Source organism: Mixophyes fleayi, chromosome 3 (genome assembly GCF_038048845.1).
Source record: "Mixophyes fleayi isolate aMixFle1 chromosome 3, aMixFle1.hap1, whole genome shotgun sequence".
NCBI lineage: Eukaryota > Metazoa > Chordata > Amphibia > Anura > Limnodynastidae > Mixophyes > Mixophyes fleayi.
In genome coordinates, this window is record NC_134404.1 from 71,087,094 (window position 1) to 71,204,145 (window position 117,052).

A 117,052-nucleotide genomic window follows, 5' to 3' on the forward strand; every position below is an offset into this window, starting at 1 on the left:
TGGTTGATATACAAGGAGATACAGTTTTAGCGCACATTATACACAATAGCAACATACTAGGGGATCGGGACCTGGTGGGAGAACAAGTGTAACGTTTATTAAAGCTGGGGGACAAAAGGAGTGAAAACATTCAAACAAGTTCATACTTAATGTTAAACCAGGCACATTGTGTTTTGTCACTTTCCCCCACAGTACTCACCTTTCCAGTTTGCCTGGTAAGATCCAATTTGCCTGGTAAGATCTTCCCCTTCCCTAGACACAGATAGGGTGGCACCGTGTGGACTAGTGGAGGTGATAGCAGTAGAAAAGGACATGCTCCTTTTTACTTTATAAAAGTGAGCAACGTAAGTCTACATTCTGGTCTCAAATTGCTAGATCTCAGAGAAGAATTGGAAAGTGGAGTCAAAATAGAGAGTACTGAATCTTCACAAACCTGCAGCACCAAAATTAAGACAGAAATAAAAATAGTTATATATTAATACTTTAGTGCATAATTATAAAAACAAGCAGGTGACAAATTCTCTTTAACCATTAACAAACTGAACCTATATTATACCTGTACAAAAGCTACGGAAATACACAAATTAATTAGCAAAAATGATTTTAACTGTAATCTACAATACTGTAAATGCTGTAATGCTAGATATAATGGTAGTTACAGCTACCAATTAAATATGTTCTTAAAATATTTCAGTGTGTAAGTTTGTAGAGTATAGATTAAAACTGTACAAATGAGCCCATGAAATAAGTGGTAGTTCAATTGCTTTTAATTCTAAAATCATTCAGTTGTCAACTTGCTTGATAACTGAAGATTTGTTTTAAAGGTATAATGGGCAAATGTACATTGCAAGGTAAAGTGTAAAGATTGTTTGAGGTAGCTAGGGGGAGTGCTTAGGTTATATATAGAAGGAAGAGATGGAATGTTCTCAGATTTAGTTTACAAGTGACAACACACACCTTTTAGTGCTCTCTGCAGGAATCATTGGCAGCATGTCCGACAGACATGGAGGAAGCTCTAGTCCAACTACAAGCTATTGAGTGGAGAAGAGTGGCTTTTAGACTGAACTTTGAGGAATAAATATATGGGGGTGGTACTTGTCAAGCTAGGCCAGGTCACTCAACGTACACTAGGTCGGAATGTCTTAGTCCTTTGATATCGATGAAGGAATTACTAATGTCATTTTTATGTATTTGTTATAGGATATTAATGATGAGAAAATCATTTTAAAAAGTGTGTTTCTTGTGAAAAGCTTCACTGCCCCATCTCTCTGTGTGATACTAAGTTATGATAAAGAGTTGAGGGTCATGCAGCTTGTAGACAGAGTTTACAGAATGTTACAACTTGCACACAAACAATTGTTTTCTGCATTGTGCCTAGCTAAAAGAAAAGACCAGTTCTTCTATTTTCTATGTGGCCATAGTTAGGTAAAACCCCCATATGTATATTCATATCTTGTATTCTTTCCAGCACACCGGTTGTATTATAATTACAATACTAATATTTCTCAGTATTACCCCTAACCATATGTTGTACATTTATGTTCCATGTTAAATATATCGGCTGAAAAGTGTTAACCTACAAACCTAACACTATACACAATGGGCCTGAGTCATTAAGGAGAGCAAAGCATAAAAAAGGAGTAACATTTGCACCTGGGCAAAACCATGTTGCATTGGAGTGGGAGGTAAATTTAAAATGTGGGGCAGATTTATAGTTGGGGTAGGGCATGTCTTAGATCAACTTTAAATTTCAGTGTAATAATATAGCTAGCAAATATTTGTGTGCTAGATGAAAAAACAGCCAGTATTTATCTTATGTGCAAAATAATAAACTAATTTGCACCCCTTGTATTGTAACATGATTTATCCCAGAGAACATTTACTCCTTTGTCTGCCTTAATGACTCAGGCCCAATACCTTTAGTGGTACTAGTGGTTATACTATCTGAGATGCACCAAAAAGATATTTAAAATGTAAAATTGTATTGGTATACACTAAATTCATTTTATTCAGGGAAATAAAAATTTCACACAGTGTAATGGATATTGTGCAATAAAAACGGCAAAGTAACCTGCAGATGCCACATGTTGTCTGTCCGTCCAGATTATTACTATAGATACATTTTAGGACCTTTTCAGTATCAAGTCTCTGTTATTTTTGGCTCTGTCCTGTATTAATATGTGATCAGTTCAGTGTAATTCGGTTATTATATCCTAATTGTTGAGATTATAATTATTACCTATTCTATATCACGTTTGCCACTCCTATGTATTGACTAATACCTCACAGCATATTACCAATATTTATCAGTTGCTGAAAATTAAGGGTAAACAGGCAGTATTGGCAGACCATCCATATGTTGTCTTACTAAATTAATCATAGCTGGGGCATCAGCAAGAAAAAAGAGGGTTAGAGAATAGGGAACAGAGAGTTGTGATAAATGGAACATTTTCTAATTGGTCAAAGGTCTTAAGTGGAGTACCTCAAGGTTCCGTGCTGGGACCACTCCTTTTTAATATATTTATTAATGACCTTGGTGATGGTTTAGAGAGTAAAGTTTCTATTTTTGCAGATGACACTAAACTCTGTAAAGTAATAAAATCAGAGCAAGATGTAGCTTCTCTACAGAGGGACTTAAATAAACTGGAGGATTGGGCGGCTAAATGGAATATGAGGTTTAACACAGATAAATGTAAGGTTATGCATTCAGGGATCAAAAACAAGAACGCAATCTATAAATTAAATGGAATTAATTTGGGAGAATCTATAATGGAAAAGGATTTGGGAGTGCTCGTAGACAGTAGACTTAGCAATAGTGCTCAATGTCAAGCAGCAGCTGCAAGGGCAAACAAAGTATTGGCATGCATAAAAAGGGGCATAGATGCTAGGGAAGACAGTGTAATTTTGCCACTGTATAAATCGTTGGTAAGACCTCATCTTGAATATGCAGTACAGTTCTGGGCACCACTCTATAAAAAAGATAATTTGGAACTAGAAAGGGTTCAGAGAAGGGCGACAAAATTGATAAAGGGTATGGAGTCATTAAGTTATGAGGAAAGGTTAGCCAGTTTAGGCATGTTTACTTTAGAAAAGAGGCGTCTAAGGGGAGATATGATTACTATGTACAAATACATTAGGGGTCAATACAGAGAGCTTTCATGGGAACTTTTTACCCCAAGGACCATACACAGGACACGTGGTCATCCCCTAAGGTTAGAGGACAGGAAATTTCACAACCAGCAAAGGAAGGGGTTCTTTACAGTAAGGGCAGTCAAGATATGGAATTCATTGCCAGGGAAGGTTGTGATGGCAGATTCAATAGATATGTTTAAGAAAGGGTTAGACAAATTTTTAGCGGAAAGGTGTATCCAGGGATACGACCGTTAATTTAAAATAAAGGATAGTAGTGGATATAGGGTAAAAATTGGATTGTAATATTGAGTCTGGGGGGATTTTCAAAATTGAAACAGATGGGCGGTTGCCTACTCTGGATTAATTTCAAATATAAGTGCAGGATCGCAGGAGATCCAAAATAGGTTGAACTTGATGGACTGGTGTCTTTTTTCAACCTCATCAACTATGTTACTATGTTACGTTGGCTGCTCACTGATGGCCAAAGTCTTTTGGGCAAATGTGGGCTTTAATGCTCAAGTTGTGGTGGGGGTCAGCCTTTACAATGTGCTTCCAAATGGGGAGACTGGATAGGCACATGGATCCTGCAGGAAAAGGGCACAACCCTGGTGAGAATATATGATATGTGCAAATATATGAAATGACTTGATACAATATAGCAGTGATGCTAATGAATTAATTTCAGCTGTAGGAATCAATATGTAATCAGCCATTCAGAAAAGACTGCTGGTCATCATCATTGTTTATCTTTGTAGGTTAATGGGATGCAATTTGTGGCATGGTGGTTAGACACATTCAGTTGGAAGGAGGGGGGCATGCATTTTTAACAGATATGGAGTTCATCTGATGGAGATGGTCTAGACATATGATGCCTAATTCATCAAAGGACGTAAACAGCGATTTTGTGTGTACAATCTGTAACATCCCTCTGCACATGCCCAAAACTGGCTCATATGCCACAGAACACAGCCACAATTCATCTTTGGGCACAATGGATGCTTACTACAGCCTACAATTTAATTTATGGAAAGGGGCGGGGAAGGGCCGTTTGGCCGTAGTGAATGCACAGTAAGGGCATGCCAATCTGGAGTGTACGCAGCAGACGTCCAATTCAAACTCTGTGTACCTCAAAAATATTTGTTTCTCAGCCATATCTCTTGCTCCAGCTACAGGGGTAGTCTAAGTGCTGCTTACAAATGATGACAGCTGTGTATACATGCTATAACAGGTGTATCCAATCAGTAACATCTGTAAAAATGTATTTTATGTACAGTAGACATTAATAATATACTAATTAATGTATTGCATGGAAAGAAATTTGTTTTAATTAAAACTAGTTATTTTTTATTATAGATGATGTTAATTCAATATTTATTTATTTTTCTATGTATTCTTTTGATAATTTATATTACACATAGGTATTGGATGTATCCTGCAGTGTCTTATGTAGTAGAATAGAGCAGACCTACACCTGTATTCACCAACATACATATTTTCAGATCTGCTTCTTGTTGAATTCGGACATGACCCAAACTATGTGAGTGTTGAAACAAATGCACATTGCGCTTAGTATGCGTCCCTTGATAAATCAGGTCCATAATATTCTGGGATTCGGGGTAGACTGGAGAAAGTGTTTGGTTGCACAGATTTGAGAGGCCAAATCTACTGGCTGTGTGGCGATCCCGGAGGGTCTTTGGTTATGTGGGTTACTCCTTCTTTGTAAAGGGAGCTCGGTGGCATGAAAAACATACACCCAAGGGCAAGATCCCAAGGGGTTGATGGTGTTGGTGTGGCTGACCCTTTAACCAGACAAATAACGTCTGGGAGCAGTTCATGGTGGTGGTTAACGACCAACTTCCAGGGCCACCACACACTTGGGGCAGTTAGAGGTGAGTGAGAAATATTTATGTTAAGTAACATTAAGTTATAAAGGAGTTTTGGAACTTACATTTATGAGTATATATATATATATATATATATATATATATATATATATATATACAAACATGTGATGCTACTTTCTCCATTTAAATGCTGTGCCCAATTTGCATGCACGCAAGTTCTGGTGTTGGTTCTCAATGAGTTGCAGGTATGTCATCATGTGAGTGTTAGAGGAGAGAGGAATAGACGCTGCACATGTAAAAAAGTTTATTGAAAAAAAAATCAATAAAACAATAATTAATGTACAGATTGCTTTTGTTATTTTAGTACATGGAAAAAATTATTTTCTTTTAAAAATTTAAAGAATTTAAGAATTTCAAACTTGTGAGTCATAAGAGTCAGGTCATTGTCAACGAGAATATCATCAAATGCTATCACATTACACTGTACATATGATAAAATAAGAATGTTCATGACAATTCTTTCCTACAGCAGCCTACAATATATGCCGTCCATGCACTGGCAGGTTCTGTCACTCATACTGAGCATTGACAGACCAGGGGCTAAATTTATCAAGCTGCGGGTCTGAAAAATTGGAGATGTTGTCTGTAGCAACCAATCAGATTCTAGCTGTCATTTTGTAGAATGTACTAAATAAATGTGAACTAGAATCTGATGGTCAAGTGTTACCATCATTATCACCACAGATGAATGTGACAGCATAATATCTTATGTAATTTTATCTCATATCATATCATTAAAAAGTAAAAACTGTAGAACAAACAGGAGATAATTTATAATGTGCAAAACAGACAAAAACAGCACAACATCCGCTATGGCAGTGCTCTACCACTTGACTTGTACCACAACATATACATATATGGAGCAAGATGGCGATGTTTGTAGAGGAGCAGAGCTTTGTACAGGCGTTGGGAGGAGTTGAGGTAATGAGGGTAGTTGTACCTGTTTGGGTGAGCAGTGCAAAAATGAGCCACACACAATTAGGATAATAGGTACGGCGCTAACTATAAAACACTCTTAGGACAGCCAAATGACTCTCCACACATAATTAAAAAGTATAGTCCATAAGTCCCAAAACCGATGATTTCCTTTAGGATTGATTGAAAAGAATATCAAATGTTGGATTTCCGCAGTGCATATAATGGTGTATCCTTGTCTTCTTCCAAATATTCAGAAGAATATATCCAAGAACTTCTCTCTCACAAGATTGTGTATATGAAAAGGATCATAAAAAGAGAAAGCATCTTAGGACGATCTAAAACATATACCAAAGCACCATCCCCCAAAGGATATCAATGTGAGTGGTTCTATAGTTGTTTGTAACACCACGTGAATATAAACACCCACTCAGGGTATACACTTACACGAGGGAGTTATTCCAAATGTTGCCAATGTATATGTCAGAGATATATTATAACGTCTTTATGATGTATCACGTTATTGCTCTCGATGTATCAATTGGTCATAAATGGCAAACAGAAAAAATAAAGGCAATATGGTGCATTATCCCAATAAAAACATAGAATTTAATAACACCAATAAAACATTAAAACATACAAGTTGTTTCTCCTTCACATAGGAAATGAACAAACAGCGGGACACCACCTCTTTGAGGTTGGACTCTTACCCCGTTCAGAATGAAAACGGGGTAAGAGGAAGTCGGCAAGTATGTTATAAACATGGTGTGTGTCTCAGGCTGGTCCTCTTTAGCCAAGTGAGCTCAGTTGCCTGTCTGAACACGTGTAAACAGTTTTTGCTCTGGGCAGCCTCCGGTGTATAAACAAAATAACTGATTTATTTCCTTAAAACCCTGCACCATTTTAAAAAACAAAAAACAGCCCGTCGCCTTTCTGGTTCTTGGGAGGAACCAGTGTACCGTCAAGTTCAAAAAATGCAATAATGTAAAGAAATAGCAAGACAACTAAAAGAAAAATGAAAATGGGACAAATGAGACTTCTGTGTTTATTGTTAGAAAGCAAAAAGCCGAAGGTGCCAGCTTTCCAAAAATCATTCATTCTAATCATAGGAATGTTTTGCTATAAAGACTACTCACCAAAGGTGACTCAGTGGTCAAAGTGTGGGGTGTATACAGTGGTAAGCCGTATCACCACTTCTTCTACTGCCTTCATTGTAAAATTCCACTCTCTTACATTCCCTTTACTTTTTTCATACCGCCACTTGTACATTTTCACATGTGACTACCACCATAATATAGAGGTGCATGAAAGGAGGAGTAGAGACTGCCCTTGCAACTGCAACGGTAAATTACTGCCTGCCATGCCGACATTGTTTATGATTTTTTTGTTAACACACCTGGTGCTAACCTTACTATTAGGTGGTATTTTTCGCAGTTTTAAACCGCAGCACATCACGTTACTATCCAGTGGTTTGGAAGATGTAAAGTGAAATCGCCGGCGTAGTTCTGCGGTTTGTGAACTCCTACATTGCATGCTGTTTAGGCAAAACTCCATAAGTAGATGTTAAAGCAAAAACTCCCTTTCATTAAAGGGCCATGCACTTCTGATTGGCTGCCCATCTATTAAGTAGGTATTAAAAGATACCACTACACTATGGAAAATATTAGGGGCAGTATATTATTGTAAAAAAATATTTATTCATCTAAGGGGGCACTATTAGTTTTACTCATATAAATGGGGGCACTATTAGTTACAATTTTAGCTATAGGGGGCAATATATATTATTAAGGGGCACTATATATTATTAATATTTTTAAGGGCGCACAATATAGTATTAATATACTATATACATACTATATACATATCAAAGGGGGCACAATTTTTCTATTAATTCATATATATATATATATATATATATATATATATATATATATATAAAGACAGGGGGCACTATTATATTTTATTATTATACATATATAGGGCACTATATCTATATTATTTTCCTGGTACCCATTGCCAAAGGGTTTCAAGAGGGGCCCAATGCTATGTTGTCCTTTTTTTCAGCGGTTTTGCCAAACCACAGCTTAATCTTTTTTGCAGTTTGTATTTTTAATATGCTAAAAATTGAGATGACGATTTTGAAGGTGGCTTTTTGTAAAATCGCGTTTTTCTGCCGGTGTAGCCTATAGCAAATCGTGCGGGTTTGAAACGGTCAAAAACAGGCTGTTTTACAAAAAACTCTCTTTATTAAAATTTGCAATCATGTAAAACGCAATCAGAACCAACGGTTCAAGAAAAGAAAACAAGATCAGTGCACATTCGCTAAGTTTCTCTCATTGTCAGCTGATACTGGTTCTAAAGACATTATCCACACAATGCATGAAAGTAGGATATCACTGCTTGTTAGAAATGACCATTTATGCCTAAATCATCATCATCATCATCATCAACTATTTATATTTGGAGATATTTTGTATTTGAACCATGGACATGATAACAAACAACATGAATACATATCCCAGAAGCTGCATTAACTCTCCCAAATTGTTTCTGCTGTCAGTGACTTGGATCCCAGCATTGAATATACGAAAGATGAAATTCATCCAGCAAGATTTACTTTGGTAGTTGAGGGTGGAAGGAAACTGTGCATCTAGTAACAAATACAGAATGCCATCCCTTGCTTTATACTTGGTTATTAATGAAAGTTGCAGAAATCATAGTTGTACAAAATCTCATTAACGATGGCAGTGAAACAAAATGCCAGGCTAAATATTTTATCACACTTCCTGAGACACAATGGAACACTGATGTGTCTAGGCATGGCCTTAGTACATAGCATCAGGCAAAGTGGAACATACTACATGTGATGGCTCTGACTGAAGACGTTATGACTTAGCTAAAGTTCCTCAAGAATTCTAAGGAAAATGGCGAAGTTCCGCAAACCCTTCTGATTGGAAGATTTGAATCGATTTTAGTTCAAATTCTATTGTTCAACCGAAGATGAGAAGGAGGAGCAGCAAAACTACTCTTGGGGCTAGATTTACTAAGCTGCAGGTTTGAAAAAGTGGGGATGTTGCCTATAGCAACCAATCAGATTCTAGCTGTCATTTTGTAGAAAGCACTAAATAAATGAAAGCTAGAATCTGATTGGTTGCTATAGGCAACATCCCCACTTTTTCAAACCCGCAGCTTAGTAAATCTAGCCCTTGGAGTCATACACATATAGTACCAATAAACCTGGCTATGCAGATGTGTATGAGAACCTATTACATAAGCTAAAGTAAGCTTCATGTATGCAAACACCTGCAGTGTACAGGGTTGGAAGGCAACGGGCATAAGCAAGGCTTGTACTGGCGGTGGTAGTCCTTTAAACGACTACCTAAATTCCGACCTGCATTTGAATGACTGCACAATATCGATGCCTATAAGCCCTACAATAATAAAATGACTACTTACTTACCATATAAGAGACATTCTCGTCTCCGTTCTCCCGTACCCCACCCTGTACTGGTACAGATTATGCATAGACCTTTGTAATTACATTTTATATGAAATGTAAAGTATATTATGCCGTAAAATGTCTTAATCTAAGAGGAGAAAAATGTATAATTTCACTTCACATTACAGAATGTTACAGTTTATTTTAAAATAAATATTTTGTGAAAAGTACCAAATTACATTTTCTATCTTAGGAAGAGTTATTTCTTTTTGTGCCAAGAAAAACGTGCCTTGTTGTAAAGCATATAACTATAACAAGATGTGTTATAGTTGTTGCCATAATAAGTAAGTGGGATATTTTGGGCCATGTCTTCTGTTCCGGACTGTAATCTACAATGCTCGTAATCCTTCTCAGGATCGAATTTAATGTATGTGCAGTTAAATATGTTCTTTAAAATATTTCACAGTGTGTTTTCAAGCTTTAAATAGAAAAGTTCTTATGAAAGTACAAGGTAACTATAATCATTACAATTCCTTTAAAATGCAGAAGTTATAATTAGTTTGAATACCAAGTAAAGTCACTTTTGGAAATTTTCATAAATCCAAACCTCTGTGATAAAGAACTAAATGATATACAGTACCTTAAGTAATGGATATGTTTAATCTGCACAACACGTTGTATATTATATTCTTCAGAGAAAGCAGAGATTAAAAAGAAACAATTTTAGACTGTTCAACCTATTTAAATGTGTAGAAAGTTAAAGCTTGAATTCTTGGCTTTCTGGTCTCCTATGTAACAGTTAATCTGTATAGGCAGAGGTTAATTAATCTTTAACAACATGGCTAAAGTTGTCATTGCAAGCATAACTGACACACTGTGCCTTATCATTTGAGCTTTTTGGCCAATACTAGTCCCCCTGTGTAGAATATCTGGGAATAACTGTTGGTGTAGAACGGGGAAATTGCTAATAAAACTTTATTTTTTAATTATTTTTTTATAAAACTACACAGTGCACCTTTGTGCTTCATTTACTAAACATAAAGGGGCTGATTCATCTTCAGATGCAGCCCACACGCAACCTGCGTTTAAAAAACGAGCACAGAACTTGAGCATATTTCTGACCGGATTCAAATACAAGTGGATCTCAATTTACATTACCATTTGAATCTGGGTATAAGTAAGATCTGCCTAAACTTTACAGACAGAACACAGTAACCGATGCGCACATGTGTAATATAAAGACACATCAGAATGCATGCACAAAATAAAATATTTTATAAAATAAATGAACAACTCTTAAATCTATAATCATGAATAAAAATATTTTTTTCTTAATATTAAATACATAAATCAGGATGTTTTTAATGCATGCTGTGCTAGAAATGTGTTTTATAGTCCTTGCATACACATGTTCTGTGCTAGCTAATTTGTAAGACAAAGACTATGCCATAACACTCATCACTATCAGTCGGCACTTACATCTGTCCTGTAGCCAGGGGGGGGGCTGAGAAATTTTAGCCTGGGGGGCAAGACTCGACTCAGCAGCCTATTTTAAAGGAAAAAAATACAGGTGGCCCATTGACCCAGCCCAAGGTAGCCCACTCTCAGGCGCAGGCTGGGCTGGGGGGCAGGGGGGCAACTGCCCCCCGGCCAGTCTTATATTGGGCTAACTTGGGCTGTGTCACTGGCCCACCTGCATTTTTTTCCATTAAAATGTCAAGACTTGCCCCCCCAGGCTAAAATTTGCCAGCTCTCCCCTACCCACTATGGGACAGGCCCAGGGGGCAGATGCCCCCTTGCCCCCCAGACCAGCCTGCCCTTGCCTGTAGCTGGTGCAAATGATACGGTTAAAAACACGTACTAAAGAGAAACCCAGGATTTGCATTGTCCGCATCTGCTTTGGCTCGCCCTCGGCATGCTGTCCCTGTACATGGCTACATTTAACCCGGCCCTTCCCCCCACTTCTCTGCCCTTCAAGTGCACGCAGTTGGCATAATTGGCATAATGTCTGCTACTGAGCATGCAGAGAGCTATTACACACCAGATACGGCATTGTTTGGATTTCGCTGTTATTAGTTATTTCTCATTACTTTCATTTGAGGGAAGTTTATATAATCTTGTTTTAGTGTACAGGAGACATGTGACATCCTTTTAATAATCTTCTTCTAGTAATATTTACCTTATTGTGTTGAAGGATTGACCAATTGCAAAAGAAATATCTAATATAAATGACATAAGAGAGAAAGAGAAAAAATGTATGTCTAAGTTACAGCACAACTGACAGCCAGCAATTCAGCTTTATAAAAAAATACAGCAGCTCTGGAAAAGTTATTATACTTGGCAAAATGTACATTCATGAGAAGGCAAATAACAAATAGTGAAGAGGTGAAGTTTGAGGAAGTTCTTGAACGATTGGAGGTTGGGGAAGAGACTGGTCAGGCGGGCAGTAAGTTCCAAAGGTAGGGACCAGTGTGGGCGAAGTCCTGCAGACAGGAGCGTGAGGTGGTGATAGGAGAGGAGGAGAGACGACGGGCATCGGCAGAACGGAGAGGGCGTAGATAAATATCTGTGTTATCAGAACAGCTGTCTATACCAGGTAAATAAATAAGCCTACACTTATTCAAATGTAAAAAAGAAATATCAAGTTATCCAACTTTTATCCCCACATATTATTTTGCTAACGAACACATTAAATTAAGGAATAATCTAAATATTAGATAACAATGGAGCAGCGGCCCCTTGGTAGTTAAACAGAGACAGCCCCTGCAACTATCCTGCGAATGTGGGTGTATGATTTCCTTATTGTTACACTGCTGTGATGGGAAACGTTTCGAGGGAGGACACATTCTTCAGTCAGTTTTCCTGTCTCAATATCCCAGCAGAGGACAGTTGCAATGACCTCGTTCCTCTCGTCTCGACCACCCGTGATGAATATTTTATTACAACATGCAGCGATTCCACAGCTCGCTCTTTCATTGCTAAACTTTGTCATTAGGCACCAAGAGTCTTCTAAAGGGCTGTATGAATACATGGCTTTCATCGCTCCACCTACAAATGAATAAAATATACATTAGCATAATATGGTAATTCATGTGACCACTGCAGGAGGGGAGGCGTGGTGACGCCATTGTGTCACCATGTCACCATGGCGACATGGTAAGCTGCGGGTTTGAAAAAGTGGAGTTGTTGCCTATAGCAACCAATCAGATTCTAGTTATCATTTATTTAGTACATTCTACAAAATGACAGCTAGAATCTGATTGGTTACTATAGGCAACATCTACACTTTTTCAAGTCTGCAGTTTAGTAAATATACCGCTTAGAGTCTGGGGAGCCTTCTGTCACAGATTCCATGTGTTTCCAAGGCTGGATAACACTGTTATTAATATAAATACAAATGCATTTAATAGGGACCCTGATCTTGTCCAACATATCTAATAAAATATGAAGATTTAATGGGACAGACCCATTTTTTAAGGTGTTTGGGGTAATTAATAAGTAAATAAAAACATACTAGAGTCATAAATATAATGGATAATAGCATGTTACCATTCATTGGAACTCATCTAATCCTAAGGCAGATTGTTTAGGAACATCTCAGGGTCTCCTGGTTTCTGAACAAAATCTCAGGATCATTCAGCTCACAGTTCCTTTTTTCATAATTTTCCATAGTAAAGTGGCAGCTCAATGATGTGGTTGTAAAAGTTATAACCCAAAACAGAAATATCTGTTTAAAGCATAGATCTACCTTGAATTGCAAAATTGTAAAAAAGAAAAAACCCCACACCATTTTGCCCCTCCCCCCTTAACTACACTGTGAGGGTCAAGGAGAGTTTTGTTTGGAAGACTGCAGCAGTTCGCTATGTCCAGTCTGCCTTCTACACCACTTTGAGATACTGAGACAATGGTTCTAGTGCAATCAAGGAGAACAACAGCAGTCTGAAACTGGTAGGAGGTGTGGCCTACTTAAGATCAGGCCCTGGTTTGTGGGGGCCTATTTCTTTAGGAAACAGCTCAGTGGAAGGAAGCTCTAGATGAGGGCTCCCACAGTTCAGGCAAGGGGACTCAAATAGGATGGGGTTAACTTTTTAAAATTTTGGAATTAATTGACTTGTGTGAAATTTTATATACGTTTAATTCAATAATATTGTACATCCTAATCTTAGGATCAGCTTCAAGAGATATTGATTTTTCGCTTAAGACCATTATGAATACATATAGTTATGAATGTATGCATTACATTAGGTATGTTATTTAATGCTTGCCACGCCCACCTCGATTATAGGCTGTAGTTTTGTTAAAAAAAATAAGTCATTATCAACTTAACTTCTTTTATAATTAATAATACTTTGCTAGTAAAATAGTCACTTATTCTCATATTTTCTCCTTAACTATAGTATGGACCATCCTGCCGTGTTTCCATCTTTCCTGTCCAGAGATAGGTAGATGGTTATGCGATACCATAAAACTAGATAATTTGGTGATGATACAAAGACGATTCATGTAATGTATAACGTGATGTATCATGTAGTCATGTTTTCTGACTGTATCGAAGTACTTACCAACAACATAGATCTGATCATGGAAGGTTACGGCATTAATACATTTTGCTTCGACTGGCATCGGGGATTTTAAGCTCCATTTGTTAGTAGTTGGGTCATAACACTGAGTTTTATCTGTGGCCAGCTTTCCATTGGGTCCACCCCCAATAACGTATAGCTTGTCCTTGTGACTAGCTGCAGCGAATGAACTTACGCTGATCACCAATGGAGCCACCTGTACAAACACAATGAAAGTGGACAACAATTACACTGCAGTGCAGTGTTACATCATCAAAAACAAGGGTGTACTCAGATTTACTATCGTGATTATTATTTGTTTACTTAAAGTGCCGATTCACACTTACAATTTTCATAGGTATTGTCGAGTGCATGAAAATGCAATATGTTTTTGATGCACATTTACATGCACTGATGATTTGGATTGAAGTCAACGGAATGCGTAAAAAAAAATGCAAATTGTTAAAAGGGCATCAGAAAGTGCTATGGAAATAATAATCAATGTGTTTTCACGTTTCAAAATTGCATGGAAACTGGATGAGTGTTCAGGTGTGAAACCAGCATTAATCAATCATTAAACTGATGTTACTCTTTCCGTATTTAAAGATTAACAAAAATTACGTGGGTTTCAGAACTCTTCAGTCCAACCATTATAAGAGAACCAAGAAGTCAGAACTTATAACAGGTGGTTTGAATCTAAAGTACTTTCTGAATCACATTTTCTGGTATATAATATTGCTACAAAATAAATCTGCACGTTTACCAGCACCGCCTGATGTAAATGTTAATGACTCAATTGCATCAGAGTGACACAGTTAATTATTAGAGTTTGTTTGCTGTACCCAGCAGTGATTGCCATGCAAAGGCCTTCGGATGACTATAAATCTGTATGCTCAAACCACTCATGCACGAATAGCAAACAGCACCAATGATAATCATAGGATCTATAAAACCAATAAATCTTGGATAGATTGCACACTACGAGGCTGTGGTTAGATTTGTTTATATCATCTCTTAAATGCCCCCACTGTCTTGTCCCTCTCACACCAGGACTTTTTTCCAATTCAAAGCAGTCTGAGCTCCTGTTTAGAAACCATAACTTAGATTCTACTTTATGCATTTACCATGTTGAATTCATACCTGCCAAAACGTCAGATTTTCAGGGGTAGGAATGATTTGTCATTACTACTGGCCTGATTTAGAGTTAGACACAAGTGTATTTGCTTAATATAATTAAGTATCTCACGCAAAGTTTGTCGCACTGAGCAACTGGTGGTGGGGACCAATCGCCATTTTCAAAGCGTGTAAAATGATATAATACATGTTTATTTTTATATGGACACACAAAAAATATAACCAATAAACTAACAATTAATCAAGCTCATTAATTAGATGGTAAAAATCAATTACTCCATCAACTAAGGAAATATTTTCCATTATACATCCGACATATATGCTTTTAATTTATAACACAATAAACTTCGATACCTGATGCATTAAACCATTCGAAGTGATTAATCCATTAAAACATTTGAAACACCTACACAGCCATATTGTGGGCTAAATCTGTCATTATATGAATCCACCAATCAGACATATGTTTGTATTTTGGGAATAGCTTTGGTGGTAAAAGGCTAACACAGCAAAAGTAACAAGCTGACACATTTTTTAAACACAGAATAAAAATCTCACAACATGAAACTGAGATGAGAATTCAGCCACACGACTTACCAGGGCCAGATTTACAATGGGCCTGATGGGGCTGCAGCCCCAGGCCTCCTCACAGAAATAGGCCCAGGCCAGCCAAGAGTGAAAAAAAAAATTATTTTTTTTTGTGAGGGCACCTGGCGTAGGGAGGGTGGGGAGGCTGCGCCTGCAGAGGCTGTGGGTGACTCATGCTGTGTGACTCGTGCTATACCAACTTACACCCAGTCCCAGACAGAGGTCAGTGGCATTTAACACAACAGGTAGGAACAATTTATTTTTAACAGGGGATATGTGACAACAGGGAATATGTGAAAACAGACCCAACAAGTGATATGTGACAACAGGGGATATGTGACAACAGCGGATATGTGACAACAGGCCCAACAGGGGATATGTGACAACAGGGGATATGTGACAACAGCGGATATGTGACAACAGGCCCAACAGGGGATATGTGACAACAGGGGATATGTGACAACAGCGGATATGTGACAACAGCGGATATGTGACAACAGGCCCAACAGGGGATATGTGACAACAGCGGATATGTGACAACAGCGGATATGTGACAACAGGCCCAACAGGGGATATGTGACAACAGGGGATATGTGACAACAGCGGATATGTGACAACAGGCCCAACAGGGGATATGTGACAACAGGGGATATGTGACAACAGGGGATATGTGACAACAGCGGATATGTGACAAAAGGCCCAACAGGGGATATGTGACAACAGTGGATATGTGACAACAGGCCCAACAGGGGATATGTGACAACAAGCCCAACAGGGGATATGTGACAACAGCGGATATGTGACAACAGGCCTAACAGGGGATATGTGACAACAGGGGATATGTGACAACAGCGGATATGTGACAACAGCAGATATATGACAACAGGCCCAACAGGGGATATGTGACAACAGGGGATATGTGACAACAGCGTATATGTGACAACAGGGGATATGTGACAACAGTGGATATGTGACATCAGGCCCATCAGGGGATATGTGACAACAGGCCCAACAGCAGATATGTGACAACAGGCCCAACAGCGGATATGTGACAACAGGCCCAACAGCGGATATGTGACAACAGGGGATATGTGAAAACAGACCCAACAAGGCATATGTGAAAATATAATATACATGTGTCAATGGCCTGTGTGTAATAGAATTCCTTTTCTTACAATAAAATTAACAATTTTTCAATGGAGATTATACCCTGGTGCCACTGACAGGTAACTGTGCTGACTATTTGTATTTTGAAGTCTGCTCAGATGTATGAACACTTGAAAAAAGGATAGTTATATATAACAAATTTTATACATTCCCCTTTTGCCATTTGAGGTGTTAGGAGGTATGAAAATGACCAACAACTGATAATCACATTCTCACACATTAACTACACAGTTTGTTTGTATCAATAAAAATCATATTTTGCTCTCAGTATTGGGTGGTGGTCTCATGGCTGCCCTATGTATTGTTTGACGGCCACAAGGTTGCCCCCTGTACTCTGTGGCCGCGACAAGGGTGCTATGTTTTGTATGGTGGTCCAAAGGGTGCTGTGTATTGTGTGGCAGTCACAAGGGTGCTGTGTGGTCTTCTGCTGCTGTAGCACATCCACTTCAAGGTTGGATGTGCTGTGAATTCAGAGATGCTCTTCTACACACCACCCATGGTTAATTGAGTTACTGTCACCTTCCTATCAGCTGGAACCAGGCTGGCCATGTCTCTCATTAACAAGGTGTTTTCACCCACAGAACTGCCGCTCACTGGAAGGCAATGATTTTGGTTTTGAGCACCTTTCTCTGTAAACTCTAGAGACTGTTGTGTGTAAAAATCCCAAGAAATCAGCAGCTTCTGAGGTACTGAAACAACCCATATGGCACCAACAATCATTCCACAGTAGAAGTCACTTAGATCACATTTCTTTTCTATTCTGGTATTTGTTCTGCAGTTTATGCAAATGTTTGCAATTTTTGATCATGACTGCATGCTTTTATGCATTCAGCCTCTTTCACAGGAATGGCTGATTAGATATTTGCATGAAGTGTCCCACGTTCACTGTCCTGAGTGGACAGTGAACGTGTATGTGTGTGTGTATATATATATATATATATATATATATATATATATATATATAAAAGAAAAATGGAGGAGGAGGCGCACAATAGTGTAGTATATTTATATAATGTTGGGATCACACCAGAACCCACAGTAGAACCGGAAACACCAGTGGAGAGGAAACCAGGAAACCAAAACTGTCATATATCATCCAATATAAGATGTAGAATACAAGTTACAGCTTATTGTGAGTGAATTTGCAAAATTTCCATATATTGAACACCCAGGACACACTTATGTAGATGTATGCGTACCAGATAGCAAAACTTTTAAGCTTTGTGTACGTAGATATCTTTCATCTGATCATAAACGGGTCACACGACTGGATACATAACTGTCAGCAAATCAAGTAGCAGTCACAAAGATCAGCTCCCAGTGCAATAGGAGTATTAATAGCAGCTTCTCAACGCGTTTCGTCTGTCTCCACAGACTTCATCAGGAGAAAAAAGGACAATACTAGCCCTCATATCAACGGTGATATATATAGTGCGCCGCGCCATTTTGCGCATGCGCACATAGAAAAAAATCACAAGCCCATTGCGCATGCGTCAATCGGCACAATGTGATATAAACCTACAGGATAAAAACTAATACATTCTAACAGGCTGGTTAAAGATAACATTGGATGTATTACCAATACAAAAAAACGCTTTATCTTACAAATATGAATAACGATAAAGCGCACACATGTAACTCACTTGTCTATTGCGCATGTGCCAATTATCATAATGGGTCTTAAAGGCACAAACACAAGATCTAGTGCCCTCTAGTGAACTAATTAAATATAACTTCATTATGGCAATGTAATTGCCCACCCATAATACATGGAATACTCATACATGCACCACTAGACCAACATCTTATTAGACATGTCTAGAATAGTTAGTATTAGACCTTATTGGTCCCTTATAGATATCACCAATCTAGTTTACTGCACAAAGAACAATAATGTATATAATATAAAAACCTATATATAAAAAACATATATATATGTCAGTAAGACTACAACAATTAAGTCCATCAGCAATCACTCATCACAAATATTGCACTCAAAATTATCTAAAGCCTCAATCTTTAAAAGACAGAATATTAAAAGTCAATTATATATTCATCATTATATAGCGCCAGCAGATTCCATAGCGCCTTAAAGTTGGGAACAAACAGTAATAAGCCAGTCATGGTTAATATTTTCAGAGAGAGTGGTAAGAGGGCCCTGCTCGCAAGCTTACAATCTATGGGACAATGGGAGTTTGATAAGTGCTCCATCATATTGCATATTGGTCCAGCTAGGTGTCAGTTGGGAGATATTTTGGGAGACAAGTGAGAAGATGTATGTTGGTGCAATTTTGTTGATGGCCTTGTATGTTAGTAGAAGAATTTTATATTGGATTTGTTGAAATACAGGCAGCCAATGTAGAGATTGACAGAGTGGCTCAGCAGAAGAGTAACGGTTTCTAAGGAAAATCAATCTAGCCGCTGCGTGCAAAATAGATTGTAGGGGTTCAAGTCTGACTTTGAGAAGACCAGTAAGGAGGGAATTGCAATAGTTGATGCAGGACATGATGAGGGCATGAATTAAAGTTTTTGCAGTGTCCTGAGATATGTGAGATATATACGTTTTTTGTAAATGTTTTTAGATGTATGCAGCGAGATATAAATATAGAGTTGATGTGGGGAAGAAAGGATAGTTGCGAGTCAAGGATTACACCTAGGCAGTGAGCTTGCGGGGTGGGATTTATGGTTGTGTTATCAACAGAAATAGAAATGTCAGGCAAGACGCTTTTGTTGGTGGGTGGGAATATTATTAATTCTGTTTTTAAAAGATTGAGTTTGAGTTGGCGAGAGGACATCCAAGATGAGATGGCAGAAAGACAGTCAGTAACACGAGACACAAATGGTGAGAGATCAGGAGAGGATAGATAAATTTGTGTATCATCTGCAAAGAGATGAAACTAAAATGAAAGGGGCTTATTAGTTTTCCAAGAGAAGCGATGTAGATAGAGAATAGCAGACTTAGTGATAGTGGTAGACCTAGCACTAAACCATGTGGTAGCCCAACTGATAAATGAAGCGGAGCGGTGGTGGATCCGGAGAAATTAACACTGAAAGAGCGATTAGCTAGGTAGGGTGGGAACCAGGATAGGACAGTGTCTTGAAGACCTAGGGATTGTAGCGTTTGTATGAGAAGAGAGTGGTCAACAGTGTCAAATGCAGCAGAGAGATCCAGGAGAATTAGAAGAGAGTAATGGTTATTATTTTTTGCTGTGATCAAATCATTGACAACCTTGGTCAGGGCAGTCTCTGTGGAGTGTTGAGAGCGAAACCCTGACTGAAGAGGATCCAATAGATTGTTTGCAGAAAGAAAGTGTGTGATCAATATAGATACATACAATAGACAGTGTTTATATATATATATATATATATATATATATATATATATATATATATATTTATATATATTTAAACTAAAGATGGGCGGGTCCGGTTCCCCGAGAACCGAACCCACCCGAACTTTGGGTATCTGAGTACTGAGCTGAGTAGCTCGGTACTCTCCCTCCCGCTCCGAATCCAAATCGAGGCCGAACATCATTGTGATGTCGTCGGATCTCGGAGCTTGGTTCTCGCGATACTTCAAGATTATAAATACCAGCCTCCACAGCAATCCATCGCCATTTGACAGAGGGAGAGAGCAGGGTGTAGTCACAGGCTGATTAGAGCAGCGACAGAGAATCCAATATTCTGATTCCAATTGTTGTACCAAAAATCGCTAGAGAAGAGAGGAGGATAGAGGTTTTTTTCTTTTCAATATTTGGCACTCTCCAGTGCTTTTGGGGTGTCCCCCATAATTGTGCATAAATATTTCTGGCTGTCAAAATTACTATCTGTCAGCAGTATCTTACCAAATAATTTTTAGCACTACAAGTGCTTTGGGCTCAGAATGGATTCAAAGCAGTCCACATATGATCAGAATGAGCAACCAGGTTCTGTCACCAGTCCTGATGTTAGTGTTCCCAGTACGTCATCTGGGCAAGGCGATGTCAAACTACACAGTGTTTCAAAATCAGTCCAAAAAACAAAAGAACAAAAAAAATTTACTGTGTTGAAGCGAAAAAGGAGTGTTACTGAGCAAAAGTTAAGTGCCGATAAAAAAAAATTGCCAACATGCCATTCTACACACGAAGTGGCAAAGAGAGAATGAGGCCTTCACCTTTGGCTATTAGTGGCAGATCCCAAAAAGTTACCGAGCCTACAATTGGTGCACAACTACTGTTACGCGTCAAAGCCGAGCTGCAAGATAACAGATTCACAAATGACACCAATCCCTGTGGAGAGTCCATCCAACAGTGGTATGTTTAATCGTGAGCATTCTGTTAGTGTACCCATAAAGAAGGGCCCTTTCAGCAGTTCTGCTGATGTGTACCTGAACAGCCCGAGTGTAGCCGGTGATACACAAATTGAGGATGCCACTTTTGAATTAGAAGAGGATGAGGGGGAGATTTGTGTAGGCGATGAGGGCACTAATGATGATGTTGATGATTATGATGCAGACAGATACCAAATTGCCTTTCTCAATTTCTATTTATATTCTAGATTATATAACGGCTGAATAGTTTTCTATTTTACTCCTAGTGGAGAGGGGGTCTGATGCAGACAGATACCAAACTGCCTTTGTCTATTTCTTTGTATATTCGAATTTCTAGTTCTACAGTTTATGCAGGCTGCTTTTTTTTTCTATTTTACTACAAGTGGATGGGGGGGGGGGGTCTGATGCAGACAGATACCAAACTGCCTCTGTCCATTTCTTTGTATATTCAAATTTCTAGTTCCACAGTCTGTGCAGGCTGCTTTTTTTTATATTCAACTACAAGCGGAGGGCGGGGGGGCGGGGGGGGGCATAGATAGCCACCAAACTAACGTGGTCCATTTAATTTTACTTTCTAGTTCCACAGTCTGTGCAGGCTGCTTTATTTATATTCAACTACAAGTGGAGGGTGGGGGGGGCATAGATAGCCACCAAACTACCGTGGTCAATTTAATTTTACTTTCTAGTTCCACAGTCTGTGCAGGCTGCTTTTTTTATATTCAACTACAAGTGGAGGGTGTAATATACACCCAAAGACGATGGCTACATTGCCAATAATCAAAGATGGAGGAGGTAGACAACCAGGTTTGTCTGTATAATTTGCAGACAAGTTTTCGAATTAAGGACTGCCTACCAGGGATTAAACAGTTTTTTTAATAATTTATTAGTTTTAGAATTACCTCACTTATCTAAGAAACTGGTGGAACACTAAATTAGGTTATTTTAGACCAAATTTTTTTTATTTTTTTCAAAAATAGCAAAACAAAACCAAACAAAACCAAAACCAAAACACGCAATGGCGGTTTTGCAAAACCAAAACCAAAACACGAAGGTAATCCAGATCCAAAACCAAAACCAAAACACGGGGGTCAGTAACCATCTCTAATTTAAACTTAGATTCAAGTTTTATTTTTTTATCAATTTGCTTAAGTTTTCGGCACCCGCTACTTTGTTCAATGTTAAAAATCTGAGAATGAGCATTTTTCATGTATGTTTCTGTTAAAGCACTTTATAAATTCCCTACACTGGCTCAAATTATTTCTAAAATATAGTACAGCTTTGAAATGGAGACGATGGAAATGCCATACTCCACTTCTGCTTAACCCCCTGTCATGAAGTGGTTCAAGTGGCATGTATAGGTTACAGAGGGAGTGGGTGCAAATAGAGGGTCATCTTCCTCCTCTCCCACCCACTCACTCCTGGCTTTACCTGATTGCCCCCAGGAGGATTAGTGGTTCCCTCACGGCATCTTTTGGACGTTCTATGTTTCTATAATGTGCATTGCAATGTTTTTTTTGTTTTGTTGTGTCTTTTCTGTTTTCAGAATGTGTGGATTTATATTTGTTGTAATACTCATTGAGCATCCCCCCACCTGTGAGAGGGTTCCCCCCTGTATCCCCTCCCTTGTTGATTTCCTTTCTCTTTTTTCTGTACCCCAAATATTTTGCAAAAACTCCAATAAAAAATATTGATTAAAAAAAAGCACTATTTTTGTCTTCAATGGTCAATAAAATAGCTATATTATATATATAAAGGAGGATGGAAGGGAGATGTAGGTGGCTGGAGGGAAGTGCAAGCTATGCCCTCCATTGTGCTAACCACGCCCAAACACATCTGGCCACACCCACACATCACTGGCCGCACCTCCGGTGGGACGGCACTTCTCCCAATAGGCCCTTTATCATTTTCAGCCCCAGGCCCATGTAGCCCTTAATCTGGCCCTGCGACTTACTAGGAACCAATAACGGTCCAGGCTTCTAAAGAATTGATAAACAATACTCATGAATATTTATTTAGTATACTCGTAAATATTAAGATGTATTGATTTCAGCAATCCTCCTGGATTGTATAACATCTTGCATTTATTCTATATGTCTATATTGTTGAAATTAAATAAACTTTGAATTGGCATATATATATATATATATATATATATATATATATATATTTATATATATATATTTATATTTTATATATGAGAGAATGAAAGTGGAGGTGTTAAAACATATCATCAAATGTAAATATAAAGTAGGGTGTCTCTCATGTATGTAAGTTCCCAATTAATGAATAAAGTACTTCAACAGAAAAGTGAGGGATAAGAACCACCCAGAGATATAGTTCTTATTAGTGTCACCAGGGGTCACCCAATGTGTGGTCATAAAATATGCGTACCAGCAGATGTATAAAAATACGCCTATCTGTGCCAGTAGCTATAGATGGTGCCCCTTTTGTTCAACATAGGTCCCAGCATGCACTGGTGTACAGGGTAAATGCAGCATATGGTGCAATGTACAGATTATATCTATCACCCAATCTCTAGTGATATATGTGTACCAGAAAAAAGGCAATAAACAGCTTATCTGTGTATCTGCTTTTCAATCATTCACGGACAGCACCATTGTTTCCACAGTTTCTCTCCAGAACAAAGGCATAAAACATCTTATCTGTATATCTGCTTCTCAATCATTCATGATAAGCACAATATTCACATAGAGATACCTCTCCTCCGCTCTGCCAGCGTCAAGCCTTGACGCTGGCAGAGCGGAGGAGAGATACCGTGTGAACAGTGTACAGCGGAGGAGAGATAACAACATCACTAGCCATATATTGCAGAGAAATAACTTCCATTGCACAGATACCCCTCAACTGTCAATTATATACACACAGATTACTCCCAAATAACAGCCCTTCAGCCTGTGTGCCAATAACATGGAGGCTCCACAAGGAAGTGCTTAGCACTAGGTTACATGACTGTGGCGCCATGCAGTGGCAGCATAGGTTATGGCTAGTGTCTCTTCTTATGTTGCCATATAGCGGCCAGAAAAGAAAATTATTTGGATCTGTTTGTGGGTACTAAAGAAGATTGCAAGGCTGTTGCCGTAGACTGTAAGCTCATCTACTCAGGGCCCTCTATCCTAATGTTTTTCTACTCTTTGAAGCTGTATTTTGTAACTTTGTATATCACCATGTGGTCGGTGCCATATAAATAAACATACATATAACTTCTACATGGTAAATTGGAACATGCAAGGCACATCGAGTGTCAGAAATGAAATAGTATAATAGCAAATAATACATACATCTGTCCAGCAATTGTGGAAAGGGTCATAAGCTTCAACACTGTGAATTCTTTGGTTGCCATCAAAGCCACCAATGGCATACACTCTTCCACACAGCGCTGCCATCTTGTGCCTCCACCTTCCCATATTTAAATATTCTATTTGTATCCATTTATTGATGGAGGAGTTATATTTCCATACGTCATTTTGTGTTTCTTTACCACCTGAATTAAATAAAAATAGGTATATGTTGTGATTAAAGACTTTGTTTCTGTCAGAGCATCTAAGTATAATAGTAATATTAAAGCTCAAACAGTATTTTATTTTCAATTTTTGGTACTTAAAATGACGGGTAACAAAGGAAAACTGTGTGCACTGAAGTTAAATAACAGAATTACATACAATGTAAAATGTTGAGGACCTATGCATACTGGTGTTTTCACTTGCCCAAGCTCCATTGCGTTATTTATGATGGACAGATAATATACATAGGATCACATAAGGATCATTGATGTGAAATAAAGCACTATATATGTACAGAAAGTTATCATGGACTATGGATGGAGAAAAGAGGAGGATGTCTTCCTTTGATCCATCCATCATTCATCATGTTTTATGCCTAAAGTTTTGTGTGCAAGCATAATTAATTTTTCCATAGGGATCAAATAACTCGTGTCATCATCCATTTGCCCTCCATCAACAGTGCATTAAAGGTCAAAGATTGTAAGCTATTTTTCACTGTTATCATGCATATTCTGCAAAAGATAGCTTACAAAGATGACTTGCACTTTCCCTGTATTAAGATTACCGACAAGGAGCTTAATGTGTGCAGGAAATATCTCCCCCATGATCACAATCTAATCTCAAATATTTTCCATTCTGGGACAGATATAAATAGATAGATAGATAGATAGATAGATAGATAGATAGATAGATAGATAGATAGACAGACAGACAGATAGGCAGATAGGTAGATGTTAGTAGTAGTCAGTGGTCGAAGTGGGCTGGTATGTGGTGATATGTCAGGATGTCTTCACAAAGATTTAGAGGATGATGATAATTAGCCTTTTGGATGTATTATAGATGAGTAAAGAAAGACTGTTGATGACCAGGGGCCTGATTCATTAAGGATCTTAACTTCAGAAACTTCTTATTTCAGTCTCCTGGACAAAACCATGTTACAATGCTAGGGGTGCAAATTAGTATTCTGTTTTGCACATAAGTTAAATACTGACTGTTTTTTCATGTAGCACACAAATATCAACTTTAAATTTCAGTGTACAAATAAGCTATCAAGTATTTGTGTGCTACATAAAAAACAGGCAGTATTTAACTTATGTGCAAAACAGAATACTAATTTGCACCCCTTGCATTGTAACATGGTTTTGTCCAGGAGACTGAAATAAGAAGTTTCTCAAGTTAAGATCCTTAATAAATCAGGCCCTAAGACTTGAAGACATAATGTACATGATCAATATGCTGAAAGCTGTATATATATATACATATATTCCCACCAAATTTCTAAGCTACACAGGCGCTTATATGTGTGCAACCAAAAGTGATAGTGACAGAAAAAATACTTTGTATACTCAGTACATGAGATGGCAGCTCCCAATACATTCGACACCTATCTGCAGGTATCAGCCTAATATAATACAAAAAGAGAAAGGGGCGCCAACATAGTGCATTAAATATGTAACATCTTTGAGATAATCCACAAGTGTGCAATTCCCGTACCAGAAATTCAAATTCAAATAGCCTTACATATATATATATACAAGTTAACCCGTGCATGATACTCATGCATTCTAGTCAAATCTAGCTACGTAAGGTGTTAAAAAGGTTCTTGTCATGCATTTGGGGCTAGGCCAGGCCTCCTCAGGGGAAGAGCGTTACTTCCCGACATAAGCGCCCTTTTTTAACGTGGTTTTGTCCACATGTCACCACCTCATCATTTTTCTCCATCACCTCATCCTTCATCTTCATCGCCACATCCTTCATCAAGCTACTTAAGGTGTTAAAAACTCCCCACTGTCACCCCCGGCAACCACCAACCACTCCCAACTGTCACTTCTCCTTCAAGAAATATATAGGTCAGTGTATAACTCTGCCCAGCAGGTGGCGCTGCAGCTTGTTTTGTTTTTTTTACACACACGCCACTAGGCATTTATATAGTAGATATATATATATATATATACGTATATATTGGTCAAATTGGAGGTGTATATGGTGGTATGCCATACCGCGACTTCTCCTATTGCCTTCATTATAAAACTATTAAATTCCATTCACTTACATTCTCCCATTACATCTTTCATACCTTCACTTCTAAATTTCCACTTTCCACTTTGACCACTGTATGTATAGAGAGAGAGAAAGAGAGAAGTTTGAATAGGAGAGACTAGGATCTAGAAGGATGTATGCTCTTAAATAAACTGAATATTCGGGTGGAACTCAGCAAATCAATACTCATACATGCCTGATATGTAGACCTCATTTTTAAAGGTAATGCATGCAAACTCAACCCATTTTTTATGTTCACTTTCACTTTCTTGTTCACACACTGGCAGTTTTGCTACTTCTAGGCGGCTTCTTCTTAAAGGATCAAGACAAGTGACTTCGGTAACAAACTTTTCATCTTTGGTGCATCCTCCAATAATCATGAACACCTCAGACTGAAATTCATGAATGCGTGGTTTTGTCCTCTCCGAAATGATCTACAGAAAAATAAAGACAATGGCTTTCAATGGCACACATTATTGATACAAATAGCAAAACTAATAAATGTATGTACTTTGAATTGTCAGCCAGCTAGTGGTGCAAAAATAATTAAACCAAAGCTCTCCTTAAAATAGGTAAATTGGCAATGTGATGCCAAAATGTTTATGCTATCAACATTCTTGGATTTGAGTTAGTTAAACAGGACCATCAGTCTGGGTGACTGATGACCACATCGTAATTCCTGTGGATATATGCTGCATCAGGTAACTAGATTTATATTCCTACTCAATCAGGTGTTATTAGCATAGCGAGGTCCCTTGCTATATGGTCATGCAGCTACTCTGTCATTCCTTCCTTCCATTAGCCAAATTGGTCACAGTACTGTTTGCTTGATCAGGCAGAATATCCAGATTGCATGTGTCTAGACAGATTGGGGGTGCATTGACACAAGGTTTGCAGTCGTGCAAATCATGTTACCTCACATTTCCCTCCAATCATAAGCATGTAGAAGATGAGTCATGTAGAGGCATTCAGTGCTAAAGAGAGTGAAGATGAAGTTTCCTCTAGAAAGAAGTATAAAGGAGACTGTAGGAAGTTGAAATGTCATTAACTGGTACTTATTAATTGCTAATTCCACATGGATTTCCCAATGCTATCTAAAGCTCAATAAATCCAAAAAAATAGCTTATCAGCTCCCTCACTCTCCCGAGTCATCACCTCCCTCACTCTCCAGAGTCACCACTTCCCTTCAATTGTCGCTCAGCTTCAACAACACCACAATTCCCTCAGTCCCACAAGACATCCTCCTTGGTATCTTTCTTGACTCCACCCTGTTCTTTACTCCTCACATCAAGCCTTACTTACAGTCCCATCGTTTCCATCTTTGAAATATTACTATAGTATGCCCTTTTCTTACCAATTATGCAACCAAGACTCTTAATCATTCTTTCTCCATCTCCTGTATCAACTATTGTAATCTCCCCATATCTGGCATTCCCCTCATCCACCTCTGCTCACTTCAATCTACCGATATACTGTAGTAAGACAGATCTTCCATCTTCGCAGCTCCGCACCTGTTCCACAACTGTGTAAATGCCTACATTGGGTCCACCAATTCTCCAGAATCCAATTTAACTTACTGACTCTCACCTAAAAGACCCTTAACAACACCACCCATTCACATCTCTGAAACCTCATCTTGAAATACTCTCTCTTTCAAGCCCTGTTAGATTTGCCTCTGACCTTCTCCTTGCCTTCTCTTTTGGTAACCACCTCTCACTCCCACCTACAAGACATCTACTATGGCACTACCCACCTGCAGAATTCCCTGCCACTCCTGATCCAACTCTTCCCCAGTCTGCAAATCTCACCACTTTAACCTTGTTCCTAGCTAGTCCCTAGCTTACTCTACTCCCATCTATTCTACTTATACTGGGATACCATGGATACTGTCCCAATGTCCAATCTGAGCCACACTTGCACCTGTTGTATGCTCTTACATTGTAGAACTTACATGAGTAAGGCCCTGTCTACCATGGGTCTAGATATAAACTTGTAGGAGTTTTGAACTATTGATATTTTGCTGAACAAAAGTAGTTAATGTTGTATTTTTTTATTGTACTCTCTAAACCAATAATAAACACCAGGAAGTCCCAGAAGGTTCACCTGCAACCCTGCTGACCATAAATAACGTCCTTCTATTACTAACTGAATCAAAATGAATCAAAATCGACAATTGGGTGACTCCCCAGTGTCACGAGCCGCGGCGGTACTCACAGCCGCCGCGGCTCGCTTCTCATGCGCCCCAGCGTCCTGGCCGTCACCTTGACGACCGGGGCGTCATTTCCACCTCCTGTCCGGCCGTCCCCAGGGCAACGGCCGGACGCTAGTTCACTAGCGCTGCGTCCCGGCGGTGCTGGTAGCCGGGCGCATGCGCATAGCAGTCAGTCTATGAGGCTGATTAACAGGCATTAGCCTGCAACTGTGTAGGTCAGGGACAAGCCCTGATTGGCCCTACTGGAGTCTTGTAATTACTCTGCAGGAGTGTGTTCAACTGCTGATTGGTCTGTATCTGTATTTAAGTCAATGAGGTCTGCTGCCTCATTGCCGGTTATAGCTTCTGTGCTCCAGTCTGCTGACTTGCTTGTTCCTGCTCTAGTCTTCTGAGACCACTTCTGATTTACCGTGTATGACCTTTGGCTTTGAACTGACTCCGCTTGTGTATCCTGTGACCCTGATCCCTGGCCTGTTTACCGTTTCTGCTATCCGCCTGTGACCCCTGACTTCAGCTTGTTTACTGATACCGCTGTCTGCTGCCGGCCCTTGACCTCTGCGTGGACCTGACTCAGCTTGCCTGGGTTCTCCCCAGCCGGTACACACTTTACGACCCTCTGTCAGTCTGCAGCCCAGTCTGTCCCCACCATCAGGGGCTCCAGTGAACACCTGACTGGCAGAGTAGATTCCGGGTCGTGTTGTGCCGGCTGGAGGGGTTCCTAACACCCAGATAATCAGTAAATCATAGATTTATGTGCTGTTTTAGCTGGGTGTGACTGTGAACATGTTGCACAGGGTCTCTGATGATGTAAGGAAGTGGACAGTGCACACAGTGGTAAAGACAGATGCTCTCCTTACGGAACCTTTACAATCTGTCACCTCACTGGCAGTATAAGGAAACAGGAGCCACATGTGAGATGTCTGGAAGATATCTGCTGATCACCATTGCTCGAAATTACATCGTATATGACTTCTAAGATGTCAAGTTAATGTGCGCCCTGTTAATACTTCAGCCAAAAATATTTATATCTAAGGTTGAAAAAAAGTAATGTAAATAGATATTCGAAAATACATTGAAATTGAAAGGATAAGACAAAAACTGCACTGGACTGAATAAATGACAAAGGAAAAGGTATACAGTATTTCAATCTGTATATGCCTTGTGGTTTCTTATCTCTGTTTAGTATGCATTGAACATGTTAAACTACTATTAGGGGTATATTTACTAAACTGCGGGTTTGAAAAAGTGGAGATGTTGCCTATAGCAACCACTCAAATCCAAGCTTTCTTTTATTTAGTGCATTCTACAAAATGACAGCTAGAATCTGATTGGTTGCTATAGGCAACATCTCCACTTTTTCAAACTCGCAGTTTAGTAAATATTCCCCTTAATCTGTATCAGTGACCACAGACATATTACAGTGTAAATAAGCATGTATTTACATATTGCAGAAAATAATTAGAAAATTAGATTCATTCAATATAAAATACAACTGTGATAGTCTCCAATAAATTATATTGCATTGAATGAATTACTGAGAATCACACACAAACCCATAATCTTATAATTCTAACGCCTAAAAATAGAGGTAACAATAGTTTACTATTAAGAGTAGGAGTTAAAATGGTTGTCCACTTTTAGTCATCTCTAACATCAATTCTTTCTGACCTGAATTCAGCTCTATGGAAGTAGACTCGATAGACTAAGTCATTGTGTGCTGTATAAACTCAAGCAAGATACGGCTCCTGCGTCATGTAACAGGACTCCTCTTCCTCTTGTTAGGGAGGAACTACTTGCTACAAATAACATGTTAGGTGATAACACACTAATAACATAGGGGCACCTGAGCAAAATATTGGACACAGCCATCAAGTGAGTGTAAAACAAAGGAGAGGCATCTCCACTGTAACCTGACATCACAGCTTGCACTAGATAGCAGGAATACGTGATTATGGGAACACACCTATTAATAATATCACATTTCTCTCTAAAGGTTGAGAGGAGTAAACTTGTTTTGAGAAGTCTATGCTATTTAAATGAATATATGATATATCTATGGTACCAGTGCTGCTAAAATAGTAAGGAAAAAAAATATGTTTATTTGACTCCACTGGCCATTTATGCCTTCAAAATGTGAATTTTACTTAACAACATTTTAATTGGTCTATACCTGTCTGTTGTTGGCATGACAGTCGGAATCTATAAAAGAGGGAATAGACAGAGCCATTCCATAAGTGCAGCACCACGGCAGCTTTGATGTCATTGCCAAACATTCAACTGCTCAGAGGCATATTTTTGACACTTACAGAGTTTGTCAGAACCTGTTTTCATCTTCCCATAATCAATCACCCGGCTCTAACTTCTTTGCATCACTGAATTTTGGAAATTTGGCTTTCTTACCTCTTTGCCTTACTTAACTGTTCTTAGTCACTTAATTATCTTGCAATGTGTCATAATATTCATGGTACTTCCATTGAATGAAAAATGCACATATGTGCAGGACATTAAGGGGGGTATTCAATTGTTAGCGAGACGGGTGAAAATCCCGCGCTCGAAAAAATATTACAGTTAATACGGTAATTTGCGCGTAAATACCATTAAGGGAGCTGTGAGCTGAAATTCAGCGAGTAATTACCGTATTAACGGTAATATTTTTCGAGCGCAGGATTTTCACCCGTCTCGCTAACAATTGAATACCCCCCTAAGAGTGAAACTATATATTGTAAAATTAAAAGAAGGCTGTAGGAAGTCATTTATGTCCCATATGGCCAGTACGGTTGGCTAAGTGGTTAGCACTTCTGCCTCACAGTACTGGGATCATGAGTTCAATTCCCGACCATGGCCTTATCTGTGTGGAGTTTATATGTTCTCCCCGTGTTTGTGTGGGTTTCCTCCCACACTCCAAAAACATACTTGTAGGTTAATTGGCTGCTATCAAATTTACCCTAGACTCTCTCTCTGTCTAAGTGTGTGTGTTAAGAAATTTAGACTGTAAGCTCCATTGGGGGAGGGACTGATGTGAGTTCTCTGTACAGCGCTTGGGAAGTGACATGAAGATACAACTATCTGCTCAGTTAAGCATCATCCATATCTTTATTTAGTCAGGAGAGCCACAGGAAATTGGGACTTTTTTTTATTACATATCATTTTTAGGTTTTAAAATATTTTTTATATTGACTGAAGTGCAAGTGTGCCTGAGTATGTGGAGAGGCGGAAAAATCTGTGGAATAATGTGAACCCAACATCAAGTCCACCCTTCTACCACCCCTTCCATTAAATAATGTTTTGTTTTTGCGGCTTGGTTTACCCTCATTTATGGCTTAAAGTGATCATGAGAGTGAAGGGACATTTGTGCCGCCATTATTACTTGTGGTACTTGGGTGTGTTTGAAGATTTGTTTTACATTGCCGCGTTCTGCATCTAGAAATGCACTATTTTGAGAAAGTGCAACGGGAACGCACAAAATGTGTCCAGTAGAAGAGCCAATCACCAGCAGCTCAGAGCTGGTGCGAAAAGCAAATCATGTTGGGGAGTGCCAATGGCTGGGCACCCCTCCGTGCAGTAAGGAATGCCTTTCAAAAAGTGCCCTCTCCACCACTTTTATCTCATCTGAATAATTTTGCTCAGCAAAATGAAATCTAATTGGACTCACCGCCATCTTGTTCAGCAAACCTATGCAACAAAAGTCGAGGAGCACTTGCCTGAATCACAGAAACACCAGCAAAGACTATATTTAGGTCATTTTTGTACTTTGTAAATTAAGCCCTTTGTCTCTTTTAGGTGGTAAGTATCAGCACAATAGGATTGATAAATACATTAAGCTTGCAGGTGTAGTGCAGGTCAATCTTAAATCTTGATGCCAGGTGTTTTGTAATACACATGACCAGTTTTACTGGGTGCGTCAAAGAAGAATAGTTCATCATAATGTGGATTTAGGGCTAGATTTACTAAGCTGCGGGTTTGAAAAAGTGGGGATGTTGCCTATAGCAACCAATCAGATTCTAGCTTTCATTTATTTAGCACATTCTACAAAATGACAGCTAGAATCTGATTGGTTGCTATAGGCAACATCCCCACTTTTTTAAACCCGCAGCTTAGTAAATCTAGCCCCTAAAGTGAATTTATACCAACATATAGGGGTAGACCTTGAAGTACAGAAAACTTCAAATATTTGCTGCTAAGCCATTCTTCCTCCCTTATTCTAGGTACAGTATGTAATATCACAAATCAGTAGCATCACAATGTCTATATGTTGGTGTCTGTCCTCACCAAGGCTCATATAGGAACCACACAACATTCAGACCTGCACTGCATTTATATTTACTGGAGGGGTTCTACTAGTCCAGCATGGAGATTTCAAGGTGGACACCCCATTACTTGGAACAGTCACCAGAAAATCACTCTGCACCTAGCTTTGTGGAAACACCTGAAAATAGCTCATGCAACATCACTTACAAATCATTCCATTTAAAACGCTGTGTTATTCTGCTATATACTGCTCGGTTTAACTTCTTTCATGTCTTAAATTAATCCCCAGAGCCAGAGGAAATTGAGACTGTCTTTATTAAATGTCACTTTTGTGTGTTTAAACATTTTTTACTTTGCTTGCAGTGTGCTTAGTTTTGTACTTTTGCATAAAAGTGGAAGGTGAATAATGCATCCCATTAAAGGATACAACTAGACCCCACCTCCAGCACCCCAGAGATGGAGGAACAATCTAGTAATTTTGCAGGGTAAAAACGTATTTGTGCCCTAACCCAAAGCAGGGACCTACCCACTAAATGCACCCTCTCCAGCCCTTTATTATTATTATTATTTATTTATCTATTTATAAGACGCCACAGATTCTGTAGCGCCAAATACAGACGCAAGTAACAAATAGATGAGGTAATACACCTAAGTAGCACAGATGAGTGTGAGTAATGCTATAGGGACTCACACGGAGTGCAGCAAAATATATGACAGGACGTACGAGGGAGTCAAACAATGCAGAGACATGGGACGACAGGAGAGCTTACATTCTTTATCTAATTTAAATAATCTTGTCTAACAAAACAAAATCTTGTATATGCATGTGGATGCAGAAGTAGGAGCAATAAGCCATGCTCATGAAGTAACACCCCCAACCCCTCCACTGCCTCCTACAGGACAGGGCAAACTTTTGCGTCCCCACAGGCGTCACCATATTGGCCGGCAAATCCATGTGCTTCCAAGTGAAACTGGGTAGACGCGCCAAAAAACATAATTTGTGCTGTGGGTTTGCACCCTACTGACTCTATCTGGCTATCCGTGGCATAGCTCTTAACATGAGGGCCTTGTCTAATATCTAACTCAGCTCTGTGAAGGGGCCTATTGCTAATCGTTCCCTTAAAATGAAGGAATGCTAGGTTTATATAAGCCAGACTCTTTACCACAACAAGTCCTGTCCTCACAGTAGGTGAGAGGATGTGAACATCACTAGAGGATTACTAATTATTAAACAATATCCCCTTCATATAGGTTCATATAGGTTTGGACTCCAGTTGTTTGGTTTTTTTAAGTGAATATAAACAGGCATTCTCTAACCAGATTTAAGGAATGGGAACCTGTTTAACTTTTGTTTAGGTAAATTGCAGTAGATAAATTAACAAATATGGAGGCAAAATTAGATGTTCATGATTAAATTTTCTTGGTATTTCACTGTTTGACGAGAGGTATTGTGGATTGAAGATCTACTAATTTGTCTGTCCAAGGCACGGTGAAGATTAATGGTTTTGCTAATCTAGTCAATTAATCAAAGTAGTTATTTAGACAAAGAGTAAAGTATTTCTGAAATGATAAAGAGAGCAAAAGTGATGTAAAGGCGATAGCTGTTTATGGAATCAATGCAAGATTTCAAGTCATAATGGCCAATTCATTTGGGAGATTACTATTCGTCATATACAAGATGAATGTACCTTAATATGCAACATGCAATAATATCCTAAACAGCCATAAAATATATAATCTTCAAATCACTTCTGTTATATTAATTTTTCAATCATGATTTACATACATATACCCTTACTGATTAAAATCAGAAATTGATATTGGCAGATTATGGACAACGCATATTTGCAATTTTCTTTCCCTCTGTTTTCACTTTGGCTCACACTAGTCACTAATCAATGATATTTCCCTGGCTAGTGGGAATTACAGCTGTTTTCTCAAGACTGCATTGAACCTACACAGCATGGCTTATTTGCACCTGCATTTTGTACCCTAACTGCATAGAGTCCAGAGGTTCTATACAATGTCATGAATGTATGTACATAAGATAATGTCTTGGAGAGTATGGTGAGGAAGAAGTTTTGAGAGGAGAAGCCCTGGATCATATGGAATGATAAGATGTGATAAGATGGGGAGATGTACAAAGGATTAGATGAATGGAGGGCTTCAAAGAGAAGCCTTAGTAGATAACATAATGAATAATAGGGAGCAATGAAAGAGGTTTAACTAAAGTGTATGCTGATAGAAATCTTGGAGAGGCACAAATTAGATGACTTATCTGAAAGAAAGGAAGAGGGTAAACCACATAGATGGGTATTGGAGTAGTCCATGTGTGAGAGGAGGGATAAATATTTTAGATAAGAAAAGGTGGATTTTGGCAATATCAAAATATTTTCAAGATACCAACAATGGTTGTAAGAAGCAAAAAATAGAGGGATAAGTCAAATGTAAACCCTATAAAAATGCTTGTGTTCCACCAACAGTGACTATATTTTGGTGGTTATAAATGCACCATCATTAAGACAGTGAGATGAAATGTGTGGAAACACTCCTTCTAACAGCTCCATATGAAATCTTCTTCCTTATATATTTCAGAATCCCGATTGACTGGCAATCTCCTTGTCCTGCCTTGTTATTGACTCCTGAGGCCACCTGTGATTGGCCACGAGTTTGGTATTTGAAATTTAAGCTGAGGAGGCGCTCCCTGGACCACATGGATCTTACACTGTGTGTACGTGAAAGGAAGATAAAATTATATTTTTGTGGCAAACATGTAGGAACTTTAGAAACCTGTAGCGATTCATTGCACATATATATGTATGTATGTATGTAAGTTACCCGATAATCTTCTGTATGAACGCTCATGATCTGTCCATTCTATGCTTTATACTGGATTCACGGTTCTTGACTCAGGAGGTTTATGTTATACTTCATCCCATGCTTTACCCCTTATACCTTTCTCTTCTAATGAATACCACATACAATGCATCTACCAGAGGGTCATGGCCATTTATCTTTTTTACATGTAACAGAACCTTTGCACCAGCTGGGTGCTTCTGTAGTTTTTAAAACTTCCTCATCGCAGAGTCATATATTTCGGAAATTTTGAAGTTGCACATTTGGGTTGGAAACAAACAAATGAGCAGATGTACAAAAAGTCAGTTTGCATGAAAGAGGAAGATCTGTGAGTCTAGACATGTAAAGTTTATGCTCATGATTATGGCAAGCTACAAATGAGGAAGTAGCAATATTTTTAGAAAATAAGCCTACAGTGCTGGTAAAGCAATGCAACACACTATTTCCTAATGACACAGATGTCTTCCAAAGCTGCTTATTACAGCTTTCTGTGACATACTACAGTAAATCAAATTGAGCTTTAGATGTCTCCTCATTCATATCCTCTTCCTTCTATTTAATAATAATGAACTTTTTGTGTTATGAACTTGCATTAGCGCTTGCACACAATAATGCTCAGTATGTGTAGGCCATTCTGCCATTACTCCCAGCTCAAGTGTCTGTTGTTTTGGGGATGAAATTTGAATCTGACATTCATTACCCATTTTTGATTTTTTTGATAAATGCCAGAGAGAAGGGATTTATTATCACTATGAATGTGTTGATAAAAACGTACACTTAACGCCACAGCGGGGCTGTTAATAATAATTAGGTCCCTTAGTGCTTCAAGAATTTTTCGGCAAATAGTTTTACTGCTGTCTAAAAATTACATTTAATTTACATTAACAAGCAAAATGACAGCTGTCCCGCCATTATCAAATATACTATGTCTCCAGCACCATATGCCAATATGTTTTCTTGAAAGTATATGTAAGAGACGTGGAAAATGTACCACATTTAAAAATAGTGTATGTGATCTCTGTGATCTGACAGCCGCTCTATAATATGACAGATTAAGGGATATCTACTAACAAAGTGCAAATGTACGATAGCCCACAGCAAACAACATTAAGTTTTGATTGATCTAGGGCAATTTGAAGGATAATAGCTGATCGATTAATCTGATTACTTGCTATAGGTTACTGCAATGTTTCCCTATCGTGCCCCATCATGTAATAAATGGTCTTCAGCAAAACCATTACACCGTTTCACTTTAACGTCAGGTTAAAAACCAACCTCCGGACACGATATAGCATTTACCCGTCAGAAAACATCTATTTTGTGAATTTACAAATGATGAAATATAGATTCACTTACCTCGTTTCCAGCCACATAATACATGCGTGCTTCTTGCATTAAATGGAATACATCAGGACACTGTCTAATCAATTCATTGGCTTCTACCATGCCCACAAAATACCAGGGATCCAATAAAGGAAGGCGGACACATTCTAACATTTTTGGTAGAAGAGAAATTCTTTCTAATTTCTTATAATGCACCCAGTTTATTACAGTCTCAAACACGTGGGCTTCTTCCGTTACATATAACTCATCATTCTTAAGAATATGATATAGAATGTCCGATGGTAGCTCGAGGAATTCCTCATGGTTCAACACCTCAGAAAAGTTTTGGATAATATAGTTTTGAACTTGCAGCTTTAAAGAGTCCAGACAGTGAGCATCTGCAAGCGTTAAAATCCCAACACAGTTTTCCGGATGAAGAGCTTCTGTAAGGAAACTGGAGCATGCATCCACCATTCGCAAGAACTGGAAGAAAAACAGGAAGTTTAGGGACATCAGCTGCCTGTACATCCACACATTAACAATATGAATATATGTATATAATTATGCTCTAAATCTATATACATACAGCCTCACGCATGTTATAGCATCTGCTAACAGATGTGCTACAGAATCACTCTTATGTGACAGCTGTACTGAGCTTTTAGAGCAAGATGGATATAGACTCTTAACTTACTATGTGTTTTTGTTCATTTTATTGTTGTATTTGTATTGTTTGTATACTAGGCATATAGTGTAACATGTCAGTTTTAGAAAGTTGTAAACTGGAATCATTCCATTGAATATCTTAATAAAACAAAAAATCTAATAAAAACAATGGTTTTATTTAGTGAAGTAAAAAACTATGCTAATTTCAGTTACATTTCATTTTATGCCGCATATTAAAAATTACCCATTGATAATAATTTAGCACTAAGGGCCTGATGATGAGTTGGATGAATGTTGGGAGATAAAAAAAAGTGCCTGTAAATATAACGTATTTACACTCGAGCTGGGAGGCATCTCAAGTTGAGTCCAAATCTACAACTGCAGGATATATGCCAGATATGCCTACATCACATACTCATACACACAACCAGGTCATAGATAGAACAAACGTTTGTTAACATTTGTTTTGATAGCAGAAAACACATTCGCTATTAGGCTCAATATAATACAGCAGATGAATGCAAGTAGCAAACAATGATTGTTAAAAAGTCAGATGGTCAGACAGATGTTGGAGGAGCTTCCTCCCTGACTCGGCTAAACAATAGCCTACAATGAGTTTCCCTCCATGTTTTGCACCCACCCCATCTAGAATACTTGGGTGTCCCCATACAATCATGCATGGTGATCGTGGACCCAACTCTGACCCAATCGAGCGCCCGATCATATCGCGGCCTACCTACTAGCAAGCTCTACGTTGCTCCTGGGCCTGGCAGTGAAACAGTTTTCACGCGTATTTGGCCGTTGCTCACATTCTCGGTCTCCCAGTGGAGTCCCCTCCAATGAGTCAGCACCGTCACTCACAACAGGCCACAAGGACCAAACAAATACTACTGTCTTACCACTGCTGGGTGTGATTGCGCCCAGGGCCACCTTAACAACATTATGGGCCCCCGGGAAAAAGCAGTGCACCGGGGCCCATATATATATATATATATATATATATATATATAGAGAGAGAGAGAGAGAGAGAGAGAGAGAGAGAGAGAGATTTTTGCAGGTTTTTTCTTTTTTTCTTTTGCAGGATTATTTATTCTAATTAAGAGCCCTGCCTATGGGGCCCCCTTGCCCGTGGGGCCCCCAGACACCTGCCCATCGTGCCCAATGGAAAAGATGGCCCTGATTGCGCCCCATCGTGGAGATTCGGTCCCTGCTTGTGTGCAGTTGGACAACACCTGAAACCTGAGAGTCTCTTTTCTCCGCTGTTATACCAAGTCTGGTAACATAAGGACCCGACTGCTGACTGTCATGTGTCTTAATATGCATACTTCAAGGTTACCATGTTATTCATGTTCAGTATTCGATTAGCTCTCTCGCTGCTCCCTGTTTGGATATTGATCCTGTCATCAGATATACTGTTCATACTGTTTTTATTATTTTTGCTCTGTTATCTTACTGTTTATAATATTATGGCTCATGATATTCTACAAATGTTTTCCTATGTAATCTTTATGTGCATTTATTTAATTGCTACATAGGATTTTCTGTACTTCTCCTTACCATGCTGCCTGTCAGATGTGTGCTCTCTGAACTCATCCTTGTGTGGGGCCTTAGACTCTATGAGGTTAGAGTGACCTAGACCCAGGTCCACGTCCCCACACACTTATACCCCATTCATACTGCATCGAAAACCCGGGTTTTTGCAGAGGCACGCTGAAAAACCCGGGTCTTGGTGCAGTATGAATAGTCCAACCACAAAATCCCGGGTCTAAAATCCCGGGACTTAGACCCGGGATTTTGCGAGGGGTAATTCCCGGGTTGGACCCCGCTCGCCTGCAGTATGAATGGTGCAACCTGTGTAATTCCCGGGTCTCACCATTCATACTGTAAAAAAAAAAAATGGCAAAGTGTAAAAAAATGATTTTAATTAATAAAAAATACATAACAAATGTTTACGTAACTTATTTTCAGCCAGCGGTGTCTCCGGTGCGTTGCCGGCTGTCAGGGGGACCTCTGGGTACTAAAATGATGTCATTTCTAATGGACTAGAAATGACGTCATTTTAGTACCCAGAGGTCCCCCTGACAGCCGGCAACGCACCGGAAACACCGCTGGCTGAAAATAAGTTAAGTAAACATTTGTTATGTATTTTTTTTTAATTAAAACATTTTTTTACACTTTTTATTTTCTAAAACCCGGGTCGGGCAGGTGCAGTATGAACCCGCCCGACCCGGGAATCTTCTTATCTATACTGCCCTGTGCCCCGGCAATATCCCGGGTTAACAACCAGGGACATTGCCGGGGCGGCAGTATGAAAGTGGTATTACTAACCTTCTGACACTCTTTTTCTTCCTCCAATGACCTAAGCTTTAGTTTCCTTATGGGAACTATTTTAGTTTTTTACCTGGGTAATATTTTCCTTCTTCCTACACTGTGTTTCCTTTCCTCTCCTGTCCCTTTGAAGACTACTCTGAGGAGGCAATCTGTTCCTGACATATTCCTAGGCCAATCATCTAGGTATTCCCCTGAAATGTTACCATGGCTCGGTTTCTCTCTATAGATGCCAGGGGCTTAAACTCCCCAAATAAGCGTAAGATTGCCCTGAAATATTTTGCAGTTAAAAAACAAGACATACTCGCTCTTCAGGAAATCTGTCCACTCCATGCCTTAGTTTTTAAAGCCCAAATATCCTACTTGCTATACTGCGTGTGGACCCTTTAATCACAATGGCGATGCTATTTTAATAAGTGCTAGCTGCTCTTTTAAACTAGAGAAATAGGTTGCAGATAATAAATGGTCGTTATCTGATCTTAGTGAGGAAATTAGTGTCATTGTTAGACTTCCAGAAAATTTACATCCTGGGGAATAGAGCCAGCATACTTTTGGCCCATAAGTTATGAGGGAGAAATGCCACCAATCAGATCAAAGCATTTCTAACCCCTTGGACATTGCAAATCAGTTTGCTGCCTATTGCGAACGTCTTTACAATCTTAAATATGGCGAGTCATTGTTTCTCCCTTCTGTAGAGTCTATCAACGATTTTTTAGCTACAACCAATCTTCCATCTTTGTTCCCTGGTGAAGTTTTGGCTTTATGTTCCGACTGTATGGACGAAGAGGCTAAGGATACCATTAAAAGGCAAAACCTTTTGCCTAGAGCGAGCTTACCAGCAAAACTCGCATTGGCGTTAGTGCTGTTTATGCTAATAACTATTGCAATTTAATATGATTTAGTTTAAAGGAATACCTTTTAGATAGCTATATAATTTATCATTGTTCAACTCCGAGTTATATTCTGGAAGGTAGTTAGCAATTCACCCCCGTCACTGCAATTAATTTATTTGGCTTTATTTTACAAGCGGACAGAAAATTTACATATTCGGAACTGTATGCTAGATACCAGGAATAACAATTGTTTGATATATGGGAATATCTTTCCCTAAGGGACACTATATATAGATTAAATAGAAGTCTGTTATTGAAAGTTTTGTAAAAATATAGGACAATTTAAAATCAGAAATTCACATGGAAATAGTTATCTTGAGTATTTACTGGAGTACTATATTCAGTAACCTACCAGGTATTCCATTTTAGAAAGTGGGGACATGAATTCATAAACACCACCTTCTATATAACTAATAGATTAATCACCATACACAGCATTTGTTATAATCACTTTATTGCACTTTTTCCACTTTATATTTCGCTGCTTTATTTTAATAATATTTTATTTAACAATAAAAGTTACGTTTTAATCAATGTTGTGGTTTTATGTATAAAGGAAATATATTCAATATATAAACCACATAGTGCACCATTAAAGTCAGCTCTTTATTCTCTTTCTTCTTGACTTGGTATCTCCTCATGGTATAATACTCTTTAGACCCCTGCTGATTCAGACTCAATGAGAGGCAGATTTGCAAACTTCTCTCTTTAATGGGGACTGGGGAAAAATATTCTGGAATATTTACAAAATGTCTAGATGTATTAACCCTTCAGAGATGTTGTTTAAGGTAATTTATAGACTGAACCTTTCACCTGATAATCTCCACAAGATCTGGCCTGCAGCATCTAAGTTTTGTTGGAGGGAGCGTGGTGAGATCGGATCTTTTATGCACATCATTTAGTCCTGCCCGAAACTCCAATTTCTTTGGAGTGTTTGACCTCATACATCTGGTTACTAACACAAGCTTATAAAAATATTTATTGCACATCTTGGTTAAAAAATATAAGAAAACACTGGAACAGCAGTGTGATGGGATCCCTACCAGATAGGAGATAAATGTAGGCTTAGTATGTTATATGTCCCCGGGGTTCAGCTCACATCTCTCTCCACTGGCACTGTAGATGGTATATCAGGAATCCAAATCACTGTCAGTCTGGTAGCCCTTTTCTTTCCTGGAAAGTTTTCTTATTTTTTAACCAAGATGTGCAATAAATATTTTTATAATTAATGGATATACATCAGAACTCATTTTTTATGCCTACTGTTATCCAAGAAAAATCATCTATGTATCCATGAGGATTTAAAGACAATTTGATACCAAGCTCTCATTTATTATATATCTTGTAAGTGTTCCCACAGAAGGATTGTTGTGGTGATGGATGCAGCATTATAATACAATATTGTGTTACTAACACTACAGGCGTACACTATTTTGTGCTCTAGTAAGTGCAATCACATAAGAAGAAAATATATGGATTTAATCAGTTGAAAAACACTTTAAGAAGAAAATTCAAGTTTAAAGCTTACATTTTGATATATTGTCTATTGTTAAACACTGTATCACACTGTTATATTTGGTTTTTTTTTATATCATGCAATACTCATCTCACAATTTGGAGAAAGAAATCTGAATACACTATGGAAGAATTTTTTCATCAGAAAATGTAAGTATATTTTTCACTTATTTGGTTTTCACGCAATGTTGTATTTTATGTATTGTTGTCAGATTACACAATATATATATACACATATATGTGAACATTCCTCTTTGCGCTGTAATACTCCTATCCATTATATATCCAATATTAATCCATAAATGAGGCTGAACAAGCAGTATTGTAGGAGAAAAAATAGATAAGCTGTATTTAATAAAAGGAGCATTCTAATATAATAGGAGATTGGAACGTTAATGTAAGATTTACACTTTTGCACAGATTATTACATTTGCGTTCTGGCTGGTCCAGTGTGCAATATGATGTAGCACATGCCCTTGTGTTTCTAACTCCCATTGTCCTATAGATTGTAAGCTTGCGAGCAGGGTTCTCTTACCTCTCTGTCTGTATGTATTACTCAGTATTGTCTTATCAATATTTGTTCCCAATTGTAAAGCACTACGGAATTTGCTGGCGCTATATAAATAAATGATGATGATGATGATGATTTTGCTGCACACCTCTGAGCATTTTGTGCTGGTATCTCCTGAGAGCAGAGAGAATAATGGGCCTGAGTCATTAAGGAGAGCAAAGCATAAAAAAGAAGTAACTTTGAATCTGGCCAAAACCATGTTCCATTGAAGGGGGAGGCACATTTAAAATGTAGGCACAGATTTTTATTTGGGATAGGGCATGTCCTAGTTCAACTTTAAATTTCATTGTAAAATTAAAGCTATCAAGTATTTGTGTGCTAGATGAAAAAACAACCAGTATTTATCTTATGTGCAAAATAATAAACTAATTTTCACCCCTTCCATTGTAGCATGGTTTGTCCCGGAGAACATTTACTCCTTTTTCTTGCCTTACTTTCCTTAATGACTCAGGCCCAAGGTGTTTACCTTGATGTGAGTAAGGAAGATCATCTAATCTCACAAAGATGTTTTGCTCTGCACGTCATCTGGAGCACAACAGGAGAAAATTCTGATAAAGTTGCTTTTCTGAACAACCCCTTTATGATCAGTCTCATTTTAATGTATTTGTGATACATCAGCAAAGGATACTTTTTGTTTTTTTGTTTTTTTAATAGTAAACTACCATATGCCTTGAGGTTAAACATTAAATAGGAGATTTAATTGTGAAAACATATGCTTAAATTGCTCTCACATATAGCTAGATTTAGCTTGTTGCACACTTTAAATGGAAATATCTGTGTGGAATGGTTTCTTTCAGCTTATACCACCAGTCCTTATCTCATAACCAATATAGATAAGGAAGTTGTAAAGGGGTCCTTAGTTGTGCAAACAATAGCTGAACACACAGTGATAGCAAACAATTGTGTATAGTCACAGGAAGGGATACAGTTAGCTGAGGAATAAAGTCAGAGCTAAAACACTATTTTCCTGAATGGCTTCCACATAAAGGGGTTGTACAAAATGAATACAAATGTCTTTAAAAAAATATTTCATAGCCTAGAAGAATGTTAAATATTTGACAATGATCCTCAGAATTCTACTTTGTGGAATCAGGTAGTTGTGAGCACTCAGAAACATTTGTATCAAATGACTTATTAATCAATGAAATGCAACAAATAAAAAAATTGCCTCCATTGCAACAAACTGAAACATTCTCACAAACGTGCGTTAGCACATAGGTGTCTATTTATTGAAGGAAAATCACCCAATTCATGTATGCATTGCTTTATATACTAATGGAAGTACTGTTGGCGATTACCACGCTAGTGCAAAGTATTGATCCTTCTCGCATAATCATAGGGGATCCTTTTTATGAAGTAAGCTCAAATACCACTGCCATGCCTGTTCAGGGCCATCTTAACAACATTATGGGCCCCCGGGCAAAGCAGTGCACCGGGGCCCCTAGATATAGATATAGATATATAGATGTATACAGATACAGATATAGATATAAATATATAGAGATAGATAGATGTACTTGCTCAGTGACCCTTGAAGGTTTTTTTTGCAGGTTTTTTTCTTTTGCAGGATTATTTATTCTCATTAAGAGCCGTGCCTATGGGGCCCCCTTGCCCGTGGGTCCCCCGGGCAGCTGCCCATCGTGCCCAATGGAAAAGATGGCCCTGTGCCTGTTCTGATAGCTCCTTTAATAGTAGTGTTTATATTCTGCTTACAGTACAGGTTTCCTTAAAATGAAAACGGCTATTGTTCTACCTCCCAGAAAATATATAATATTCTGGATGTGGTTGGTAGATATAGTAAGATTTACTTTATTATTAATATTATAATACATTGAGGGGATTGTGATACAAATTACATACAATGAGATAGAAGATTAAGATGTCACTGCTGAAGAGAGTTTACAATATAAGTAGTGAAGGAAACAATTCATACATAAGGTAGATGAGTAACAATTATAGCTATTGGTGGGGAAGGTATGAGTGGTTACTGTAGGGCAGAAGTATTATTAGTCAGTAATATTAAAGCCGCCTTTGGGAACTGTGCAGTGCACTTTTATTGTGCAGTGTCCAGTGGTGAGGTATAACTGGAGGGAGAGACAGTGGAAGGTGGACTGGTGTAGGCATGAAAAGATAAACTAATTACTGTCACCCACGGTGATTACTTATCACCATGGGTGATATTTGCATAAAATAAAAAATATAAAATATATAATAAATAAATCTGCTACAAAATATTGGTTTGATGAATTTTACATGTTTGCTATTAACTTCATCTTCAACAGCAGTGTTATGCTGTGCCACTGATATACACAGAATATTGTTTACTAATGTGATAAGATTTTCAAGTTAATAATATTATACTATTGAATAATAGTTCAACTAGTAGTAATCTTCTTGACTGGAGTAGATTTCTTTATTCTCTGATTACTTTACTTAGATTATCATAAATGTAATTTCTCTAATGTTTTTCTTATCCGATATTTTGCTGCTGCGTTAACTATGCTATAGAAGTGTTATTTAATTATTAAAGTTAAAAATGACATGACCTTAGACAGGAAAGCTACTTGTCCTTCTGTCCACAATACACATTAAATGGCACTTATAATAATTGATACCTCACGGAGTGGAGAGAATATGACCAGAGCCTTTTATTTCTTCATACTAGGGAACCAAGTGGCACCAAAAGGCCTTTGTACCCTGTGCCCATACCTAAAGCCAAGGGTTACATATATTTTTGTGACATTCTTTATTTTCTTAACAATGTGGAGTAAACCCTGATTTTTACCTCAGGTTTTACCAGGCGGTTCGTACAAAAAATGCTTTTTAGTAAACCTCCCTCCAATGCTCTTGAGATTCCAATGTCACAGGAAAGTTACATTCTGCCTTGCTTCCTGGGCAGAATTCGAAATTTTTGAATTCATCACAACCTGAAACACTTATCTATATTTATTATATTACCTTCATTTTAAGTTTGGGTGTACATGGTTATTTATGTGAGAAATGTATTAATGAAAAGCGTGGGTTAATACCATATACATAATAAAACCACACAATCATAACCATAGTTATAGAAGGAAGGAGGAGTTTGAGCCATTTGCTGCTTTAAAACAGTGTCAGTCTGCATTGAAACAGCAGCTGGAAAGTTGTGAAAGAAACATCTTCTGTGGTCACATTCTGCTGATAAACATCCTGACCAAAAGAAAAGTGTTGTTTTTTGTTTCACAATCTGCCTCTATTTTCTTTAAAGCTGTCCACAAACGTCACTACTACAATCTGATTTATTTTAATGTGATTTTTCATTAAAAAATGAGTGACGGCATCCAGGACTGGATTAAAGGAATAAAGGCCCCTGGGCTAAGGTGGCCTCCATTCCCCCGTGAGGCCCCCCTGTGAGCCCCCCACTGTGAGGCCCCCCGTGAGTTGCCGCCCCTGTGAGCCCCACCCTCGTGATCCACCCCCGCTACCCACCACCCCAAGTGCTTACCTCTTTCTGTTATCCTGTCACTGTAGTCCTTCCGCGGCACGCTCTGGAAGGACTACAGTGACAGGACAACAGAGTGAGACTCACAAGATCTCCTCAGTAAGGAGACTACTGAGCACCGTGGAAAGACTACAGTGACAGGCTCAGCAGCAGTGATCGGATCGGGGGTGCCCCCACCCTGATCAATAATGCCACTGAGCACTGTCAAGGGCCCCCTGGGTGCCCGAGGCCCCTGGGCTGTAGCCCAGTTAGACTACGGGTTAATCCGGCCCTGACTGCATCACGCACCTTCCAATTTTGATCTAACATTGCAAAAATATTTTGTGCATATGCAAAGTAAGACAGTTTTTTCTTACTTGAAGCCAAAGAAATGCGCTTCAATACACCCAGTGCAGGTGCAACACAATGCATAGGTGACATTGACATTGGGCCCTCCGCAAAAGAGAAAGAACTCCATCACCTAGAGCCATAAGGTCCCTTTGAGGGAAAGGAGTCTTCAGGCCTCTCTTCACTGAATCTAGCAGTGGCCCTTCATTTCCCCGACCCCTGGAGCTATAAGGCCCTATAGGGCATAAGGGACTAAAGGCCCACCGTTGTCACAAGGCTAGGGTGGGCTCCTTTCTCTTTAGGGTCAGCCAAAATATTCCCACATACTGAAATCTTCAGCTGCCAGTTTAGAGAATGAGCCTCTGAGGGTTTAAGTAGAGTGTGCCCTTGAGGGTTCTGCCCCTTCACCCCCAAAACAAATGTGATAGGGAAAAAACTTCCGTCAGACCACTGAAAGTGACCAATGTACATACACACTGTAGTTAATATTTTTACATAAGAAACTTATTGTAGCAGAAGCTAAATACACACATGTGTAATGCACGTGTTATGGTATTTTACTTGCCTGAAAGAGACCAGCAGCTTCTAAGATTTTTTGCACATTTTGCTTTGTGATCACCACTTTGCTAGTATAGGTATAATCCAAAATGATCTTCATGGTTTCTGCATCTACTCCTTTGATTATTATCTTTTCTTCATATTTCTCTTTTAGATCACTGCAGAACATGGCTCTGAAGAACACAAAATGAATAAAGAATTGATTTCAAGAGACACTTCCTGAATAATGCAAGTTGTAAAGAAACGGCAACAAGTTCGTATATGCCACCCCCTTGTGGAGCGTTATCAGGCAGGATATGTTGGCACATAGTGTTACGCTGCACAATGTAGAAGCCTATTTAAACAACTCTATTTTTAGGGCACATTTGCAAATATTTTACACAAAAAACAAAAGCACAATATGCATTTAAAAAACATACTATTTGTATTTGGTCATAATGACACCATTTAGTTGAATAAATGGAAAAACTTCAGTTTTGTGTCATCTGCAGTGCGGAATCATGCAACATACACTACACAAATTGGCGCACGTCTGAACATGAATCAGGCACAGTCGGAGTGCCTCCAGTAGGAACCCTTTTATCCTCTTCTTTTGTGTTTCATCTTTCTTCCAGTGCAGGCATACTTTTGTTTTTCAAGTACGTTATAAGCCCCGGGCACCTGCCAAACCGAAATTCTCTGTATTACATCATAGTAGCACTTGTGTGACATGAACACGACATCTACATTGCCAGCTGGCACAAGGGTTCCTCTGGCTGATATACGTTGGGCATAGAAAGCATTATTATGTCAATACCCTAAAGGCCTGATTTAGAGTTTGGAGCAAAGCAAAGAAAAGGTGCAAATTGGCACCTGGAAAAACCATGTTACAATGCAAAGGGTACAATTGACTTATTTTTTTGCACATAAGTTAAATACTGACTCTTTATTCATCTAACACACAAATACTTGATAGCTTTATTCTTACACTGAAATTAAGTTGATCTATCACATGCCATACCCCAACTATAAAGCTCTCCCCTACATTTTAAATTTACCTCCCTCTCCAATGCAACATGGTTTTGCCAAGGTGCAAATTTGCTCCTTTTCTTTGCTTTGCTTCTAACTCAAAATCAGACCCTAAATGTGCAGTTAGCATTAGCCAATGTGCTAAGCCACAAGACAGAGTAAAAATGTAATTTATTTACACTGTAATCACAAGTCAAATGTTATGTTAGCTTTACATAATTCCATTGAAAGGACTGCTATGCACACCTGGCTTCCTATTTGCAAGGGCGCTGCAAAGAGCTTCTTATCTTCAGTTGCTGATAACAACAACAAAAAACCAACAGCTTTGCCATAGCTATATATAATGAGGCAGATTTCGAGTTAAGAGCAAATCCAGCTACTGAGTGCAAAATTTTCCCCGGGAAAAAAAAACAAAATTGTGCTGCAGGGTGGTAATGTTAAGTGCACAACCTGATTTACAGTTGCCTAACTAATGCAGCTGGTCAGTATGTGCTTGCTGGATGCAAGAGAGAATAATTTGCCCTGCATACAAAACACATTTTGTACTTGCACCCCTTGCAGTGCAACATGGTTTATATAGCTGCAACTTCTTTACCCAGGCAACATCTGCACCTAGATCAGCCCTAAGGAGTACATATAATAATAAATTATCTCTAGAGACAGATACACCTAAAATACAAAATACATCACAAAAGCTAACAATGATTACAGTAACAAATATATATGAAACATTTCCCATAACTTTTAAGAACTTGCAATTGCATATGGCATGGAGCTGCATGCAAGTATTTGCAAGCAATTTTTGGAACAAACCCGTCTGCAGTGTACTTCAGTAGGATTACTGACAGGAAGTCTGCTGTACATAGAACAATTTCCTCCACAATCACAATTGTATCTCAAATGTATTTTCAGGTCTGATAAGTTCCTGAACATTTTACATATAAATTTGCGACTGTTACTTTTAGCTCTTTTATATATGTATTGTATGTACTTTAGGTTTAGTGGTCAAATATAGTTCTTGAAGGGTAGGAAAACATTTACATAAATCATTTTTATTGTCACAAAAAGGCCTTATTTTGTGCATCACTAAGCAGACACTTAATTTAAGCTGGTTTTGTTTTTTTGTACAAAACTAAAGAGTTGTTTCTCCATATTTTGGACAAAGCCATGTGAACCATTTCTAATTTATGGGAAAAAAACAAGCAGTTTCCATTATTGACCACATTAGTTGCTGAAGCTTAGTAAACTACTTGTGTTTTTATTGAGCTAGATATGTCTGCTGAACATTTGATTGAAAATTGCTATACTTTTTAAAAACATTCTTTCCTAATACATTTATCAGCACCCAGAAACTAATTGTCTTCTGTGAAAACTTGATGGTTATGATGCTAGATAAGGATAAGCAGTCACTAATAGGTCAGCAGTTCAGTTTTGTCAGTGGTCATCAACATGTTATCTCAACACAGCACAACGCAACAAGACATGGTAGCCGGGCTAATTACACACAGTGGACCTCATTTATGGTTTAGAGCAAAGAAAAAAAGGAGAAAATTTGCTCCTGGACAAACCATGTTGGAAATGTGTTTATTTTATTATTATTTTTTTTTTGCGTGATGGTAAAACTGTCTACTTTTGCATGTAGCACACAGCTAATGTGCAGCTTTATGGTTCCACTTGAATTTAGAGCTGATCTAGGACAGAACTAAATCTGTCTTCACATTTTTAAACCCCCCCCCCCCCCCGAAGTGCAACAATGTGCTACCAAAGTGCAACAAGTTTGCTTTGCTCTTAACTGTAAACAAGGCACAATATGACCTCTCTGCTCCACTCTGATTGTGAATCATCCAACATTATACACAATAAAAGTGGCAAATGAGCTGGGGATTCACATTTTTCCTTTTTTCCACATAAAACGATTGGCAGCAGCAGACAGGACACTTTTCTGATTGGATTTCTGCCAAAAGGTACTTAATAGTACTTGTACTAAGGAGGGGAAATACCTAAGATCTTTGTATAAATCTTGACTGTTTACAATAACGGCTAGAATAGAAACCCACAGATAAGAAATAGAAACAAATAACAATTAAGAGCTCAGATGACAGGTGGGAGAAAATGTTACATTTCATTTTTAGCAGGGTCACTACTATCAAAATAACAAGAAGGTTTTATGTCTATTTATGGGGACTATATACGGACCAGAGTATGTTTGATTCCTACAATAAATGAAAACATATTTAATGACTATAAAGAAAAAAGTGCCAATATTATATTATGAAAAATACTAATTAAACTTTTCCTAAGCTACACACCTTTCCACTGTTACATCTCTCCGTGTCTTTGGTGGTATAGTTGCTCATCTCACTTCTCAGTACCTGGTGCCTCACTATCCATGTTGTAAAGTCACACAATATTCAAACATTAATTAATGTCAGAATTGTACCTTGCCCTGTATCATGACCTTGGTATATTAGATAACCCTGCCTACCAATACATAGGAGTCTATTTACTATTGTGCAGTGGTACCTCTCATTATCTGAGTGATACATAATGCAGTACTGCTGCTATTTACTATGCCGAGGATAGTCAGGGAGCCACAGCGAAGAGCCCCCTCCTACACAAAGTGCTTTAGGTCACCACCGGCAGCCTAATGCCGACAGCACATTCAGAATCTGTTCCCACATGCACATAGGATTTGACCCGGCGGGAATCAGGCAAAGCCATTCCGGCTTCAGTGATTCCCATCGGCACAGGTAAGCTAACGCCAGCCTGAGATGCTTAGTGAATTACTAACATCGCAGTCCCCATAGACTTCTATGGGGACTGCAGTAACCCACGAACAGTAGGTTAAGGCACTGATTTCTCCTGCGTTAACCCCTTCACAAATTGTGCGATGGGCATTCTTCAGAGAAAAGCGGTGTTTTCTCTGGGTTTATGGCTGATCGCAGTATTGTAAATAGACCCCAATATGTTAATTTGCATTAAAGTCCGGATCAGAATGTAAGTATTTTTTGGCCTTAAAGCATTAGCTGGAAGAAAATGGAGATAGATCACTCATTACAGTGAATAGGAGTATAAAACAGGGCCAAGTTATTGGATACAGTAGGATTTGCTCAAAAAACATTTTGAAAGACCCAAAAAAAGTGAACACAGACAACATTGTGCATTTATCCTTTTGCAACATACTTACTAATGTATGAATTTGAATTGTATACTTATTATTTATGCTTTTATTCATTAGAGATGAATGAAGGGCATAGATATTATTTTCGCTAGTTTTCTTTAGAGATATTTGAAAAAATCCAGAATATGTGGAATAATGACCATGGGGCCTGATTCTTTAAGGATCTTAACTTAAGAAACTTATTTCAGTCTTCTGGACAAAACCATGTTACAATGCAAGGGGTGCAAATTAGTATTCTGTTTTGCACATAAGTTAAATACTGACTGTTTTTTCATGTAGCACACAAATATCAACTTTAAATTTAGTGTACAAATAAGCTATCAAGTATTTGTGTGCTACATGAAAAAACAGTCAGTATTTAACTTACGTGCAAAACAGAATACTAATTTGCACCCCTTGCATTGTCATATGGTTTTGTCCAGGAGACTGAAATAAGAAGTTTCTTAAGTTAAGATCCTTAATGAATCAGGCCCGATTTCATTAATGTGTGAACCAAACTACAATAAGTTCACAGTATACTTTATTTAAAACAACTTTTTGTTTGAATCTGAAATAAAATATCCATAAATCAATTAGATGAAAGTAAAATTATTTGCTGCTATATCCCTATTTTGCTGGTATACCAAATCTCAGTATGGATCATACATCAATATATACATGTTCAAACATTGCTGTAGAGGGGTAGACATTTAGTCACTACATATTCTTGCAGTCTCTCCTCATGAAAACTTACATTCATGTCCTGGCTCAAATATTTTCTTACCTAAAGTAATTGCTGGCAGCAGCCAGTACGACACGGTGACACAAAAACACACTACTGCCAACACACAGAGCTACATCTGTCAATGACTTCTCCAGCCTCAAGTTTTCTAGCCCATTCTGAAGAGCGAAAGTAAATCCAGTGTCATCAAATTTTCGTATATCTCCATTGGATTTCTCAATGAGCTCCCCCAGTTCTTTGGGACACTCGCTGTTAAGCAAAATGATGACGCTCTCTGAGCTCTTTTCCACAGATTCTCCCATCGTTGTGACCTGTAGGTAGTGCGGTGTTGTCTAGCTCTGATCTGGAAATGCAGTTACTTCACACTTAACAAGTAAAGCGGATTTCCTGTCCAAGACTCTGAAGTTATCTACCACTGTCACACGCAAAACAGGAAACCTTATACTTTCTCAGTCGATAGCCGAAAAGGATAAATTTCACTGGGTAAATGCAGTTTTACAAAATATACCACAACACATAGAGGCGGAATTAATGGCTTCCTCACCCTTCATAAACACATCTACTGTATAAAGATGGTTTGTGCACAAGTGGAATATAGGTAAGCAGTTTTTGATTGACAAGCAGTTTCAATTCACTTTGTACATTACATAAACTCTTTAGGTTAAGGGATTTATTTTAATGTATCATGAATGTTTGGTACTTACTCTATTCATTTGATTTTGTGTGAGTCCATTATGTCCACTTTTTAGTATTGTTACATCTTTTTTAAAGTACTATGTTCAATTTTGGCATTACAAAAATAAATGTGTATATACAAATACACAGCCAAATCCATAAGTATTGGGACAGTGAAATAAAAAATTGTCCTCTCACAACTGTTTTTTCCTCTCTTCAAGTTGTGTGCTCTAAATCACCCAGTGCAGTGCAAAGACTGTGCTAGGAGGTTGGGACTTTGGACCTTTCCCTAAAGGGAATGAGCTCAGTCCCTCCCCAAATGGCCACTTAGGAGACAAGGGTCTTCAGGACCACCTCCATCGCAAGGCCCGGGCAGGCCCCCTTTCTCCACTAGGTAGGCCGAAGTTTTCCACAGGGGAACAGACTCTTCAGCTTCCCCCAGAAGGAGGGAGCCTACGAAAACTTGGGGAGAGGGTCGCCCGTAAGGATCTATACCTAATCCGTTAATACGTGAGGACAAAAACACACAAATAAAAAATGTGGATAAACTGCAAAAAGTGTGAGGGTCAATAACTAGAAAATAAAAAAGTGTCCATAGGATTCAGCCTAATGGCCGCTGCGGTTACAAAAAAATTCTGGTCTAGCCAATAGGCCAGGACCAAGAAATTAATAGTGATGCAGGTTTAGCGAGTGCATTGTGCTAGTACCTTACTCTGTGCTAGTCGGATATATAATAATAATACTATTCGTAGAGTGCAACCTGATTTCTCTAATATTATTATATAAATATGATTGTCAATTTATATATTGTTTATCTATGAATAGTGAATTTATTTATATGGACTATTTAACCTTTAAAATGGCTGATGGATATTTACTAGAATGTAGATCCGTGTTGGTGATTCTTCAGCTGCTTCGTAACTGCTCATGTGACCGCTGTGATGACATCATTTTGTAAACACACCCACTATTGTTAAAAGTTTATAAATTGTCTTGCATCCCTTCAACACATTCTCTCTCTCCTATAAATCATGAAAGACCAGGTTATATGTAACAAGTAAACATGTTTTTGCTACAACAGCTACCAGCTGGAATGGACAATATTCATTTATTGTGATAATTACTTTATCATAGGTGGGGGTTTCTGATCCCACCACCTGTGCATTTTCAGGTCACCCCTTCCCCCCAAACCTGTACCGCTGGGGGCACAGGCACCTCGGACATCAAGCACCACCAGCCTTCTGGCTTCGGACCAAAGCAGCCAGCCTTTTTAGAGAGTGGTGACTCCCCCCCCTACTAGGGCAGGTACTACATTTGATCTTAGCCATGTTTACTATGGCCATGCATATAGTTCTCCCTCCCCTCAATGACAGGCAATGTGATACTCATATGTGAATTGAAAAGTGATTATGATACATAAGTACAGAATATCAGTTTTTATTTCTGGGTATTCTGCACTTATATTGTTTAAAGCATTAGATGAGCAGTTTGCATTCAGGTTAATTCTACACATCCAATATTTATATATCCGAGCTGAGCCGCGAAAGTAATTTTCATGTGATATCATAACATTGTAAACTTTAGACTCTGCCTATTTAAATATACTACTCCCTCTTTACAGCCATCGTTTTGCCTTCAGGAGTGGGTGGGAGAACTTGGAAGCATAGGGAGTAGAGCACAACCGTAAGGAAAAAAATGAATTAAAAATGAATTGTCAAATTATTAGCCAGCAAAATGTTACTGAACTATTGACGTGATTAATAATGTAAGAGATGGGACTGAGCATGTGAAAAATATAACACTATTATAATAATACATTTATAAAAAATATATTACCTTTAATGGATAAAAAACTATATTAATCAATTAAATTAATGTGATTATTATATGAGTGCTTGAAGGCAAGTGAGAAAGGAAGAGAGAGAGAAAGCTAAAAAACAGCAATGTATTATTACTAAATAGCAAAGAGATATTAATCAATTAATGTGAGTTGATTATTGCAAATTAACATTCTCACTACAATATACTATGTGTATGTATTGGCCCTAGAGCTGTATAAACAGCTGGGTGTTGCAACTTCCTCCTCAATCCAGTTTCCTCCTCAATTTCAAAATGCTAATTCCACTGTTGCTTTAGACACATCTTTTGAAATCTCCTAAATTTAAAAATTGCGTTCTGTGTCTGTCCTTCTCCTACCAAATAAGCAAAAAGCTGGGTATTCCATCTTCTTACTCTTGACTTCAAGGGTTTCAAAAAGCTAATTCTTCCATATCATTAGACATGGTTTTCCAAATCCCCTAAATGTGAGAAATGTGTATACATGTCTTGTGTATGTGTAGGACTTGTGCTACTGTATAAGCAAAGAGCTGGGTTTCGCAAATCACATCCTGTCTTGTATAAGCCAATAACTGTGTGTCCTCTGCCAGGTTTCCTGGAATTTTTAGCTAGTATGTCTAACCATACTTGCCCATTAGAACCATTGGACTTCTCCACACTTAATTAACTAATTAATTAATTAATTAATTAAATTGGGAGCTAATGATTTTGTAGTCCCTCCTTTCCCTTCTTTATTGTGCATCCACCTGTTGTGGTGGCATGTAAAAAAAAAGTATAATTTGAATAAACATTACTGTTTTAGTTAAATTTTAAGAAAATATGCTACCAGCAAGGAAATTCTCCGACCATGTCCACTGGTCCTTCTACTACTCATAATTGTATTCCTATTGCCTAAGCGAGAGCGCAACAAGATTGTGTATTTTCTGAAACCTCTCATGCATTAACATCTATCTCTAAGCATAGGTCTGTCACTTAACAAATAGGCACATCCAAGAATGAGAGTGAGAACACTGAGTTTAAAGAACCAATTGAACCTTTATTACTAAGGAGAGTCTAAAGGCAAACAAAAGTTGTACTTCTGACATTTTTGAGTCTGACACTGTAGAGCATCTTCTATCCATTGTCATAGCAACGCAGGTACCTCTCTGTTACATTATTGCAGCAAGTTCAAAACCTGAGAAATGGCAGCATCATTAGTTACTTTTAGTTATTTAGGGCCTGATTCATTAAGGATCTTAACTTAAGGAACTTCTTATTTAAGTCTCCTAGACAAAACCATGTTACAATGCAAGGGGTGCAAATTAGTATTCTGTTTTGCACATAAGTTAAACACTGACTGTTTTTTCATGCAGCACACAAATACTTAATAGCTTATTTGTACACTGACATTTAAAGTTGATATTTGTGTGCTACATGAAAAAACAGTCAGTATTTAACTTATGTGCAAAACAGAATTCTAATTTGCACCCCTTGCATTGTAACATGGTTTTGTCCAGGAGACAAATAAGAAGTTTCTTAAGATCCTTAATGAATCAGGCCCTTACTTATTAGTTACTTTTCTTCACTGGCCCGATCGCCATCCTTCACCTCAACATTATCAAGTTCTGCTAAGTTGAAATTGCAAATAGAATAGGCTAGTGTAACCCAGGTCTCCCCAAGAAGAATGTTGTTATTGCTAAATCTGAACTTTACTTACTATTATTATCATTGTTGATTTATAAGGTGTCTCATTGCTCCACAGCACCAGACCGTGGGGAAAACAGAATATACATGAAACAGGGATATACAAGGTAGACAACATAAATGAAAACAAAGTGTAGACAGGGCCCTACTCATGAGAGAATTAGATTGTAATTGGAAAGGGGCACTGTTGAAACAAGAGGAGTGAGTCATATAACCAAGTAGTTACTTAAAGTATAATGTATGTAAATATAACATAACAATGTAGGCCCTATATATAAAATAATAGTAATAAAAATAATAGAAAATGTGATGAATTCTAAAGAAATAAATTGATAGAGGAGAGTATATAATTAATTTAAACCCTCAGGTGGCCTAGTCTGCAACCTGAAGATCAAATATGAATCTCTTAGGCACAAATTTTGAAACATGAGTGAACATTAACTTTCTGAGAAAAATGCTCAGTTTTAATAACATGAAGAGAACTAGAATAATTTTAAATGTCTGCTTTGTATATGTCTAGACACACTATGTAAATAGGATATTCCTATGGTATTCCAGAAATCTTCACTTAAGGCTTTGGGTAGATACATACATACAATATATAGACAAATTTGTTGCTATTTATTTGGCGTTGGACACACTTTATGTCCACAGCTAAATCAACCCTTTAAGCATTCAGCTATGGAATTTTGTAAGAATATACTTAAGTAACCTCCAATTACTCATTGCTGTTGGATCTAATCAGTCAGATCACCTGTAAGCATCAGTTTACCAGTTTATGAGCTCATCAGCCAGAGAGAATAAAAGACACTGCAAGTTCTGTGTGTGCAATTAGCTCAGGGGTCAGGGAACTTTTTTACCTTTTACCACCAAATATATTTAGATACTTAAATCATATATTATTAATTATTGGAATTCAATTTTTTTTTTAATCTCTTCAAAATTTCTTTGAAAGCTTCAACTTCAAAACGTCAGGTTTTGGAGAAATGATGTTGCTTCATTGTTGATACGAGAGCATCAATATTGGAGCAGTTTGGTTTCAGAGCAATTTGGATACAGTCTTCAGCATCCAATCGATTTTCCTGCTTTGCTTTTATGTTCGTTAGAAGGGAAAATCCTTTTTCACAAAGGTAGATTGTTGCAAAAGGCAGCAACTTTTTGACTGCCTCCTCATGTGTAATTTTGAATACCTTTGCAGCTGTTGACATCCAAAAATATGACAGATCTGCTTTGTTTTCAAATGCAATACGTGCTTCAATATTGCATCGAAGCTCAAGAAGTGCCTCTGCCAACCCTTGAGGCTCTTTTGGTACAACAGCAATATCAATTTTTAAAGGGGTCTACAATCCAAATGACAGCATGTGAATCTGCAGCATTACCCCTAGGAATTTCATTTTTACCCCATTTGGGGTAATTTACCACTGTTCCCTGACCACTGAATTAGCTCTACATTATTGTTTATAAATTCACATACTTATAGCAGTCTGGTTACACAAAATCATGTACTTCAACAAACTACGCCCCTAACTGTCTTATCTTCGTCTTAACCACTCATTGTGTATGATTTCGTTACACAGACCTTGCTACATTCTCACAGGTATTCTCTCAAGGGGGCTGGTGGTTATCTCCTGTCTGCCATATCCAAGGTCATGGACGCAGCTCCTCGTAAACAACAAGATAATAATGAATAACTTCTACAAACTAGCTGTATCTAAGCTGTCTTTAAGCTGTACAAGGACAAATAGGCTGATAGGTAACATAATGCCGTCCGCTCAGCAAAATCACATTTCTCATTGCCAAGAGGTTCTTCAAAATATTTGTGTTTTTTTAATTTCTTACAAAACAATACATTGCAATATTTTTTAAAATATTTGATTTAGTTGGATTTATTTTTAAATTTGGTGATAAAAAGAGGCTGTTGTGAGACATCCAAAACATCTGCCCTTTTTTATTTAATGATGTTGTTCTATCCAGTCTATTTGCTATCATACGAGCATCTAAAAGTAGATAACCTAGGTAGCCTACCTAGTTACCTTAAGTTTACCTAGCATAATTTCTGCCTGAATATCAAAATCCACAAAGGAGGAACACTTTCTCCTGCCCAATTAGGAAAATTGTATATTTTTGCACCAAGCAAAATGACAGGGGTATATATACTAAACTGCAGAATTGAAAAAGTGGAGATGTTGTCTATAGAAACCAATCAGATTCTAGCTGTCATTTTGTAGAATGTACTAAATAAATGACAGCTAGAATCTGATTGGTTGCTCTAGGCAACATCTCCACTTTTTCAAACACGCAGTTTAGTAATTATACCACTTAGTCTTAACTATAGATTGTAAGCTTGCCAGCAGGGTTCTCTTACCTCTCTGTCTGTATGTATTACCCAGTATTGTTTTATTAATGTTTGGTCCCAATTGTAAAGCGCTACGGAATTTGCTGGCGCTATAGAAATACATGTTGATGATGATTTAATTTATAAATGTGTAGTTTTGCCCAGTACTTCATATGTGATGACAAATCCAAGGGAATTTTTCAAATGTGTCATAAGTACTATGTAATAATTATATACTTATAGCCAAGTTTGTGTCAAAGGGGCAATAAGCCCAAACATCACTGGCTTTCCAGTACACCAGGTATAAATTGGCAAAACGTAATGGTAACTTGGTACCCATTGCTGTACCACAGTGCTGTAAATAGTATTCAGATTGAACACTGTAAAAGTTGTGTTGCAGAATAATAGTGGTTATATGTGAGAAGAAGTGATCCCATGATATCTAGGCTGTGATACTATATAATCTACATGTTGCACCTGACACTGCCATATAATTAAAGCAGTTGTCCTTACCTTTGATGGAGCTAGATGCACAGAGATTGTGAGCTAGGATATATGTGCATGAGAATAGGGACAGGTGTGCACAACAGCACTTCTAGAAGGAGCTCACAATGTAGTGGGCAGTTGTTACATGACCATTGGGGGGAGTCAGTAGGGAAGAGGAGAGACAGGAGTAAGTTATCTAGGTGGCTGTCTGGAGACCTATGGAGACCTAGATATTTGTAAAATAGTGGTAGTTTTCATTGGGGCTAAGGATCTGCATGAGAGACTATACAAGAGATCATTCTGCCAATATCCCAGCTAGCTCTCCATAGACGACATCTATCTGTGGTATTGACAGAGTAACTGAATGGCAAAAATATCATGTTAACTTACAGATATGAAACACAGATAAGTGTAATACTCATTACTGAAAGTATAGTAAGCACAAGGAAAATGTAAGTTGTTGAAACCCATAGGACAATGAACATATGAATGTATGATACTGTATTGTAATTCTAATCGAGTGGAGATAGGAATTTATTAGTATGCTAAAATATACTACATTCTGCAATAAATTTAACAGCCGGTAAAAAAATATGTTAGTCTATATACTGATATAAATATTTCTATTCAGACATAAAGTTATTAATCATATCAAATTGTAGTGTCACAAGAAGATACTTGTGCTGATTAATTATCTTCAATAGTCAGACTATAAAGACTTGCATTAAGTTGACAAAGGAAATTTCTTCATTAAAAATAAAGCCATAAAGGAATGGCATATCATCTGGATCCAGCTTTACCTTGTTATTATGGACAATTTTCCCATTACCGAATGTCTTGATAAGATTGCATTAGTGAATAAATAATAACAGCACAATAGCCAGGTGTATCAACGTTTTAAAGTATCTCAGCATTTCAGACTGACAATTTATTTGTTTGGTTATCTAAGGCAAAAGTCAACTTAATACAGTGGAAGAGGAGATGATACTAATCTGGTGCATACAGATGATAAAATAAAGGGATAGAAGTCAATCGAGTCAGTGACTATTCTAGCGATAAAGACTCCTTATAATATATTTATTGGTGCAGTTAATTACAAAAATCTAAAAAAAATACTTTTTTCTATTTACTGCGGTTCACAGAGATACTACTTACGGTGAGATATAGATTGAATGATGAATATCTCCATGTGCACCAACAATCAACCAGCCACCCCACTTGTGTGATATACACAGGGCATATGTTCTCTTATGAATTTATACATTTATGGAGTGAAAGATTAAGGGTCAGTGCAGGAATGGTCACACAATATAGTTAAAAGGTGAAGTGAAATATGGTTGTGCTAGAAATATACACTATTTCCAACATTTTGTAGAATTATAGAAGATACAGGGATCAGAAGATTGCCAATGGTGTTGGTTTATGCAGTTACATGTAACTATTTTTGTTGTTTTTCCTAACATTGTCTATTACCTTTCAAAAAAGGGTAAGAAATAGATATTGTTCAAAGTTCAAGTACTGAGTGTAATTTTCTTGTCACATATTCACAAAGCTCTATGTAAGTTAGCAGTCTTCTTTACTGTAACAAATAGACATATACCTATGTGACCCACATTGTGTTGTTGCATTATGTTCCTTACCATGTTTTGCTATTTATTTAATTTACAAAATCCTATAGTTATATTCTGGGCCTGAATCAGCCTACCCATCCCAGTAACAAATACTTACCATACTTGCCTAAAGGTTATCCTAAGTGTTTTAGGATATTGTATAATGGGTAAGCATGATAAAGCTTAAGGTTGGGTGGAGGTTTCCTGGGTCAACCTCTGTTTCAGCTCTAGAACCCTTACCTGTAAAGACTGAAAATCCAGATGGAGGCACCAATTCCAATCAACTTGTGTATCGTTCCATTCAATTAAGAAACACCTTTGTTTCCATAGCTCATTATTAGTGTCAAGCCAAACAGGTGTTTCATTTGGAGGCAACGCTCAGATCACATAAATAAACTTATAGTGTCTACTTTTTACCAGACAGGGCATAATGGTATCTTGGACAAAGGAAGAGGGTCTTTTATGGTGTGAAAAACTCCAAAGAAAGTCTGAAAATGGTTTAGAGTTAATTGGAGAGTTGTCCAAGGTGGTGTGTAAAGAAGTGAAATAAGTCCTGAGAACGTTACCAGTGATGCATCAATCTAAAGTATTATATAGAAGAGAGGAGGAGTAAGATATGATTGACACAGTGTTACTAGAAAGCCAGACTCCAATAGATAGAGACATAATTCCAACTATTTTCTGAGGACCAACAGACCAACATTAGCAGATATACAAGCGAGTAGTCAGATTTTGACAGGTTGGTACATAAGTGGGTAGTCAGATGATTGCCGGGTAGGTACACAAATGGCTCATGCACCATTTTAGTTGCCCTTCTTTGAACAGTCTCTAATGTATTTATATCCTTCTGGAGATATGGCCTCCAGAATTGAACACAGTATCCTAGATGAGGCCGCACCAATGACCTATACAGTTGCATTATTATTTATTTCTTTCTGCAACTGATTCATCTCCCTATGCAACAAAAAAGAGAAAGATCCTGTGCTGGGCTGCGCTAAACTCAAAATGCACAAAGCAGCTGTGGGAAAAGGGGTAAATTGCTAATCCTCAAAAAGAAACATAGAAACAGACGATAACAGCGCTAAAGTGCTGAGCATAAGTGCTATGCAACCAAGCATCTGACTTGTCTTCCACATTGCTTTGTTACATTGAAATAGCCACCTGAAATAGTGACTCCTAGATTCCTTTTCTCCTCAATAGTTTCCATTATAGTGCCATTAATACTGTATTTAGCTTTTGAGACTTTGAGATCCAAGTGCATGATTTTGCATTTTTTGGCATTAAACTGTAGTTGCCACTCTGTTGACCATTCCTCTAGTCTACCTAGATCATTGATCATTTGTTTTACCCCTCATGGTGTGTCTATCCTGTTGCATATCTTTGTGTCATTCGCAAAAAGGCATACTGCAATACTGAACATCTTGGAAAGGGCAAATTAAAGGGCAAGTTTTAAAAATACAGAGACCTCTATTGGTCGGAGATGCAGTTATCAGAGACATTCCTTACACCCCAAGAGTAAGAATTACTTAAACAGAAACAGAGTGAACAGATTGAGAAATTACTGGCTTTGCAAGCGACCCAAGACAGGGAGGTTTTGTCATCTACAGTCACTCCGAATCAAGTTGAAGAAGAAAAGAATGGCATTGGGATTTTAAGAAGTGGAAGTGTTTCAAATGTGGAAAACCTAGACACCTGCCAAGACATTGTCTCTCATGAGAAAACAATATGCCTCGGCGTTCATCACTTTCCATCAGAACAAAGCAACGTGAGATGGACCAGGGATCCCCCAACCTGGCCCCCTAAAGAATATTGAAACTAACAATGAGGGAAATTATAGTTATGATTCAACCAAATTGCCTCAAAGTCTAATGGACCCAACATCCTATATGCCTGCATTTCTTAATGAGAAATCTTGTATGGCCCTTTTAGATACAGGATCAAAAGTATCTATAATATTAGAAAAATGGTTTTGAGAAAAACTCCCTAAGGTGACAATTCAATCACTCTCTGGATTAACTATCTGGGGTCTTAGCGATCATAGCTACCCCTATTTAGGTTATGTAAGTATTACTCTGGAGCACGAATGAATAGCAGGGCTTGATAAAAAAAACACCTTAAGATTATGGTTGTAGTATGCCCTGAAACTGAAGACGACTCCAGAGATATCACAGTCATATTTGGAACAAAAGAAAACTTTTTAGCACCCTAGCCAAATGGTGCTGAGAAATTGGAGGACAGGCTTAACATAATATGCTGACTATTCACCCTTCATGTCTGGCTGCATATGAAGGAAAGGAAAAGGAATCCAAACTTCTGAAGAACACTTTACAACCAGTATGTTTTGAGAGAGTGGTGCTCCCACAGAGAACAAAGATTGGTTTTGCAATGAAATGATAAAGCGATCAACCGCATTTTCTATGGAAGAATGAGATTTAGCATGTGTCCAAGGTATGGAGCATAAAATTAAATTGAATGAAGATAGACTCTTCCGAGAGGTCAGAGAACATTCGTAAAGTATGCTGAACAATAATATCATAGAATCTGGAAGTCCTTATAGCTGCCCTCTTGTAAGTGCCAGAAAGAAAAATGGTTACATCAGAATGTGCATAGATTACAGAATTCTGAACAAAAGAACGGTAGCTGATCAATATACTGCACCCCAAGTAGATGAGGCCTTGAATCAGTTATAAGGGAGTAGGTGGCTTTCTGTGTTAGACTTGCAAAATAGGTATTATCAAATACAAATGAGCAAAGAAAATGCCGCTAAGACTGCTTTCATTTGTCTAGTTGAGTTCTTTCAATTTAATAAAATGCCTCAAGGAGAAACAAGACCCCCAGTTATTTTCTAAAGGTGCATGGACAAAGAGGTGGGCAATATGAATTATAGCGAGGTACTGTTAAGAAACATGGTGATCACTTAGCACACTGGATCAGTTGCCTAGCAACAGTGGTCGGCATCCTCTCCCTGTCATACAGCAGGATCTTGATGTACTATTTGCTATGTGACCATCGCTGCATATCTGACACTGGTGCCCAGGAACCATTTGATTACTACTTCCTGTCAGATCGTGTATCCGGCCATGCCTTTTGATAGTAGCTTACAGTATTTCTCCTCATATGTCTACACTATGATAGTCTCCATGTCCACTCAGTTGCAGTTAAGCAGTAATAGTTATGTTAAGCAGTAATAGTTATGTTAAGCAGTAATAGTTATGTTAAGATCCATATATATGTAGGATGTCCGTCACTGCACTTCAAACTTTTGCTTAATAACCACATAATCGCAGACTCAGCACATGCAGCCAGCGCCTCATTGATTCAGCTGGTTTCTAGGTATGTAGCAACCAGTGTCTTTTCAGCTCTAATTCTGGCAGTGTCAGATGTGCAATTAATATTAGAAGTGCCAGGAAAAGGAATGTGCAATGAATGCAGGATAGTCTTGCCTCAAGGGAGTGCCTCACTTAATGAGCCATACCGCCACAGTATTGTTGGCTTAGTCAACCTTACAACAATATGAGAAAGACAGAAAAGTCCCAATTACTGATATGACAAAGGGATTATTTAATGAAGAAAAATGATTTACTATATAGACAGACCGTTCGCAGATATGGCAAAATGAGGAGACAAATGGAGTTGCTGAATAAACACTGTCTCATGATGCTGTTCATGATGAACATGGTCATTCAAGAGTAGAAAAACTTTGAAGTTCATATCAGATTGGTTTTATTGGCCCAAAATAGAGATTGATGTGGAGAATTACTGTAAATGGTCTAAAGTCTGCATCCTCCAAATCAGATTATATCTGGGACAGATAGTGAAAGGGATGGTAGAAATCAGCAAGAAGAAGGCCAAAGCTTAAGAAAACAGGGCTAGCGTAGCAGTCCAAGAGGTACAGAGGGTGATGGAACAGTAGAAGGAGCACACAAGGAAAGAGGGTCCTGCTCATGAGAGCTTACAACCTAAAGGGAAGGAGGAGACACATATAGGGTGGTACTAACTGGAGGAGAGAGCTGAGTTAGGAGGGAGAAGTTAGGATCTCTAGTAGTGGTCCTGTGGATATGGTGTGTATAGATTTTCTGTCGCTCAAATCTGATCAGCATAATGTCAGTAATGTCAGTAATATCCTAGTGGTTACTGATCACTATACTAGATATGCCAAAACTTATCCCAGCACCACTTTTAGATGCACACAACTCGTCAATCAAGAGTAGAGCTCTGTTCCTCCTGTCAAGATAAAGTCCTGATTGCACAGGACAGTCCCCCAAAATCATAACTATCCAGCTCTGTCTTAACTGTTTTTACAGCTTTGACTACCTGCTGCTGCTGACTTAAGTTTTGCTTGGCCGGATCCAGGAATGTTGGATCCCTGGTTGAATAAGGGAAAGGTAGTCTTCATCTTCTGGAAAGTCTAGCAGCAAATGAACATAATAGGCCTCCCCAAAATAATCACATTTAATAAACAGGTATCCTTACAATCCAACTAACCCCATTATTATATTAATAGACCCCATATTTAATACAGAGTTTCCATATTGCATTACTAGCCTCTAAAAAATTTAAGAGACCTCATATTAAGTTATTAGCCTCTACCAGCTGCTACATTACATGATAACCCTCACATTACATTAATAGATCCCATACTATATTACAACCTGAATTACACTACATCAATATCTCCCACTACTTTACATTAATACCCATCACCACCACACTTAACCTCATCTGCATAGCTTGAATGGCGTGGGAGGCAAACTTCTCTGTCAGTCCACTGTGTTGTCTCTGCACATATATGGGCCAGAACCAGCAACATGTGTACTGAAAGAGAGAGGAGGGACTTGCTCATGCAGAGGGCAAGGAATGGGAGGATCAGGGAGGGAGCAGAGGGTAAAGTGAGAAACAGGAGGGGAGAGAGGGGGTAAATTCAGGAGAAGAGATGGGGAGGAACAGAAGGAGGATAGTTAGAAATAGTATCAGGGAGAAAGAACGTTTCTCACCACGGAAGCCACGAAAACCCTTGTTCACTCGCTTGTTATCTCTCGCCTTGACTACTGTAACCTCCTTCTCTCTGGCCTACCTGATTCTCGCCTTGCCCTCTTAAGTCTATCCTCAGTGCTGCTGCCCGCCTAATTTTTCTCTCCCGCCGCTCTGTATCTGCAGTCTCCCTCCTACAGTCACTACATTGGCTCCCCATACCCTCACCTTTAAAGCTCTTAGTCAATTTTCCCCTCCCTACATCTCCAATCTCATCTCTACCTACACTCCTACCCACCCCCTCCGCTCCGCCTGTGACCGCCGCCTCACTGCTTCACTGATCACCTCTTCTCACTCCCGTCTTCAGGACTTTGCCCGGGCTGCTCCCCTGCTGGGGAACAATCTTCCACGTTCCATCAGGTTAGCATCTACTCTCAAGGGCTTCAAGCGTGCCCTTAAGACTCATTTCTTTATTAAAGTCTATCAGCCCTCCTCCTAACTCCCTTGTCCCGGCTCTCTCCCCCAGTAAGTACCACCCTATTTGTGTCTCCTCCTTCCCTTTAGGATGTAAGCTCTCATGAGCAGGGCCCTCTTTCCTTGTGTGCTCCTTCTACTGTTCCTTCACCCTCTGTACCTCTTGGCCTGATTCCCTAGTCCTGTTTTCTTAAGCTTCGGCCTTCTTCTCGCTGATTTCTACCATCCCTTTCACTATCTGTCCCAGAAATAATCTGATTTGCTTTACCCTGTCACCTGTGTTTGTATATATTTTTGTACCATGTTGTGTCTTGGTTCTGTTTTCTGTATATGTAATGTACGGCGCTGCGGACCCTTTGTGGCGCCTTATAAGTCAAAGATAATAATAATAATAATAATAATAATAATAATAATGCCCTGATTGGCCCCAGTCTGACAGACAGGGAGCTGAGCCAGTCACAAATAGGGCACTGATTCTATCAGCAGGACATTTATCATGTGGCTGGTCCCTGAGAAGGGGCTAGCAACCCGGAAGGACATCAATGCCCAGGCTCAATAAGCCTGAGCCTGTCAGACCAGCCCCCCCCCCCCCCCCCCCCCTGGATCCGCCACTGGTGATTAATTTGTTCTGAGGACGTTCTCACAGTTCATTGCTTAAGTTATAACATAATAGTTACACCTCTTTTCCACATCATGAATAAATTAAAATGAACAAAACATTTATGACTTAGCCAATAGATGGCAGTAGAGGTAAATTTAATGCATAGAAGGATGCATGGAAAAACAAATAAGTACAGGTTACAAGGTCACTGCTTTATAAATTATAATGAGCAACAAAACAGATAGCCATCCTGTATCAAGTTCTGCCTGCAGCGTAACTGATGTCTCAAGCACTCTTTCAATTTGAGACAATTTGTACTCCAGAAACATACATAACATTTCAAATTCTTAAAGAGAAAGAGTCATCATCAATTTATATAGCGCCACTGATTCTGCAGTGCAGTACAGAGAACTCATTCACATCAGTCCCTGCCCCATTGGAGCTTGCAGTCTAAACTCTCTAACATACACACACACACAGACAGAGAGAGAGAGATTAGGGTCAATTTTTGATAGCAGCCAATTAACCTACTAGTATGTTTTTTTTTGGAGTGTGGGAGGAAACCCACACAAACACGGGGAGCACAAACAAACTCCACACAGATAAGGCCATGGTCGGGAATTGAACTCACAACCCCAGTGCTGTGAGCCAGAAGTGCTAACCACTTAGCCACCTTGCTGCCCATGAGTTTAAAATATATAAAATGTATGATTTTCATGAAATAATATAAAAATAATAATAATAATAATAATAATAATAATAATAATAAAAATAATAATAATAATACAATATGCAATAAATAATAATAACATAATATGTTCAAATATGTAAAATGAAACTTCCTAACATGACCATAAGTACACTACCTTTATATAAAAAAAAAAAATTAAAAACAATTCTATACACATACATCTTTCATGACTACTGATCTTTCACTTGAATCTTTGTTGCTGGGAGTTGCTAATAAAAGTCTATTATTGTTTACAATGTACTGGACTCTGGATTCCTTTAGGGCTATAGCCACTTCCCACATTACAAGATGCTTTTTTGGCCCGGGTCTGGTGGCAATAGAAGCTGAGAGGGGACTTTTTTCTGCGCATAGCTTTTAGCAAATTGTTTATACTTTTGTGAAAAAAAAATGAATAAGGGATTAAGAGCATACTTGCCAACTCTCCCTGAATGTCCGGGAGACTCCCGGATTCAGGGTGGGTCTCCCGGACTCCCAAGAGTGTATGGCAGGCTCCTGCATCTGCCCACTTCCTAGTGAAATTAGGTCCAAAATGCTGCGATTCTCCGGGAATCGTGGCATTTGGCCCCGCCCCCGCTGCAAAATGACGCATTTCCGTCATTATGTCATGGGCGCGCTCCCACCTCCCCCCAGGCAGCTCCCGGACACCAACTAGAAGAAGTTGATTAAGAGACATCTAGTAATGTGATTTAATTGATGTGGAAAATGCTAAATTAACTCAGTGGAAGGAGGTTTATTTATAGGAATTTGAGGTAGATTTATAAAACCTTCTAAAAGGGAAAAGTGGAGGTGTTGCCCATAGCAACAGAGAATAAGTGAGATCTGCAGTAGCAGGCTGGTGGCCACAGGTGAAATGCCAAGGGCCACCTATTGCCCACCACTATTCTAGTAAATGATAGAATCTGATTGGTTGCTATGGGCAACACTTCCGCTTTTCCTTTTTATAAGGATTGCTAAATCTGCCCCTCTATCTGAAGAAGTGCTGACTTGTTCAGAGCAGTTTCACTGTTTTCTCCTTTGTGACAAGTCTGGTAAGGCTACAAAAATATATTTTTAGAAGAGAGATGTAGCTGGAGGCTTGGACTTTGGGACTGGGCTTAAGGTGCCAAAACATGTTTGCCTACAGGCTCCAGTGATGTAAGTCTGTCCCAGGCCAGCTACCACATGTATGCAGCATTTTATGCAGATATCCCATACAATGTTGATAAGCTCTTCTATACTGCCCCCTTGTGTTTTGCTTACAAGTTATAAAAAATGTCACTTTCAGTATGTTGTTTGTTGCGATGGGTGGATTTGCATACAGCGCATGTTAATGAGTTCTTACAACAAAATGACTGGCTGGTATAGCAACAGCATGTTTTGCCCATGTAACCTCATTTCACTTCACACCTACCATAGCTTGTAACAGTTCACATTACTATATAAATAGAAGTACACAGTTCACATGATGTACTCTGATAAGCAGAACTAAATTACAGATACTATTAATACAACTTTAAACAACGCTGCAAGAACGCTAATCCTCGAAAATCCTCAGCAGGCAGCCAACAGAACACATTTACTATTGACCTTGTCTTTCTACTGGCTAAAAAATACTGTCTGCAAGTCAACACAGGAAACTGCAGTACATGTGCCATTGGCAAAGTATTAACCCCATCATGTCCTTCCCACACAGTAACAAATTTAAGCTGTTTTGTTTTAACACATTGCATCACATTGTTATAAAAGACTTGGATTAGGTCATTCACATAAATGACTATCGAAGAAACAATAATACACAACATGCAACTTCCTTATTGTGCAACAAAAAAAAAAAAATAGCTTATGGTATTTTGGTTTAAATCATGTGTTTTGCCATTTGGGTTTTCATTGCAACATCACTAATCAAAAATACAACACAGTATACACAATATGTTAGCTAGACAGAAATCAATCTAAAAAGCAAGTAAGCTTAATCATAGGAAAATATTTGAATGTGTATGTTAAATAATTAGAGGCATTTTCTGAAGGCAACGTCTTTTTTTTTTTTAAATTTTCGGAATGAACAGAATATTTGTTTTGAGCCTTTATCTGTTTGCGCATCCTCCACAAGACCTGGAGGCATAAGTTTCCCGATCCTGACATGACAGAATAACTGCAAAGCTCTTTGATAAACATTCCAGATTTTGTGGCGTAAACTTATCTATTAACGCCATTAACACCCAGCACTAACTTATTAACATACAGCCCCAGTATTAAATAAACACGGGAACCATTTATTGTTGTTAATAAAAATTCCAGCTTTGCCTGAGCATGCAATATAGCAGCAGCAGCCTACTGCAGTATATGACAAAACTCACCCAAGAATAAGTTACACTTTAGCACAGCAAGGAATCAGACACAATATAAATAATGCATAGTTTCCTACTCTCTCGGAATGTCCGGGAGACTTACGGATTTCGGGAGAGCAGGGCAACCTTCCAGTTCATGGCCACTTCATTAGTTAAGTGGTGGGTGCGGGGCTTAAGATGTGATTCACTCGTCGTCGAGCCCCGCCCCTACACGACCACCGCACAAGGACTTGCTAAAGTTGGCAAGTATGAAATAATGAATTTCTATAATTCTCTTAAAAAGTTGTATTTGGGTGAAACTTATCATACCTTTAATGTGCTGTGCTTGTTTCTGACAAAAAAGCTAAGCCCTGCACTAGTACACCCTCTCCCGAATTCACCTACTGGTGGGGCCTACTTGACTTATGTAGCTGTGAGCGCTGCACATCCTGAACCAGGTATATAATCAGTGTATATAAGATCTCTGAGGCTCCACAGTACTGTTGTCAGTTTCTCCTCCTAAATCTTTCAAGGCTGCGCCCTCTCCACAAAACAAGTTCCCAAAATTTTGATGAAGTCCGACTTGACCATGAAAAGGAAAACAGGAAAGAATGACAGATGCCATTACCCAAAAAGCATTGCCCCTGAAGAGAGTTGACATTTGCCCCTGAAACTTGGCTAAAATTCTCACAAGTCTGGAGGAGTACTGTCACCGACTGCTGATCTGCACAGATGACAGTGACGTAGTCCATGTGGAGTGAGCACTTGGCCGCTTGTTGGTCAGGTCTCGGTTTTGTGATCCCTCTGGTCTCTGGATATTGTATGATGCACATTACAAAGAGATCTATACAACAAAAAGAAGAGGTGAAAGTGGACAACCTTGTCTGACCCCAGATAGAACAGGAAAGTGGTCAGTCTTCCAGCCATTCACACTGAGCTGTAAATGTCAAGGTACATCAGGTTAACAGATGATAAAAACATTTCCCCCAAACCAAATGTCGGCAGTGCCCTACACATAAACTCATATGAAACATGATCAAACACGTTGGGGACCACCACGCTTGCTGCAGGCTCCACAAAAAAATCACTTGTCCTTTAATATGAATAATAAGAGATTATAATTATGAATGTACTAACAAAAACTTTATTAGGATCATAAGCTCTAGTAACGGGCCTTAGTACCTACAAACTTGAAGACAAAGCACTGATACTAGAGTCACAAAGCATATCGATACATGCAGTGTCGGACTGGGGCATGAAGGGCCCACCGGGAGACTGCAACGCTAGGGGTCCACCAGAGGGGGTGTGGCCAGCCATCATAGAGGCAAGACCAGACACTAGACTGGGATTGGTCAGCCCACGAAGGACAGCTCGCACCATAGAGTAGTATATAAAGAATGCAGTGTGTGTATAAAGAGTACACAGTCTTGACCTGCCCCTTAGATTGGGCAGAACAGTCACCAAAAATCAGGATTGTCCCACTAGACCAGTCTTGGCTAACAGTGCCTGCAAAATCCTGACACTGTCATTCTAAAAACCTTGTCTCTAGATGATGACAGAAGAAAATGGTAGTGCCCATCTTTCTTTTAAATCGACTTAATTGTCATGTCTTCTTTACATTGCACAAAATACCACTGGCATTGAGAAAAGCTACCTGCTTCCAGAGGTACATGACAAAGTATGAACAAACCTATTCCAGCATCAATACTTTTTCAAGAGATTTCGCTGCATACTTCACCAAATCAAAGCCATAAATGGCAAACTATAAATGAAGCAGGAGGAATATAAATGTTAAAATGATAGCTGTAATTTTGTTTATGCAAACCAAAGAATCCTCTAACAGATAATAATTTATCAGAACCTGTTAAATCTCACCTGTCCTTCAAAAATGATATTGTTGACAATGATTGTTAATTGTTGAGTGTTATTTTAAAGTATTGTAGAAGCAGCATTCTGTATATCATGTGTTTTAATACCTAGGGGTATATTTACTAAACTGCGGGTTTGAAAAAGTGGAGATGTTGCCTATAGCAACCAATCAGATTCTAGCTTTCATTTATTTAGTGCATTCTACAAATTGACAGCTAGAATCTGATTAGTTGCTATAGGCAACATCTCCCCTTTTTTAAACCCGCAGTTTAGTAAATATACCCCCTAGAATCAAATATATGAAATGTCTTCCTTTATACTCTGAATTTGTGCCAAAATGTAGCCTAGGCAGGGATGATGAAAGTGATGTTAATGAGCCACACATTAGTTTCAAGCTCTTTAAATCCAGTTATATTATGGGCAACCTTTACTCATTAGCTACCACTAAAGTACAATTCACAGACTGCACAGCTCAACTGTGGCATGGAGTGTTACACAGTTGTCCTAAGGAAAGCCTTGCATAACCCTGGTCCAAATGAGCAGACATTAACTTGAATCTTTGCTGTGGAATCTTTGCAATTTCTATTGATAGCCCACCTAATTTATTGAAATTGCATAATACATGTTTGGTTGTTTTTCGTGCATTTAGAATTTAACAAATTCAACAATTGTAACAAATAGAACAATTATTTTAGTTATGCCTTGTTGTGTTTTTTATTATTTCTGCAATCTCTCTGTGAGGTAGGATCACTATTCAGTGATTCACAAAATGAACAAATCTTAGTGTGAGGATAGCTTTAATTCAAAAGACTACTTACTTTGCAATTATACAGACATACATGAAAAACGGCGTTGAGCTCTCCCAAAGTTTCACTGCCACTAAGTTGGTTATTACAGGTAGAGCCGCGTCTGGGCTCTCTGCACCTGCAGTGTGGATACACAAAGTCTCCCAGCCGCCGTCGCAGCAAGTGTTGGTCTGTTCTGTAAGCTCCGTCCTAAAAATGGAGGGGGCGGAGCTTAATAACGGCGGGGCCTACCGGTGGTTAGGTCAGTCCGAGGCTGTATACATGTAGGGGGATCAACCTTTCATTACTCAGTCACTTCATTGCAGGTCTAGGTGTGGGCTTATTGCTATAAAGGGATTATACTGGTAATTAAGATTGGTTTCTTGTGTAAGATGCCAGAACTGTTTCTTTTAGGTGTAAAAAACTACAAAGGCATAACAGCGACCATATTGGCAAGTAGGATTGGCTTATAATACTAATGTCAGGCGCCGCCTGTAGAGATCAGGACGGATGTCCCGCTGTGCTGCTCGGCGCGTCTGGTTGCCTAGCAACCAGACGCGTCACTTCCGCCCCGCTCGGCCGCCCGGCTACAGATTTAGTAGCGTCCCCGTTGCTAGGCAACGGGGCGCTGTATTGCGGAAGCGATATGGCGCTACAATTATGACAAGCGCTGCAGCGCTGAGCCTCATTGGCTAACGGATAGATTTAAGCCTCTCTTGGGTCCACCTCCAGTGCCAGAGTTTCAGGTCCTTTCCTGTCCTCCAGCGTTTCCAGTGTTCCTGTGTTTAACTTGTCACCAGACCTTTTGCCTGCCTCCTGATTATTGCCGTTTTGCCTGTGACCCTTGTGACCCGGATTGCCTTGACTACCCTTTTGGATCTTCCTTTGTACCACGCTGACAGAACGCTACCGACCCGGCTTGACTCACTACCCCTTTGGATTCTCCTTGTGTACCTGCCTTGCCCGCACCGTTGCTGAACCGGCTTGTCTGACATTCCGCTCATGCTTCGCTATCTGACTCGTGGAAGGACCGCGACCTGTGTGTTTCCTGCAGCTGAGTCCATACCTCCTTGCGGGGGTCCCTGGTGAACACCAGGGGCACGTTAGACTCCGTACAAACCTTCGAGTAGTGCCAACGATAGCAGGTACGCTATACTCAGTCGTGACAACTAAAAGCCAGCGCTACTCCTACTGGGCATAAATACACAGGAGAATATCAATTCACATTAAGTGAGGCATATAAGCTGTACCTAGGATACTTACAATACAGCGGTCTGTTTTAACAATTTAAGGTTGATCTAGTGACAATTGGGTTCAGAGAGCAATTTATCAAACTGGTCCTTGTCCATTTAATTAAAAGCATTACTTATTGCATTACAGTATACAATCAAGTTTGAAGAGCAAGGAAATGTATAGCTTTCTGTTATTCAGCCTGATTTAGATTCAGGGAGTGTAATGTATTTCCCCATGTATAAGACGCACCCATGTATAAGACGCACCTTAATTTTGGGGCCCAAAATGAAAAAAAGATGTATTACATATGTGACTTCTATTGTCATCAACGCTGTGCAGCTTACTGTCAGACAAACACGCTGGAATCGGCAGTCATCGGTACTGTCACTCCGAGACTGTGGGAGGCGCCTGAACGACCTGAAGGTCCTTTTGCCAAGTAGCCGGGACACGCTGGAACTGACTGGAGCTGATTAGCGGGGACACGCTGGAGCTGACTGGAGCTGATTAGCGGGGACATGCTGGAACTGACTGGAGCTGATTAGCGGGGACACGCTGGAACTGACTGGAGCTGATTAGAGGGGACACGCTGGAGCTGACTGGAGCTGATTAGCGGGGACATGCTGAAACTGACTGGAGCTGATCAGCGGGGACATGCTGGAGCTGACTGGAGCTGATTAGCGGGGACACGCTGGAGCTGACTGGAGCTGATTAGCGGGGACACGCTGGAACTGACTGGAGCTGATTAGCGGGGACACGCTGGAACTGACTGGAGCTGATTAGCGGTGACTCATCTCTCTCATCCTTACACCAGGTGCTGACTTCTTCATTGAGGTAAGTATCACTTGCAGTGTATAAGACGCACCTTTTTTTTAGACCCATAATTTGGGGGGAAAAGGTGCGTCTTATACATGGGGAAATACGGTATATATCAAATCTATATTAAGGGGAGTCATACAATAGGAAGAGATATTAACAATATATACAATATATAGCAGTGGCGTGGCATAGCAGGTTCACTGCTATTTTTAACCGTTTATTCCATTCTACTGGTTTATCAATTCAAGCTTGGTTTTAATTATTTTGCTAATAAAATGTATCTCAATAGAGAAATGAAAACTCAACAATTCATCAATTTTAATGCATATCAATAAAATGTATTATTAATTGTTATTACAATACAGAGAGTGCCCATCTCACAGTTTCCTTTTCTCTCTTTGTTGTTATGCAAGTATTACATGTGTTGGTGCACCTTCCCTTTAATCACTTTTTATAAGAAAATAAATATTCAGTATATGGAATTTCCAATAAGAAAGAAATATTAATGGGATATTGGATTCAACCAGTGCGATACATAATTGTCGAACACAGATGGTGAAGACCATCAGATGCATTGTCCAGGGACCACTTGGCAGTCCAAAAGTCATTTCTGTCCAGTATCTTGGAGAGAGCCTTGACCACAGAACAGAACCATTTCAGGAAAGTAGAGATGTCTCTGACAGGCTTGTGAGGGTTCCGCATTGAATCCGTCAACTGTCTCTCCCCTCTTTGACTAGGGCACTTACCCACAAAGCGAGAGAAAGAAGATTCAGGCCTCACTGCTTTCTTTCCCAATACCTCTTGCAGATGGCAATAGAGTCAAAGGTAATATAGAAGATTCCCTTGAGGTAGTTTTGGATGCTGAGGGTTTCAACTTTGAAGAACCCATTTGCAAGGACCATATTATTCCTGAAGGTCTCTACCACCATGCCAGGTACTCTTCCATCCATTTCTTTCAACTTCAGGATGATGGTCTTCCTCATCCAGGGCTCCGGGACTGGAGTGCACTGGAGGGGGTTCTGGTTGAGCTACCCTTGGCCCTGAACTGGAGGGGCAGTGGAGGGTGACGAATCCTTGGCAGCCTTCTTCTCATCTGTCATCCTGAGAGCAGGGGCTGTAGTGAAGGCTGGAGCTGGAGCTGCAGCAGCTGTCGCCATCCTTCCAGTTTTTCAGGAAATCAGAGAGAGGTTGCTTTTTAGACGTTGGAGCAATGCAGATTTTGTTCCTGTTGGACAAAACTATGCAGATTCTCGCCCAATCAGCTTGAGCCCTACACAGCAACATTCTTCCTCAAAGTTCTGACACCTTATAGTCTTCTTGCTTTCTCGATATCGGCAGCAGAATGTTTATAACAAGTTTACCAGTCCTTACAAGGTCTATTGAATAAATATACAGCACTTGATCTTAGCCAAAAAGCCAAGAAGCAAACTGAGAATTGAAATAACTGATGGGTTTTTAATTCACTGTCCAGCATGCTCTCTGATCTGGTCATATTTTTTAGAATGTAGCCACTGCTTAGGAGGGTGGTGCTTTCTTTAATCTTATAACAGCTGGAGCTTGTGAAATTGTTTGGAAAATTTTAATGGTAACAGAAACAATGTGAAGGTAATTTACCAAGGGGGAAAACCGTTACTCAACAGCATAAATACAGCTTTAGACTTGGCATGCGCCTCAATTTGTTGGTTTGCAGAGCTAAATTGGTGCATTTCAAAGTTTGCATAAGCAGTAGGGAGAGATTGAGCAGAATGATAGTGTTCCCACTGAATTATGGAAGAGTTGCACAAGTGCACCTCATTTTGTGGTGCAGTGCAGAGGCAAGATTTAATTTTGCAGAGCTATAATATTGGAATAAGAGTCGTAAAGGGGTGGAGAAGATGCATTTTCAACAGACATTTCTTGCCTTGCTAGGCAATTCCACCTCCACAAAAGAACTTCAACTCTCACCATCTAGCAAAGATTGGGTTTTCTCCTATACTTTTAATGAGAAAAACACTTTGCATACGTAGTGCACTATGCAATAAAGACAAATAGGTAATCAAAAACAGATAAATGGCCTCTACCCAATCCTTAGCCAGCCCCAGTGATATACAGCCTGGATTGGTTTCCAATATTACAGATGCCCCCCTACTATAGTAAATATCAAACCCAAGTACGTCTATGGTGAGGAGGGGGCTCTCTAAATGTCCCTGGACTTTTCTCCTGGGTTATCCATTAGATGTTCTTGACAAGCATTCTTAGAAATTATCTGTACAGATCCTTTATAATGCCAGATACTTGGTGGGCAAGAATTGGAAAAACCCAGATCCACCCTCTAGACAACAATTTTTAAATAAGCTTTGGTTTCTGATGTCCATGGAAATATCTGCATATTTTAATAAAAAATCCTCAATTTTTTCCAAATCTGGTCTGACTGGTTTATTTAGAAAAGTCCCCCTGTTTCCAATACTTCCAATGCTCATTCCCAGGATGTCTCAACCTTCTTCTTATAAATTCACCCAGTAATTTGACTTGATTATTGGTAATATCAATTTCGGCCCTCTTATAAATAGCCAACTGGTCCCATACTAGGGGGTAAATGTATCAAGCTGAGAGTTTTCCGGCGGGTTTGAAAAGTGGAGATGTTGCCTATAGCAACCAATCAGATTCTAGCTGTCATTTTGTAGAATGTACTAAATAAATGATAGCTGGAATCTGATTGGCTTTTCAAACCAGCCGGAAAACTCTCAGCTTGATACATTTACCCCTAGATCTCAGTTATTCTTCCCCTTATCCCCAACCCTTCCCTTTTCTTCCCTCCTCTTCCTTTTAAAATATGAAAATATCACATTCCTGCACATCTCAAAGCGGTATTGGTTTACCTATGCCTTAATTTGGCCAGTTACCTGAATGTATAACCTGCTCATTTCCTTAAATTGCATATTTGTACCATTTCTGGTTGTTACATTGTCTGTCTGACTTGACAATTAGTTTGACTTTAATGACTCTTACTTTGTTTGTGTATATTGTGTGATGGATCTAATAAGTAAAGTTGTTTAAAAAAAAGGTATTAGGTATTATGGGCAGAACTTACAGACCCCTATCCACTATACTAGTGGATAGGGGCCAGGGTACTTAAGTACCCTGTCCCCTTGCAGCTCATATGTCTCATGTATACTCTAGGATGGGGAAATGCTAATTGTTGTGGTCCCCCAAAAATGACTCTTCAGTGACCAGGTTATGGCAGATTTTTACTATGGCAGGGTGACCCCACACTTGTGGCCTCACTCTTATATTAGAAATTGTTATGTCCGTTACTATCTCACCAATAAATATTGCGCAATGCGATCAGTGTGGTTCCAAAGCACAAAAGAAATTTGATAGCATTATTCAGCAAAATACAATAAGAATGTATAACTAATACATATGCATCGCAGCCTGGATCCAGGAACAGTCATCAAAGCTGATGTCTGTTGGCAAAGAGACTGTTCCTGTAACAGAAGCCAGTTTATATACAGTTTGGTTAAAAAGAAATAATGATGATGTCACAAGTATACACTGATAACACTAAGAAAGTTCTTCATTTGTCCACTGTTTATGATGTTCCAGTAGACTGCTGGTCATAAGTCAGTTTAATTGATCCCCTTTCCAAAGGTGGGGGCAACTCACTCAAACTGTTGCATATGTGTCTTCCTGACGAAAAAACAATTTCAACTGACCTATAGACAGAGTGCTTTTGAGTATTAATCTGATATTATTCATAATTATCGATCGCTATGTGCGATCGCTCCTCTGTTGATACCGGATTTCTGCTGGTAAAATATTGATTAATATGAGACCAAACTTTATACATTTCTGAGGACCTATACCATAATTACCTTTACTGTAGTTTTATCTATGCATAAATAATCTCTAATTCATTTATTAATAAATGAATGTGGATTGGAACTTTAATAAATGTGTCCTATTTACAAATGTAGGTGTGAATGTAAGTGTATGTGCTGTTTACCTGTGTGACTTCGTTATTGCGTTAGTAACCCCGATATGATGTAGCGTACTAATCACAATAGCACGGTAAACCAATATTAATCAATTTAGCTGACTTCATCCAATTATTCGACTTCAACAAAATTAACCAAGGCTGTCTAGCACTAGGGCTGGTTGACGATTAGATGTAGGAAGGGGTAGTCCAGTTTTATTGGAGTGCACTGTACCTGAGGACTGTTTTGTTACAGGTGGCACGTAAGAATATAAGCCTTCAGCGGAGAAATGCATTTCTAAGTGTACTCCAAACAATGTAATAAAACATTTCATGCACACAAAGGTGACGTGTGTAATTAAAAGCAGTCCAAGAGCTAGATTTACTAAGCTGCAGGTTTGAAAAAGTGGGGATGTTGCCAATAGCAACCAATCAGATTCTAGCTATCATTTTGTAGAAGGTACTAAATAAATGAAAGCTAGAATCTGATTGGTTGCTGTAGGCAACATCCCCACTTTTTCAAACCCGCAGCTTAGTTAATCTAGCCCCAAATGTCCTCTTGTTCTTATGATTTAAGCCACAAATAAGGCTAAAGAGCGCTGTGTTTTAGGAGAACAACTGAAAACTTTATTCAACTGAAAGGGTAGGTATTCAGACAGGCTTATCTTAACACAGTCCAAAAAGTGCAAACAGTTGAGCATTTAGAGAAAAACAGTCCCGGACCCCAGCAGATCAAATTGAAAAAATGCTGAACCAAGAAGGTTCAAGAGTATGTAACTGTAGTAGAGCTACCTGTGAATAGCATGCAGCAATGTGTTCAGATGGCGGAGGTGTTCATAAAACAAGGCCGAGTGCCAGAAATGAGAAGCCAGAGTCAAGAACCAGTACCAACAGAGAGCAGAGCCAGGGATCAGAATTGCCCTTTAAATTGAAACTATTGTTTACATTTAACATGAAATAATTTCAACACACCCTAGTTTTATTATGATTAATAATTATTATTATTATCCTTTATGTATATAGTAGCAACAAAAGTCAAACTTGATGTTCAAACACTCTATTTGGACCTGAGTCATTAAAGAGAGCAAATAATAAAATCGAAGTAACTTCGCACCTGGGCAAAACCATGTTGCATTGGAGGGGGAGGTAAATTTAAAATATGGGAACAGATTTATAGTTGGGGTATTGCATGTCCTAGATCAACTTTAAATTTCAGTCTAAAAATAAAGTTATCAAGTATTTAAGTAATACATGAAAAAAAACAGCCAGTATTTAACATATGTGCAAAATAATAAACTCATTTGCACACCTTGAATTTTAACATGGTTTGTCCCTGAGAACATTTGCTCTGTTTTTTGCCTTACTTTCCTTAATGACTCAGGCCCTAAGCATCACTAGCCTATGGTATGCAGTGCTTACGGTAAAAGTTATGGTTACCAGAATCTATATTGTTTCTCAAAGTTGACATGATTGTAAATGACCAATGTATACAAGGTACATAAAAAGTAAAATTAAAGTGACTAAACGTGTTGAATAAAACAAGCATGGACCCTCAATCCACATACTTTTTTATGCTTGATCACACACTGAAACACCAATAAATGTTTAATAATCAATCTGATCTACTTATTATACACATAATACCTTCTGATTCCTCATACTGCCTTATTCATTTTATGCTACCTTTGTTCCACACATTAATAATATGTTTGCTTTCCACAACAGCTCAGTTGCTTCTGATCTATGCTCCCCCTCACACTTAGCACTTACATGGTCTCTCCCCCATCCTTCCCATGCTCCCCCAACCCTTCCTTCCCCATTCTCCCCTTTTTATATGTTCTCCTAACCCCTTTTTGTCTCTACCTCCTGATGCCCCACCTCTCTCATTACCGACCCTCACGCTTCTACCCTCATCCTGCCTCTAGGTCTACCTCAAGAAGCAGCTTACCCACACCTCTTCTACCCACATCATCTTCAACTATCTCCTCTGACATTCCCCAACACCTCTCTCCCCTCCCGTACTACCCTAGATTTTGACACCTACTTTGCTTGCAAAATCAACACTGTCAGGGTGAGGGCCTAAATAAAATATTAAATTGATAAATATGAATGTACATTATTTTCCCTCAGACAAAAGTTTTTAAAACATTTGGTCAGTCAGTCCAGGTAGGGGTAATTAGGTCAAGCTCAGACATTCCTTTCAGGAAACTCATTTAACATATGCAGATCACAGCCATGCATTCTCTGGTCATTCATAATTAGAGTACACTGTTTAATTAAGACATTGTAAAAACAAAGTAGCCCAATAGTTAAGAACCTTTTAAGTGAATGCAAAAGATAAAGGCATTCTATGCATGTATATGAGAGATATTAACATCAAAATACGTGGCTTCATATTTCATATTTTTCCACTCTGTACTTAGGGACATAAACCGCTTAAGGGTTCTGAAGTATAGATAACGAATGCACATACATCTTTTGCAATTATACTTGATATTGTTGTAAACCACCATATTTGATATGTAAATGTGCGGGAGATTATGGCTGGTTTATTGAGTTAAGTTATGTCTCTGGGTCATGTCTTATGGGATATGTCCGAGAAAAGTTATAGAAAGTTAAAACTTTTGGACAATTTTTGGACAACCTATAATTGACATTCAAGGGACATTTCCTCCCCACATTAGCATATACATTGCCCTTCTGAATGCCCTCACAGTTAATCCTACCTTAAATACTCTGTGTGTGAAGGGACAGATTGTCAGCTCTTGTGGTCTCAAACTAATTGAAGGCATGTCCATTTCATCTTGCTTTGTTCCCGACATGCAGATTATGATACATAAATTATATTCTCTGTAATTTCTTCCCGTTTGTTGTTATAACTGTATTGCATTTATTTTTTGCATGCCATTTATTATATGTTCTTTTTTTATTATATCCAAATGCCCTGTACCTTTAAATGTTAAATCCAAATGTAATTTGTTTTGTTCTTGATACTTAAACAAATCTATTAGCCTTTTATGAAGAATATTGCTTTACCATGTTAACCCTTTGAATGTCAGCATGTACATTTATGTAACAGAGTTTTGATGTGTTAACCCTTTGATTGCTGGTATGTGCATTGAAAACCGTTTATCATTATCAACATTTATTTATATAGCGCCAGCAAATTCCGTAGCGTTTTACCAATAGAAACAAACAGTAATAAAAGAATACTGGATAATACATAAAGACAAAGAGGTAAGAGGGCCCGGCTCCCAAACTTAAAATCTATGTGCCTATGTGTAACAAGGAGCATAGTGTGTTGTAGTATGTGTATATTGGGGTCCTACTGCCCTTATTCAATAGGTGGTGGCAGATCATAGGTGTGTATGGGTGAGAGAGCACTGTTTGGGGTGATTCAGCAAATCTATAACCTATGCGATAGGAGAGTGAACCCCTTCAATCTGGTTTCCATCCTCTCCACAGAACCCTCCCTGACCAAAGTCACCAAAGTCACTTCTTTCTGCCAAATCCAAGGGTCACTTCTCCATTATTATCATTCTGGACCTCTCTGGCTTCTCCCCCCCCCCTTTCACGCTTATCTTGAGGCCACACAAGGCTCCATCGTTACTCTGCTGCTCTTCTCTCTGTACACCTTCTCTATTGGTGAACTAACCTGAAGACCTTCTATGCTTGACTCTAGATGAAACTACACTGCACGGGACAGCTATATGGCCAATGATTGGCTGGTAGTGAAATGTTTCTGATTTGCTGTCACCACCACCGGACCTGGAAAGAGAAACAACTTATCTTCGCTGGATCCCTGGACAGATGAGTGTTCTTTTCTTTAGAGGCTCCGGTGGCACCACTTCACATACGTACAGTTAAAAATGTAGTTCACACAGACATCAGGGGGCTCATAAACTGTTACAGTGCAAAATTACTTTAAAGGGATTCTAAAAATGACAAGAACACCACTAACCCTGTGACCAGCTGCGTTTCTGAGAGGCGAAGCTTGGCTTGATGACATACAAAAGAATAGATAAATGTGGGATTTCTCTCTTTTCTTCTTAGCAGTATTGCAGCTGGCTACAATCATTGCCAACAGAATCCATGTACTGACATCAAGTAACATTTAAGGAACCCCTTCCATTGAATGTTTTTCCATTTAAAAAAAACAAAAACAAAAACTTAGTGCTAACCTCATAATATCAGCCAAATATTCCGTCCCTTGGTGCCTTATATAAATATCTCTGTAAAACAAAAACAAAAACCAGAAAACAAACATTGAGTAATCACACTAAACATTTGGATAAATAAATGGAAAAAAACACAAAAGAAAGGGCATTGTAACAAAAAAACACAAACTATAAGCAAGGTGACAAAGTGATATTGCACAGATACATGAAAAATGTTGGAAAAAAGGATAGAACAACAATAGTGTGTTGTGAAGAGCGAAACAAGGAATACAAGAACCATTATTCCCTGAGCTATACAAAGTAACAATTACAGTAATAACTATTAAACATTAGCTAGTGATGCTCAAAATTAATACATATAGGCAGACCACCAAAATGACTACCATGGCCTCCTATTATCTACAAATGAATACAATTTGCTTAATGTAGTATTTGGTATCTCAGGATACTAATATCAAATCTATTTTCTTTATCTAGAACATAGGAGCCACATTTTTCATTTATTAATTCTCAGCCATCTGTAGATTATAACTATCCTTTCTCCCCTTCACCCCTGTCATATTAATTTGGTATAATTCTACCTTGTATCACATTAATTCATTAAAATTATGTATTTGCTTAATCTATGTTTTTATCTATGTTGATACATGTTTTTGTTGCTTTATTGCATAAACTTTTCAATAAAGGCAATAATATAAATATAACTTAAAGGAAATGTCCACCCAGATGTATTTTTGTGACATAATAGCTTGGCACCATTCTGGAGATACCCACTGGCCCAGTGGCTGTCTAACTGCTGATTCTCCTGCCACTAATGGCAGGTGGTTTTTGAAAGTCAGTTCTTCTGCTTGCAATGTGTCTAGAGCACTGATTGGTCAGTGCTCACTACCTATGAGTGCTTAGTTTACAAGCTGAGTACAAGCAGTCATTTTTAAAATTCTCCTACCAAGGGTATCAGCCATTAGATAGCCTCCAGAAGGATGAGTATCTTCATAACAACAGGCCCTTGCCATACTGATACCCGGAGAAAAGGAGATATACAAGTGTAATGCCTGTAGCGTTACTAGTGGTGTCCCTGCCCCCCAGGTGACAGCAGGTGAGGTCACCGTAGGGCCACGAGAAGCGAGGTGCAAGACTATTGAGATTTGAGCGTTATGATGCGGACAGCAGTGGCATCGCCAGTACTGGGCATAGGTAAGTCAGGTTGGAACCAGGGTCTATAAAGACTCTGATTTCCCACCTTTAAAGGAAGGCAGCCATTTTAGCCAGGACTTGGGAAGGAGTAGGGTGGTCCCAGGTCCTTGGTGAGGGTGGTACACGGTGGATACCACTTATTAGCCCCCAGCAAAAAGGGAGAGCCCTACAGTATGTAGATTACCCTGAAAGGGGTGTAAGATGCAGCAGGGGGATCCCCACCATCAGGGGTACCCAGTAACTATTCAAGCAGGTGCAGCAGGAGTAGTAGCTTCTATGGGGCCCAGCAGGTGAGGTTGCCTGTCAGTGATCCTCAGCTGCCGATCCACGTGTAGCTGCCGTCCACCCAGATCCTGCCACGTGTAGCTGCCACCTGTTCCCCTCTGTTATCTTCTCTAAGTGTATCACTCAGTGGACAGTGGGGAGTTTAATTAGGTAACTGCTATGTGACCACTGACACTGTGAGGCATTTGAAGCTCCAGAATGTTGTGAATGAGAGCTGGTTTTCTGATCAGAGGGGAAGGGGACTCTGATGTTCCCTTCTTCACTGAGCAGGAAGTGCAGAGTGGCACTCAGCGATGCAGCCCAGCATGGAAAATGATTGGAGGAGAGAAACTGGAAACTTTGTGGGCCCTTTCAAAAAAAATTCAATAGGGCCCACGTTCTTTTTTCACATGCTTTCAATACGGGACTATGGGAAAAAATTTAGATGTAGAAACTCATAACGAGTTAACACCTTCAAGATAATCACTGTTATGACTATTTACTCTTGACATAACATGTGACATGGTAAATTTATGCTACAGCGGATTCACATACTAGAGGATAGTGTTAGGTAGCAAGTATCAAAAACAGAGACTAAATAAGCCTGTGCTCGGTTAATTCCATATTATACATGGCTACAATATAAATGCTTATAGGTATAAAAACGAAAAGTCCGTTGTTGTCAGCCCTTGTCCTGACCACTGCATATCTATGTTTATATAGCAGAATGAAAATATGAGGTATTAGTTCACATTGTAATCAACATATTTAGGCCTGCATCCCCAGTGCCAAGGGTATATATATTCATATATGTTAGTATAGGACCTGCACCCAGTGATGTGAGGAGCATGACGGGCAGTTACCCTACAGTTGAAATGTTTTCCAAAGGAAAAGGTCAGCAGGGGACCTCTAGTGATGGCAGAGTACATTACACTGAAATATAGTACAATATTGCAATTTTAACAGTAACATTTAGCAGTAACATTTCCATACCAACTAGGCTATGTAAATTGTGTCTCACAAATGTGTTGACAAATTGCATAATCATAAACATAAGCAACGACATGCAATTTGTAACACATAACTTTTCTTCAGTTATGCTTTTGTCGACTGGTACATGACATTAAGGGGTCTTCTTATTAAGACACCAACGATAAGTAGATTTTCTGTACATGTGCAATTTTTTGATACAAGACGCAATTTTAAAAAAAAAAAAAATGTCACAGGGAGAGCTGAGCGACGGCTGTCTGGCAGCGGTAAGATGAGTCCTGGGACTCTCTCTGCATGTTTGTGTGAACTGGAAACAGACTTGGGCTTCCAGCTCCAGATTCTGCACAAAAATATACTAATGCTAAAAAGGAGAAAATAAGATTAAAAAAATGGAAAAAGAAAAGTTTTATTTTAATAATAAAACATTTTCCTGTGGCCACCCCCTCCTGAGATGTTGTTAGCAATAAGAGCATAAGAACCGCTGCTGTCCTTGGTAAATAGGTTTCCCCATGCTTTGTATGGAGAAGCATCGCAGAAGGCCCCTAGTGATAGCCAGAGGCAGGCTGGGCCGGTCCCATAGTGGGCTACCTTGGGCTGAGTCACTCGGCCACCTGCATTTTCTTTCCTTTAACAATGTTCCTAATAGACTGCTGAGATGAGTCTTGCTCTCCAGGCTAAAATTTACCAGCCCTCCCCTGGTGATAGCTATCTGCCTGTGATGGCTTTGGTAAATAGAGAGAAGCCCAAGGACTTCTCTACCTTTAATATATAAACTAAATATGACAACCTCACAATACAAAATCTTTTCATGTCCATGGACATGATGTATTACATTTGATAGTATATTGTAATGCCATTGCATTGAATACCATTGTTTCTTGGTCATCTGACATGGTTTAATTTATGGCACAACACAAATCGACAGTGTAGCCTACATTGGATCATTACAGTTTAAAGGTATTGCCCAAAAACATATCTCATAAATGATCTCTTATGTTATAAATAATTATTGCTCAATCCACCAAATAAACTTATATTAGAAGTTATCAAATAGTTCTTTAACCATACAATATAAATTACATACAGGTCATATAACTATTTGGTAACTTCTACTATCGGTAACAATTTAACACAGATTCTATTTTAAAAAAAATATGTTCCTTAACACATAGAACCACACCATACCTTCCAATGATCCTGATTTATGTGGGACAGTCATGATTGTGGTGGACTGTCCTGCTGTCTCAACAGTTAGGACATTTATTCTGAGTGCTTGGAATGATGTGAGGTATGTCCCACTCACCACTGCACTGCAAAAATGTACACAGGTTTTTCTCATTATTCTGGGTCTAGGTATTGGCAGGTAGCTATGTCTGCGGCTACCCGATTGGTAGCCATTATCTCCCGGTCAGGAATTGAGGCGCTACTCATTCCACTCCTGGACTAGTAGGGAGCCTTGTTTCATAGATAGTGGAGACTCGAGGACAGGACTGGCTAAGGCTTTTGGGTTCTGCTGGACTGCCAAGGAATGGAGGCTACAGTGCAGAACTGCGAGAAGTAGAATTCTTCTTCCTTTCCTGTGGGTATTGACAGTGTGGGGCTACCAAGAGTGCTGTGGCATTGAAGCAGGAAAGCTGACTTGCTGGTAGCAAGAGAGAGAAAGCCTTTTTGACACATGATTTTGACAAAGACAGATACCCCAAGGGTTGGCTATAGAGTGACAGATAATTAAAGTGAATTGTTTTCCTTAATGTTATACTGTAGTTTTACAGTGTTATTGTAAAAGTTCTATAAAACTTCTATAGTGCTGTTGGTGAATATTTGTGTTAAATACATATTTATTAAGGTATTTGCCTGAGTGTGAAAATATTTTCTCAGGTCCGCAGAATTGGGAAAGGTGATAGGCTGGAAGGTATCCGGGTAAGCACTAACTTAGAGCTGTATTCATTGTCGGATAACTCCAGCTGGCCAGTGTGGGCAAATAGCCTGTAGATGGCCCTGTATAATGAAAAATATAACCTACAGGAAGTCACAATAACAGCCACACTGGAGCGCGGGGGAAAGACAAGAGTGGTCCACACTGGAAACAAACAAAATGAAGATCATCTTTACTATCTAATTGGCACATTTTGCTTATAAATATTGTGACAGGAATATCTGTCATTGATACAGTGTTTAAGTGCTCAAAAGGGTCTCCATCCAGTAAACTCAGACTATGGAAAAAATAAATTAGATTTAATTATCAGCAACTTTATAGCAAAATAACACCCAGGTCACTACTTCACTTCTTAGCCGCTTTTTAACTAGTGGGCAGCTAGGCCACTTATCAGTTTTCTCTCTAGTGTCTGAACAAGAATACACTATCCTTGTACATCGGAGGTTGCCTCACACAGTCACTGTGGTCACAATCTCTCTCCAGGGACAGGATGTTCAACTGGACCTGTGACCCAGTGCTCATGCCTTCTGCAGAACACTCAACAGCCTCACAGTCTACAGACTTTCTTGCTGGGCTGTCTACACCGCTACTCAATGAACCATCTCCTCAGTCTTTTGCTTTGTTGTTTACACAGTTACTTGATGAGCCATCTCCTCAGTCTCTTGCTCGGCTGTCTACACAGCTACTCGATGAGCCATCTCCTCAGTCTCTTGCTGAGCTGCCTACACAGCTACTCGATGAGCCATCTACTCAGTCTCTTGATGGGCTGTCTACACAGTTACTTGATGAGCTATCTCCTTAGTCTCTTGCTGGGCTGTCTACACAGCTACTCGATGAGCCATCTCCTCAGCCTCTTGCTTGGCTGTCTACACCGCTACTCGATGAGCCATCTCCTCAGTCTCTTGCATGACTGGCTACACAGTTACTCAATGAGCCATCTCCTCAGTCTCTTGCTGAGCTGCCTACACAGCTACTCGATGAGCCATCTCCTCAGTCTCTTGCTGGGCTGTCTACACAGCTACTCGATGAGTCATCTCCTCAGTCTCTTGCTGGGCTGTCTACACAGCTACTTGATGAGCAATCTGCTCAGTCTCTTGCTGGGCTGTCTACACAGCTACATTATGAGCCATCTGCTCAGTCTCTTGCTGGCCTGTCTACAGAGCTACTCGATGAGCCATCTGCTCAGTCTCTCGCTGGGCTGTCTACACAACTACTCGATGAGTCATCTCCTCAGTCTCTTGCTGAGCTGCCTACACAGCTACTCGATGAGCCATCTCCTCAGTCTCTTGCATGACTGGCTACACAGTTACTTGATGAGCCATCTCCTCAGTCTCTTGCTCAGCTGTATACACAGTTACTTGATGAGCCATCTCCTCAGATTCTTGCTCGGGTGTCTACACAGCTACTCTATGAGCCATCTCCTCAGTCTCTTGCTGAGCTGTCTACGTTCTCCACTGTGCTGCAGATAGGTGTGGGCAAACACCTTTTCAATATTGGTGGAGAGGATCACAAATATAATACCATTTCTCTTGAGATCAGAATTAGAACTTTTTATTGTGAAACGTTGAAGGGGCCCTCAGATTTGTAGGGCCCTTGCCATCCCCACTCCTCACTCAGCTTAATGAGATGGATGTCACGTCTTCCTTTGCCATTGCGCCTCCTCTGTGCGTAACTTCCTGCTCAGAGAGGAAGGGAAAACCACATTTCCTATCCCCCCTAAGCTGATTATTAAGCTCACTGCTGTCCACAGACCATGAAGAACCTGTTTAGCTGCCAGGTCCTGAAGCAGCGGCTATCTCTGCTTGGACCAGTTATTTTCTTATCACAAAAGTGCTTTAAGATGCAAAATTATTACACAGGTTTGGCCTTTGTCTTAAGTTGGCAGAGCACTGTATTGTGAAATATGCTTATCTTGGATTATAAACAAACTATTGAGGACTATCTACATAACAACTAGAGATGCTCACTGACCCCCGTGTTTTGGTTTTGGATCTGGATTACCATCAGGTTTTGGTTTTGCCAAAACCTCACTCGCGTGTTTTGATTTTGGTTTTGTTTTGCTATTTTTTACCAAATTCCATTTTTGGGGGTAAAAATCAGATAATTTCAGTATTATTTGTACCTACATTATTATTAATCTTACTAATACTAAATTCCAGTGATTTGCATTAAATTTTTACCATCTCACAGGTTCACAATATGCTTTTCATACACTTTCAGCCTAATACTGCAGTGAGCTGGCTGGATGTTAAGCGACAGAGCAATGACACCAATACACTGCAGTTTTTATCACATTAGGAGAGGTAGCATGTACAATTTATCAAGCCAAGCAGTTCATCCACAAGGAGTGCCACTTTTGTGGCTGAAGTGCATGTCCAACATGGCTCTCCCTAAACAAGCTAACAATGGGCTTGCTAGAGAAATGACAGAAACACACATCAGTGCCAGGAAAGATTAATGGTGCAAGATGGAATTGTCCTTGGGCCCTCCCACCCACCCATATGTTGGATCTTACAAAGGACATGCACACTTTAACAAACTAAGCTGCCACTTTTGTGGCTGAAGTGCTTGATTTGTTTGGGCCCCCACTAAACCAGCTATCAATGCCCTAAAGGCAAGTTAGATCAACCATGCTGTAAAATGAATTCTACACTGTCAAGATGTTGTCGTCATCATCTTCAGCATTATCCTCACCCTCATCAGTGTTGTACATCATCATCACAGACTATTAATTCATCTCCGCTGGAATCCGCCATTAGAGAACTGTCAGTACTTGGATGTATTTGCCGGTAAAGGCCTTCCTCGTGGAATACGTAGTTAATTTTGATAAACATTATCTTTTCCACATTTTTAAGAAGTAACCTCCTATGTCTAATACTGACAAGGTTCCCGGCTGTGCTGAAAACTCTTTCTGAGTACACACTGGAGGGTGGGCAGCTTAGGTATTGCAAAGTAAGTTTGTACATGGGTTTCTAAATTGCTTGTTTTTCCTCCTAGTATGGAAAGGGACTGTCTGACATTTGGATTTCAATGAACTCTTGAAAATAATCCTCCACCATCCTTTGCATGTTAATAGTAGGATCGGATGGAGTTATGGCAGAGGTCACACTTTTTTTGCTAAAATCTTTCAAACCAGATCAGATGTTAAACTGTTGTGGTCTGCCACCTGCTTCATCCCTGCTTCTCTTTGGAAAGTGCAATTTCTTACAAGCAGCAGCTGCCTGAGGAACTGAAGGAGGAGACGTCGTCAAGCCAAGGACCAGTTCAGCGGTCAACTTGCTGACCAGAAACACACACAGAAAAGATTCGCCACTGTGCAAGACTAAAATTCATTCCCCCTCCTTTCTTAATGTCATGGCTTGTGCAATATGCTTAGATGGCTTTGCGCTGTTCCTCCATCCTCTGAAGCATGTACAGGGTGGAAATCCACCTTGTTAACACCTCTTGCTTAAGTTGGTGGCAGGGCAAATTAAATTGTTCTTGGAGCTGCTGCAATCTCCTACATGCTGTGGCAGAATGCCGGAAATGTCCCAAAATTTTACGGGCCACCGAAAGCATCTCCTGCACCTCACGGTTATTTTTCAAGAAGTTCTGCACCACCAAGTTTATTGTGTGAGCAAAATAAGGAATGTGATGGAATTAACCCAGCTGTAATGCTCGCACAATATTGTTGGCATTATCAGAAATGACATATCCTGTGGAGAGTCCAAGTGGTATAAGCCATGTATCAATGACATCCCTTAGTTTTCGTAACAAATTATGAGCTGTATGCCTGTTAGTGAAGCCTGTGGTACAAAGAGTAGCCTGCCTGTGAGAAATGTTACATACTGGTGTACATGCTGTTGCTGTTCCTGCTTGTGAAGGCGAATGACCAACCCAGTGGGCTGTCACAGTCATATAATCTTTTGTTTACCCACTTCCACTTGTCCACATATCTGTGGTTAAGTGTACAGTGGGTAGAATGGCATTTTGTAGCCCAATAATAACATTTTTACGAACCTTCTGGTACATTTGAGGAATAGCTTTTCTTGAAAAATGGTATCGCAATGGAATTTTGTAACGGGGACACAAAACCTCAATTAATTGTGAAAAACCAGGTGCGTTTATAGTGGATATTGGATGCAGATCTAACACTAGCATAGTCGCCATGGCATCTGTGATCCGCTTTGCGACTGGGTGACTGCTGTCATACTTGCTTCCTCTAGCAAAAGATTGTTTCACAGTTATTTGTTGTAAAGTACTAGTGCTCTTTTTCTTGGGCTGCTTATGGGAAGAATATTCACCCCCAGCAGCATCAACAGCAGTAGCAGTGGGACTAACGCTCAAGAATTCTACAGAGGAATCAAGGATAGTGCAGGAGTCATCTAGCCTTACCAACTTGGATGCAGGACTAACTCCGATCGCTAATGACGATATTGATGAGGACGGTGTTGTGGGTGTAGATTGCAGGCGTCGGGATGTAGGTGAGAGAAGGGTCCTAGCTGATGATGGACTGCTTGCTGTTATTTTTTTACCATAACTCTCAGGTTTTCCCAACACCTTGCCATGAACTTGCGTCAAATGGCGTAACATGAATGAGGTTCCTAGATGGTTGAGGTCCCTCCCTCGACTGACTGTGGCTTGACATACACTACAAATGGCTAAACAACTGTTTTCAGGATTTGGGTAGAAATAATTCGACACATAAGAAGTGGCTTTTTTGGTCTTATGTCCAGGCATGACAATGACCTTCTTCTTATCACGTGCCAGAACTGCTTCCACTGGTGCAGGACTTACACAAACAATATCATCCTCATCAACATCCTCATTAGCGCCATCGGCTACACAAATATCCCCCCCATCCTCTTCCAATTCAAAAGTGGCATCCTCAATTGATGTATCACCGGCTACACTCGGGCTGTTCAGGCACACATCAGCAGAAATGCTGAAAGGGGCCTTCTTAATGGGTACACTATCAGAATGGTCACGATTACACATACCACTCGTGGATGGACTTTCCCCAGGGATTGGTGTCATTTCTGAATCTGAGCATACTTTTCCTCTAATGCCTTACTGTTTTCTTCCACCTCAGCTTTTACACGTAACAGTATTTATGCACCACTTTTGGACTCCGAGTTACTTGGTCTTGCTTGGTCACGAGTGACCTTACAAGAAGAAGCCTCAGTAACAGTTTTAGATCTCGCACCTATAGAAAAAGGCGAAGGCCTTATTCTTTCTTTGCCACTGCGTGTGTAGAATGGCATGTTGGCAATTTTTTTTCATCAGCAGTTAACTTTTCCTGGATTACAGCTCTTTTTCTCTTTTTTCCCTGACTTCAAAAGACAATGTACTTTTACATAGGCTTTACCAGATGACGTACAGGGATAACTATCATCAGGACTGGTGGCAGCAGCTGCTTGCTGCTCCTGCTCTTCTGTGTACTGCTGTGAATCCATTTTGATAACATAGTACACTTAGTAGTGCAAATTCAGAAAAAGAGACTGCAAGGACTGGTATATTAGGATTTGAGCAATGACCAAATGACCAAAGCAGCTCTTCTATAAGGGTGTATATTAGACCCTACACTTAGTAGTGCAAATTAAGAAAAAAGCCTGCAAGGACTTGTATATTTATATTTGTATTTCAGCAATGAGAAATTCAGCAATGGAGCTTTCTCTAACACTGCTACCATCTTCCTCTTTCTCTTCTATCACTTTGCCTGCCCAACTGCTCTATTCTCTTTCCTACTCCTTCTCTGTCCCTCCCTCAAATGGCGCTAGATCGTGGAGGAGGGCGGTATTTATGGATTCCAAAACTCCGAGATCTGACGATGTCACAATGGTGTTTTGCCTCGTTTTGGATCCGAAATAGCGTGAAAGTATCGAATCGACTCGGCTCGGTACTCGGATCCCTGAAGTTCGGGTGGGTTCGATTTTCAGGAAACCGAGCCCACCCATTTCTACTAAAGACATACATTTTGATTACATAAAGCAAATTGTATTTAGGTCCATTTTTGTGGTTAGGCCTAGGGAGGCAAGAGAGAAAGTGGTGGTATGGCACCTTGCATTTAAACAAAAAATAAAACTGGCAGAAGCCAATTTGGGCCCATCCCAAGTACTGACAGCACATAGTTACAGTTCTTTAAGCAATCACTCCTCACTGTTACTGTTAAATGAAGGAAGAGCTAACGCTGTCATCATTGACAATAAGCGGCAAGAGGAGTTCTGCGACCAATGATGCACTCATGGAAGAGTTCCTGCACTTGGTGGCAACTTAGGAAGGAAAGAGGAGCAGTGAGACAAGTATGTCTGGACTAGAATTAGCTTTTAAGCCACCAAAAATTATTACCATATAGGCTACAGCAGGGAGATGCATGGTATACAGTGTTCAGTTGGCTCTGCAGAATTGGCTGGATAAGTACAATTTAAATATAATTCACTATTAAGGGTGGCTAAATAGTGAGTGGGGGTGGCTGAAAAAAATGTCTTTACCAATGGTGTAACTATGGCAGTGGTCTGCTTTTTGCACTAGCCACTAGGACTATAGTCTGCTTTTTACACTAGCCACCTGGAGTGGAGTCTGGTTTTTACAATAGCCACCAGGACTGGTGTCTGCTTTTTAAATTAGCTGCCGGAGTGGAATCTGCTTTTTAAACTAGCCATCTGGAGTGGAGTCTGATTACACTAGCCACCTGGAGTGGTGTCTGCCTTTTTAAACTACCTAGCAGGAGTGGAGTCTGCTTCTTACACTAGCCACCAGAGTGTATATTAACTAAACTGCACATTTGAAAAAGTGGAGATGTGCCTAGAGCAACCAATCAGAATCTAGCTGTCATTTTGGAGAATGTACTAAATAAATGATAACTAGAATCTGATTGGTTGCTATAGGCAAGATCTCCACTTTTTCAAACCCAGAGTTTAGTAAATATACCCTCAGGGCTTTTGTCTGCTTTTTATACTAGCCACGGTGAGAGGGTCTGCTTTTTACACTAGCCACCAGGATTGGTGGTTGCTTTTTACACTAGCCACCAGGATTGGTGTCTGCGTTTTACACTCATAACCAGGACTCATATCTGCTTATCTTAAAACTGAAAATGCTTGCCCTATTCACCTGAATCTTCATACAGCAGATACAAGCCTGCAGGATATACTATGTTCGAAAACATTTCCTGAAACTGGAACAAAGAACAGGATTGCACAATAACTGAACAGATAATTAGAGATTTGATTATTTAAACAGCAAAACCGGTCTGACTACAAATTTATAATCCTAGGAGAGCATCTTTTGCTGTGCTTTCTTATAAGCTTGTTTACACCTTTAATGTTTTGTCTACCTGCCTACGTATCACTCACGAAGAAACTTTTGTTAGATGTTACCAGCATTGTTACATATCTCAAGATGGATAGGCTTATTACTAGAAAACTCATGAAACTTAATCCATTATATAGCAAGAGTATCCTATTTCCCATTGCATCATATACAATAGATGTATTTATGTGCACAGGGATTTAAAAGACCCATTTTGCACAGAACAACAAATGTCAGAAAACCTTTTCAGAGCGATGCTATAGCCAAATTAATTTAAGTGACATTTTTGTTATAGTGCTAAGATTCTGCTATCTGAAGCTATACAACAAAAATCACTTGTGATATTCAAAGCTAATATGCAGAGACATTTTTTCCAGCAGCGTATCTGGTGGTTTCATAGCTCACAAATGATGTGTGATTCAGACCACAGGCTTCTAGAGGTTAATGAAGTCATCCTTTAGTTTGTGGATCTTATTTTGTTTGTACCTATTGCTATTGGTAATTTGTGAACAAATCCTCTGTAAACTAAGAATAGTAGTGACACAAAAAGTCCTATCCACACACACACCCAGACCAAAGAAGTGACCTGTTGGTAGGCAGAGAATCATATAATTTGCTTATAGGATCCTAGTGTAATCACTACTCATGATTTAGATTGTATAGCCCAGGCACCATGATTTAACAAAGTCATAAAAATTAAAAGCCATTCACAATGGGCAGTACAGAAGTAAGGCAGCAGATTCATACTTGACAATCATTTCAGGGAGAAAGTAAAAACTATTGTGGATGTGTCCTGTTCTGCTCAATGGGCGTCCAGCTCCGTCCAATGGCTGTATCTAGTGGAACCTGTAGTACTTTGATCAGCATGGGACCAGACTGTGTTTGTGTGTGGGTGGCAAATTAATCACTTGCACATTTCCAAAGTGAAAGAATTTTAATATGAAAAAAAACATTTTAAAACATGAAATAAACATTAATTACAATAATTCTTGGAAACATGCAAACTATGTAGTGACAGCCACACCCAGCTGAGACATTGCTATCTGTGTCATTATGTGTATGTCTAATACACATAATGTATTACATCTCCAACCTCATCTCTATTCATGCTCTATCCCGCCTTCTCCGATCTGCCAATGACCGCCGCCTCTCCTCCCCTCTGATTACCTCCTCCCACGCGCGAATCCAAGACTTCTCCCACGCTGCCCCCCTCCACTGGAACAAGCTCCCTCCCTCCATCAGAACATCCCCTACTCTGTCCAGGTTCAAACGGGCTCTAAAAACCCACCTCTTTCTCCAAGCCTTCCAGTCTCCCACTTAACTTCCTACCTTTTTCTGCCTCTCCCCTCCCCTGAATCTGCCTCCGTTCCCCCTTCTCTACCTCTCACCTCTGTGTCTCTCTGTCTGTCTACCCCGCCCCTTAGATTGTACACTCCCTTGAGCAGGGCCTTCTCTCCTCCTGTTTCCTACACCTTTAACTCTGCTCTCCAGCTACCTTTCCCCCACCACTCTGGGGGTCTCCCCGTCATCCGCGCCCTCCCTCTTGGGCTCTGGCGCCTGCTGGTCTTCCCTCCCCCCTCTCTCTAGCTGCGCTTTGAGCTTACTGAGTTACTGTGCTTATTGTTTACTGTACCGTGCTGTCCCACCTTGTATTGTACTTGTTTGTCCCTGTACGGCGCTACGGACACTGAGTGGCACCTTATAAATAAAAATGAATAATAAATAATAATAATAATACAGATAGCTATAACCTATTGCTATTTTCTCTAATACAATATAAAGGCAAATGACTTAAAGTGGACGATTCATAACTTCAGATAATGGATAAATAGATGTATTTAGTTGACTCTTTATTAAAAAAAAAAAAAAAAAAAAAAAGATCACGTTTATAGTTAGCCTATCACTGAAACTACAATGTCAGAAATAAATAACTTTTTAAACCACTGAAATGCATTTTGAATCTGTGTATCCTTTCTCATTTTATGAAAAACGCACACTCACCCCATAAATGCCTGCACATTTGTTCACACTCACTTTGATAAAATTATACTACTTATACTATAAGTAAAACAAAAGCCCACTACACTTTTAGTATAAATTCACTATTTAAGTTCATGTTTTACTTACACTGCCTATCCGCTCAATGCCACTCAGCTCACTGCCTCTCCTGAGTCCTGTGTGAAGCTGTGCTCCGCGCTGGCTGGCGTCTTCTGGGAGGTGAGATCGGGTGCGCGTCATCACACGGGTGATCTCACCCATTGTGCATGCACAGTTTTCAGCCAGATCGGAGCACCGCAAGTCTGGGAGGTCTGTCTACTCTCCCAGGAGTCAGGGAGATCTCCCAGTATTCTGGGAGTAGGCAACTATGCCATTAATGGTGTTTATGTGTATGCAGAAGAACATGACATCTTTCAGATTGCCTGAACATTTGGATTGAACAATGGGATTGGGTGCTTTCACAGGTTTAATTAGCTTAGTTAGTGAATATAATGCATCTGCCAGTGCACACATTTTAAAACTCAGCACAAATGAGAAAAAATAAATTGTTGAATGTTGGACCCTGATATTTAAATTACCAAAATGTAGTTGGCTGGCAAACATGTTCTTAACATGTTCTTAATGAGGGGATACAAAGCTTTTGCAGAGAAAACATACTAGAATTTCGATATAGTCTGGGGGTGTTGTTAAGCTTGACTGTTTGATAGGAAGTTTATTTAAACAGTTTGTGACTTGCTCATACATGTGTATGAACAAAAGCCATATGAATACCTGATTAAATGCAAATACCTGATTTATTAAGGGAATAATCCTTGAGAAAAACACGTTTTCTTGTCTTATTGTTTTCATTTGTTTAACATAAGAGTCAAGCAAGAAGTAAAATGTCAGTACTAAGGAGCTGGTACTATAAAGTCTACTAATAGTGGAGGCAGTAACTTTCGGTGCTGAACCATATCATGGAACGATCCATGATAATGCAGCATATCAATTCACTAGAAACTAATCACAACACTGAGGCATGAGGCACTTTGTGTAGTGATGGTAACACTTTATTTAAGGGATTGACCAACAGAACACAGGTAGTCTCAAGATGACTTAGCACTTTTGTTTGACCTCAGATTGGCTGCAAGCATCATGCAAATGTATACTCATTATAGGCATGAAAGCAACTGTGCTACAAATGGAAAAGCAATTATACTTTGCATAAAATTTACATATATTATCACACAGAACTTTCTACATTTATTAAGAACTCCACTGAGCTGCGGTTTTCTCTTACTTTCAACTAAACTGTGTCTTAAAAGAGGTGCACATACTTAGGGGTGCCGAGAGGTGGCGCACCCGGGGATGGAGGTGGGGTATTGAGGGGGAGGGATGATGAGACATCACACATTGTCCCAGGAGCCTGCAGAACAAGAAGGAGGAGTACCAGCTCAGTTTAGGTAAGTATGTGTATAGGTCTGGGGTGGTAATGATGTATCTGGGGCAGCTGTAATGTGACTGTGGGGGTGGCATAGTCTGGCTGTGGGGGTGGCATAGTGTGTTTCGAGAGGATGGCGTGATGTGTCTGTATTGAATACTGTGTACAATTCTGGAGGTCATATCATCAGAAAGACAAAAAGAGTACAAACTATTCAGTGAAGGGCTTCTAAAATGGTGCATGTGCTATATAACAAAAATTATCAGGAGAGACTACGTGCTAAATATCGTACTTCTTAGAAAACAGAAGGGAGTGATAGAAACGTAAAGATATTAAAGATATTAATAGTTCAGGATGGCCGTATTCTTTAAAATAAGAGAATTTCTAGAAAGGTAATATAAGGAAAAAACATTTTTTAACAAAAGAGTGATGGATTCATGTAATAATCTTTCATCATTTGTGATAAGGAGTCATACCCCACTCCCCCAGTCGGTATCCCCCTAATTGTGTCTCCCCCTTTGCTTTAGGATGTAAGCTCTGACGAGCAGAGCCCTCTTTCCTTGTGTTCTTCTTCTAATATTCTATCACCCTCTGTACCTCTTGGCCTGCTTCCCCAGCCCTGTTTTCTTAAGCATAGGCCTACTTCCCACTGGTTACTACCATCACTCTTGCTCACTGTCCCTCATATAATTTGATCTGCATTAACGTGTTATCTGTATTTTTACTCATTCAGTATGTCTGGTCTTTGAATTTTGTTCTTCATGTATCATGCAATATGTTATGGATCACTGCTTTCTGTATTTGTCATGTACAGCGCTGCGGACCCTTTGTGGCGCCTTATAAACAAAATATAATAATAATAATGTGAAGCTTGCATGCAGCTGCTCGGCCATGGAAACCCATTCTATTAAGCTTCCGCCGTCAGTTTTTGTGCTTATATTAATGCCAGTGGTAGTTCGGAACTCTTCAGCTATGGAATCATCAGAGCGTTGCCAACTTTTATGCACCATGCGCCTTAGCAGTCTTTGACCCCGCTCTGTGATTTTACGTGGTCTTCTGCTTCTGGCTGAGTTGTTGTTGTTCCTAAACACTTCCACTTTCTAATAATATAAATTACAGTAAGTTGTGGAATATCCAGCAGGGATGAAATTTCACGAACCATCTTATTGCAAAGGTGGCATCCTATCACAGTACCACGCTTGAAGTCACTGAGCTCTTCAGAACGACCCATAAATGTTGGAGACTGCATAGCTAGGTGCTTGATTTTATACACCTCTGGCAAAGGAACTGATTGAAACACCTCAATTCAATCATTACCAAATACTTTTGTCCATATAGTGTATATACTGTATATCTATATATATAAATATATATATATATATATATATATATATATATATACTATTGTATATATATCTATATATATTTTTATATATATATATATATATATATATATATATATATATATATATATATATATATATATATATCTATAGATCGCTGGCAATTGAATCTCCCCCATAATGTTACTTTATGAATAAATTGGTTTGGAGTTTAAAATTTTATGTAACTTTCTCTCATCATTATAGAATTTATGTTTAAGGGTTTTTGAGCACCTCTTCATTTTTATTGTGTATTTATCTTTGTATAGGGTTGCAGAGCCCTTAGAGGCAGCCATTTCTCTTATACACTTACAATTGTGTTTCATTATCTGACCATTTCAAAACATATAGAGATATCTGTGATTATTTATAACACACATATTTTCATTTTTATATAATTATATACTGCGTGATCTGTGCTGTGTACTGTGTTCACTTATTATTTTCCATATTTCATTTACCTATATATTTTCCAAACAGGTCCCAACAAACCAGGATCAATACAATAATCTAGTACCAGGTTGTGAAAGGTTCAATAACAGGCAGATGATATCAATACAATTTTAATCATAGTTGTCTACTCTCAAGGCATCTCTTCCATTGGGCACAATGGGCAGGTGGCCGGGGGCCCTGCGGGGCGGGGGCCCGTCAGAGGCAGCGCAAAAAAAAAATCCTGCAAAAAAAAAGAAGAAGAAAATACCTACCTTGCGGTCAGCTGGCGATCCGGCTCCCTCCCTGGTCTCCTCCGTGCGGCGCTCGCAGTGCATGTCGGGCGTGACTTCATCACACCCGCCCGACATCCATTGCGGAGCGCAGCATGGAGTTATATATATATCACTTTTTTTTTTTTTTACGTCTGTATATATATATATATATATATATATATATATATATAGGGGCCCTGGTGCACTGCTTTGCCCGGGGGCCCATAATGTTGTTAAGAGGGCCCTGTCTACTCTCCCAGAATGTCATGGTTTTGCCCAGGAGAGAACGTACTAATTTTTTGTGCCTTACTTTCCTTAATGAATCACGCCCTATGGGTTCTGCTTAAAAAGTGGGGAAGAGCCAAAATGACAGCGTAAAAGCTGGCAAAAGAGAAAAGGTTTATCAAAGCTTTTTGCTATTTAAGAGATTAACACTATAAACCACATCAACTAAGTTTATCACTGTCCCCAAAGAAATCTATGAGGACAGCGGCACTACTTCATTTATTAAGCTTTGAAAGGATTTGCTTTTGGCAGAAAAGTAACAGTAAGCTTTCTTTCTTTCTTCCTCTAGCAAAGGATTGTTTAACAGTCAATTGTTGTAAACTACTAGTAGTCTTCTTCTGGGTTGAAGATCGACCCCCAGCAGCAGCAGCAGCGGAACTAACGCTCTATAATTCTTCAGAGGAATCATGGCTAGTGGAGGAGTCATCTAGCCTTAGCAACTTGGATGCAGGACTAACTCCCATCACTTGGGATGATATTGATGATGAAGGTGTTGGGGGCGTAGATTGCAGGTACTGGGATATAGATGAGAGAAGGGAGGCAGATGATGCTGGACTGCTTGTTGTTATTTTTTTTAACATACCGTAAGTTTCTGATTTTCCCAACAGCTTTCCATGAACTCGCTTCAAATGCCGTAACATGGAGGAGGATCCTAGATGGTTAAGGTCCCTCTACTGACTGTGGCTTTACAAACGCTACAAATGGCTAGACAACTGTTGTCAGGATTTGTGTAAAAATAAATCCACACTTAAGATTTGGATTTTTGGTCGTATGTCCAGGCATGACAATGGCCTTTTTCTTATCACTGGCAAGAACTGCTGCAATCTTTGTTTGAAAGTGTATGAAAATAATGTTGTGACCTATGAGGTGGTCAAAATAGAATGGAAATTACTAGAAATTAGTGTTAGTGAGGTTAATAATAATGTAGGTACAACATAATACCTAAATTATGTTATTTTAGCCCAAATAATGGAATTTTGTAGAAAACACCAAAATAAAACCAAACAAAACCAAAACACACAAGGGCGGTTTTGGCAAAACCAAAACCAAAACACAAAGGTAATCCAGACCCAAAACCAAAACACGGGGGTCAGTGATCATCTCTACTTGGATTGTACAATTGGATCCAAATGAAGCCTCTCCAGCATCGCTGGATCCCTCTTCTATGAAAGTTCTATGTCCATAGCACTTCCTCCATTCACGCTGCTTGTGAATAGCAAAAGAATCTTTGGGAGAAAGGGGTTTTCACCAGGGTTCCGAGCCCCATGGTAAATTACAGCGGTGTTTCATTATGCATCACTGAAACTTGCAGCGGTGCCTATTGCTTGTCACTGCACGTTATTAATAAATAGACCCTTAATGACAATACACCTGGAAATACTAGCTGCCACAAATATGTTGACATATGCTGCTTGTTATTCTTATTTTGCTTAAACAATGTATATTTCTTAACATAGCAAATAGAATTTTTGCTTGGGATCTACAGTTGCCAAATATATTTTTCAGTATAGGTTGCTTAATGATTGTTTTGTGTGACTAATGCTTCCTGCATAAACAATAATGCTATGAATTTTGAAGAAGCCATGCGTTAAAAAGTAAGTACATCCTCATTGTTTCTATAATAAGTGCTGCTAATCAAGTGCATTTCAACATTTTCATCATCAAAATCGTCACCACCTCTATATAAATGCAGAACCTTATGGCAGTAAAGTCTGTTTGTGATAACACCTTATAAAGGAGGAAATACATCTGCAGGTATCTCACGTAAGCGAGTGTTGCTGCTTATCAGTCTGAATGGAATTGTGAAGTCATTTCCAAACAACTTGAAGTCTATCAGTCTACAGCGAGAGTGATTATTTACAAATGAAAAATACAAAGCAGTTGCCAATTTTCACTAGAGTTGAGGTCCCAGCAAAATCAGCTAAGATCAGACCTTATGATGCTCTGAGAAATCACAAAGAACCCAAAGGCTACATGCAGGCATCCATGGGCCTCTAACAACATGGTAAATGTTAAAGTTCATACGTCTAGCATCAGAAGAGACTAAACAAGTCTGACTTTCATGGAAGGGTAGCCACATAAAAACTTGCAGTCCAATGGAATAGCAAAGATGCTTCTGATTGAAACACAAGACTATTGCAGCAATGTCTTCTGGACAGATGAGACCAAGCTGGACTTTAGCCTTAATGCTCAAAACCATGCTTAGTGAAAGACCACCACAAGAACCTCATATCAACCATCAAGCACGGTGGTGGAGAGGTGAAGATTGGGGGTTGTTTGACAGCAATAGGATCTGGTTCTCTCACAATAGTTGAGTGCACTATGAACTAATCTATATACCAGAGTGTTCTAAAGGTAAACGAGAGGCCATCTGTCTGACAATAGGAGTTGAATCATGCAACGGGATAATGATCCTGAGCACAACAGCAAAACTACAACTGATATGCTGTGATGGGACATAAAGACAGAGATGTATACAAAAATGTCCTTAAACATGTAAGTACGGGCAAGTGGGCGAAAATTCCTTTAATACAATGTAGTGACTGTTAAATTCATACAGAAAACAATTGGTTCATGCTATTGCTACTGTTGGATCTAAACAGTCTGTTCACCTGTAAGTGTCAGTTTATCAGCTCATCAGCCGGAAAGAATAAAAGACACTGCAAGTTCTGCGTGTGCAATTAGGTCTGATTTATTAGTTACAAGTTCATAATTATATAGCACAAAATCACGTATTTCAGAAAAATACGTCCCAAAAGGTTTTAACCACTCGTGCTTTCTTTACACAGATCTTGCTACATTTTCACATAAGAATTTCCCCCAGGGAGGGTTGGGTTATCTCCTGTCTGCCATATCCAAGGTCATGGGCATAGTTTTTTACAAACAGCAAGATAATAATGAATAACTTCTGCAAACTAGCTGTATCTAAGATGTAATTTGAGCTATAAGAGAATAAAAATGCTATAAGGCAACAAGATGCGTTAGCTTAGCAAAATCACATTTCTCACTACTAAAGCTAGTTCTTCAAGCTAGTGAATCTTCTATTTCATATTCCACTTATTGCTGCTTTGTGTTTTCTGATTTGAAATCTATTATGTTATTTGCCACATGAGATTATATTTATTACATTTTATGACATAGGCCTCTATTTATTAATAAGCAGCGTTAACACAGATTTTCTATTTATGCTTACTGCAACAATAAAAAGTTAGTTATTAATGCAATTTACCAGGATTATATCGCCGGAGTAACTGAGCCACATTCAGCTGCCCAGCGATACTGGCTGGCAGCAGTAAGAGTAGTTTTACTACAATGGCAGTCAGTCTTGGTGACTATGCACATGCGTGACCAGCTTTGCTGGTTCATATGTGCGCAGTGGACCTGAAAGTCCTGGACTGAGCTTCAAGTTCCACTTTAATGGAAAACTAACAGGTGCTGCCATGGGTAGTGGATAGAGCACAGTCATGACCTTGGCTGAGAGAGCTGAGTATTTAAACGTACATGAACCTTTTTAATTTATAGGCCTTTGTCACAGCCGGTACAGCAATTACTGTATATAATTGTCCAAGCTGCTAAAATATTAGCAGGATGTGCAATGTCCTTTCTCATGTACAATCAGGATGTCACGAGAGCAATTTGTTGAGAAAAGCTGGGATGATTATATTCATCTGGCTGTAGCCTTCCCCTTCTGATGGGAATATTGTGACATACAGTATGTAACTTACTCTGCATCAGCTTTGACCTAACAGACATACTTTTCCCACAGTCCACCTGGGCCAGGAGGCCTGTGTATCACTGGGAGGTGGGGGCAGGATGATACATTGTATCCTCTGCTATTACCATTGTGTGATGGAGATAATGATAAGAGGACTACGGTGATACCTGTGATCCATCTTAAATAGGCATGAAGCTTTTGCCTGCAGTAACCCCTTGATAGATAGGGAGTTTTTTTTCCTTTCTAGGATTAGATGATTGTCAATTATGTCCTGATACATAAAAATATAGAATTAAAAGAGTGTGTCTTGCTTTGTTACATGTATGCACTAGAAAAGCCATAAAAGCATTTCTTCACTAAATCAATGTTGCATAACTGACTTGTTTTTTCAACAAACTTATCCTTGGTTTGCACAAACCTCCTGTTGCACAATCTAATACTCCACATACACATCCTACACCTACAGTATACAGTCCCTCCCTTATGCTGTGTTATTAACGAGTGCCAGTAAACCAGCCACTGGCAGAACCTCAGTGTGGGTTTGTGTATCCTGACTAAACAGTATGCATCCCACGGAGCAGTAACAGTGATCATACCTATTAGAGCACTGTCTGAGTGATAAAATCTACATCTAGATTTATTGTAGTTTCAAGAATTAAAACAGCCCTTTAAGTCTAAAAAAATTACTAATTTATTAGCATTTCTTTTAGGATCACATTGAAAACAATGTAGAGGCATTTTAATGGACAACTTATGATCATATCTAAAGCATTGAAACTCTTCACATTGTCGCCAAAAAGCCTTTTTGTAATTCTGAGATGGTGCACTCTCTACACCCAGTGTAATCCATTACGAGATATGGTGTCTACAGCACGGCCAGACAATCAGAATTACCCTTGTCAACAATGTAAAGCACTATATAACCAGTTAATGGCAAAGCATAACAAAAACATACAAACCGATAAACAAAGGCAATTATAATTGAGAGAATGAGAGTAAAACGCATGGGTTTGGTGGCACAAATGCAACAAATATGTGGAAAACCAATATTTCTATTGACAAACATAGTGTGAAGCAAATCTTAGAAAGCAAATGCAACCTAAAGCATGTAAGATGTATGATTCATGAAGCTCACTCCTATAATACAAATGGGGGGACAAGGGGAAGAGGGAGACAACAATCAAACATCTTCCTCAGGACTGTCAATGGTGTTATAGTCTCTTAGCAGGCTGTGAATCAGCCTGCGACAGTCCTGGATGGTCATCTTCTCTCTTTTCAAAGTGGGGCGATTCCTGGCAAGCCATATAGCGTTCTTAAAGCAGTTCATGAGGCATCAGGCCTTCTGGATTGCCCAAAAGTGTGGGTCCCAGGAAATAATCCATAAAATACTGAATGGTATGGAAGGCAAGTCCGTCCTGGGCACACTGTCCTTAAGTTCGTGTTCCACGGCATCCAACAGTGTCTGTGCATGTAAGGCACTCCCAAAAAATATGCTGTGTTGTTTCCCTTCCAGTTATGTAGAAGGGGTAGTGAACATATCTGCACAGGTTCCAGTAGTGCATGAAAGTCCTGAGAGGTAAACCCCTTTGGATAACCATCCGTGCAATGTCTTTATGTCTATTAGTCAGCCTCTTAGAGGCCACATTCTCCCACACGTTTAGCTGTAGCAGCAGGAAGCCCTGGAATAGACTCCATAACGTCTATCGCTCTGATGAGCTTGTGGACAGTTTTTGGCTTCCACAAGTCTGGTTTAATTCCCTCCAGATGGTGTTCCCTCACAAATTGTCCAACATCCAGGTAAAACCAAAGTGTAGTCCAGTTGTAAGGAAAGGAGCTGTGAGAATTGTCTCAGCCAAAAACCCTCCAAAGAGGCAGCAGGAAAAAGCGAGACATGGACTTCCCAACAAGGCAAGTGTTCTTTTCAAAGTCCTGTTGATAGTTACAAATAAAAAAGGCTTGCAGCATGAAGGGGATATAAGGGATCCATTTCCCGTCTTTGAGGGGCTCCTTCTACATAACTGACTGCTTCACTCTGTCCATTTTGGAGCCCCAGATTAAGTGGAAGACTGTCTTCATAATGGTCTTGCAGACCGCAGCAAGAGGTGGCCAAGATTGGGCCGTGTACTGCAGAACAGGAAGGATCTTGTTGTGCTTTCCCTTTGATGGTGAGGTCTCTGAGGCTACACAAACCAATTATCTGCCTTACTGTCATCAGTCTTTCTTCCCAACACTTCAGGGCCGCTGCCTCCCCACCAAATCAAACTCCAAGAATCTTGATAAGGTCTGACTTGACTGTGAAGGAAATTGCAGCGGAGGATGACAAATGCGCTATTCTCTAGGTGGGCCCACAAAATAAGGTAGATAAGATATCCACAGGTGTTAGTTGGATCCCTACACATACAGAAGGCTGTTTTAAATGTGGTTCAACTAGATGTTTAACATGTTCTTTTATTGACAATAGGGTAACAGAGATCAACCATCTGGATAAGATATTTAGAGTGAGGGGATTCATCAATTGCAATACATGCTATGTTATTTATCTGCTAAGATGTAGCTGTGACCTCATTTATGTTGGAAGAACTACCAGACCACTGAAAGTGAGATTTCTGGAACATAGGAGGAACATCTTAAACAGGAAGATCAATCATAGTGTTCCCCGTCACTTCAAATTGGTTAATAATGGGAGAGTAGAAGGTTTAACCATCTGTGGTTTAGAGCATGTTAAACAGACTACAAGGGGACAGCTTCAAAAGGTTATGTACACAAGAGGTCTTCTGGATCCATAAACTGGATGCTCTGAGTCCAAGAGGACTGAATGAAGCACTTGAGTTAAATGAGGTGCTTTCCTGATCCTGGCTTTCTGAGTTCGTTGTTTTATATGTATGCATAACTATTATTGATATGTTATATAGAATATGTACTTTTGGGGTTAATAGGAATCTATAATCCTCTTTTTAGATGGCCCTTGAGTTCTATATATTTCTATATATATTTATTGTGTGCGCATTGTAGTACCTATAGGTCCAGATCAAATGTTTTGAATTGTGTTTCCATCCTTTGTATGTTTAGTGGTTTACAAGGTTTATGGGTGGTTATCCACCTTTTCCATCTAGGGACATTGATACATTGGTACCATTTGATTTATTCACACATATTTATCTGATTGGTTTCTATCAGATTGAGGGTGCTATATTAGTGATGAGAAGTCCACTTATGTGGAATTTTTAATAGATTTACAGACTCATATAGGTTTTTTATTACAGTTGTGGTGTCAGTGTGAGAATTTAGGATAGCTGGATCTTGTGGATCCTGAATTAACTTATTTGATCCATGTTATAAGGTGGTTTTTATGAGTATAAACATTTTTTCATATGTAATGTGTTTTTTAAATAGTAATGTTCTGTTTTTGATCATTATGAGCTGATAATGAGTGACAGTGTCTCTTAATAATTGTTTCAATATTGGAAATTGAGTTAACGGTCTCTTCATATTCTATTACAAGCATGATAAAGATACTAACTGTAGAGTTTGAATCAGCTGTAGACTGATTAACTATGCTCAGGATATTTAAAGAGGCTCTGGAGCATAACAGAACATTTCCTCTGAAGAAATCACCCGGCAGGTGAAGAAACGCGTCAGGTGACTTGGATACCGCACTGAGCCGCTGGATATTATTGCCACTTGACCGGGTTACCTTTCACACTGAATCCCTGGAGTTTGTCTTCACTTTGGGTCGTGCCACTGTCATCCGTTTGGTGTTTCGCTTGTACCAGCCGCCATCTACACCTTCATTTGGACTGAAAATCTTTGGCTAAAGGCTATTAGCTCTACGGAGCTTCACGATATCATGAGGTGTGTGCGCATCCAGACCTTAACACAGGACTGAACATTGACCAGGTCTGTATTGCGCTAACTGCTGAGGCAGTGAAGTGACCTTGTTTCCTTCAAAGAGTGTTTCTGCATTTGGCATTTATGACAGATATCTACCTCCGGGATCTATGTGTTATTATCACTGAAGTGATGTTTATTGAATCAACGGTACCATTCATCGTGTGATTAATAGTGTGGCCACACTTATACATCGTTTACTGGTTCACTTCAGGCTTTTATACCAGGTCATTTGACATTGTTATTTCCATTGTGGGACTTACAGTTTGTCACCTATTACTGAGTGACTGAGTAGATTATATATTATTTGCATTACATGTTTTTTATCAATGCTACGGATTCATCCGATTTTTATTTATCTCTTTAGTCCTTTATTCACTGGCCAGTGAGGATTTTTCATTCATGGTTTGTTTTTAATAAAGTGTTATATACCACCACACGGTTCTATTTTATGTATTATTTGTGTACATCAGTTACCAGCGCTGTTGTTTGTTGAGTTGTATTCCGTTTGTTTGAGATCTCATTGATCTCTACAGCTGCAGATACTGTTCTACACCTCGTCTCCAATTTGTATATCATATCCCATTGCGCCTGGTTTTTCGGGTTGTTTTTTCATTGTTGATTAGTGTTCCGGGCAGCAGGAGATATGATTTTCAAAAATTATGAAGAGAGACCTTATAGGAGACAAAAGTATTTAGAAAAAGATAATGTGAATTCTCACACTGATATGGTAGAAGATGATACCAGCATATACCATGGTTTTTCAAAACTTGAACAATTATTGAAGGCAGAGACTAGACACTGGTGGGACAGTGTCTACCTTCAAAAATATATTGATGCTAAAATAGTACCTAGAGGCTTGAGGCTGTTCAAAACCTTTGTGTTTGCAGAAGACACTGGGCTTTTGGAAGAATGGAATCAATCACTAGAGAATTGTTCTCTGGAACTGATGAAGATCCTAACTAAATATAGAGAAAAAAAGATTAAGAATATAGAACATGAAATTGATTCCCTCAAGTTGGAATTAGAAGCTTTTAAGGATGAGGAGATATTTGAGGAGAAAGACAGGGTCATCAATAAGAGGCTTGAGGATTATGAACAAGATATTATTATGGTTAAGACAAAGAAATTAAGTAGAGCTAAAGAGGATTATAGACTGGATAGAGTGAGGAATTTCCGGAGATTCCAGCCCAATCGTGATCCAGCTTTTTCTAGTAGGAATAAGTCCAGATCACGGAGTGGTTATAGGAAACCCACTTCTTTTAGAAATCACAATAACCAATCCAGGCGAGATTTCAGCCAAAGAAGAGATACTAGGTTTGGAGGAGGTGATAGGAGATCCCCTCTCCACTCACCCTTGAGGGATACTCCTAAAGAATTCCCTATGGGGGCTAGACCAAAAAGAAGTAGAGGTAACTCTTTTAAACAACAACAAGATTCAGATGCCCCTCCTTTTTTAGAGAAGAACCCAGATGTGAGATTCAGGAATTTTGCTCATCCCAATCCATATCAACCATTGAGGGAAAGAACACCAAAACGTACAAGGGATTGGCTAGAGGAAAGAGAGGAGGAAGGAGATGTAGGCAGAATAATGAGACTGAGATAACGGCTAAGGGGGTGTTTAATCTCTCCTTCAAACAATTGAGTAGATCTGAATTATCCCTCCTAAGTAAGGGTCTAAATTTTGCTCCCTCTAAAGAACCTAATCTGTTTGAACTTTTCGTTGAGCTAAATCGGTTTGTACGGACCTTATACAGGAAAAAATATTTTTCTAATAAAAGTTTAAAAAGAATTGATCCAGATTTGAATCCCATCGTATTAGATAACAATGACCGTGAATGCCTCCATATATTAGAAGAGCTCAGTAATGAAGGTGGAGGATTAATGAGGGAAGAAACCTCTCATCTTATTTATGATGCTACAAATCTAAATGAGAGAGATTTACCTTTGAAGAGGTTTAAATTAAAATCGGAATTTTTCCCCACCTCGTGTAAAGGACCACAGATTGAATGTTTTTATCAGATAACCCTAAGAAATTTCAAGGAGTTGTGTGAAAAAACTAGTCACAATTATCCCAATTTAACCCAATTTGAAAGAACAGCTTTGCAGGAATTAAGAAAGGATCCCACAATAGTCACCAGGGCAGCGGATAAGGGAGGAGGGGTGGTTGTCCAGGATACCACAGATTACATCAGTGAAGGATATAGACAAGTGACTAATACAGCTTTCTATAAGAAATTACATGGTAATCCCACTACGGACTTCCAAAGAAGTTTGAGGATGCTATTAGATGAAGCTTTGGAAATTGGGGTGATTGATCGAGATTAATTCAGATTTCTTTTCCCATTGTATCCTGTTACAGCAATTTATTACCATCTTCCAAAGCTACACAAAAATGCAGTGTCCCCTCTGGGAAGACCAATAATATCGGGGATGGGATCCCTTACTTCTTCCCTCTCCTTTTATGTAGATACATTTTTACAATCTCGGGTTGTACAACTTAAATCACATATTCGAGATTCGCTCCACCTTTTGAACTATCTAAGGGATTTGGAATGGAAGGATGACTATGCATTCCTCACATTAGATGTGGAGGCCCTATATAGTAACATACCGCATGATAAGGGTATCCAGGTGATTGAACAGTTATTAGCCAAAGATGCTCTCCTAACGGATGCACATGGGAAGTTCATTGTTGATTCTATTAGATTTATTTTGACTCACAATTATTTTTTGTTCGATCACCAATATTATTTGCAAGTTATGGGTACCGCCATGGGGACCAGGTTCGCGCCGAGCTATTCCAACCTGCACATGGGTGCCTTTGAGGAGGCCCATGTGTGGGGAGGTGGGTTCGGCGCGGACCTGGTCTTCTATGGACGGTACATTGATGATTTATTTATTGTTTAGAGAGGGGGTGAATTACGTGCACTTTCATTTGTTTCTGCTCTTAATGAGAATGATTATAATTTAAAGTTTGTTAGTCGGTTCCATACATCTAGTATGGACTTCTTAGATATACAGATGAATATTGAGAATGGGAAGTTAGTGACTTCAACTTATAAGAAGAAAGTTGATGTTGTGAGTTATCTACACTATAAGAGTTCACATTACAGGAAATGGAGAGATACTATACTGAAAGGACAGCTAATGCGACTTAAGAGAAATTGTACCTCACTAGAAACATTCAATCTACAGGCTGAGTCCATGCTGGGGGATTTTAAAAAGAAGGGTTATCCTGATTATATTTTGAATAATGCTTTGAAAGAGGTGTCCTCATTAGATAGGAACATCTTGCTCCAGAATGAAGCTACCCATGGGCCCAAGAATCAGAGTAGGGAACAAGTTGACACAAAAGGGTTGGTTGCTTTTATATCTAAATATAATAATAAGTCGGGGGAAATTAGGAAAATTTTAACTAAGAATTACCCTATTCTTCAACAAGATGAGTCACTCAGACAAATATTACCACAAGACCCCAAGATTATCTTTAAGAAAAATAACAATCTAAAATATTTATTAGCACCAAGTCTGGTTCAGGGCCCACAAAATAAAGTAGATAAGATATCCACAAGTGGTAATTGGATCCCTACACATACAGAAGGTTGTTTTAAATGTGGTTCAACTTCATGTGTAACATGTTCTTTTATTGACAATAGGGTAACAGAGATCAACCATCTGGATAAGATATTTAGGGGCATATTCAATTAGCTTTCGGATTCGCGGTAACGCGCGTTACCGCGAAAAGTGCGCGTTCTTGCGGGTATTACGGTACCGCATTAACGCGGATTTTTGTTCGCAACCCTATGGGCTGCGAACGAAAATCCACGTTATTGCGGTAACGTGTATTACGTTTCGCGGCTGTTCCGGCGCGTTACCGCGAATCCCAAAGCTAATTGAATATGCCCCTTAGAGTGAGGGGATTCATTAATTGCAATACATGCTATGTTATTTATCTGCTAAGATGTAGCTGTGACCTCATTTATGTTGGAAAAACTACCACACCACTGAAAGTGAGATTTCTGGAACATAGGAGGAACATCTTAAACAGGAAGATCAATCATAGTGTTCCCCGTCACTTCAATTTGGTTCATAATGGGAGAGTAGAAGGTTTAACCATCTGTGGTTTAGAGCATGTTAAACAGACTACAAGGGGAGGGGACCGCTTCAAAAGGTTATGTACACAAGAGGTCTTCTGGATCCATAAACTGGATGCTCTGAGTCCAAGAGGACTGAATGAAGCACTTGAGTTAAATGAGGTGCTTTCCTGATCCTGACTTTCTGAGTTCATTGTTTTATATGTATGCATAACTATTATTGATATGTTATATAGAATATGTACTTTTGGGGTTAAAGGGAATCTATAATCCTCTTTTTAGATGGCCCTTGAGTTCTATATATATTTCTATATATATTTATTGTGTGCGCGTTGTAGTACCTATAGGTTCAGATCAAATGTTTTGAATTGTGTTTCCATCCTTTGTATGTTTAGTGGTTTACAAGGTTTATGGGTGGTTATCCACCTTTTCCATCTAGGGACATTGACACATTGGTATCATTTGATTTATTCACACATATTTATCTGATTGGCTTCTATTAGATTGAGGGTGCTATATTAGTGATGAGAAGTCCACTTATGTGGAATTTTTTATAGATTTACAGACTCATATAGGTTTTTTATTACAGTTGTGGTGTCAGTGTGAGAATTTAGGATAACTGGATCTTGTGGATCCTGAATTAACTTATTTGATCCGTGTTATAAGGTGGTTTTTATGAGTATAAACATTTTTTCATATGTAATGTGTTTTTTAAACAGTAATGTTCTGTTTTTGATCATTATGAGCTGATAATGAGTGACAGTGTCTCTTAATAATTGTTTCAATATTGGAAATTGAGTTAACTGTCTCTTCATATTCTATTACAAGCATGATAAAGATACTAAGTGTAGAGTTTGAATCAGCTGTAGACTGATTAACTATGCTCAGGATATTTAAAGAGGCTCTGGAGCATAACAGAACATTTCCTCTGAAGAAATCACCCGGCAGGTGAAGAAACGCGTCAGGTGACTTGGATACCGCACTGAGCCGCTGGATATTATTGCCCCTTGACCGGGTTACCTTTCACACTGAATCCCTGGAGGTTGTCTTCACTTTGGGTCGTGCCACTGTCATCCATTTGGTGTTTCGCTTGTACCAGCCGCCATCTACACCTTCATTTGGACTGAAAATCTTTGGCTAAAGGCGTCACTATTAGCTCTACGGAGCTTCACCATATCATGAGGTGTGTGCACATCCAGACCTTAACACAGGACTGAACATTGACCAGGTCTGTATTGCGCTAACTGCTGAGGCAGTGAAGTGACCTTGTTTCCTTCAAAGAGTGTTTCTGCATTTGGCATTTATGACAGACATCTACCTCCGGGATCTATGTGTTATTATCACTGAAGTGATGTTTATTGCATCAACTGTACCATTCATCGTGTGATTAATAGTGTGGCCACACTTATACATCGTTTACTGGTTCACTTCAGGCTTTTATACCAGGTCATTGGATATTGTTATTTCCATTGTGGGACTTACAGTTTGTCACCTATTACTGAGTGACTGAGTAGATTATATATTATTTGCATTACATGTTTTTTATCAATGCTACGGATTCATCTGATTTTTAATTATCTGTTTAGTCCTTTATTCACTGGCCAGTGAGGATTTTTCATTCATGGTTTGTTTTTAATAAAGTGTTATATACCACCACACGGTTCTATTTTATGTATTATTCGTGTACATCAGTTATCAGCGCTGTTGTTTGTTGAGTTGTATTCTCTAGGTGGGCCTTGATGCAGGGCCATCTTATCAACATTATGGGCCCCCGGGCAAAGGAGTGCACCGGGGCCCCTAGATATAGATATATAGATGTATACAGATACAGATATAGATAGATAGATGTACTTGCTCAGTGACCCTTGAAGGTTTTTTTGCAGGTTTTTTTCTTTTGCAGGATTATTTATTCTCATTAAGAGCCGTGCCTATGGGGCCCCCTTGCCCGTGGGGCCCCCGGGCAGCTGCCCATCGTGCCCAATGGAAAAGATGGCCCTGCCTTGATGAACTACATATATCATAGAGACATGTTTACGGTTTATGTTTATAGTTGCCTATACTCCTAGAATGTCCATGAAACTCCTAGATCAGTGTCATAGCTTCCTGGCTCTCAAGAAAGCAGGCAGTTCTCCTAGAAGAGAGCTTAACTGCCTGCAAAGTAGGTGGGAACGTATCATGAAGATGCAAATTGCGTCTTCAACCCCCACCCATCTCAGTGATACCCAGCTAAGCTATTACCATCTTTCATTTTCATAACCTGCCTCAGCATCTCCCTAAAAGGGTGATATGAAAAGTAAGGAAGTATGATTTATGGAACTTAATCATAATTTTTTTTTGCATTTTAAGTTGTGCACACCAAGTAATAGTAGTTAATAAAGATCAGAAAATGAGCATATATCGAGAGAAATGCATACAAGATGCATAATAAGTAGAGATGAGCGGGCTCGGATTTCGCTAATCCGAGCCCACCCTAACAGTGCGGATCCAACGGGATCCGAGCACTGTTCGGGAACTTCCGGGCGCCAAATGAAGCCAAACCGAGGCTATGACATCCAAGTCTCGCGTCGGATCTCGCGAGACTCGGATCTCATAAATGCCCCGCTCGCGGCCGCCATCTTCATTCTCCCTGTGGTTAGTGAAGAGAGAGGTTGATGTGCTATGTCCTGCTGATAACTTTATTAAAGTGGTGCTTTGTCCTGCTGAGTGCATTAGTACTTTGTCCAGTGCTCTGTCCTGCTGATTTATTTAGTCAAGTGGTGCTTCGTCCTGCTGAGTGCAGTAGTACTTTTTCCAGTGCTCTGTCCTGCTGATTCCAGTGGTGCTTTGGCCAGTGTCTGTGCTGCTGAGTCCAGTGGTGCTTTTGTGCTGTATTTGTTTCTGATAAGTCCATAGCAATTTGTTAAGCAGCCAAAAATCTTTTAAAAAAAAAAAAAAAAATCTCTAAAAAATATTAAAAAAAAAATATTAAAAAAAATATAAAAAAATAATTGAAAAAGTATAAAAAATATTATAGAGCAATATATTCTTGCAGTCCAAAAAAAGAGGACCTGCCATTTCTATTACTATGTTCATTGTTTCTGTAGTTCCCAAAAAATAGGAACTGCCAGTTCTATTACTACGGTCATTGTTTGTGTAGTTCCAAAAAATAGGAACTGCCAGTTCTATTACTACGGTCATTGTGTAGTTCCAAAAAATAGGAACTGCCAGCTCTATTACTACGGTCGTTTGTGTAGTTCCAAAAAATAGGAACTGCCAGTTCTATTACTACGGTCATTGTTTGTGTAGTTCCAAAAAATAGGAACTGCCAGTTCTATTACTACGGTCATTGTTTGTGTAGTTCCAAAAAATAGGAACTGCCAGTTCTATTACTACGTTCATTCTTTGTGTAGTTCCAAAAAATAGGAACTGCCAGTTCTATTACTACGGTCATTGTTTGTGTAGTTTCAAAAAATAGGAACTGCCAGTTCTATTACTACGGTCATTGTTTGTGTAGTTCCAAAAAATAGGAACTGCCAGTTCTATTACTACGGTCATTGTTTGTGTAGTTCCAAAAAATAGGAACTGCCAGTTCTATTACTACGGTCATTGTTTGTGTAGTTCAAAAAAATAGGAACTGCCAGTTCTATTACTACGGTCATTGTTTGTGTAGTTCCAAAAAAGAGGAACTACCATTTCTATTACTACGTTCTTTGTTTCTGTAGTTCCAAAAAAGGGGAACTGCCATTTTTAATACTATGTTGTTTTTATCTGTGCAGTGGAATTCAGACCAGTTGAGGGTGATATATTGTGGCCCCAGTACCAAATTGGGTACCGGGGCCACTCCACTACGCAGTCCAGATAGATGCGTATCAACTACATTCAGTGTTGGGTCCAAATCCAAAATTAATGAAAATGACCTGTCATCGTCAAAAACAAGAGGCATTGACGCGCTCGAACTACCCCCTGTATATGCTGCAGAGGATGTAGGAGCAGGCAGCTGTGCAGTGGAATTCAGAAGAGTTGAGGGTGATATATTGTGGCCCCGGTACCAAATTGGGTACCGGGGCCACTCCACAGTCCAGATAGATGCGTATCAGATATTAAATTACATTCAGTGTTGGGGCCAAATCCAAAATTAATGAAAATGACCTGTCATCGTCAAAAACAAGAGTCATTGACACGCTCGAACTACACCCTGTATATGCTGCAGAGGATGTAGGAGCAGGCAGCTGTGCAGTGGAATTGAGACCATTTGAAGGCGGAGGTATTGTGGCCCCGGTACCAAATTGGGTACCGGGCCCACTCCACTACGCAGTCCAGAAAGCTAACTCGGTGCAACGTTTTGGACTAAAAAGAATATTGTAAGGTGTGAGGTGTTCAGAATAGACTGGAAATTAGTGGAAATGATTGTTATTGAATGTTATTGAGGTTAATAATAGCGTAGGAGTGGAAAACAACAAAAAAATAGGATTTTAGTGCTTTTTAAAAAATAAATCAGAACCCAAAACCAGAAATCAGAACCAAAACCTTTCGCCAGGTGTTTTGGCAAAACAAATCAGAACCCAAAACCTCAAGCTAATCAGAACCCAAAACCCAAAACACTAAAAGTGCCCGGTGCACACCCCTAATAATAAGATGATTTGTACTGTCGGTGTATCTCGAAAAACGGAGATTTCCAGGGACATATGTTTAAAATCAGAGCCTGTCCCTCGCCTGCTCCAATGGGAGTGGACAGGACTACATTGCCTGCCAA

At 39.2% G+C, this 117,052-nt stretch overlaps 1 protein-coding gene across 1 annotated transcript; it reads right to left on the reverse strand.

Annotated features, from left to right (window-relative positions):
• Positions 1 to 11,673: 11,673 nt before the first annotated feature.
• Positions 11,674 to 52,972, reverse strand: KLHL6 (kelch like family member 6). The gene is made up of 7 exons (XM_075201704.1): positions 52,639 to 52,972; positions 47,694 to 47,859; positions 37,381 to 37,830; positions 26,905 to 27,142; positions 24,447 to 24,649; positions 13,953 to 14,166; positions 11,674 to 12,438 (listed from the first exon to the last, which is right to left on the reverse strand). Exons 1-7 carry the CDS (start codon positions 52,896 to 52,898, stop codon positions 12,137 to 12,139), a joined length of 1,833 nt encoding a protein of 610 aa, XP_075057805.1. The 5' UTR covers positions 52,899 to 52,972; the 3' UTR covers positions 11,674 to 12,136.
• Positions 52,973 to 117,052: the final 64,080 nt, after the last annotated feature.

Coding starts and splice junctions, on each gene's coding strand:
- KLHL6 (XM_075201704.1), bottom strand. CDS start 52,898: ATGGGAGAATCTGTGGAAAAGAGCTCAGAGAGCGTCATCATTTTGCTT. Junction 37,831..47,693: donor AAGCTGCTGGTCTCTTTCAG/GCAAGTAAAATA, acceptor TTTTTCTTCCAG/TTCTTGCGAATGGTGGATGC. Junction 24,650..26,904: donor AAATGAGGTCTACATATCAG/GCATGTATGAGT, acceptor TATTTAATTCAG/GTGGTAAAGAAACACAAAAT.